At 41.3% G+C, this 126,795-nt stretch overlaps 2 protein-coding genes across 3 annotated transcripts; both read right to left on the reverse strand.

Annotated features, from left to right (window-relative positions):
* Positions 1 to 15,654: 15,654 nt before the first annotated feature.
* RAB28 (RAB28, member RAS oncogene family) lies at positions 15,655 to 81,788 on the reverse strand. Of its 2 annotated transcripts, XM_055718148.1 has the most exons (8): positions 81,333 to 81,788; positions 73,921 to 74,017; positions 68,658 to 68,746; positions 59,847 to 59,976; positions 26,528 to 26,631; positions 23,629 to 23,706; positions 17,251 to 17,351; positions 16,224 to 16,358 (listed from the first exon to the last, which is right to left on the reverse strand). In XM_055718148.1, exons 1-7 carry the CDS (start codon positions 81,408 to 81,410, stop codon positions 17,256 to 17,258), a joined length of 672 nt encoding a protein of 223 aa, XP_055574123.1. In that variant the 5' UTR covers positions 81,411 to 81,788; the 3' UTR covers positions 16,224 to 16,358; positions 17,251 to 17,255. The 2 variants fall into 2 exon arrangements, with proteins under 2 accessions (XP_055574132.1, XP_055574123.1); XM_055718157.1 differs by lacking the exon at positions 17,251 to 17,351 and having other exon boundaries at positions 15,655 to 16,358; positions 81,333 to 81,784.
* Positions 81,789 to 106,601: 24,813 nt separating this feature from the next.
* On the reverse strand, positions 106,602 to 109,217 carry NKX3-2 (NK3 homeobox 2). The gene is made up of 2 exons (XM_055716140.1): positions 108,582 to 109,217; positions 106,602 to 108,171 (listed from the first exon to the last, which is right to left on the reverse strand). Exons 1-2 carry the CDS (start codon positions 108,979 to 108,981, stop codon positions 107,696 to 107,698), a joined length of 876 nt encoding a protein of 291 aa, XP_055572115.1. The 5' UTR covers positions 108,982 to 109,217; the 3' UTR covers positions 106,602 to 107,695.
* Positions 109,218 to 126,795: the final 17,578 nt, after the last annotated feature.

Below are 126,795 nucleotides of genomic sequence, written 5' to 3' on the forward strand. Positions count from 1 at the left end.
AACTAGTTCCAAGCTCAACGGGTACTGCCTATTGGCAATTTTGCTCGCCTGTCAGATAACCATAGCGGTTCATTTTTCCAGATCTTTTATTTAATAGTGCTAGACAAATACATCAAAACTTATTTGCAAATACTATTCCCTTGTTGATTATTTCTTCCTCTGATTCACTGCACTGGTATTTGCACCCTGCTTGTTTACTTCAGCCTTGATTCCTGCTAGTCCTTATGTTCAGAACTTACTGCTCACAGGGAGCCAGCCAGTGGGACTATGCATGGATCAGAAGCTGTCTCCTGCAAGCCATGGATGCATGCAGGCAACCTTTGCATTCACAGGAGGAAAAAAAAAAAAAGAAAGCTCTTATTTCACAGCATAGAAATCACCGTCACAAATCCTTAAGCAACTTGGAAAAAGAGAACAAGATAACACATTTTTCATTCTTAAGCTTTCTATAAGGAAACAGAAAGAATTATATGCAAAACCAACACATGATCCTATGGCATGAATAACTTGCAGCAACCAGTATAAGAAAAAAAACCACAGACTAAAATGAATTTACCCAGATTACTGAGTGAACTTTAAGAACAAGAACACAGTCCCAGCTCAACCTGTTTGTGGTAACTTGGAATAATCTTGAGGGATGTATTTTAAGGAGCTGAAAAGGTCCCTATTTACGATTTTATTAGTTCACTCTAACAGAAAAACCAACTAAACTATAAGACAATTTACTTTAAAGTCTACTAAGCATCACATGGCAGTCTTGGCTCCACCATAGGGTATTTATTTATACCTGCATATTGTATTACATTATATTCAAAAAAATCTTATGTAAGAACCTTAAGGCTCTGAAGTCAAACACTGAAAAATTAGCAAAAAGCCAGAGTTAAAGTTCTCTGTTCCACCACAGCACTGCCTGCTCATGGAGATACATTTTGGCACTGTCTCCATTACACGACCACTTACTCTTTTCCCCAAAGAGACTCTTCCCCAGATATTGCACATTTTCTCTCTGCCTCACCCAGAAAGCTGCGACACGTTCTGTTATTTACTGTGTGAAAGCCTTGCTGTGAGGGCAGGATTAATTTCCTGATTGGTGAGTGTGGTGTTGCACATCCCCATAGTAACTGAGTCCTTCAACCGCGCACGTATTTTTGCAACACCCGGTCTCCATCCTACATCACTCTGCTTGGTCCCAATCCCTTTGGCAGGCTGTTGCCTTCCACAGTTTCACGCCCCAGTTACCCAATTTCTCATGTAATCTTGGTCTCAGCCACACCTAGAGAATGAGGTTTCCATCCAAGTTATAACTCCAGCAAAAAAAAAAAAAAAAAAAAAATTAAAGGTGGGGTTTAATCTGGACTTCCTTGAACCCCTTCTGATGAAGCTCCTCTTGGTCTCCTGTGGACCCACTCAAGAGGAGAAATGCCAGCTTGAGCAGCCAAAATTTAGCAAAGCTTTTACTAACTGAATACAGGGAAATAGAAGGGATAATGTAACATGGTAACTCTTTACAGAAGAAGTTGTAGCAGCTCTGCTGACAGTTCTTACAGAAGACACCAGCTTCTAGGAAAAAAGGAATATGAACAGAGAAAAAAAAAAATAAAAATCACATGGGGTTAAAAACACCCCCTGGATAGAGAGAAGCACTCACAAAAGCCACTTTCAAAGTTAGGGATGCTTCATTTTGCACCACGTTAAGGGCCAGTTCCCGACAAAACATGCCACAGAAAGAAAGGTAATTTTATGCAAAGCAGGCAAACTTAACAGTTGTAGTGAAAAGTGGGTTTTTATGAGTATTTTCTAATCCAAAAAGCAAAATATATTACATATTCTGAATTAACTGGCTGTATTTTCAGATTATGTATATGTAATAACAGTAATATGAAATTACACCTCAAAACTGGGGTTTGGGGTTGGGGTTTTTTTAAGTTCAAATGTAATGTCAAAACTTCTTGTCTCTACAGTAACTGGAAAAAATATTCTTGGAAATTTTCTCCAATTATCACGTGTTTTGGTGGTCAAATCAACACACTCCTGCATGTCAAGGAACAACCTGCGTTCATGAGCTGCTCACTCGCACAAAACCAAATGCCTTTTGTAAAGACTGTGTTTCTCTGCATCCCCGTCTGCAGGTTCTCCTCAACAGGACACAACTCAGATAACCCAGACAGATCAGCTGCGTGTGCACACCTTGGGTCAGACACGTCTCTCCTGCAGTATCTCTGAGCACAAATTACATCAGCTCCTAAAAGGAAACCATAGAGCAGTGTGAGGAATACTGTGCTAATTTAAATCTTTACAGTCCTAAAACCTAGCAGCCTGCGCTCTTCTGACCTCTGAGCAAATGCCTCTCAGAGTCTCCAGCAGTTACTTTAAACCTTGGAGTTGAAGTAAATCCTGGCACTGCCTCTGCATCTCAGAGGTCACTGAGTATAGATGCTCGGCCCTGTAGATGCTCAAGGACCAAGACTGGAGGCCTTCAATCCAAATGGTTGAGGCTGGGGGCCTGTCTGCACTCCTTCAGCCACTGCTGTCCCTGGCAAGCCCCCCTTCCTGGGGTAACGGTGCAGCTCAGCACCTCGCAAGCACCCAACACGATCAGCAGCACAGCACTTTAACTCACATAGCCCAAACAATGCCATGACAGCACAGAGGTACTGGCCTACCATTGTGCAGTCCCAGTTCTGGTAGCAAACCTCTGTCAGAGGTGTGAGGCAAAATTAACTTTTTCTTTTATCAAATAATTCACACAAGAATCATCCCTGCAATGTCAGCTTCTAAAGATCTCGCAGCAACCAGGAGCACTCAGTCTTCACGGGAAGCCTCCCTACCCTCCTAACATCAGAGAACAAGGCAGATAAACTTTCCCTGCTTACAATGTTAAGACCAAGCATAATATCTCAAGTTAAAAAAAAAAAAAAAAAGAGATGGGCTTGGGTTTATTTCAGCTTTATGAAATCCCAGTGAGTTTTTAGAACATTTATTCAGCTGAACTGGATAAAAAGTAAGATCTAAAATATTTTCAAGTATCATCAGATGTAAGACTCTCTCATAAATTACAAATTGAAAGGTCAATGACTCTGAGTTTAAATGGTAACCAATTAGTAATCAAGGGCAGGACTCCAACTATTATGAAATCCATCTCCCGACTCTATAAGTAGGAGATTAAGTACTGTGTAGCTGCACGGATAAGCCCTTAGTCCTTTATGCATCTAGTGTTTATTAAAAGATAGCACATGTTTTGAAGGCCACGCCAGCTTAGTGTAGAAAAAACCTTAATCAAGACGCATCCGCTTCTTTGCCATAATTACTTGCACCACTTGTGGTTTTAACAGTTTCTAAAATGGGCTCTCATCAGGTGAGGGGCATGAGCCCTCCTTATTATACTCTCAGCTATCTCCTCAGGTTGTGAAGTATTGATCCAAAGGAAAAGAAACCTTGTGATCTCACCACACAACAGGGATGGATTTCTCAAGGTGTTAACGGCATGCCCAGGTCTCCTGGCACTGATTTGAGGGCTCCATCCATGGAAGCTGGTGCTCTTTTTAAACACCTGGTCAACAGCATTTAACCAGAATTTCTGACTGGTTATCTGCCCAGACATCACTGTTTAGCGCTGAAATTTTTCAGTCAATACCACAGAAATTCCTGTACAGTTACCGCATTCTCGGATCCCAGCAATGATGGCCCAGGCAATGTCATCAAACATGCCAGTCGTGTCCCAGCTCTTGCCTCCTACTCCAAAAGTGTTGTAACACCATCATGCAGCTTCTTCACACTGAACATGTATTGTGGCTATTACCATTTACACTACACATTCTGAATAGTAGGAATTTGAGGACGGGCACCCCCTTTGGTCTCTCTGGGAATCCAGGAGCCCTCATTTGGCCTCCACCTTGAGAAGTGGAACCAGAAAGGCTACTCAGCCTTTACCAGTCATATGGGTAATTTTAATGAGCAAAATCAGTGTCACAAAGCGTCACAGATCTTGCAGAAGAGTGGGGTGTTGTTTTGTCAAAATCCAACTTACAGAGCTTCTCACTTCCACCTCTGAAGACGCATGTGTACCTCACCTCACCCTTACCTCTCCACACCCACCTCTGGCTCCTGACTCCTGCTTACAATGGTTGCTCTTCGGGGCAAGACCACCGTCTGCTTCTGCATTTGAACAGCATCAGGCTTCAGGAATTCCAGATCACAGTTGGGTTTTTAGCATTTTTTGATAAAGAAAAATACCTATCCTTCCATGTTTCCCCTAGCAAACAAACAAAATCCCACCAAAGCACAAAAGAAAGAGGATTGCTTAGATTTGAATGATTTGACCAAATGTATACCATTTCCATGGCATAAGCATTTACATACATAACATACTTACACAGCAAATAGAAATTAAGAGGCCCAGGGATTGTATCTTCCACATAAGAGGGCAACCAGCTTTGATGCATGTAGGCACAATTACATTAGTGTCAGTTAAACCCATATGCTAAACACATATGCTTTTCTCACACAAAGAAGTTTTTAATTCACGAGCAAAACTACATAAGAAAGCTTCGAATCAGTATGGAGCCATCTTTGCCATTAAGTTACACTGCCTTCCTCAAGTCACTTACCATCAGACAGAAGAGAAAAGCCAGGTATGTTAAAAACAGCTCCATTTATTATAACAACTGCCCCTTTTGTGAAAAAAGTGCCAGAAAACCCAAGGAGGAACATAACATATTTCTTTGCAACAGACTTCAGAGCAGCTGAAAGGACATCCCTATGCCTTTCTTCTCTCTTTACTCTGCTGTTTGAAGAAACCACTATAGAGGTACAGAAAAGGGGCAGGTCATATTATATTTAAGGTAATAATCTTTCTTCACTGAATTAAAAAAAAAAAAAAAAGAGAAAGAAGTTAGGGAGATAATTTTCAAAACTTGGGGTAACCTTAGCCCTGTAATCAGATGTTCAGGTATTCAGTGTCTCAATTTAGGCATCTCTGAAATATCCCCTATATGGCACACAGTCAGGTCTGTCTTTTGGTGCCAGATGTTCTTTGATGAGGCAGCTGGCTTGGCAAAAAAAGGAGGAAAATCTTGAAAATCATTATTATCTGCTGTGTTTCTGCCATTAATAGCAACATCCAAAGAAAACAATGTGGACTGAGTATCTGGGAGCCCAGGAAAGGGCATGTTTGCAGACTGACTTTCTCCAGGTGGAACTGATGTCAAGAGGAGGTCCAACAATGGTGACCAGGATGAGAAAAAGGTCACTTTTCTTTACTTCTGCATGGCCTGAGGAATGCAAGCCATAAAGAGCTGTACATTTTCCCAGGTCTGTGAATGCATGAGAAGCTGTCTCCACCTAAACACTGACCAGTGGTGCTGCTGTGCCCCAGCTCACTGTTGCCTCAGCTGTGCTTAGAGAATGTGTGCCAGGCCACATTGATCATGGCTTCTAATAAAAACTGATTATTTTATGCTCCTCTTCCACATTTTTTTTAAGCTGGATCATCTTTCCAGTCCAGATTATTACATGGCCATATAAATGTGATGCCTTAGTGACAGTGGAGTGGAGGGAGGATTTGAAACGCTGTAGGCTGATACTACTGGGAACATCCAAGTCCAAATGCTTTGGTGAAATGCTGAGAGCTACTTTGCATATCTACTCTCCAGGCATCTTCCATTTCCCTGCTTTCCACTGCAGCTCTTATTACACCATGTACTTAAAAGCAGAAGGTGAGCTCTGAGCAGGCATGTCACTTCTGCACCAGAGCACTGTGAGCATTAATGTTCCCATGCTCTGCACAACTCCTAGGACCTCCTTAATTTACTGTGTTGATGTAGTTAATATAGCCTAGAGACAGCTATATTTAACACATACTATTTCATAATTGTAGGTTTCCAAGTTCTAGCCACATGATCTAATACATGCTTCTAGCAGTACTGAAGCATTTAGCTTAAAATAGTAAATAGAGACAAGTGAGGAAAGAACCAAACATCTATCTACAACTTTGCTAGCACCAACTACAAAGACATATATATGTGCACAAGTGTATGCAGGCTTATATATGTATTTATATACACATAGACATATGTGTGTGTAAGCAATATAACATCCTACTGAAGTGCACAGCAACAGAAGAATCAGGCTCAGAATGGTTGCTATTGGGGATGACTGCAGTTGCCAAGTATACAACAAGTATACAACACAAACCACTGGTCTAATGAGTTGAACATTTAAAGAAAGAAGAAAAAAAAAAAAGAAAAGAAAAAAGTGGTTTTGGAAGTGGTTTTGGTAGCTTTTTGGGGGTTACTAGAATAATTAAGGACCATTAAAAAGACTAATCTTTTTTCATTAATTCAAAAGAATCCCAAGATTGATTTACATGACTCACCAGTCAGACAAAGCATCCATCCATCCCTAGGCTACGCCAGAATATCCCAGTGATCACTTGCATTAGCCTTCAGCTGTCATTTGCGTGTCTTCTAAGCAGAAATGGACATTTTTTAATGTTTATGGCTTGTATGATGTAAGCAGTCAGCTATCCTTGCTGGGATAACTTTTACAAACTTGAACCTGTTTGTTACCCAAAATACACAGGTCTCTCTCATGTATTTGGCTATAAGATGGACACCACCAGACTCCACAGTTGCACAACGGAAGCATTAACAAGAATCCTAGATAATATTGCTCGATGCCTCCCATGTCTGAACAAGGTATCAGTCAAAACTACAACCTCACCACAGTACACAAGCACAGGACATCCCCACGAGTGCCCACAGCAGTCCTGTCGGTTGGAGCGTTATGGTCACCCTGCACAGTCCCAAGACACAGGCACTTTAAGGGGTTTGTACAAAGGCACACAGGAAGCATTTGCACCTCCTCCAGCTGAAAGCCAGACAAGCCATTCTGCCCATTTCTGTTGAAAACACTCATACGGAATATCCGTTCCAAATAACCTTACAGAAATCACGTTATCATGTGAATTTCTTAGTCAGTGTCAATTAGACTAGTAAAGTCCTATAAGCAGGGAAAACAAAACACAACAACACAACCACAGAAAAGCCCATGAATATTTAGCTATTTGTTAATTTTCATTGCCCAGCACTTCCACCATGCTGGAGTAAGGCATGGGGGGGAAGAATAAAGAAACAATCACAATGATCAGAATTACCACCAGCTACTTATATCATCCTTTTTTAATGCATATTGCAGCATCATACTGAATGTCACTCAGAGCTGGCTAATGAGGTCAGTGCCCGCACAAGGATCTGGATTCAAACTTTCTCAAAGCTGAGTCACATTCAGTGGTCATGATCAGAATATCTTCTATATTGGAGAATAATTCACCTCTTTTTTGTAGGAAATCTTTAATGTCTGAAAAACCTGCCATGGTAACAGATCTGTGGATCTGTAAAATTCCAAAGAGAAATAAAGGTAAGCTGCAAAATGCAGTTTCCACACATAAATTGATCTCCAACAAGCCCCTTCACTCTCATCCTTTCTTCCCCGTTAAGTTCCCTGATGATGATTCAAGTACATGTACAGCACACAGCTTTGATTAACTTCATATCCAGAAACAAATAACGATGCTTCCAAGAACTTGGCTTCCATGTAGCCCTCTGTAAGCTGCCAGGAAAGTTATTTTTCATATGCCAAATGACAAGATTTTTATCAGTAGAAGATTATTGTTAATCATTTGGGGATCTTCAAGGACCCTACAGTTGCCATAATCTACCATATTCTGTTGGCAGCATAAACATTTTGCCAGAATGGGCAAATCCATGGTTGCAAATTTCTGTGCCATGACTTAGCAGACTTGTGCCTCTTATACTGGTTTCCGGTTAGTTGTCAGAAAATGCTGAAAGTTGTTGTGTTTACCTGTTTGGACAAATATCTCCAAGCACACTTGGAGTGTGGTACCAGTAATTCCTCCTCAGATTAACAACAGACATTGGAATCAACATTTTTACTCTTTTTGGAGAGGTTTGGCCTCAGCCCTGCTACTCCAGCCTAGGAAACTGCAAAATGCTAAGAATCTGATTCAGAAAACCTGAACTTTTGCTCACAAAAGCCACAAAATGTGCTGAATAATGGAGTTTCATGTGCACAGGCTGTAGTAATAATTTATGAGCACCCACTTTGAAGTATCTCAATACAAAAGGAGTTATAGGACATTATCGTATAACAAAATGCAGAGCCAACAGACCAATTCTTGTGCCGATCCCACTGAGCATTTCTCTACGCCACTCCACAGATCAGTGTAGGACTTACATGATACAGAAGACCCTGCATGGACCCTGATAACAGCCTTCTTTCATGTGCATGATTTATACTGCTATGGAGATGAGTATATATGCACAAATCCACCTTTATTTTGAAATTGTAGCATTTTCCTTGAGTCTGTTTTGTCTCTGGAGGGCACAGATTTCCCACTCCCCGGTATCAATCATGCTGAGGTTTTCCCCTTGTATGTATTTTAATGAAACTCTATTAACAGGGCAAAATTATATGAACTCAAATCCATCTTTTTGCAGTACATACACAGATAGCAATAGCAGATAGCATTAGACGTAATGCAGCAGCACAGGTGTCATGTAAGTAGCTAAATAACAGCGGCAAAGAACTGGATTTGCTCTGCACGTGGAATGGGAACATTCACCTGCTGTTTCCAGACTTGCACAGCCTGGGTAGCATCCAACCTGAATCAGCACGGTTAGTGATCTGCACTGCAACAAGTTTCTCAACCAAAGAGGAAAAAAGACTAGACCCACACCTAGGAGAGTGCAGAAACATCCAACCTCGTCACAACTAAACAACTACAGTAAACTTCCACTCACCTAAAGAAAAATTATATTTTTTAAAAGTAAGTTTGTGTCTTATCCAAAAGACAATGGAATAAATTCAACTGCTAGTGATATGTACAAATCAAACTAATTATATCTCAATTAACTTACATTTCTGTGATTGCAAAATCTGGCTGAAGCTTCTCTAAGCATGCTCAGCTGTGCTTCAGCACCACCACCAGCTGTCACCCCAGTCTCTGCTTCTGGGGACCTGGCTGGCCACCAAGTGCCCTTGACAGAGGAGATTGGAAAGCTGTCCAGCCAACTCAGATGTTGACCACAAGGAGACAGAGTTAAACCCTGACCTTCAAAGGCTGGCCATTTAGTCAGAAAGATTAGCAGAACCACAATGAAAAAAGGGAGCAATCTCTTTAAGACTCTTGATTATATTCAACCTTAATTGGCACAAACACCAATTGTGCTTTTAATTTGAGAATGTGTAACCTGTTGAGTACAGACTTATTTGCATGCCTGATTTTCTGGGTAATAAAAGCAGGAAAGAAGTTAAACTGAAAGACTTCCATTTCCTTTCTTACATCAGTGTGTGATTCCTGGGGGATATGATTAGTTTTCTTGTAGTTTACCCTAGGTTGAGAGCTCACTCGCTGTTATAAATGGGTTGTCTGTATAATTGTTACCAATTACATGCAAATTGCTGCTAAATGGCACAGGCAGCCCATTTGTGCCAAATGTTGGTTTACACTTTGCTCTCTTTCCAAGACAGTGGGGAGATAAAAAAAGCAATTGGATTGATGAGTGGGATGTCAAAATTTCTCTCCAGTTTCCATTATGCAGTTAAACATTGCCTCACCAATCTTTGACAAATACTGGAATATATCCAGAAATCACAATTCATTTTTTCCAAGATGGTGATCAAATACATCCCCAAATCTGAGCAAGAAGTACCAGCTCCTGTTTATCCTCCATGTCAGATCTGCAATCCAGACACAAAATGGGAGCTTGATATTTTCTCCTGCACTATCAGTCAGTATTCAGTTTGCAGTGAGACTTGCCAAGCATCTCTATTCTTTCAGATTCCATTCTCTGTTTCTGATATATTATGGATCTGAGGAGCATTTGTTCCAAAAACAGCAACTTGCCCAATGTCAAGTTAATGCTCTGATCACAACCAAACCACATTTCAACTTTTTTTTGTTGTTGCTGCAGCTTCTATATCATTCATGCTAGGCAAGAGTATCAGAAAAACAACTCAATATATGAGAAGCACCTCCTTTCATTTTTTTTTCTTTTTAACTTGGGAGTGGCTTTAGTTTATACCCTTCATAATGGGTAGAAAATTTAAGAAACACCACTGAAATTCCTGGAAGAACTTTAGCCTCAAAGGCATTTATTTCAATGGAGCCAGAATTTCTGTGTCAGCAAAGTATGCCAGAATGTATTTAGCTTCAAGTGTGTACTTAAACCATGTAGACTTCAAGGGAACTTAAATACATGCTTAATTTTGAGATACGCTTAAGTGCTTTTAGTGAATAGTATTGAACCACAGCATTCACCTCTTTGTAGAGGAGAGAATGCTTTCCAAAGCACGGTGTGTGTCTTTCAATCCTCCTTTGATGTTGCTTAGTCTACTTTGTTTTTAAAAGCTCACCAGAAATCAAAAAGGATTAGTAGGTCATGATCCTGCAAGCTACCTGGTATGGATCAGCCCAGGAAAGGGCAGAAATGGAGTTTAGCTAGCAAAGAAAAAATGTTTGCCTGGAGCAGTCTACAGGACTAGTTTTCTGAGGCACAGATTAGTTTAAAGCAGTTCGGTGGTTTATTTTGTATTTATAATCGTTATCATTCTAAAGACTATTTTAAATAAGTAAAGTAGAAAGCAGAATATAGGATATTTTGCAGACCATAAGACATGAAGATTACTATTAACGTGTATTAAACACCTTCATCCATGCCAGTGATACCTCATACAACAAACAGTTTTTTCCACTCATCCTTAAAAGAAAAACTTTCTTGAACCAAAGCACAATTACCACATCTTGTTTTTTAAATGGGGACTTGAATTAATATTTTTATAAAAGCATTGATTGCCAATATGACATTAGAGAGCAGAGGCAGAAAAAGTCTTGAAAGTGAAATTAAAAAAAGATCTGGATTCCTATTTCCTCCAGAATTATGTGCTCTAAATGTGGTATCTGAGCAAACACAAGCTCTTGACCTCAAATCTATATTCTTCTCCGAGGTTCGTCCACTAGGATAAGGAATGCTGTGTAACAGTTAAATACAAAACAAACCTGAAATTGGTACCTTCTGAGGTTTGGTCCTGACCAGCCTTTGAAACAAGATTGCTTTCAGTCAATTGGTTATTTCAGCACTTGACATCACCCCCACATAAAACAAGGCAAATGGCCAATTAGCTAACTGGAAGTTTTCCAGTTCAAAATAGTGCCAAAATGAACGAAGATGAAGTGGAGTTAAAAAAAAAAAAAGTTTAAATTGGCTGAACAGTCAGCTCTCTATGGGAAGCTGAAAATAGAAATCAGTTCATGGAACTCAGGAGCTTCACTATCTTCTATTTGGGGAAGATCAAACTTCGGCATTTGCAAGTTAAACAGGGATCCCCAAGGCTTCTAGAGAGTACTTTATAAAAAGAGGTTTTATATAGGACCTGTGTATTTTGCAAATAAAACTGTAACACATTAAATTCTAATCTCATTCTATTCATAGCATCTGAAATCAAGAGTATAAATTTGCTTCCTATGGATAATTACCTGGACTGAGAGTTTTAATCTCACATGTATGCCATTACCCCTATGCAAACATGGATAAATTTTGGCTTTTTCTTTTCAACAGCATTCAGCTATTTTGACATTTTAAGTGGTTATGAGTTGCTTTTAAATAAAGACAGCCTAAAGAAATCAGATAACATGTTGAGCAGTAGTACTTGAACTGAGAAAGAAAAGAATACAACATTGTAGAATAACCTCTTTGCTTAGGAAATAATGCTCAAATTCCAGAAGGAAAAGTAGTTAACAACGTCAGCTTTGTAAATACAATTTCTATAAAAGTCAATGCTGCTTTAAATACATCTATCAGGCCCCTCATACAAACTCTTAAGCTGCATCAGAAATGAATGCAAGTATTCTAAAGAGGAAAAAAATCTTCTGCAGAAAATTTCCCATTATTAGAAAATTGTTAATTATGTTAAGGAGCAGCAATTTAGTCTTCTGTCAATGACAAAAGATACATGGGATAGTACGGTTCTAGTCAGCTGTACCAAGATTTAATTTGAAAGCACTGAAGACAACAAGTTATGGGGGATTTTGTTTTGCTTGCAGTCAGTTACAGCGGCCAGGCCAGCTCGGAGCAGTGCTCCCGGCATGGCACAGGGACATCCTGACAGGGCTTCGGCGCCACTTCATCTTCCCTGCGACACCTACATCTTTGGTCTCAGATCAACACATGGAATACAGACATCTTCTAAGCAGTACTCTCTACTACAGCTTGTAAGAAAAGGTCATGATTGTCATGAAACAAAGATAACAAACCTTCTTTTGTGAAAAAGCAGCCATATTCCTAATATAAAATAAATGTAAAAAGGAAAAATGTTATTTCAACTTATTTGAATTGCCATCATAATCAAAACCCAAAAGAACAGCCAGCTTTAAATATTGCTACAATATTTTTCATTAGAAAATTATTATAAATTTCTGGCTACCACATTCATTATCAGGTGCATTTGCCAGTGTTTACTCTGACAAGCAAATTAGTTCTGCATTTAAAAGAAGCCACTTGATGGAAAAGACCTTTAGTTCCAATGAAACCCAAACAGTGCTTTATGGATCAGGTTTTTTTTGGTAAATAGACACCTCGTGTTGCAGGTAGATGGCACAGACAATTTTCAAATCCCTCAAAAGAGCACACCGCATTAATTTTTCTAGTGATTTTGTATGTGTCCTTTAATTTTTTTTAAAGTTATTCTGGTTAAAAAAGAAGCCTCATGTTTTCATAACTTTTATGAACTGTCAAAATAATGATGTATTCAGAGAGGAGATCATGAACTCATTGCAGGTTCTGGCACTCACAGCAGCCATTAATAAGGGAAAATAAAATGCCTTTACACTTCTGTTTGTGAAAGACTCAACTTGACCCCACCAAGTTTCAGAATCACAAAAGACAAGCTGCATGAATCTAGTAACGCATCAAACACATGTTTTAAAAGCACTGGTGATCTAATGTACAGCCAGACACGACATACCTATCGGCATCCACCACATCACAGCAGACTGACCCTAGCAAGGAGCTGAACTTAGAAACAATTTTTAGGTGTGGAGCTGTTGCTGAAATGATTAGTTACAACAGCTCTAAGCAGGCACATCACTTCACCAGCGTGGATCTGTGTAAGATCAGGGCCTGAACACATTTCTTCCCTTCATCTGGCCTCAGCTTCAGGAAAAAACATGCTTCCCCCTCTCCCCATGTCAATGGACATTAAGCATATGTTGCCTCACTTTTGGAAAGTGTTGCCTTATTTAACTTCATTACTGTTTGCTGAACTGCTTTCAACCAGTTCTCATCTTGCAAAAAACTTTTAAGTGCATTAATATGGCACATGCTTAAACTCCACCATATGTGAATCGTGTGGATCAGGAGAGGGACATGACTTAGGGAGGGAGCACAGGCACTGGGCGGTGGCTTGCCTGCCTCCCCTAAAACACCTCTCTCACTGGACTTGTTTCTATCCCTCTAGTCTCCTGAGAGCCCTTGCCTTCCCTGCAAACAGTGCCTATTCCCTCGCTCCGTGTCACGCAGTCCTCCAGAACTCCCTCTGACCTTTCTGCTCTAGCCTGGTGGAACTCGGGCCATGGCGATGGCAAAGGCGCCCCTACACCTTCAGCCACAGCTGCTGCCTCACTTCCAAGGCAGCCACCACAGCCAAGGATTTAGGCTGCAGCTGGAATCCAAAGGCTCAAGGTGGGGTCCCCAGGGCCAAGCAGAAAGAGCAAAGCTCATTTGTAAGGATTAAAAGGTGGACAGGTAATGGATCTAAATGGGGCAAGAAGGGTAGGGAAAGGCAGGGAGAGTGGAAGTCAGTATACAATACAGAAAATCTGAGAAGGTTAAGAGGGGCAGCAAAAGGAGGGGCTGGGGGCACAGAAGACAAGAGATTCCCAGTTAGCATAAATAATATACATGTATGTTAGGGAGAAAGAATGAAAGCAGCTTGGAAATGTAAACAAAAATCTCTTCAGGGGAGGTAGGGCTTTAACATAGAAAATGGTGAAAAGATCAATGGGAACAAAGCACAAAGGGCTGTACAAGTCAAAGACAGCTAGAAAAACAGGCACTGACAATAAAAGATTGTGATGAGACAGACATAAAATCCATCTGTAAAATAGCTTGGACTGGGACATGTATCACAGCCTTCATACTGCAAGATTACCCCAAATGTTAAAATAATATTTTTTTCATTATTCAGAGCAACAATGGGCTTTGCATATCAAACTATGAAAAAAGATTTTCTTCTGAAAAGTAAGATTACATAATTTTTTTAGAGAAAAACACTGTTTTGTTTCTAAGATCATGCAACATATTACTTGGGAAGCAGGTTTATGAAGTCGACTCACACGCACTAGAGAAAGATGGCTCTGGCCACCAAGTTGAGCCAGGGCCTGCTCCGCTCCTCCAAGAGGGGGCAGTTCTCATGGATATTTGAATATGTAAGCTGAGTTTGGGACACACATACACCAAGAAACCTGAGGTTTCAAGAGAACTTACCACATGCTTTGGAGGGCATGAACTTGTAAACTTACCAGCTACTTCAGAAAAACTGTTCGAACAGAAGTTCTCATCTGCTGCTAGTGGAAGATAGTTCACCTTTCAGTTGCATTTAACCATAAAGTAAAGATATGCAGTAGGGCACAAACTCCATGGGACAGGAGCAAGAACACAGACTGTAACCCTAGAATGAAAAATTCACACCTACCTTAGTGTAGAAAAATTTCTCAATATCTCAGCTTGTTTCTTAAAATTTCCCACATTTGAATGACAAAATATTACAACACTGTCATTATCATGTAGTTATAACATTATGTGTCAAGTTGCATGTGGAATAGTTTAAAAACAAACTTAGCTTTTCAATGAACTTGGAATATACCAAAATAATAACAAATAGCACATTTTACCATCTGCAATCTTTTTTTTATTTAACGTGCTTAAAATAGTTTAACTATGTTATTAAACTACTAATAGGTTAATAGTTCCAACTATTAAGTGCTTACTTGAACAGCTTAATAGGAACACTCACTTGAAGGACCTTATCATTTTCACTTAATATACAAGCTTCCTTCACTCAGCCTCATTCATTTTCTAAATCTCCAAATGTTTTGCTGGAATTTTTAGGAAAATAGATTCTAGAGTTAGAATAGGAAAATATTTCTAGTTCGGAATCAAGTTTGCTTAAATTTTCTCTCTTTAGCTTTCTATTCAGATGTGCCAGCAAAGAACTGCATGTCTGAAAGAGACTGCTAGAAAAGGAACAGAGGAGAAATGTGATGGTCACAGAGCAGGCAGCTTTTTATTTGTCATTTACTCTGAACTAGAAAGAAAAGAGTACCAGGCCAAAAGTCATTCAGTTAGTTATTAAAAATGACTGATGCTAACTGATCTATCAACAGTTTCTAATGCATGCTGAATATATCACTCAACATTTACACCCCAAACTGTTGACTGAGCTTCATCCATATTCATGAAGATATATGAGCGTAACAACTACTGCAAGAAGTAAAGCTGATGTAGTAATAAAAATACACAAACACACGAGCATACTTCAGAGCATCCATGGAGACAACTTGAGACTTCAGAAAAGTAATTATTTTTATATTACAGCTTTATTTCAAGCACTGTTTCTTACTGGATACAATTTACACATTTTCCACTATGTATATATATTAACAGAATACTTAAAAAAATCATCCCTAGATAAAATATATTACGTGCTTAAAATTATTCCAGCAATGGCTCTTCCAAGTTACATTTTGCGGAGTGCTAGTTCAGATCACAGGAGGAAAAAAAATAAAAAGAAAGAGAAAAAAAATTTAAAACTGCTTTGGTAAAATACCCTTCCATGCTGATGTCTTTAAAAGTATTTTTAATGCAGGACTTCTTCATCCATTTTTATTCCAGTATCTGTCAAATAGATAGGAGGAAGCATATATAATACAGTTATACTGCTTTATTTAAATATAATTTTAAAGAATACAGGTCTTAATTTTTCAAAGTGTGTGGTCTCACGTTTGAATTTCAGCCGGTCAAAAAACTGCCTGCTGCTTCTCAACGTACGGTGGTGCAATATGTTTTTGAAACCTCTAGTTGCATTGTTGCAATGGTCACTGTTAAAACAAAGTTTCTTTCTGGTAATTCCAGAGCCTGCTTAAGGTAGGAGGACCACCAAAAGTACCAAACCAGAGAAGAATAGCACAGTCACTGAACTGCACACATTGAGCTTCTAGGAGGATTAACGGTTCTTGTCACAGGCTCTTGACTGTAGTTGACAATATCTGCCTTCACCACCCTCTGTCATAAAAGAAAACACAGTAACAATCAGATAATATCCTCATGCTGACAAAGCATTCAACAGATATTTTACTATAAAATATGAGGGGGGAAAAACTGGGCAAAACAGCCACTGCTTTGGGGTTTTTTTTCATTACTTCACAGAAACCCTTATCAGATGCTAATTCTCATTCTAAATACCAGTTAATCCACACTAAGCAGAAGGAAATGCCTTGGTAGGTTTTCACAACACTACAAATGGAACATGACTTTTTTGCAAAAGCAACAAATACAGTTTTACTTCCATGAAAGTTGTTCTGTATGGAAACAATAAAGCAGTATTTGTTTGCAAAGACTATGGTATGCATTCTTTAAGAATAACTGCCTAAATTGTAACTGGAAATTGTATGTAAGTTTGTCTTTCCATCTTTACTCCAAACACTTCACAGGAAAATATGGACAGAATTCAAAGTAAATTCCAAACATAACTATATTTCAAACAAGTTTTGATAGTCAAACTGACTAATGTTTCTTTTCTAATACAGAACCAACAGATACTACCCATTCTATTTACAAAGCATTTGATAAGACTGTTGGTCTCTCCTATATAAGAAGGAAATGAGATTCCAATTTAGTGTCCATTTGAGGCAGCTATCTAACATTTTGAATATACAGCACTGAAGGACCTTCCTAATACAGTAACATGAAGTATTTCAAATTTGCTATGAACTCTCATGGTTTCTCTCAGAAACACCATGTAATTGTACACAGAGTTCCAAATTAATATGTTAAGTATTACAAGTGCTTACAAATACAAAATATATTTTTCCAATCAAACGTATTGCAACAGGTAAAAGTAATGCAGCTTAGAAAAAACAAGAACAAAACAAAACCCCAAGTTTTCCATCAATACCTGAACTACTGCATTGAGCAGACTTTGCTCTGGCAGTTGGAAGTGTTGTGCTGTTGATTATCTTCTTCAGGATATTTCACTAGTTCTGCCCTGACAACATGCTGTTAATCATGTATCAACGTAATGGATAGCGAGCAAGGAGAAGAATGTTAAAAGAGAAGGAAAAAAAATGGAGATATTCATCAGTAGTTGCAAAGAATGAATGAATGATATAAGACTACGCAAAGCAAAACAAAAGCACATTTGTTTTCAGGCCATATGATACAAGAGCAGTGTGTCTAGCTGAAAGCGTCACTACCAGCATCAGGGCTGCTTCTCAAGCTTCTTCAAGGACATGCCCTTTCAAAGCACTGAAGGGAAACGTTCAAACGTGCAACCAATGAAAGTGTATTAAAGCAAGAGAAGGAAGGGAATAAAAAGGAAGGCAACTCAGTGGAAGAAAAGATGACAATGGCCTAATCTTTTCAGTCTAGGGTATCTAAATATTACATCAGTTAGCTTCCTAGCAACAATTGTTACAAGTGCATTAGATGTACACATGGATCTTTTCCATCACATTAACTATCACGTTATAACCAAATATAGAATAAAAAACAGTAACAAACTAACAACCTCACATCTGAGTGCTGCAAGCTTTGGTTTTTCTTTACTTCACATAAAAATAAAAGGCTCTCATTTTTCCCCTTAAAGACAAACAAAACTGTTGAAAGTTTTGTCGCTATTAGTAGTATTCATGCAAAGGGGAGAAAAATTCTCAGAACAATTTCAGCAAAGAAGTCACAGAACAGGTAGGTCTGCTATGATAGATATCCTAAACCAGTTTAGTGGTTTTTTTTTTAAATACTTCAACTTTTACACAACATATTTTCCAGCATAAACTGAATGGAGAAATGCAGAAATACTGTTTTTTTAAAGGAAACAATATATAAACCGGATTATATGAATATATAAACCACGTATGTTAAAGATACCTCTGCAAATAAAACCCATCCGTCAAGCAAGAGTGAACTGACTGGTAAGGGATCTGGATTTATTAGCTGCTGATGTATTCTTCTTGAGTTTAATTGATCACATTCATATTATCTTATCTAGGGGACACACTCATGATTTACTGGACTCCTGGCCTGATGTTTTCAAGGCAAAGGTTGCTAAATCCCATGTAAGGCAGTAGTAGGAGTTTTAGCATTAAACAGTGTTATCCGACCTCACAAGACCTAGTTTCTTCATACCAATCTTTTGACTGGAGCTGGGGTGGGGGTGGGTGCGGGAGGGAAGTCTTGCAATCAATAGGCAATTAATTGTTCCTTGAAACATTGGTCTAAATCCCATCCTGTAAACACAGGCAGGTTAGTGACCCATGCTTAGGCATGCTGTAGCAAGAAACTGACTATCATAAATGACTTGGATTTTCTAAAGGAATTTCATCTAAATAAGAGTAAAAAAATACTGCTGCAATATTTCTTTTATTAACGTCATGGTAACTAAAAATTTTGTCGTCTTTGTATCAGTTTCTATGTCAAGCATATAATTGCCATGGTTCAAAGCACTGTCAATAACGAGAAATAACCTTTCTTGGTGCAGGTTCTCTGAATTCCAGATCTGACTTCTCTGCCAAATATTTTATTGTAAAAAGCTGGCACACACACCCTAGTTTGCTTAACTGGCATTTAGTTAAACAGAAAACTACACATCACTTACAAAAATGCGAGCTCTTGACAATGCCAAGGAACAAAGCTATACCCCATGCAGTTTTTATAGTACGGTTGAAAGTACAAAATATAGAAAAAAACCATTTCATTATAGTGAAGGAGCTATTTCCTTAAATTTCATCAGATCCTTGTGATTTAAAAGGGAGAGTATTTTGAGGACTGAAAGTCAGAATCTGCAAATTTTTTACTTTGGAACTGCTCCATTTCAAAAACATGCTCTACTTTCCAGTCACGCATAAAAAGTAACCTAGTTCTTTGTTTCACCACAGTTTTGTCCAAATAAAGGTTTGATTAACAGTCATCTCAGCATGTTAACAGACAAGGTTTAGTAGCTCTAGCTGAGATAGTTTAAAAACTTACCACCCCCAAATGTCTGTCCTATTCCTCTGCTGGAGATCACTGCTGCCAAAGGAGAGCTGGTGGAATGTAACGTGTACTTGCACCTCATCCGCTTCAGCACAAAGTCTGGCAGCTTCACTTAAAAACAACTTTCAGCAGCAGTTTAAGCTAAGCTGCACAACTTCACCCTGATGTGGCCAAGGCACATGTTCACCTTCCATTTTCTGATTCTGCTGTGGGAGTGATAAATTCCAGCAAAAGGGCAGTAACAAATAGCTTGGGTTGCATTAATATCTTAAACTGCTGCAGCTGTTTTCTAAAACAATGCATGGTAAATAATTCAGTTTCTAAGGCTTGTTCTTGCAGTTAATTAACAGAAGTTGCACTGTTACTTTGAAGGGAACCAAGAACCCCATCCACTTTTCACAGAGCTTCTGCAGTTCTGCCAGTCATCAAAGCTCAAAAGCCATGAGCCAAGCCCTACAAATCCATACAAGTTAAAATGATTTGTTTGTAATTCCTATTACTCATTTCTAGCCACCTGTAAGTCACTTCTAAGATCTTCCTAGTGACTGTGACAATTATAATTGATTTTAAACACAAGAAATATGATTTTCAGGCATAAAATCAAAAGTGCTAGAAACAATGTTTTAAAGAGTAGTCTCAATATTAGACAATCAGTAACAATGAAGAAATATGTAATAAAACTTAATTGACATGTAGGATTTCATTGTTGGCATTTTACACAAACTTAGTATTTCATTTTATATTTTGTTACCACCTAGACTGAATGAAGACATCTGATGTTCTCTGACAAGCATATTCAAGCAGCAACCTTGTAATTTTTCAAAATGAGGAAATCTCATGTTACACAAATATGAAAAATGCAAAGATATAATCCAGCGTATAAGTAGTGCACATCTGTAAAAACTAAAATGTATTTTACTCTGTTTAAAGATTAAATCCAAGTCAACACTTGCGTACTTACTGATTTAAGGATGAGTCACACTTACTATTGTATTGGTTTTATTTGTTTCTTTATAGCTTTTATCTAGTATCCATCTATCCACTTTTATAGTCCAATAGCTAGAGTATTAAATGCCTAAAAATTTTAAGGAACACACTCACATAACTGTTCCACAACTTAAGAAAGCCCTATGCCTATTCTACAGATGGAGGGAAAGTCTGTGGTCAATCAGAAACCTAGTAATGACAACATCATCTCACACCACGTCCTTCCAGCCAAGAGATCAGCTCCATGCTATTGGGAAACAGCATCTACACATTACTCCAATTAGGCTTTTCCACTCTAGACTAATTAATTTCTCTCAAGACATATCCCTCTATTCATCTCCCTGAGGACATGAAGATTAGTTTTCCTTCTCCAGTTTTATGCAAAGATTTCCCTTTTCTATCTTAAGTGACCAGGGTATTTGGTTCCATACAACAATGAATCTTAAGATACAACCAACAGACCCTCCAATACAGTTCCCATTGGTTTCTCACTAAGTTAAATGGGGGCAATTCTTACAGCCCACTCAAAATAGCACTCTCAAAGGAAGCAAATGTTTTACTGGTAACAACCGTTGCTTGTTCGGAGTAGATTGAAGCTATGCTCGATTAGCAGAACTTTGCAAAGTCAGGCAGCTGCTTTCCAGCATTCTCTCTCTAGCTGCATGCACAGTGTAGCACCACGTAGAGACTTCTGCTGTACCTGAATGGCGACAATGAAGTTTTTCTGTCCAGCTCCGTTTTCTGGCTTTGTTTCTTTCTTTCTTCTTTTGTTGTTCTTGGTTCTTTAGGGTTTGGGAATTCTTTTATCTTTTTTAGTTTTATCACTATAGCTTGGAAACGCATTAACAGCAATATGTGGGCCACAGTGAGTATTTAATTTATGCATATTAGCTATTCATAGGCTATTGCTACTGCAATTTTGCATAATACAAACTTTGTCTGATCCACGTATTGCATATTGCATTGATCCGCTCAACAAAATTAAAAACTGTAATTACAATGCTAAGGTAAGAGGAAGCCTACTTAAAGCTGATACCAATTTGACATAAGTAGCTATGTATTCTTGAGTCAGGGCTGTATTAAGATTCTTACTTTAAAAAAAAACGTAAAAATACACACTTTCTTTAGAAAGCTACCATTTTCTGTATAACCCCATTTATTATATTCTCTTTTTAAGGTATTTGAATACCTGTCTACAAGCTTACACCTGAGTTACCAGAACACAACACGACACAGCACAGAGAGGTCTAAGACTAATGTTCCAGTGCTAGCTAAACAACCGAAGAAAAATTAAAGAACTCTTATGTGCTGAATTATTTATATGCAAATAAACATGGAGCTCAGAACAATAGATGGATGGTGCCTTAGTAGTAAAGGATTATTGAAAAGACACACTCAATATTTCTCTACCTATAAATTACATCTTTTCAAAGCACCTTAGCTTTGCATGTTAGATATGCATTGTAAGTGTATTTTACCATTTTACTGTTTGCAATACAGTTTTCTAGTTAACCACTTCAACACAGATTGTAAACACTGCTGTGGCAAAACACTTTCAGAACTTACATATTTATTGTACATTTCAAAAAGCAGGAGACCAAGCTTACCTAAGAAATGTTTTGCTTTTTTTTTTTTTAAATAAACTTGTTGACTTATTTTGTGGTACTTGTTTAATGTTGGTAAAACTAGAAGTTCCAGTATATTATACCACTAGAACAGCTACTTTTTGGTTCAGTAAGTAAATTTAAAATAAGTGTATTGTAATCTCAAACGTCATTATAGTAAGGGTTGCCTCAGTAGGACAATCTTCTGGTTTTGAGGTTTCTGAAACTGGGTTCGCATAAAATCTTTCTGGTTTAAACCTATGCACACAGTCTTACTGGCAGGAAAATTATTTTTAGAAGCAGGAACTAGAAGAAGGTGGTGGTAAGAAAAAGGGGGTTATATTAGAAACGCTCTTGCTTGCTTGCTTTCTTGAACAATTACACATTTTTGCTCTCCTAACTTTCCGTGGTAAAAACTCAGTGACTTCCAACTCTGACAGACATAGTAAAGCAAGGACTCACATTTTAATTAACATAGTTACAGCTCAAATTTTTAAAAACGGCAAAACCATCTTTTCCCAATTAATTTGTAAGGTCCTAAAACAATGCTTTCATTAGGGCCATTTTGCATACAGCAATTACTGAACAGCATCAACTGCAGCAAAGCTCTGCTACAGTCCACAGCAGGACATACATGGAGCAGGGTTTTGCCATGTGTTCACAGTGAAATCACTATATTCACATCCCTAACTGACTGCTAACCCATCTAAGAGAATGGGAGACAATCTTCTTGACGACCTTCCCACCTAGTGCAGTGGAACGTTCTCCCCTCTCTCAGTCCTTTCTAACTGCAGAGGAAATGGCAGAAAATCCCCTAGATAACACTCATAATGCAAAGAACAAAACACAAAATGCAAGAGCAGAAATCATGCTGCTCCTTTAGGGGGCAATTATTTGGGACTGGTAGGGTGAGAAAAATAATCATAGATGCCAGGGAGCCATAATAGCTCCCCAAACGCGTGACTCCACAGGTCTGCCTGCCACTAAGAATGGGTATACTGAACCAGAATAGGATTAATTTCTCATTTGCATATCAGGATAAAATGGGAAATAGTGACCTTACAAAGTCAATATCCCTTCCCAGAGTCAGACAGTCACAGCTGAGGTCCTGTATTATACAGGTACACAATGAAGACTAAAATCTGAGATTATCGAACGTAAGATTTGATATAGTTAATTCCTGACTCTCTGACAACTAATATTTTTACTGTATAATTACAATGAAGATAGATTTGGAAAATTTCTACTCACAGAAGCTTACATGCTCTATCACTTACATGTTTAGTGTTCTAAAATGAAATTTGGTTTTAAATACGTAAAGAATTAAAAAAGAACAATTGTCATAAAAACTGTATCTGACATCAATATACAGTATTTAATGTATACATAAGAGTATCTTCCATGCTACCTGTACATTACATGCATACATACAGATGTTTTAACCTCTAAACCAATTCTAAGCACTATTTTTAAAGAAACAGCTCTCAAACTAAAGGGTTTTATTCTAATTTTTTGAACATATATTTTCTTCTTTCATCAAGTTTATCATGATGGATAAATATAGAATTATATTATTTAAAAGCTGTTGTGAAAGTAAATAATTGTCTTCAGACCAACAAATGCAGCTGCTTTAAAAAAAACCTCATTGCAAATAACTGTCCTTTAATACTAAATAAAATACTAAGAAAAAATACGTATTTGTGGAAAATCACCTGTGATTGTTCCAATTCTGCTTTGTTTAATTTGATGCCAAGTATATCAGCAGCAATTCTCTGAAAACACAGGAAGACCTATGGAAAAAAATTAAATTGCATTTAAATGATTAAAAACAGACATCCTTGAGGTTCTTTCAAATGTATCATACCATTTTTGAACTGTAAACAATGGGATATACAAAATTATGACCTGTGCAAAACAGATCTGAAAATAACCTCATCTGGTACATTCAATTTTGTTTAAAAATTGGAGAAAATAACTCAACAATAGTACAAGGAATGAACAGTATGCTGGATTGTTAAGCAAAACTTCTACTGTGCCTCCAGAGACCGAAGTTTAAACAAGCTTTTACACAACCCACCTCTCAAATACTACTCTCAGTGCTATAAAATATGAATAAGGGTATTCACTAACGTTTAGCACAAAAATATATCACCAGCATATTGTGCAACAGAGGTGTAGGTTTCTGGAATTGAGAACAACAGAACTGAGCATCAAGTTCACCAAAATCTCTACTACACACATTTAAAAAACATTAGCATTACAAAAGCCAAGCAATAATACATTTGTTCTGAAAAGTCTTATAAAACATTCTGGTTGTTGCAGTGAATAGAAGCATCTAGGAAACAAGATTTGTATGGCATGCAGCAGCCTGGCAGAGTTAGAGTTTGGACACGGTTTGACAGATAACATTGGGTGGCAATACTATCTTAAATAACACCTTTACTTCATCTCAATCCAGTCCACCAATCTTACTGTTTAGGCAGCTGGATTTTAAATGAGATTAAAGAACACAAGAGATGTTAAAGAGAGGAGCTTAAGCTTGCACTGCGGCTGAACACTACTGTCAAGCTACACGTTGTTTGACTGAGCTCAAAATCTGAACTACTAACATTGCTCTTCATCATGCAGCTGCCACTCCCAAAAGGGAAGTCCTGTGTAAGGGCTTTTAGTAATTTTCAATGAAAAATCAAAAAATTACCATTTACACAATGTCTCCTTATACCTGACACTGAAACCAGTAACGGATTAGTGGCACAACCAACCAACATGGCACAACCATGGTCAATTCCAAAATAATTTCTATTTCTCTGAACTACCTGGTCTATTCTACTGGCATCCCCACAGCAAGAAAGGAAATCCTGAACAGGCTTCCCTTCTCCAGACACCTACTTTAACCAGCATCAGGCTCTCAGGTGTACTGAGCTAGATCGTCTGCCACAAGGATGCTTTGTGCATAAAACATTAGGCACAAATTCAGTGCTTTAGCTATGAAATTTGATGGACAGTATGACAGCTATACTAAATCTTTCCTGACTTTTTTTCTCCCCTGAGGAGACTTTCGGGCTTTTCTATGTACATTAAATTATCTTTTGCAAACAATTTTGTTGGAAAGATCTGAGGTAAACAAAACAAATAATTTGTCTTAACTGAGTATTTAAGACTCTTCTAGACTATATCCACAGCAGCAATGGATGGCCTCTTCTTCTGTCCTGTCTAGGGTAAACACCCTGTCTTTCCTGCATAACTACCAAAATACATGAAGATTTTGAAAGGCCACTATGCGGTAACAGTGAAAGAGTTCATTCAAATTTATATTGAAACTAAAAATGAATGACTGTAAACTCATACCTTCTTTTGTTAGTAGATATTTAAACAGAGATTTCTGGCTAATGCTTTCTAGGTATGTTCACATTCACTTTTGTTTTTAAACAGTTTAAAAAAGTACAATCAGCATATATAGTGGGATGTGTAATTCATGAATCAATTAAAAAGATAGATTCATTCATAATTTTTAATGTTAAAGATTTGAACCTTATAAAAAGAACTGGTTTTTCTTCCTATTACCAAATCCCACAAAAAGGTTGTCTCCTTGAGAAAGGAAGATATTTTATCAGATGCACATTTCATTGAGTGAAGTATTATAAAGTTACAAAAAAGCTCAACTTTTCACACTGAAAACTAAAAATTATGCCGAAGATTTTATACAAACTATAAGGAGAATCAGCACTCACTGTGTTTGTAATAGCAGTATTGTTAAGACTTCACAGAAAAAACATTACATTATAAAATTAGGCAGTCCATTGTATAAGTTTCATCAAAGGTCTTATAATAAGGATTCCATTTCTATTACAGGATTATGGATTATACCCTCATACAATTAAACATGGTCTTACTGTTCAATAACATTAAAAATAAATTATGTTGTCAATAAGTAACATTAAGGAGATAGATACAGGACTGTTTTATGGGAATGTGACATTATGCACATGACAGATATCTAGCAAAACAATATGATGTCATTTAATTTGACTGATACAGTCAACTGAAAAAGAACCTTTTCTTCCATACATTTCCAACTAAAACAAACCACTCAGCTCAGAGTCAAAAGACTCTTCATAAACATACTCTGCAAAGGATTATAAATACCATAATGTTCATATTTCAATGGACCTGCAGAGGGAGTGTCTCTCATGGCTCAGGACCCATAATAAAAACTTTGATTGCAATAGGGTCCTGTGATGTTATCAACTGTTGAAAGTTCCTATATTGATAGTCTATAAGACGGGAATCCATCTGAAATGAAGAAATACATTTAACTACAGACAGATAGCAAACAGAGATCCAGCTGGTCTCAGTCATCTTGTTGATGTATAAACTAGATCATTTCCATATTAAAATCTATACTTCAAACTTCAAATCAGATGAGAAGCCGCTGTAACTAATAAAGAATATATACACTCATACAAAGATTATTTTTCATGGAACTAGGCAGGGCAAAAAGGACCTGCAGCAGCCCAAGTTCTCAATGGTTTGATATGTGGAGTATAATAAAATAGCATCTTTAAAACAAAAACAAAAAAAATCTACAAGGGTTTTATTTTTCTTACTCACAGAATCTCCTGTCTTGGCCGACACAAAATGGCTACTGAAATTGTTTTCCTGACAAAATCGCTGGTGCTTGTCAACTTTCACTGTGCGCATATGCTCCAGGTCAACTAAAAATAATTTGAAGAAAGGAAAAATTACTACAGTGGAGCCCATTCAGTTACCTGTCTTTGAAATTTTTCATTGGAAACATATGAGATGTAATCTGTTCCTTCACAGGTGTATGCAAATCCAAGTTTCTTTCTTTTTATAATCATTTGCTAAAATAAAAATAAGTAAAAACATTAGATTAATTTTATTTGCAAACTAAATTGAAACCACAATTTAAATTGTACAGTCAAATGCAACAAATTCTTATCTGAAATAAAGGACAAATATAATTCTGGATACACAAACAATTTGTAACAATTTTACTGCTAACTACATGCAAAAATCTGAGACATAACTAAATTTTGCACATTCTTTTTTGCAAGCATGATGCATATTGGAGATTCCAGTGTAATCTAAAGACTTTTACAAAACAGAGTTCACCAAGCACATCTGAATCTACATATTTTTTCCTCAGTAAAAAATGTAAACAAGTTATAAAGAACTTTATTGTAGTACATGGTAGAGCAAAAACATTCCCTATAATAAAAATTAACCGAGTAAAAACACTGATGCTTAGTTACTTGCACATGAAGCTTTCAATTCCACAAAGGTATGGTTCAGAAAATTAAAAACAGTAAAATTTCACGTGTCACACGCATTTTCATTTTTATCATTTTACAACCATTGCAAATAGAGCGAAGCTTTCAAATGGTATTTTATGTTTAAAAACACCAGTTGCTTCCAAAACAACATGGAACTCAAATCTTGCACAGATTTTATTGTGTACATTCCAGTTTCTCCAAATCTGATCCTAAGGTAACTGGAAACTATATTGAACAGTTTCTCTCTTTTATTGCATTACAGTTCCTATAAGGGTGTTGACTCAATGCTGACAAATTATAAGGCAAATATATTCAGAAGGATTTAAGGACAACCAGGCTCTTTCAGTCAATACAGGAAAAAAAAACTTAAACTGATTTCCTGAGGAAGGGACCCAACTGACTTGTAAAAACTTGTAAATTTGCAAATCTAGTAAGTCTGCATAATAGTGTCATTTGATTATCAGCTGAAAAAATGCTCTCCTACTACATAAAAGGCTTTATTTTACAATGATACTGGAGGTCTTTAATTTGTAAGCTCTGGAGATTTTCTCTTGGAGATTTTTAGTCTAACAGGGGATTCCTACACCCCATTTATACTGCTTACCTTGGTTAATGTGGAGTTTTTGCCAATTATTACTGTTCCTTGCACATCAGTAAAGCCTTGTTTATAAGAACAGGCCTAAAATCATCCAGTTACCACAGGCATTAATTTGTGAAGGACTAAAATACTAAGCTATTAACACTAATGTTTGCAGTACAGTTTTTCGTAATACTAAACGCAGAATATATAGTTTCACAAAAAATAGGAAGAACAAATACATCTACTAAGATAAACCCCAAAGTCAATAACAATTTTGTTAAAAACTCAAGCAGTCTATGTAATAGCTACTTAACTTTTTTCTCTGAAAAATAACTACCAGAAAAGAGCCTCTTAAAACACTTTTAAGAATAAAACACAGCATACTGCCTAAACCATATCATTATTAACATTATTTTTACTCTTCACATACTAGCTTTAAGTGCAGCTTGGAAAGCACAACAGTGAGATTACTCTTTTGGGAAAAATAAATATATTTTCTTTATTTTTATTTGATGAGCTTCTTAAAAGAACCTTAACCCCACCTCCAAGTTTCACTCACTGTATTTCTTCAACTATACCCAACTCTAAAAACCTACACACGATTACAACAGAAATAAATAAATAGATAGATAGCATTTACACTGATTGCTCTAAAATACCATGGTGTGCTTATGTAAGTCCATAAACACAAGCTCACAAGTTACAGTCTCTCAAACTCTCTTTCCCAGGAAGGAAAGAAAAGGAAGTAGAAAAACACAACAGCATTCTAAAAGGTTGATGAATTTCCAGGAAGACAATGTCACTGCCATACCGGAAACCATATCCTCAAACGCCTCCTATGTTCTATTCAAAGAAACATCAATAATAATAGATGGTTAGTGGAGCATGTACTTTACTACAGTAGAGAAATTAAAAGTCTAACGGACTGGAAGTGAAAATTAAATTAAATTATGTTTCTGAATTTTGCATAATTCTCAGTCCCTCTCCCCACTTACAAGTATTTCACCTTGTGCCTTCTGAATGATGGGCAGCCTGCTATGAACTGTATGGCTACTGTTATGCTAGATAACTGCCAGATAGCTGTGCATGTGCACACTCTCAGTCCTCTGTAAATGCAAGGCAATTCATGTTACATTAGCTCTCAATGAAAGAGAGCACAGTTTTAGTACAAGAAAAGGGTTTCAAGCATTAATAAATATTTAACCATACAAAGCTGCAGTTTGCAGTCAATGACTATGCTAGTTCAAATTACTTTGCATTGCTACAGGCTAAGGGCACGATCATAGTTACTGAAGATCAGCTAAAACAGGGTGAATGGTATGCTGTGGTCCTTTTTTTTGAACATCTGACATTGGTCAGCTCGACAGGCAGAATTCTTAGCACACCAGGAGATAAGTCTTGTCCAGCTTTTATTTAGACATAGCAGCAAAAAGACTTTAAGGAGGAATTTGGGGGAGAAAAATGATTTTCTAAAAAGATGTTTAGAAGAAATGCAGGGACTTCATAGACAGAAAACTAACAGCTGGCCAATGCAGGCTCATATGATGAGCCAATTAACAGCAGGAATAGATATCTTGGGATGAAGGATGGTACTAGAAGGCACTTAAGCCCATGAAAAGTGTAAAGGCAAAGAGAAGTAAGTTCTGGATAAAAAGAAAGAGAATCAGATACATAAATACATTTTGATTTTTACAAACCAAGAAAACAATCTTGCAGAATATTCTAAAATGACTAGATAACATTGCATTGGCCAAGGAAAAGGAAATACTGAAATTAAGATGCAAAATAAGAACATCTGAACTGTGGTAATGGTTATGATAGGCCATATCTAACAAAGGTCTCAAAGAAAGAATCTGTAAGATTTGGATACACATCAAACACAAACATTTAGAGAACGGCCCAAAATGAAGCTTACATGCCAGATGGTACAGTCATCCTCCTCATCTGAACAGAATGAGAAAGACTACAATAGCAGGGGAAAACTTAATAGCTCCATTTTTACCAAGTAGAATATAAACTGATGCCTAGAAATTCACAATGGGATGTCTAAAGGTGACACAAGGATTTTTGTTGGAAAAGTGAAAAGAGACTTAACCATTTGCAAACGGTGACTCTCTAAAGAACACAAATGTTACAAATTAGTACTTTGGGTTAAGTGCTGGAACACAAACTGCTATCTACATTAATAAATTATGTTTTCTGATCATGAAAAGCTAAAGCAACCCTAAAATGTGTAAATCTTACAGAATGCGGTGAGATTATTTCTTTGATCTAGCACTTCTAATATTCTAAAGCTCTTAAAAATGGGACCAACATGTAGGAATGGCAGTTAAAGGTGTAAGTTACCAAAGCCATAGTTAAAGTGTAAAAGGAGTACCTTGCTAATTCCTTGACTATAGAGGAACCACTCCGTTTATTTGCATTAAATAGAATACTGAAATGAACCACATGAAAACTGAAATTGGAAGAAGCAGACAGACATCACGAACAATGGTGAGGGGAGATAGGTCATAGTATTGTTCGCCTGATTGGCAACCCATAGTTGACAGATATATGGAGAGAATGGAGAATTTTTTTGGAGGATGTTTCCCCTCCTGCAACTCTGTTTCCAACCAACTAGTCAAGAGCCCAGCTTTTTGCTTCCCTGGAATACAATTAAACATTCACCTTTAAGCTTGTCTAGTGTGAAGAGTAATTTTAATTAAAACTAGCAAGACAAATTGCTGCTCCATAAGTAACAGATCTACACACGTTTGTATGTACAGGTATCCCATAAAGATACTGGCACAACAAAAATAGATTAGGAACCTCAGGAATTCAGACACGACTGCCACCAACCCAAACAGATCCAAGTGAAAATCTCCCCTCAAAGATGAAACCAGCATAGATCAGTGTCTGCTGTAGCAAAAGTAGGTAAGACTTACTAAAATACTTGCTTCTCATGAACTCTAGAGAATTCCGTTTTGATTTGTAGGTGAGACTAAACAGAGTTCTAGTGAGGTGAAAAAAGAAAACAGAATCCTATGAGAGAAGTATGGAACTCCCACAGAAATCCCAAAGATATTCCCTTTAAGGCATTCCTGAAGATGTGAGAAGAAAAATAGGTAAAAATATTGCAGAATTTAGGTAAGGAAAACGAAGTAAACACCATCATGAAGTAAACACCTCTGTGGAGAGCAAGTGACATTTGGAAGAAGGACAAAACAGTCATTTTAAGTTAGGACCAGAGAGATTTGATTAGGTCACACCTTCAGGTGATTTATACAAAAAACATTTTCATTATCTTTTGAACTGCTGCTATACATTACTTATTTGCAGTGAAAAGCTAATAGTGGTAACTCAAAATGGAAAAGGAAACCCTATTTTCAATGACTGTCTGAAAGGCTAGATATCAAATAGAAAAATTCTGAGCAAACACTTGAGACAGTATAAATAGTTATTCAAAGAAAAATCTCTACATAACTTTTCTTGAGAAATTAAGAGTAAGTCACTGAAATTTTAGTTTACTGGGTAGGAGCAAGGGAAAAACACGAGGAAGTGCTGGATAAAACACAAATGGGTGCTTCAAGAGCAATTCAGTCTTGATTGAATGATTCTGCTACTTTTTACCTGAGACTCTGAAACCACTAATGGTAAATAAAATAATGCCAAATATGTTTCTCTTACGCTATTCAGATATACGTACCATTCCATAAGATAAAAAAAGCCTGCAACAAGCCACATAGCACCACTGTGCAGGGACAATCATTTCCATTCCATTACACCATATATACGGGGAAAACCAACAAACAGCTTAAATACCACTTTAGCTCACCTGCTTCATTGAAATGAACTAGAACAAATATGATTAGCTCATCAGAGTTTGCTTCAAGGAATAAAGTGTGGTATCAAATCCCACAGCTGTATTGTCTTCAAATTAAGGCAATAATAAAATATGTGTAACAATTTACCAGAGTAATACAACTGGCACAAACACAAAGGCAGTAAGAATTTTAAAATATGTATCAACAGTTAGAAGAGATCAATGTTCCAGTTTTATATTCTTTCAAAATGCCAAAAATGTAATAATAGAATATTTTGATTTAAATATTGTCACACAAGCAAATAACTGCACATACTCTAAAAAGACAACAGAACACCATTTTTGCAAAATGTAAAGGCTGCTCCTCATGCTATTTATCTCCCTTTCCCACAGGGCTGCCAGTCTCTTCTTTCATAACATCAGTGGAGAAGAACTCCATGTAAAACTACAGGGTTTTTTTAAGTCGGAAAACATCCATTTTACATGAATCTTCCTTTCGGGTAATTCTGGAAGAAACACAAATATAAAAGTTGTACAGGTACTTCCAAGCAGCTGAAAAAATAGTGACAGTACTTGTTCAGAATGGTCTAAACAGCTGAGTGGCATGCATAATGCATGTTAAGCAAGTCCGACTGTTTAATAGTTTGTGGGTATTTCTCCTGGATCATGAGATTACACTTGAAAACTATGCAGACATTTTAGATGATTATACCAGTGATAACTAACCTAACCACTTTCTAAACCATATGTATGAAAAGCAACATGAAAGAGACAGTTCAGAGAATTTCAGTAAAGGGACACCTATCCACCCAGATCTGACCGTCTTTCACTTTCAAACCTTGCAACTGCAGTAACCACGAGGGAGTCCGTTACAAATGGGCAGTTCTCCTGTCCAAGCTGAACTTTTTTTTCATTCATAATTACAGTAATTGCCATTAAAACTGGTATTAACACATAAATGACTTTACAACTATCTAGTTTTGCAGTTATCGTGCATTTTATAACTTTTTCATCTTTTAATATCATTAAAGGTAGTTTTGAAGTTATGAGTAAACATCTGTATTAATCTATGGTACCACACAAAAATATATTCTTTTATAGTATGCTGTGAAAAATGAAATATAAATCTTTCTGCAAAGTATTTGCAGCTGTTCACACAAGGTATAAAATTACATAATGTTTAAATAATGAGCTATCACAATTAGCCCACACAGACATGACAAGTAAAATGCTTTAATAATTTATTAATTTGATTTACATGTGCTTAAAATTATGTACACATTTTCTCTTCTGAAAATACTCCAGGGTCATAGAAAAGGGGGCTGTATATGACTACCTTTTTTTCATCCTATTTTTTGCTATAATTTCACAATGATTTCTTAAGGACAAACCCAGCCTGAACAGCTGAAAACCTAACAAACTGAAGACGACAATACTGTTACACAGAATTACCCTCGTGCAGTACACACTGCTCAACAACTGCAGTCAGTTTAATTTCAGAGCGTGAAGGTTCTGCTTCTCCCATGCACAAGCAAAAGTGGAATAAAAGAAGGACTTCTTTAAGAGGTGCCAAATATCTACTATTCTAAGGGACAAACCAGAAATTTGGATGAAGACTGGAGGCAGCATTCTGGGCTTTACTGGCTTCACTGCCTGGTTTATCAGACCTCTGCCCCACAGCACCTCAGCAGAGCACAGCTTAGCCGGTCCCACCGCTCTGGCCAGAAGGGACCCCTTTCAGGCCTCCTCTGCCATAAGCAATATAACCCAGTTTTAATTCTAATTCTACCATCACTCCAAAGAAAATAAGATTAAAAAAGCAACAAAAAAACCTCCCCAGATTTTTATTGCTCAGCTTACCAGTAACCTACTGCTTTCCCACTAAAAGATGGAGCTATTTCACTATGCCTTAGCTTTTAAAGAATATTTGAATGGGTTACTTAGAACTTCAAGCAAGTGCACTTTCACAATTAGACACAAAGGTTCTTTCTGTGTAAATAAAAAAATAATCTGACATTACAAATAAGTGATATTAATTATTATTATCTGATATAACATAAGCATAACCAGAGTTATGCAGAAATCATAATTAATTTGACAACAAACTTTACTGAGTCTGCAGTACTATCACACTTTATGTATTACCTAGCTTTTTAAAAATCAGTTTTGACTTGGTACTGTTAAATTACTACAGTAAACACTTCTCAAATACTCAAACCTCAATGTCAGAGTGCAAACTGCAGCTTTTTGTAGTTAAATTTTTATTAATACTTTCAATCTTTTTCCTCGCACTAAAATTGTATAACCACCAAGAAAAGGAAATTCTTTCATGGAAGTCCTGAAAACCATGCCACTACTCTGATTTAAGGAAGCTCAAACAGAAATATAAATATAGTTCCAGTACAGATTTTCTCAGTAATTTTTTCAGGTTATCAAGAAAACATCTAGAGTGTTGATCTGGTTATACTCATGTCAGACAAACTACATGTCACATTAACTACCTCCAGGAAGTTATTCCAAACACAAAATAAACTGTTTATGCCTCTTCTCAGATAGATAGCATGACAGATTGTTATTAGTTGAAGACAGATGAAATACATTAATTTGATTGCAAGCATGTGTTTACTTTCTCACTGTCATGCACACTACTCCTGATGCTTCCCTATGAGGACACAGTAACAAATCAGATGTTGTATTAGAAGACTTGTTAAGGCAGAATAATAATAGCTGGTGCTGCATTTTAATACTTTAAAAACTATACTTAACATTTCCAGTTACAACAGGAAATTACTGGTTTCAGAAAGCAAAAAAAATGATAGCTTAAAGACTTGTAATTTACACAAAACACTAACGCTTCCCTAAAAAAAACCCCAGATTTATCAGCAAATATTCTTCTCAATTATTAAAGAAAAATATAACTTTCTAAATGCCTAATCTATGATCTGAGCACCTTCTAAACCAAAACACAAATTCCTACAGATACAAAACAAGAAAGTGTATGCCTAATATGGGAAAGGAAAGGTGACCAATTCCTAGGTCTCCAATTAAAAACAGAAAGGCATCTTTTGCCTGTGAAGTGAGGTTTGCCTGGGTTTATGCATACCTCTCTTATGGGCCTCCACTTATTTTTACAAAGCCTATGTGGAATTCTCTTTCCTCTTACAGAATGACAAAGGAAGACAAAATCTGCGATGAGCTTCTTAGAATAAGGGTAATTCACACAAAATTACATTGATGAAAAGTGTTTTAGCACAGAAAATAAAAAAGAATGTTTCAGCAGGACAGGTTCTCTTTGATTTTTATTTATAGAAGTAGCTGTAGTCTTTATATTAAAGTTTTCTAGATAAAAACAGCCCATCTTAAATGAGACTTTCTAAAACTATTAAACAATAAAGAATAACAGCATTTCTTTCTAAAGCTATAAAACACAGTGGTTCTTGAGTATCTTTAGAAGACAAAAGGTTAGTGAGGTTAACATTTCCCAGATCTAAAACAGGTTTTAACAAAAAACAAGAGCACCCAGAAGCAAATGCCTCCATCTCAGCACATGTTCAACTAAATATAGAGGACATACCATGAAAAGATTCTCACCTAATAACAAGCATGTATGTTTGGTAGATGACAGGTCATTTTTAAGAAGATATGTTAACCTTTACAAATACAAACAGCAGGCATCTTTTCATATGAGAGTAAAATTCTTATGAAGAAAAAAAGAACACACCCAAGTTTCTTTTCAAAACTAGGATGACAGATGACTGGCTTACACAGCTTGAAGAGATACATAAAGAGAAAATAAGAATATTTTTTCCCTCAGCTAGACATTTCCCATTTAAATTTTTTAATAAATTCTTGGCAGAAGTTCTTGTAAGCATTTATCATCATTTGACAAACAGACTTCAGATTACACTAACAGAATCTGATCCCTTCTGTTAGGTACCTATACTCCTTATCCCTACCCCTAATGCAGGCATTTTTTGAAACAAATAGTCAAAAAAGATCATATTATTAAACAAATACACACAACTGAGTCACCTTGTAATATTATTTTAGGATTAAAACATAATTTGAACAACTCTGCCCTTTTTTGCCTTTTTAAAAGGGTATATAAGGACACAGAAAGTAAGAGAGGAGGGTGAAAGGCATGTCTTGACTGTTATCTCCCCACCCTGCAACTCAAGTGACTGAGTACACTGAAGACTTATCTAGACAGCGGACAGTGGCATCGCAAAGAGATGACCAAGTCAACTTGAAATGCATTAATCTGGGCACTAGGAGTTTAGAGGTGGCAGCACAGACTTCTGTGCAGATGATTTTACTACATTTTACCTGTTTACTGTCTGCAGTGTACAGACCTAAATAAACACACCCTTAGGGTAAGTTAAATGAAGTGGGGATGTGAACAAAAGAACAAACTCTTTTGTGCATACTGGACAATGAACTTATGGAGAATGAACAGCCCAGCTTCCACAAATTAATGCCTCTGAAAAGCATCATCTCACAGGACTTTAATGATCTTTAATTTGACACCTTTGGTTATTTTTTTTACTTTCCATAGAGAAACATATCCTAAGATTACAAGCTCCTCCTCAAAAGAAGACAGTTTGTTCACTGTTGCTTTTTATCCAGTCAGTCAGACTCACATGGGCCTGCAATTACCTCCCTGCAAAAAGCATCCCGCAATTACCAACAGATCATTTGCTGATTAATTCTCTTCCCAGTAAATTAGGCAAATACTATTCTTATTTTTACACATGGAAAAATGAAACATGGTATGAAAAGATAAATTTAAAGCCTTGCCTAAGATCACATGAAGTTTCACTGAACCATTAACTCATTGCTTTGTGCACTAAATCATCTTTCCTTTCATCTTCTTCAACACTTCTATTCGGCCTTCCTAATCTTTGTGCCAATGAGAAATTTGATAGCAATTAGTTTTACTTCTTTATTAAATTAAAGCTGTTAATCTGGACTCAAACATCTTTATAAATAGCTGCTTCCTGGAGACAAGGAGAAATGAGAAAATAGCAGGGATGGGCCCCCCAGATGGATTTTTCTCACTGTATTTATTCAATTATAAAAATCACTGGGCAGTCACAGTGACCAGCACAGCACAGGAACACAGCTGAACATGAACTGAGAAAACAAAACAAACTAACCTGTACTCACACAAAGCATGACCCAGGATGCCCAACAACAGCTGGAATTCCAGTCCTCACAGGCACACAGTTTAACACACTGGCATTAGATAATGAAATATCTAATGAAATTATAAATGATACAGTAATAGCATTACAGTGACCATTTCAGAGAAATTACAATTTTGTTAATTAAGTACCATAAGTCAAATACAATAGAGCATAAACATATGTAATAATTATTTTGTATATCTGAAACTCCAGCTGCAGCATTTCTTCTCACATTCTTAAAAGTTTTTACAAGTAATAAACATACTATTTCATGTTTTGGATCCAGCATACTTCAAACACACTAATTAAACACACAAATTGGAAAAAAACAAGTTTCAAGTGATATGTCATTTTCTCATTGCCAATGTTTTAGTCACTAAAATAAAAAAGTTACACCATTTACAATCTACACCTCTCACCAATATAACGTTACCCTTTACAAAGCAACACATGAAAAACACATAATTACTTGATTCACAGTCTTGTAATAATATTTTTAACACCACAGTAACTGCAATACATATTTTTAAATGTTAATATGAACTCCTCTGGACAAATTATTTTGACCAAATAATAGTTGACTTCAAAAAATACATTTCTCCATTACGCATTACCTACCATTTTTGCAGGTAGTTCCCAAACTTCACTATATCAAAATTTAATGACTGCCCAAGCACTCTGAAACAAAGCTTGCTGACAGAAAAACAACAGACTCTTCTTTGATTCAACATGGAACAATTTTTATCAGGATAACTGAAACTTTCAAAAAGCTGCTTAAATTGATTTATCTGAACTGCTAGTGACAAATTGCTGGATTTCAATAGCTTTTTTTCAAACAATAGTTCCCCTTCTTGTAATATTAAATCTACTTTTTAGGACAGAAGTTTAAAAAGTATTTTTAAAAAATATCTTAATTTCTCACTAATTCAACAATAGATATCCTTTGTTTTGGTTTAATTTAATAATTTCATAAACTTAACAGTGTCAAAAACATATGACAGCACTGTGATTACTGATATTCGAAGTTGAATTAATTTTTTTAAAACATTCTTTAACACCTTAGTGAAAACATAAAGCTGTAATGTACTAAACATTCAGAAGATGGTGCTAGTCCAATATATCTGCAAGCCATGGATAGATCAGCTTTTTTTCATCTCTCAAATATTTTCTCTAATTTTGATGTATCTAGTACATCATCACTGAATTTATCAATCCCAGGACAAGGTACAGTCATCTTCATTTAAATACGAAGAACACTATTAAATGATCTCTCATTCTAAAATTCACAAAGATTTAGTGAATTGACAGCCATAAAATATAAAGCTTACTATAATTTCATAAATTCAATGTCTTGGGGTCTTAATGAAAATTCATACAACATTTCTTAGATCCTATCTTTAATCACTCACATCTGTCCCCTTTTGCAGTCAACAGCAAGAGTTTCCAGTCACAGTTTCAAGACCTACCGATGACAGCACCAAAGCTCGGAAAATCTCACCAACCTGTCCCACTCCTGGTTGCTCGTTCCCACCCTCATGCCACGGCGCACTATTCTCTCCTCACCTACTTCGGAGGCCACACAACTCATACATTAAAAACAGCCTCTTTTTTTTTTTTTGCAATGTTCTACTTAACCCAGATCAAGTCACAGATCTGATTTCCCATGGGGTTGCAGTGCTTACTTCAAGCTGTAAACTGGCTTCACCACAAAACCAGCCATCATGGAACTGAAGCTTCTGTGAGCTCGCAAGGGCTGAATTCCTGGTCAGCATTCAAAAGGGCAGGCAATTTAACCAAGTCAGTCTCACTACTGCATACGAAAAACTATATTTTTCATGTTATTAAAGGCAGGTATCTCCTTATTAAGAAATTACATGCAGTCTGTAGTTATAGACAGAATACAAAACAAACCTCAACTACCTTCCCGCTCCAAAACCCCATAAAATGTTAGACACATTTGCAGCACTGCCTATAATTCAAACATTCTACAGCACCTTGCAAACCAGGTACAGTTGTACAAGTAATTTCTTCCAAAAATAGTAAATCTGGACATAGGATAACATCAAGCAAAAAGCTTTATCCTTACATAGCAGTTCCTAAAACAGTGTTCTCAAAATAATGCATAGGAATATATCCCAGAGCAATATATTTCATGAAGCCATGGAAATGAACTATTAATACAAAATTTCTTCCTATAAAAAGCATTCACTTAATAAATAACAATTCCACACAGGACCCACTCTAGCATTCTTGATGGCCACTGTTGCATCCATCTATATAGACCGTTTCCACAGGTATACTTCTGCTGACTTGACGTCAAACAGCCATGTTAAAAAACTGGCTATCATCTCAAGTGTGATGCTTTTATCCAGTACTCTGAATTACTTGCTGCTAACAGAGCCAACCCAGATCACCTCCAGGGCCCTTCTATGCCTGATTCCATTGTTGCTTCCAGCAGATGTAATAAAGAGTTGGAGATACTTAGTGCTTCTCCCACATACCCCTCTGGGAGCTCTCCCACAACAAAAATTATAAATGAACATGAAATCATTCACTGGGATATAAAAACAAACCTTAAATGTTCAAAGATCAGGCCAAGTCAGTATTATTGTTATTACAATAAACCTCCAGCATTAAGCAATTTCAAACATCAGTTCTTCTTCCAAACTTCTTCAATGTAGAGGCTAGATTGGCACATATCTGAGTGAAATTACTCAGTTACTAGGCAATTTATTACTGCTTAACTGTTCCATGTGTATCAAATCTGTTTGACAGCAGCCCAATTTTTCTTCCATTTGGAAGCTTTTGTAACTAGCTACTACTGAGCCAAACTGTTTTCAACTGGCAGTTAAAAAATTAATTGTACAACTCAACTTTATATTAAATTACTTTTTATAAGAAAAAATTAAGACTGCTTAGTAAAGAAAGGTAACATACTCCAATTAACTATAAAAGGAGAAATGAAAACCAAACATATTCAGATCACTGATAGTAAATTTATCAGCTATTTCCTAAATTGAGCCACAACATTTCAAAGGCTACAAAGAACTGAATTCAAACCATATTTCAACAATATGATTTCAAACCAGACAGCAGAAATGGGACTGTAAAATTTGCCAACTCAGATATCTCATTATTACTAACTAGTCACCCATGCAAAAAAACCCACCTGATTTTAAATCAATATATCAATCATTGGTTCACCATTGTACTGAAGAACTGTTCTTGTCTCCAAGCAGAATGAGCATATAGCTTCATTCTTCCTGACATAAATTTCTACTATGATGTGAACGCTTTGGTCCAAGCCATCAATTTAACAGAAGACTATAATTGAGTCAGATACTGAGGAAAAGCTACAAAAGCTCTTCTGCAATATTTGTATCTACTATTTTTCCAAACAAATTAAAAACTTCAAATAGCGCATATACTAAGACAGAATATACTAATATTGCAACCTTACAGTACTAACCAGTCTCAGCTGAGCAAGAGGAACAAACTCAAGGGGCTGAACAGAAATCATTAACAACTTTGTCCAAGACTTAAAGCTACATATTGCATAAAGGACCCAAAGGAATAAGAAAAGTACTTTGTACGTAATTTGATTGTTAGCAATCTAACAAAGCAGAGTCCATACTCTTCTCAGAGCGAACATGGCCATCTGGCTGTGCAGAGCAATCCAGCTCCCTCTAATACCTTCTTCTTGTCTCCCTCATACACACACACACAAGGAAAAAGCAAACAAACAAAAACAAAACAATAACAAAAAACCACCAAACCCACAAAACCTCACACCAAAATAACTTTTTTGAAGAAAGTAGATAGTTCAGTGAAAGGGGCTGGCCTGAAATTAAGAGTTAGAAAAGTGGTAGCTTCTTCAGCAGCTCTTAAGCTACCATAATTGCAAATCAAATAGATGGTCCTGGCTTTCCTTTTGCTGCTAGTTAAGCACTTCCAAACCTTCTCGTGTGATAGTACCACTGCAGAATAAAAGGAATCCAGGAGTTCATTCAAACAAGAACTCTTGCCATTGTTCTGTTCAGCTTAGGCTGGATCAGTGAACTGAAACACCTCTCTGGGCAATGCTACCACAACTACAGTTGACAAAAGATGAACTGGTTTAAGTTAATTGCAAAACCACCTCCTGAAACTGGACTGAGAGTTGTTGGGAATGCAACACTGAGAACAGCTGAATTCAGACACATGTATGCACTCTTAAGAATTTTTGTCAGGATTCACTTTAATCTGAAAATATTAAGCAAGCAAGTTACGGTTCAGTTGGGATTTTTTTTTGTAAACATTAACTTTTTTTTTCCTAACACTTCCTATAACCAAAGATGATTTTAACAGTTCCTGCTTTGTTCAATTTTTATTGACATTAAAGAAATCAGCTACATCTGACTTACAGCAGAGTTTAGATGTTAAAAGTGTATCTTGCCAAATAATTTGGTCAGTCATGACCTCAAGCAGTTAAACAAACCCAGTGTATTTTTTGTAGTCAGGAGTCCTCAAGAATAAGCAGCACTTCCTTTGTTAGGTTTGAATACTAAAGGGAGAATATGCGTCAAGAAGTTAACAAGTCCCTGGCAAATAATCCCAAGATATTATCTATTAAAATTTCAGCATGGCCCTGATGATGACCTAGTTTCTCTGTGACTTAGTACACTCCTAATACACATTAGGAGGGCATGGAGTTTCCACAGGTGTAATTTCCATGGACGAAGTTTTCAGAATTAGGATAGTAGAGACTTCACTTAATGGTGACACATTTGTTTAGGCCATCATTGAGCACTCTGAAAAATGTTGTCACCACCATACTTCCATTTAAAACATATTTATAAAAATATATTGAACAACGTTAGATTTTTAGAACATTTCAGCAGAACAAACTTGTTTAAATTAAGCCTAGGCAAGTGGGGTTTTCAGAAGGGTCTGTGTGACTAACACAGTTGAATTTGTTAAGAGCAGATACTGTAAAGACCTTGAGGGCCTTCAATTAATCACTAGGGATTACTCAGATACTCAGTATCTCCCTCTATCCCACAGATGCCTTAATTGCTTTATCCAATGACTGTTGTATTGAAAAATAAATGAGACTAGAGCAACCACCAGAATACAAGTCACGTTCTCTCACCTGCACTGTTCCCATCAACAAGCTACAAAGTAATATATATATATATATATAAATACAGCTACACAACCTAAGGCACTGGGGGCAAAATGGCAAGGGCAGGTGTTTTGCTTGCTGTTATGGGGGGCGGGGCTGGGGGGTGTTTGAGGTGGAATGGAGGATCAGGAGCTGTAACAGCTCAAGGTCAGGAATTTGGTATTTTAAATCTGATATTTCAAGGTCTGGTATAATCCATGCCAGTAACCTGCCTCAAGGAGCAGTCAACAGCAGGTATTGAGGCAGGAAAATAAGAAACAGTAAAACTAAATGATCACTCCTCAATACACACTTCACTTTTCATGCAGTCTGCGTTGCTCAGCCTAACACTACATCTCCAGGTTGCCATGAATACAGCTGAAATGTTTCATAGCCACTGACAGACCAGCCCTTCACAAATCTCTGCAGTTCCTTTCTGAACCCATGTGCACTTTTGGCTTCTACAACAGTCAATTAAAAGGACTTCCACAAATTAATCACAATGTGAAAAAGTAGTTTAGTTTAATCTGTTTATTTTAAACCTGCTGTTTAATAAAAAGGCATGACATTTCCTCAGGTTTGTACTGAAAAGATGCTATATGTGTATTCTGTAGTCTCTTTCCATGGTTTTATGCAACTATTTGCCTTGTTCTTACTGCTAAGGAATGCAATCTATCTCATCCCACCTCCCTATAAAGTTTTTTCATTCCCATGGTCATTATTGCCCTGCGCTGTGTTGACTGGAACCACCTAAACTTCTCCCAACTATTGAGGACAATTCTGTGATTTATACCCAAAATTCTAATAAGCATAGACAGAGTCCTATAAGAACTTTACAGTTACATCAGGGATACTCACTGTAACAGAAGAAAATTTGGCATCTGGCATTTTGTTTGTCCTACTTCTTTCTTCTTTTCCTTTCAGAAATGATAGTGGGAAAATTTTAGGGAATTCTAACTAAACAATGCAAAAATGAGACATCCAAGAAACTGGAAGTTACACATATAAGCAGAAAAAAACAACAAAACAGCTTTACAAGAATTTACATTGCTACCCAACTCATTTTCACTAGTTGCCCATGCAAAGAGAACATGTGCATGTTGCAAAGACAGATGTGTCAAATGAAAGCTATACCAAACCTCCAAACCTGAAATTAGGCTGCACAATGCAGGCAACACTGCTGGGGACAAAAGCGATACTGAAGGTATAACACCAGCGTGGAAACCCCAACACAGCAGTTAGAAATGTAACAAAGCAACAAATACCAAGACAGACTATTTTAGTGATGGCACCAGTTAATGCAGGCTATAATCTGCTAATTTTAAAAGACGAGAGACACCTCAACAACCTCAATTTGAAAAAAAAAAAAATGCCACTTTGAAGAAACTTCAAAAGCATTTATGATTTTTATCATTCTGCTGCCCCATGAAAAAGTAAAATGATTTAAGTAGACAGCACGGCTCAGATGACATCACACCTCAGTGAATCAGCACAAGTTACCATGCAGAACTTGTTCTGTCACACTCACACGTACAAGGTTATACCTTATATGCCACATGTAGCCCAGGCCTGTACTACAGCCATTGATTCTGCCAGGCTTCCAAACTGTATGAAGACAATTCCACATCCAGATGCATGCTCTGAATGAATATCAGTGCATACTGACACAGTACGCTTGAGCTATGTGAACTTCTTGTCACCCTACCACAGGGTAACCTGGTGGGACACGTCACGCCTGTTCACACACACTGACACCATAGATCTGGGAAGGCACTGCAGCAATGACATCTCGCTCATGGAATGGCCCAAAAAAAATTGACTAAATGAATTCCAGATATACATATATACGGTTATTAAGTCACAGACCAATTTATACTCTAGCCCCCACCCCACATCCATAAAGACAAAGTGTTCTTGAAGAAACTCCCCACCAAAAAAAAAAAAAAATAAAAAAGCTCCTTACAGTACAGAAACTGGATTGAAGAAAAAACAGTCTAAATCCTTCCTCTTTCTTTTAAATATTCAACATCTGATAAATTCCCTGCATGTTTCTGTCCAAGTGATTAGTCAGGTTTGGTAACTCAGAACCAAAAAAGAAATATTATGATTACCTCAAAATGCTTAAGTCATGAGCAGGACTATAATGCCTGCAAAATATGGCACAAGGGAAGTATTATCCTTCTACACTTAGTCTTGGAACTTGGGAATTTCAGTGAACAAGATCCCTCATTAGAATCAGATGGGGACAGATGTACCTACATGGTGGGTGGGCACGTGTGGACATCAGCCCCTCCAACCTCACTAATGAGCAATTTCCCCAGATTCAAAGAAAAATTTCATAAAAAGTTAAAGAGAAATGGCAAGTTGCCTCCTATTACCACTGGCCTAACTGCTTGGGCTGCTGCTTCTATAAAACACAGGTTTTTTTCAAAGAAAATTATTGTTAAAACCATTTGGCTGAAAGTGAAGAGCTATTGAAAAGTACAGTCAAACTGGCAGCTTGCTCTTAAAATTCCCCCCACCACTTTTATAAGTATCGTTTTGCTTGTGGCTTTTAACAGCTGTTCACACACGCCTAAGCTAGATGTGAACTTTTATTTTCCCAAAACTAAATGGGAAGCTTTAAACAGCATCTGATTTAATTTTTTTTTAATTAAAAGTGGAGGTTAAAAGGACCATGGAAATGGATGATGCAGCTGTGCTGATGCTAGGGAAAAGAATTCCAGAACAAGAAGTGAGGTAGAGTAAACACACAAAATAAGTTTCAAAAACTAAATGCGCACCACACTTAAGTAATTTTATTAGCTAATGGAAAGTTAACTTCATGTTTCTTCAGAAATATAATAGAATTTTTCTACCTACTATGTTTTTCCCTCAGAGCAATCCTAAAATTAATTCCAGAATGAAGTGGCTTCACAGGTTCCAATATTTTTCCCGAATACATCTAGAAACTCAGAAAACTCGGACACAAAACTCAGAACTAGCTCAATGATATTGCCATAAATTTACTGGTTTGGGTTCTCCAAAGAATTTAACTTCCTCTGCATTTAGATATCATCTTGGAATAATTAAACCTTTAGAATCAGATTTGCAATGGTACTAAGACACTGAAAGATGCAAGTAGGCATTCCTAGTGGGACTTTTTAAAGTACCAAGTAACTACTGGGCAACTTGGCAATGGTTTAACCATGTTTGAAAAGCCCACCAGACAGCAGTCTACATTTTTAAGCACCAGCATACTCACAAAAGTTCTGCCCTCTTGGCCTAATTACTTAATACATAGCACTAGATACCAAGTTCAAACAAACAAAAAACCCACGGAAAAAACAGGAGAATATAAATGCCACTATTTATTTCTACTTGTATACCTTACACACAAAAGCACACAATGCCAATATAATAATTCTAGATATTGCCACATATTTAAATGGTCTCTTCGACTAAAACTCTTAAGAAACACATAAAAGTATTTTTAAGGCAGAAAATTCACAGGATTATGAAGGAAATGCCACAATAATCCATGTAGATTATATACGCTGTAGACTAACAGCTCCAAAAGAAATCTTTTCCAGTGCCCTAGTACAGCTACTATTCAAACCAAAAGACCTTAGTAGTTCATCCATCAAATTTATTCAGTCAAAGAAAATGCTAGCATTTTTATAAGATGCCTAATATAGTAAAAAAGTATGCAAAGTAACGCACTCTTCTCAAAACATAACTTTTTTTAAAAAAGAACAAAAACTTGGTGTCCATATCGGGTTATGTGGGCTGATGAAGCACCACTCCCAGAGATCTATGAATGAAAAAGAAAACCAACAACATTAAAAGCACTCCCTTTCCACCCAGCACACGGGACTAGGCGTACAGAGAATGGAGAGGATAAAAAAGTGCAAGACACACGTAATACAGCCTGGACAGCAGAGCCTAATAGCAGGAGGCAAGTGGAAAATTTAGTGATGCAGACATTGTTTGCCTCTCTTGTCCACCCACACATAAGAGACTCAAGGATGAGAAACAAAGCACTCATAACAAATATGAAAATCTGAGCTAATCAAAACCAGGAATCCAGAATATTCTAGTCAGTTCCAATAAAAAACACTACAACCTGGATCCCTGCCTAGGGTTCCTCTGGGACATAACTTGATATTGTCTTTGATGATATGAAGCCTTGATTTCTGTTGGGTTAGTTCCTTGCTGAATCCAAAGCACAGTTTGACAAATGAAACCCAGGTCACAAGTAAAACATTTTATGCAGGTGCATATAAGTTACATTTGTGCACTTTTACACATCAAACATAACAAATGAAAGTTCACCACTGGTAAACACACCAATAAAGCAAATATAGCATTAATGTTTCTGAACCTTCTACAAATAAAACCATGCTTTAAGAACTGAGATTAATATACTACATGCCACTGACAGATAAAATGATTTTTTATATTGCACTAATTGGTGCACCAATTAACAAAACGTTTCATATTAGACGTAACAGAAAGAAAATTCAACTTCTATAATTATGGAGTGGTTATAAGTCACTTTTTGTTTAGTTCCCTAACAGTACTGCCCTCAGCACTACAAATATACATAAATCAATTATAAAAGTTAACGCTAAATGAAAAGACAAGAGGAACTATCAATGACCAATATACATTTGGCAGAAACACAGTTCCTTAATATTCCACAAGATAGCTGAAAAAAAAGTTGGCTAAGCAACCTCAGAAATGGATACACGCTACAAATAAGACCACAGAGATGCACCCGCACCATAAAACGCTCAAAAATGGATGGCATGGAAACAGAAAATGCCTTGTTCCTGTAAGATATTTCTTTATCCAAAGGATACCAGAAATCCTCTTTCTCTTCCCTGCTGTGTATGACCCGAAACATATGAGAAGCCTTCTCTCATAAGGAGCACAGAGATCTTCCTGTCTTGAGGATTCTTAGCTGGACGTGTTCTCCTCGGGTTAAACAACTATAAAAGCATGTGGTTCTGCAAGCTAATAAATAAAGGCATAAAACAGTGAAACTAATCAATTTCAAATGGAAAGAAAGCATAACCATTTTCATCAATAAAGCAATATACTCTGCTCAGGACAAGGAAAGTGGGTTTATTACATGTTTGCTCAGTGTTCCCTTTGCACCTTGGTTTCCTAATCTCTGACTGTTGAGAGACTGACTTTGTCTTGTAATGGCAGCAAGGGCTTGGGATATAAGTAGAGTCTGCGCTGCCTGAGAGAAAAACTGACGGCCTTTCCTCTCACAATGATCTATTCTAGTTCAGTCTGATTGAAGCAAGAGTTAGAGAGCAAAATATTACCACCTGTGCCATGCAGATCAAGCCTGATTATAAAACAAGGCCTGTAGCTAAAATCTTGGTCACACTGACACCAAAGGCAAAACAGTGCCACTGGCAGTGGAACTAGACACTTGGTTTTAAATTTGTGATTTTTCAGTTCCCTCCCAAAGCAGATCAAGAATATTCTAAAGATTATCCTCATATTCTTGTCAATACAGCAAAACCGTAGGGTGCTACTCAGTGTAAACATCACAACTAAAATAATGATTCTATGATCATTCATTTTAAAATTATGATATTTCTTTGTCCAAAGGATACCGGAGCACCTCTCTCTTTTCCCTGCTGTCAGTATGACCCTAAATGCATGAGAAGCCATCTCCCAAAAGGAGAACAGAGATTCTCCTGTCCTGAGGATTCTTAACTTTTGACTGTTAACAAGCAAAACAGCAGATTTGTAAGTATGCTTGAATTTCAGAGAAAACACGTACAAGACATTTTTCTCTCCATTTTGCTCTCTAGTGACCTGCTTCCATTATTAGTTCATTGCCATTCTCTAAGCTAAATATGTGAAGGAAACTTCAGTGTTCTTTCTCTGCTTTTGAAGCCAATGAGACTACCTGGAACAAGTCAGGATAAGTATATACCGTGGGACTGTGACGTTGCTATAGTACTCGCTCTTTCATGAATAGTAATTACTCTAGCAAGTGTGTAAAGCAGACAGGTCCAGTTGCGTAAGGCTCAATGCAAGTTTTATGAACTGCAGAAAAGCATGATTAGTATGGGGGGAAAAACATGTTTCACACTTTTATTGTAAAGAACATGAGAATCTCACAGAAACTGCCAGAACAGATGTTCATAAATTGGGCCCTTAATCTGCAGCACTTTCCAGGTTTTAAGCTATATCCACTGGTCTGTAGAGCATATTCCTCTCTTTTTAATATAATTCTGTTTAGTTTTTTTAATAAATAAGTTTATGACTTTAGTAGTGTTGCCAGCTGTTCAATTTTGATTTACTGTCAGAGTCTGCTTTAATATATAGTGGCTTTTGTGGCTTACCCATATAGATTACATTTTAAGCTTCAAGATATCACTATAAAGCAGCTGGAAAAAGTACTGGCTGTGCTCAGAAACCAGCATTATTGCCCTAGTGATCAACCACTTAAACATGCAACTACACCAGTAACTATTCTCTAAAAACCTTTCAGATACACCATTCCCAGAATGAAACTGCAAAACTTACAGTGTAAGAGGAGGTCATCGTAACATATGTACTTTTAAAAGCCAGCCTAAGAAAACTGTTAATTATTAATTGGGCAATGCAATAGCTGGCAATAGAGATCTCTGCAACAACTGTTCTTTATTCTTTCATTACCTCATTTCCTGTATTTCTATGTGTAGCTTGAGAAAATTCAGAAATAAAACCCCTTCACATTAAAAATAAAAACATGTAAACTCAAACATTACCAAGTCTACATATATTTTCAGTAATTCTTCCTGATAGACATCACTAGTGCTGTAGAAAATTACATTTACTGTAGCGTGACAAGAACTGAGTAAAGAATATAACAAGTAACTTTTAGGAAAACTCAGAACCTTTCTACAGCCTGAACTTGTATTCCATATTTCACAACTTTATGAAGTGCTTTCTAGAAAATTTCTTTACAGCATTGTTTACTGAATATTGTTGTGAAAGAATTCTCAATATTCTTCATCCAGAACCATTTTTAACCTCACAGAATTGCAACATAACCAGACTAGGCTTTTTTGCCTCTACTATCTGCAAGTACAAGGTAATTTATTAAAATAAGCTACCACAACAGTATTCTTAGAATTGAACAGTGGATCAAAACCAAAAACTCTGGAAACTCTCTACTGTTGGCTAGTCCAGAATCATCAGTCAGAACTACCAGGGTTTTTTTAATTACACTGAAAACTGCTTTTTCTGCTCAAAAAGGTTCCTTTTTCCACATAGAACTAAATCCCTAAAAAAATTCCAACCAAGAGAACAGAACAATTTGATTCAGAAAGATCAGTATGGTGCCTAATGACAAGGGGGGTTATTTGTCTTATACTGTTATTTTCTCACAAGTTTGGATTTGCAAGTTGGACAGTATCCATAACGCATTACTCTCAAAGTTCTGTCATACCTAAGAGGATATGATACATCAGGGAAGACATAAAGGGAAAAGTAAAACAAAACCAGCCTTTATATCCATAGCATCAGGAGCAGACCATAGGATAATGGGAAGAGAAGCATCAGCACTACATTTCCCATGAGACACAGCAGTGGCACCTATACAAACTAAAATACTTCAAGCTTTTCTGTAATGGTTTTGAAGGGGGACTGAGAAGTAGACTCCAAAACACCACCATTTTCTATGTGGGCAGCAGAACATAAAAGTATTTTTGAAACAGTTCAACTTAACAGCCTGACCAACTCCTACACACTGCTTTCTTCCTTCTGCATGCCTACAGAAAATTACTTTTCAAACTTCTCCTGTAAATGTATAAAGTAAGTTCTTAGTATCTGAGAGTATCTCTTTCCACAGTATAAAAGGTACATCTGTAAAAAACTTACTCATTCCAGCCTCCATTTTAAAGTATCTACCACAAAAAATGCTTAAGGTTGCAAAATCTACCATTTTAAACTTGAAGATGCCCTCAATAAATATAATGATTATATCCCAGTATTTTTCAAAAGCAAGTCTGAAGACATTTTACTGTTCTCTGTGTTCCATTCAACCATTTAGTCTGCAGCTTTTTTTTTTTTTTAATTTGTGTTTATTTAGCACCTCAATCAAAAGGACAATGATCCTGATGGCAGTTTCCAAATGGCATTATGTCAGAAAACTTGGGAATGAGTTCTCTAGTCAAAGTCAGAAAAAGGTAATGTTCCTCTTTCCATACACATATTTCAAAACTTTAATGAATTCTACCATGATATACTAATATTATATGAGTACGATATATTCATATTATCACACATATTTAAATAAACATATTGGACAACACTCACCACAAAAGAAAGACCACATGGTACATATATATATAAAAAAAGTAATCCAAAAGAATATTCTAATTCAGGGGCTAGTCATGAAAACAACAGAGTAAACTTGGAGCAGCTCATCTGAAATCACTAAATGTGCTCTAGATTTACACCTGTGTAAACAGCCAAAATTTTTATCTTATGGTCAGTGATTCCCCACACTAAACAAAAGAATGTGGTATGGCAAATGTGATATAACTCATTTTACAGTTGTAAAAAATTTTGTTAAAAATACTAATGTGGATGAGATGGGATGGTTACTCCTTCTGGTCAGAGCGTCAAAGGACAAATGGATGGAATGAAATGAAACCTGAAAAGGTTCAGCAGAAGTTACATACTTATAATTCCCTTCTCATATCCAGAAAACTATATGGTGCATTGTTAAACAAGGGAAAGAAAACTCTGAAAGCACTACTTCTGAAAAAAAAAAATATTTAAAAACCTAAAATATATCATGAAAATTTCATAGGGAACTCAGTGGTTTTTAAATAGAAACTATGTACAATGCACATAAAGCCCTCCTCTTGTAAGACCTTATTTTAAATAATGCAAGTAGATTTCTAATTTACCATTCATCACCACTGTCGTCCACCTCCTTAAGCAACATGTTTCAGCAAATCTTAATTGATTTTTAACATTCATTTTTTGGTACTAGATAATCTTAGATCTGTCTCTTGAAAACAACAAACGTATTTTAAGGCTATCCTCCATATCATTAGGGCTGAAAGCACAGAGTGTAAATAACAGCAATAACAACGCTGTCTGCATTTAAACTACCTGATTTATCTCAGTGAACTATTAAGATCAAACAAAGTTTGATACTGGTCTAGCAGTTACTCCCATAGTAACATCTTCACAGTCTCGTATTACACAGACAAATAATTAAATACCTTTTTTCAAATATCTTTTTTTCCCCCCCTCAAAAAACCCTGAGCTATAAAATAAACCAAAGTAGACAGCAGAAAGAAATGGCAGCTCTTTCAGAACCTCAAGATGTACCACCTCAAATATTGGAACAATGAAGAATTCATAACGAGAGGTGCTAATGTCATTAAGACATTAATATGCTTAAAGATCTATCAAAAGTGCCACACATTTAGCAGAGTATACATGCTCTTATATTGAAATGGGAATCATAAACTCAGAATGTCTCATTACATCAAGTATATGAAGCTACAATTGTGGACTAAACTTGAAAAAGCACCATTAATTTCTGCTTCTCTTGCAAATCCTCAATAAACATTATAATGTCCTACAATTACACAATTTTAAAATATACATATAATGCATTCCCCATATTTTTTCCTCTTCATTCTTAAGTCTGCATGCACACAGTTCATAGTATACCACTAAGAGAGGCTGATTTGAACACTCTACTCATTTATCCATCTTCTATTGTATTTTACTCCTACAGGATCTGACAACAACATAGCAAGATAATCCTACAGTATTATCCTAACTTGAATCTCTGTAAGAACTTCAAATTTTCTAAAATATTTTCAGGACAATGTTTCAAATTGCACTTTTCATACTACAAACTCCTATTAATCATATTAATGGAGGTCATCTATTATGATTATTCCCCATATTAACACGGGCTATCATCCATCCTCTAAATTGAGCTGAAATAATTACCGGCTACTTCCAATAAAAATCTTTAACGTTTCTGGTTCATTGAAATAAATAGAAAAAGCTTAAGTTTTCCCTGCTGATTAGGAAGAAACTTCTACGCTTTCTGCCTGTAAACATACTCAATTACTACATGCATTTCAGTTGAAGTTGCAGTGTACACATAAATACTGCATAACTGTTACTATGTGTCTGACTCAAACTGTGAAGCATTACAAAAAGATTAATCTACTGACTTACCTAGTTTTTAAATAGAAAATAATGCTACAATAGCACTTCTCTTTTTCCCCACTTTGTCCAAAATCCTAATACTAATGCCCTATTCACACTTGAAATTTGGTTATCCTCTCTCATCAACTTCAATAATAATATATGAGAATATATTTCCACAGTAGCTAATGGAGACATTCCTACAAATCAATGTGCTGCAGTGATACAGAAATAAAAGCTTATTTCACTGTAATGATGCTTCCAGACTTCCCTCAAGTCAGGTGGTTACTTGCAGTTAATGATCTGTGACATACCACACAAGTAGTCCTAAAAAGACTTATTATCCACTGCATGTGCAACAATATTTGCTTTATGGATGGCTAAATGAATGAAGACATTCAATGTAACTGTAAAAGTAAAATCAAAAGAAAACTTACAAGTAACATGTTTTCTTTGAGTAAAAGAGCTGTGAACATTTTCCATTAATACTTAACCTTTTGCTGGAGCAGTGCAACCACATATAATGCTTGAATCCATAAAGCCCAAGAGCTGCTCAGGGTTAACACTGATTAACTGCCCCCAATCAAATGTTTTAACTTTTAAAAATTTCAGAGCACTTCACTAATGAAATCAGATTGCATTTATGTCATATGGCAAAGGTGGGAGCAGGACAACTTGCAAAGAAATTTTGTCCTGTCTTAAAAATGTGTTGGGTTTTTGTTTTTGTTTTTTCAATCCAATAAAATAGACACAAAATTGATTGGTTTTTAAAACTATATATATTATGCTGCACTGACTTCTATTAATATACTAATAGAAAAGAACAGAAAATTAATTTAAAATAAGCTACAATCCAACAGTACCATATCTCCCATGACTCAGACTGTGCAGACATTCACACATTCTCTGTTTATAATTTTTTTCATTTACTAGACTCAGCTTTTGTCCACCATATGTCCACCGTAGATTAACTATTCCCTTAGGCACAATTAAGGGCTTTCCATTTGTTGTAAGAAGACCCAAGTATGAAGGACGCAGCCAGAAAAAACATTTCTACCTAAACCAAAAACAGAAGCACATTCAGCCTGGACTATGGTTTATGCAGCATCTTTTTTATTAGACGTATGTCTACATTGCTAAATAAACTACAGACAAAATCCATGGAAACATTAAGAGATCTCTCAGCATTTCATTTGGGGATTATTATTAAAATAGGATACATATGCTGTTCTAACCTTTGTATTTAAATGGTTTACTTCTACTTCAATTTTTCAATGACATCTTTAAAGATTTTTGTGAATATAAGCATAACCGGTAGTGAATGAGAATATATTATTTACTGGCACCTCTGTCATATTGGCATTTGAGTTCAACTACACTAACAGTATTCTGTCAGGTCCTTGAACTTGGTCTTAACAGGCAAAACTTATGTGTGCAAATAAAAAACTGAAGTCCAGCCTCAAGATTTTAAGTGCAGGAAGAAGAAACCAGGTTACTCATCGTCACTAAAATAAAAAAGCCTAACATAAAAACTACTTATCAGTTGGACTAGTTCATAACTATCCTCAATTTCTGTTTAAAGCACCATATGATCTGCATAAGAAAACATTAATTTCAGCAAACAGTTTGTACAGTATCTAATCTGCCCTGGTTCAAATGAATGCAAATTCATTGATTTTCACAGAATTACACCTCTTTATATCAGGTCTCGTCTAGCTGCACAAATCTCAAACTCAGACAAGTGGTGTAACAGTAATATATCTTCTGTGTGCAAGACGTATATATTATTCAGCTTCACCCCTGTACTCAATCCCATACTGCAGCAGAACACAAATCAAAAAGCAAGCTCACTAATAGTTAATCCTATCTGTGCTGAGTATCAGAAACTGGTCTTAAGACAGGCAGGGCAGCAATTTTGATAACGATTATTAATTATCTTTTCAGCAGGACAGAAAAAATTTCCTCTTCTTTTTATTTTATTTTTATTTAGTACTCTGGCACTGGATACTTGGCTTTTGAGAGCCACCATCAAAACCTATCCTGTATACATGCTCCACTAATGGCTGCAGCACTGGAAGGAAATCAGAAGTCTAAAAGTCTGCTTTTAACCAGGTGATTTAGCAAGCGCTGTGTCCACTGTGACTTGCCATCCAAGAGATCATTTTATGAAGGATTCTGAAAGAAAGGTCCAAGTAAAACATGGGCTGATTTGCAACCAGATGCAACAGATACATTTATCACAGCAAGACTAAATGAAGGTTGGGGCCTGAATGGAGTACATATGCCCGTATCCTTGTGATCTATCCTGCCAGGTGTTTTCCCTTCTCAGCCAATGGAATATGTTTAAGTAAATATTACACAACAGCAATAAATCTTCCTTCTTTTGTTCCGTATAATCTTCTGTGAGCTCAGCTACTTTATAAAGAACAATACTTGAGGCTCAGACTCCATTTACATATCTCTGTGTGGCATATATCATAGCTTAATAGACCTACCCACGTGGCAATTTAACAGACATAAATAGGTCACTTTGGCAGTGATCATAGCCAGCACCATCAATATTAAGCCAAGCATGATTTAGGATCAAAACCTTGCCAGACAGATGTTTTCTCAGACAAGCAAGGTAATTTTCTCACTCAAAAATGTATGTTTCTACGTTGCTTCCATCCCTAAAATAATACAGAGCACATTCAGACACTAGGTTTGAAATATATTATTATGGTAAATAAAAGATCATTTTCACCTGTGATTTTCCCTTTCATTAATTTACATTTGTTAAAAATAATTATTAAAAAAAGTTACCCGACCATTGAAACACACAAATCCATAAGACTGCTATTTTCTATTAATCTTACAAGTTTGTTGAAACAAACATTCTATACATATTTTAAAACAGGGTAGCATTCTACATTTATTCAAATTAGTTGGTAAATTGACCGTAGCACAGGACAAGGTTTTCTTTTTAAAGGAGTCTCTACATGTAGTTTACCCTCCCATCCCAGGAGCTTGTGTGAGGCTCAGGTGACTGGATCTGCTGTCAGGCATGCAGGAACCTTAGATTAATCAATAAGACTCAAAAGAACAGGGGTCTTTGCATTTGCTGCTCAACACTTGTCTTAATTACAGGTGAAGGACCTAACAAGTGCAAGCCCACAGGGAACAAGAAGAGAAAACAGCTGGGGAAGGTTGGGAGGGACAAGAGAATGAACATGTAGTTCTGAATTTTAATAAGCCAGAATCTCAAAACCAGTATTAATGAAGATATTTTCTGAGTACAACTGGGGAGACTAAGTATATAAGGCAGTAACAGAGTCCAAAAGCAGACTGGGTATGTCCTGTTACCAGCCAGATTCACATTAGTACACAGTATGCCAAACATTCATTCGCATCTGGGCTGGAAAATGTTTCTTTCTGTGTTCAGATAAGATAGGTAAAAACATTTTATGTTGTATGTAAAGGCAAGTTAAAGGGTACACTAAAATGTAACCTTTAAACTTCACAATGTAACAGCACACCACTTCCTGTTCAGAGATAGCACTCCAAGATCAATTAATCACAGCTAAGACGAACAAACAGTCAACATTCTTAATTAGCGTTGATGCATTCTCCTCTGTGCCCTCATCTGTCATGAATACTGTTTAACAATCTGAGTTATTAGTCTTTATTGAAGAGTGGATCTGGTTAATATCTCTAAGAACAATCATTCATCCATCCACTATACACTGGTACCTGATAATTCCTACCCCCTATATAAGCTACAGATAACCACCGCCCTAAGACCATCTTGGTAGCTATAAATCAAAGTAAGTGTAGCTCCCATGCAATCTGGGTTAATTTTTGTTTGCAATATATCCACTGAAAATGTTGGTACGACACTTGAGGAGCATACTTACGGATTAGTGCAGAGGAAAATATATAAAGTAGTCAAGGTAGAAAGGAAAAAAACACATCAGTCATACAAAACACAGTAAAACCTCTCTAATTCACACTAACAACTAGTGTGATCCATTGCAATTACTGAACTTTGTCAACACCAAATTTAAGCAAAGATACTAAGTGCACAAAACACAATTCATTCACTTGGTAACTATAGTTTCATTTATACTATACAATATAAGTCAAAGTATTTGACAGCAACATATCTATACAAGTTTTAAGTTACTGCAATGAAATTCAAAAGTCTTTGTCAATCTTCATAAGGTTTACTCTCCTATTTTTGGTGCAAATGAAGCGGTGTTAACAACAGAGAAATAAGCACATTTCAAATATACTTTGTCTAAAATAAGATTAAAATACCACAAAGTTACAAAGAAACTAAATTTAAGATTCAACACCAACTGTAAATTTTAGGATTATTAAGACCTTATGACTTACAATTAATATGAAAAAGAAAAATTCTACATTCAATTTTACAATTCCTTTTACTGTTTACCAAATGCACAGACAAAAATATATGGGAAAAGACAGAGAATTAACTGATAGTCAAACTTGAGTGCATGAGGCAGATCTGGCAAGATCTTGGCTCAAATCAGTTTTCTACTCTCTCTGACCAAATGTGTAGGTCAGACTATGTACAAAAAAAAAAAATAAATGTATGGGAATAAAGAAAGAATGAAAAATAAAACTAAGCACCCAGGAGGAAGACAGTCACCTTAAATAAAGTACTGCTTTCACAAAGGAAGACTACATCTCTGAAGCTCTTGTTCTCCCAATTATTTTTAATAAATTAGTGGTCAATGACAGTCCTTCATTTTAGCTAGTCCTGAAGAAAAAAAAAAAAAAAAGAAAAAAAAGATGGGGGGGGGAAAAAAAAAAAAAAAAAAGGAGGGGTGGGAAGGTCCGGAATTTAGGAGATCTCAATTCATACTATTCTTATTATTTTCAAATAAATTTCTGATGGATGAAAGACTAGAGACTGATGGAAGCTTTCTATGTAGAAATTACCTTTCCAATGTTTCATGACTAAATCTTAAAACTCTTAAAATCAGAACAGGACACTTTAATAAATTGCCCCCACTGTAAAGTTCATTATCATGCTTTAAACAGACACAGTAGCTTACTGTGTTCATGCTTCTAATCTATTGCAATGTACAATAAAATAGAGTAGTCAAAACTAGCACTGATTCATTTAAAACAGCACCGAACAATTTCTTCAAGTTTGGTGGAATACTGAAGAAATTCCTGCAAACAACACATTTAATAGAATGACTACAAATTGATACAAAAAAACCACTAATAAATCATGCAGTTTTATAGATAATTTAACAGCTAGTAGCTGTGCTCTAAAGCATTACAGCAGAGATCCCAGGTGTATGTACCCCAAAACGGAAAAGTACACATTTTATTCAGTATTAGGAAGTGAAAATGGGCAAATGAATGCCTAAGCTCAAGCAAAGTCTACTTAAGAGAGCAGCACTGAATTCAGGCCAAGGTTGTAAAATGGATGGTTTCAGCTGGACTTCCAAATTCTTACCCAGTTGTCTAAATACTGGTCCAATGCTTCCCAGTTGCTATGAATGAAAATAACTGCATTCCCGGCAATTTTTTATCAGAAAAAGTGTTAGAATAACTTGCCATGATATAGATGTTTCTAGTCTTTAATAGAGCACACTCAGGTATTTTCCTAAAAGACATGTATAGCTCAAAAGCCAAGTACAATCCTGAGACAGAAACTACTGACTGTAGTATTTCTCCTGTACAATGCATGAGGTCAAGTAAGTTCATCAAATGGCTTTTCTTGGCTTTAAACCTATTATTGCTCTTGCGTTGCATACAAGTGTCTTGTCACTTACTGAGCAAAGAAGTTGAGCTATTCTGAACACAGTGATTCCAGCTGAAGAACTTGTTATTACTGGTAGCTTTATCCTTTCATAATATGCAAGAGTCAACACCATGCTTCTATATGAATACTTACCTTGTTTTCTATTTATGTAACAATAGAAGCCTGACTACAGTTACCTCTCGCAGGCCATTAAGGTATTGGGGTAGAAGCCCTCCTAGATATTCTTCTCCTATTATAGAATTCAGAAAAGCAATACACTTCTAAAGGCTCAATTTTTATCATGCTGAAATAAAAATAAAGTGAAAAAAGACCTCTGGAAACAGCGACCCCTGCATGCTCAACATGTGCAACAATAACAACAAACATCCTTAGGATCACATGAAAGCAACAGTTTGTAATTTTTCTTTACATGCAGCTTCTGAAGGAAAACAAGCTAGCAAACACACTGTTCCTTCAACTGCTATTTTCATAAAATTAAAGCCCTTTGTCAGTCTTTAATTGAAAACTCACCTACAAAACTAGAATCTGTTTGCAGATGCTCCCAAGAAAATACTTGATATTAAAGAACTGCAGGTATGTATATGAGAAAAAGATATATATTTAAGGTATATAACAGAAATAAAACTCTTTCAAATGGAAACTAGTGTCTGATTTTCTACTTCTATGGTGTCATTCCAGCAAAAGAATGTTATTTATTCCTATGTTAAAGTGCATCTTACCATAAATACTACCTAAGATTTGCAGAATTTCAGCTAGGAAGTCCAATTTTGGGGCAAAATATAAATCAGTGAAAAATATTTCTCATTTTAATTTCAACAGAATCCGTACTATTAACTCTGGTCTGCTAGAGTACAACACTGTTTAAGTTATACTTTCAGAAGTGCTATTTTACTCCAAGAGCTTCTCTGCTTTCTTCCCAGAAAATAAGTAATCTTTCATAATTAATATCATAAAATTCTGCAGCATCACAGTAGCAACATTACAGTTAATGGTTCTGAATCAAAGTGATGTCTCTACATTGTTTTCAAATGCTTTTAAACAACACTAACTGGCTGAATGAGGTCTTTTTTTCAGGTTTCTTCATGATTCAGACATTGTGATACAAACACAAATTACTTGGAAAGTCAAAAAAAATATTTGTTTTTTGTTGTTCAAGTAAATATATATACATTGTTAAAAGATTCTGTATCTGTTTCCACCACTTTCTGAAATGGCTTTATGTTGCTTTTATCATCTTCAATAGAAAAAGGGTAAAAGAGCTAGGATCAAGACCTCAGGTATACTAATAAAGATGTTTCTATAAGATTTCTTAGCTTGAAATGAGGGAAATTGGAAACCATCTAATTAGGAAACTAACTAGGTGATGGTTACTTAAAGTGGCATATTCTGGTGGCCGGAAGAAAACAGTTATATGATACTTACATGATCAAAAAGAGGACAGGTTAAAAAAAAAAAAATCCCAAAACAACAGGAATTAAGTAACCTCACATGCAGAACTACAGATAACAGGCAAAAAAAGCCCAATAAGCAACTCATAAGTACTATGCATAGTGCGTAGTTTAGTTAAATAATATATACCAGCAGTGAATTTAGCAGTGTCTGGACATACAGAACCATGAAATATACCTGTCATTAGATCCAGGAATGTTTCCCAGTTCTGTGTTCTAGATGCATGCTATGGCTATATCCTGAGGCCCTATCAAATTCAAACACGGGTGAGAGAAATCTCTTCAAGAAAAGAAAACAGGGAGGCAGGCTAGGCAAAGCATGATGCAGCAAGCCCCTCAACCTAACCACCCACAACAAGAATCCCAAGGTACACCCAAATATCATCTGTACACAACAACACACAAGACAATATTCAGTTTCATTTTACTAAAGGTATATGACCTGTGCCATTTCTTCAATAGTGCAACATTCAGAGTATTTCAATTAATTTTTAAATATGAATAACTTACTTTTATTTCCAACCAAGGCCACAAGTGGCTGTGTTTCTGATTCTTCATTCACTTTTTTTACCACATTATACCAGTCTTCTAAATTGTCAAAACTCTGGCCATTGGTAATATCATAAACCAAGAGAATACCCTAAATAAAAAGATATATTTAAAGTGTAACAGACTGTAAAAACATATTAACATGGTAAAATTTGTTTCAGTCTAAATCATTATCATCATAAAATATAGCACTGAGAAATAATGGCATTGTATCTTTTCGGGAAATATTAAAGGAATTATAAGTTTCTGTAATAAACAGATATTATTACAGTATTTCTCCTGCATTCCATATGTTCCAAATTCAGATACTAATTGAACTACAAGGGCAGAAAGAAATAGCAATTTAGTAAAGAGCACAGTTAGTTATATTAGAAATAATCCAAACTGCATATACTTTATGAAAAACCCAAAAAGCACTTCACATTAATAGTAAGATAAAAATCACACTAGAGAAGGACTTTTATTTTAGCCAATATTACTTGTACTTTCACTATTCCCTTTTTGAAAAAATAAAAATAAAAGCAGTTAAATCATACATTTCTGCACACTGCCCAGCTGTCATGTCTCTGCTCTCCTTGAGGGAGAAAGGCCAGATCCCTTCCTTCACTGTTGCAGAAGACAAGCAAGAAGTGCTGGCAAGCTTTACATTTTCAAAGGATAAACTAAAGATATGGTCAGAAGTCAAAAAGAAGGTAGTATTTCATAGGTTTTGGGGCCAGGGTATGAGTAACAAATACTCAAAACAGGCTTTACTGGGGATTCCTCAAAGCTAACATCCATTACTATAAAGCACAGCCCAAATATCCACCTTCTCCCTCCATAATTCTAAGATCAGCAATCACAAATCACTCTCCTCTCAATTATTGAGTCTTCTGCCCTGCCTTCCACTAGACTAAAGGCAGTATCTCGTAAATAAGGAATAATGTCAGAATTATCTTCCGTTGCACTTGTTCTCATGGAGTTCACATGGCGGGGAGGGGTGGAAATCCCTGCAGCTGCACTGCTCCTCACATGAAATTTTCACAAATATTCTAAAAAAACAATACAATGCATACAAAATCAGCTGGTTCAATGACCCACTGTGAAGAGAAAAGATTTTTCAAGTAAATTTTTTTTCAGGTATTTGTCTGGGCCCAGTTTTACTTGATAGTTTCATGTGGAGTGTCTTAGATCACAGAACATAGTGGAAGCTTATTAATTTCACAGATGACAACAAACTAGTAGAGACTGCAAGATTATTTGAGGAGAGTTTACATTATATGATGAGAAATAAAAATAATAGGATGCAATTCAATAAGTACCATGAAGTTCAAAGGAAGCAATAATCAACTGCACAATAGGAAACATCTGGCTTTGGAACAGGTTCCATATCATAGGATCAAGGAGTTAAAATAGATCACAGTTGAATATGTCAAGCTTATTTTGTAGCAAAAAGGAAAATTTCACACTGGCATGAAACATTCCAGGTGAAATAATGCATCCAGCTTTGGACACTGAAAGTCAAAAAAAGGGTAGACTAGAAGAGACCAGTAGTAACATCAGAGGTTTAGAAACCATGACTGACATCAGAAAATTGAAAAAAATGGACTGTTTCAACAAACACAAGACTGATAGCAGGCATGATGATGCTGTCAAAAGTTTCAGAAGAAGATAACAGAAATTCTCTTTTTAAATGCTCATATATAGTTTGCAGCTGACACTAAACTGGGAGAACCAGCCAACATGCATGAGGCTGCCATTCAGAGGTATGTACACATACTCAAGGAATGGGCAAACAGGAATCTTTCATCATTCAACAAGGACAAATGCAAAGCTCTGCAGCTTGGCAGGAATAAACAACACAGGCTGGGGAGCAACTGAAAATTACCTCAGGTCTTGGTAGAGAGCAAGCCAAATATGAGCTAGCAATGTTCCCTTGCAGCAAGGATAGACAACATGAGCCTGGGCTGTATTAGCAGAAGCACAGCCACTAGACCAAGGTATCTATTCCAGCACTTGTTAGAGCATATCCAAAGTAATACACCCAGCCTAGGCCCCTCAAGGCATCAGTAAAGTGGAGTAAGTTCGGCAGAAGGCCACCAAGATGAAGAGAGACTGAAGCACTTGTCCTGTGAGGAAAAGATGAGGATTCCTCAACCTGGAGATGAGATGGCCCTGGGAGGACCTAAAAGCAGCTTTCCCATACTCATGGGGAAGCTATGAAGAAGATGGAGCCAGGCTCTTCACAGTAGTGCATGGCAGGAGTATGAAACACAACAGACCTAAGTTGAAACTAGAGAAATTCAAACTAGATATAAAAGGAAAAGCTTCTTCACCATGAGGAGAATCATGCAGTGGAATAGGGACGCCAAAGACATTGCTTAGTCTCCATCCTTAACGCTTTACAGGAATGGACTGGATAAAGCCTTGAACAACCTAGTCTCACCTCATAGCTGACCCTACTTTGAGCACAAGGTTTCATTAGAGACCTCCTAAGATCCCCTCCATCCTGAACCTCTCTTACTATTCTGTGTTCAATACAGCATGTAGCAATAGGTTTAACTTACAACAAGAAGATTATAGCAAGGGTACATACTAGGGAAAAAAAAAAAAAAAAAAAAAAAACCACAAACACGTAGACAGTAAGAATCGCAAAGCTCTGATATACACCTTCAGGGACAGCAGAGTCACCAACATTGGAGGATTTCTGAAGGCTGATAAAAATGAAATAGATATTATACAGGTATAAGAGATCCTATTGAGATCCCTTCAAGTCCTACTTCCCCTTGACAGCAATAAAAATCTATCTCTTCTCCTTTGATGCCATCAACTCCTTGGCAAAATTAGTTTTTCTTCCTTATATTTATATGGCTGCTATTAATTTCTGAGGAACAGCTTTCACCAGTTCCTTCAAGAAAATTAAGAATTATGACACCTATCTTTTCTCTTGCTATCTTTCCTCCTTCACTTTACTAATCAAATCTAGTATTAAACATACACTTCACTCTTCCAACTGTTGCAAGATACTAAGGAATAAATTGTACATCTCAGTTAACTTCTCCTACCTATTTTCCTAACTACCCAAATGCCTGTGCATGTATATATTTGCCTTTCATAATATAAGCCTTGCTCTAGGCAGAACATACTGATGTTATTGAATGCTCAGTGGAAAAGATGAAACTCAAACTGAGGGACAGGTATTGTAAAGGTTAAAAAAACCCAAACAAACGTTAGGCTGAAAGCTGTAAACGAAAAAGTGCATGGCATGCTGCTTTCACCAGTAGTCAAGTTCTCTTACCAACTTGCAGAAAAGCAAAGCAGACTATCTAAACCATCTTCAGCACTGAAGGGTTTAATCAGCATTAAATGTAAGATAAAGTTAACAAAAGCTGAGCATTTAATGTTGGCCAACTCTATCTGTAACTAATTCTTCATCAAAATGCTACTCTGCTACACGTCCTGTAGCCAACTGCAGCCTACCTGCACCTTTGGAAGAAAAAAAGAGAGGGCATTTACAGTGGATTTATCATGAAAGAAATCACCGAACAAAGTTCACAACTAAAGCTTCACCTAACTTCCTTCTGGTCCCCCCACTTCTCCATGATCTAAAATACTGCCTCTAAAGCATATTCTTTCCTTAACCATCTTGGTTTTGAATCTTACTAATATTTGTTATACTTAAGAAACACAGACAGCAGGTATGACATCTTAGAGACGTGGGGGAAAAAAAAGGCAGCTTGGCATCCAGGTCATAAAGAATACTCCTTGCTTAGATTTTTGCCACAACAGCACTCTATAAGCAACTTAGTATGATACAGAAAATTAATGGATCCATAAGTAAAATTTATTTTACCTTTTTTTAACACAAATTCCATCATTGCTTTCACAAAAATACAACATATTTTTCACACTTACAGTATATGGAGTACAGAACGGGTAGAGGGGATTAAAGCTGTTGTTTCCCTATTATGTATGAGGAATTAAGACAGAAAATGAACACTGGCCTTTTTACACAAAAGTAGCACATTTCCCTGCCCTGAAAAAGGTTTGCAACACATGGCAGACAACATGCCAAGAACAGCACGTTAATTCTCTAGTCTCCAGCGACGTGGCAAATAGTCCCTGCTTACATAATTGCACTCCTCTAGTAAGAGGAGTTTTGCCTACATTAGTGTATATGCGAGTGCTTTTTGTTTTGGAATTATACAGCATTTTCAAAAATAGGTCACTGGAAACTGAGAATATTGCAGAAATTATTTGCTGGTCTCTGGAGAAGGTAGAGTCTGCAGTACTCTTTCTCTATTAACAAGCCAATTTATCAAGTAGCATATGCCACCTCTTAAGGATACTTTAAACTAGATATGCGGGTAGGGGCAGCAGTTACAGGTAAGAGATGGGACTTGTTCTGGAATATTTACCACACAAACAGCAGCAGCGCTACTATACAGCAGAACTGCTATTACAGAAGTGTTGCACCTAGGCAATATATTCACACTAGGCAATCAACATTTAACAGGTGTCAAGTTTATGTCAAGATTTGTCACAATAAAAGAAAGCTACAGAAACCATGTTTTCTTCTTCAGGCTTATCCTCAGTTGCCCTCATTCTATGACTGACTTTAGTATGAAGGAACTAGATTAACTTTCAAATTTTTATTAATATTCATTAAATATCAGACCAAAACTCTAAAATACATTTTCTAGTCACAAAATAGTCTATTTAGCAAAGAGTAACTTCATTACAATATCTTGCCCATCTGCAGAAATGCTATTTTTACAAGTGAAAACAGTTTACAGTCTACATATACTTAACCACTGTTGTCTTTGCTGATATTGAGGATATGGTCACGCAACTACACGCAATTGAGTTGCCATAATGGAATAAGCTACTGACTATCGGTTCAGCTGTGGTAACGGACTATGAAACTACTCTTAGCCTCTCTCAATTCTGAGATATCAGTTTTAATCAACACTGACAGAAAGCTGTTTATTAGCATTTTTTGTTTATAAAGATCAAAGAGCTCCTTTACCCCACAACTTGCAGAGTTGTTCTGACCCACCAGCGAAATTCAGCTACCAAGACGGGATGTGGCAACTACATTGTTCTGGATGAGCAACACCAGACAGAAAAAAACGGGGGGGGGGGGGGGGGGGGGGCAGAAGAACAACTGCTTCAAGACAGCAAGTGAACTGCAATTTCTCCAACTGCAACCATGCAAGCAAATTAAGTAGGTTCTCATTCTCAAATCTAGCACTCTTATTTAAAACATGCCACAAGAAATCAGGGATCTCAGTCAAAAAATGGCACCTTAACAGTAACTTAAGCCAAAAGATCAACCCTACATAATTGATTCAGCTCCCATTCAAAAAGAAGGAAACCTCCAGTGCCAAGGTTTGCAGCAAAGTATAGATGGATGCTCCACTATTAGATCAAATTTCAGCAGAGATCAAGTGAACTGTAGACTGTAGATAACCCTTTCAGTTACTGTAGATTCTCAAAACTTCCATCTCTAGTTGATCATAGTATTTTATAAGTAGGTCTATCATACATTTGGATTTCTGAGTACAAAACCAAGAATTCAGCCACTTGTGATTTCTGAACCTTACAATGATCAACCAGATGAGTCTATACAAGACTATGGACATCAGCAGATACGGGATAAAAGCATGATGCATACTGTAGACATGCTACAAGTTATTCTACCCACGTACTTTAACTCTGAATGATTGAGATTTGGAAAATACATACAGATGAACACCATTTCTGCAACAGGTCCAAATCATCCACTCTATGTATGTACAGCTTATGTACTTTACAAACAAGATGTTTAAAATCCCAGTTGCACCACACATGCTGACCAAGTGCAACACACCATAGGTATGCATACTTCTTTTATAGCAACTTTCGCTACAGTTACTTTAGTATTTTAAAGGCTTTCTTGTACCGGAGAACCCAAAACTGAACACAGTGCTCCAAATATAGCCTCAAATATATCAGGCAGGATGATAATAATTTTATTTGATTTGCCTACTGCATTCTTACTAATGCAGCCCAGTATTCAGTTAGCTTTTACTGTTGCAGGGGTGCATTGCTGACTCATCAACTGTTGGGTGGTTTTTTTTCCAGTAGAACCTCTGCTTTCTTTTCTTCAAAGCCATTTCATAGAATGACTGAGGTTGGAAAGGACCTTTAGAGCTCATTTGGTCTAATGCCCCTGTTCAAGCAGTGTCACGTAAAGCCAGCTGCCCAGGACAATGTCCAGATGGCTTTTGAATATCTCTGAGGACAGAGGTTCTACAACCTCTCTGGGCCACTTATGCCAGTGCTTGGTAATGCTCACAGTGAAAAAGTGTTTCCTGATGTTCAGACAAAACCTCCTGTTGTATCAGTTTGTGCCCACTGCTTCTTGTCCTGTCACTGCGCATCACTGAAAAGAGATTGACTCCATCTTCTTTGCACCCTTCCCCAGATAAGCCTTCTCTTCTCCAGGTTGAGAATCCAGATTTCTCAGCCTTTCCTCATAGCAGAGATGTTCCAGTCCATTACTCAGCTTTATGGCCCTTCGCTGGACACTTGACAGTTGACTTCCAGCCTACATAAGGTTACTCTGTTCCAGGTACAGGGGACTTGGCATTTGTCTTCAGTGTACTTCACAAGTTTTCTGTTGGTCCACTCCTTCAGCTGGTCATAGTCTCTCTCAATAACAGTTCTACTCTCCAGCACAATGACCATTTCTCCCCAGTCTGGTGCCATTTGCAAACTTACAAATAATGTTTTGTTCCATTTTTCAAAGAATTAACAAAAAGACACAACTCCAGTACCAGCCCCTAAGGAATCTAACTATAACCAGGCACCAATCAGACATTCAGCCATGGGCCATCTTTAAGTCCAGCTGTCCATTCAGGTTTTCAGTCACGTTAAGACCCACCCATTCAGTCTGTTATCTTTACATTTTCTCTGTAATAATACTGTGGAAGATAATGTCAAAGGCCTTGCTTTAGTCAAAGTAAATAACATCCACTGCTCTCCTCTCCACAGAGACAATCATCTGACAACAAGAAGGCAATCAAGTTGGTTGGGCACAATTTACCCTTGCTAATTCCATGCTAGCTCTTCCCAATTACTTTCTTGCTGCTTTGCTGCCCATTCACAGGAATTTTTATACATACTTTAAAAAAAACTTTCTTCTAAAAAGCTACAGATGTTCAACATGAAATAAGCTCCTGCCTAGAAATAAACTGAAAGCAGTGCCTTTCTGAACTATTGATGCTGTTTCATGAATAGAGGAAAATGAAGATAGTTTTATGTGTCTTTAACAGGTGCTGTTAAAAAGCTAGCAGAAGAGTGTGTTACAAACCAGCTTTGATGGTAAGAAGCCTATTACAGACACTGGCAACACATGCCAACAATGGGAGACAGAATAGCCATTAGTTCATTAAAAAAAATTAGGGTTACAATGAGGGCTGGGGGAGGATTAAAGGAGAAGAGATTAGATGTAGGGGGTTTTCTTGATAATTCGTTTGGAATGATCAAAAATCAAACTTTTGTAACTTTAAACTTGCTGATACCAACTTTTTCACTACTTTGGGGCATTGCTATTAACTTTTTGACCTGCTATTGCTGATAAGAAACTTCTAAGTTTATCACCAAATTCAATACAGAAAAAGTTAATAGCCTTTTATTTCTTTCATTGAGTTTACTTTGGGCATATGGCAACAATTTGTGATTAATCAAATTCCCTCTGTCACAGAAGCCACTTTCTCCTGTTGCTTGGTAGATCTTTAACAGGACAGCACAACATTTTTTATTAAAAAATAAGAAAAGGCTATAAAACAGATGCAACAGCTAAAACATTCAGACGTATTTTGAAAGTGAAAAAATGTTAAATAGACAAGTTTGGGTTTATCCCTTTAACTAATAAATCCTAATCTCCTTAATTAGCCATTCCTGTGCTGTACTTACTAGTACAAAGTTTCTGTCCAACAAAAGTTTTAGGATTCCTCATTCCTATTGCTTGAAATATTGGGAGGAAAAAATAAGTGTGTTTGTTTTCTTTTCAGACAAATACAACAATACATAATAAAACATGTTATGGCTATTGTTCTTGTTACAAACTCCAAATTAAAGAACTGAGTACATTCTAGGATCACTCACGTTAAGAAATTTGGCATATAGTACATCCTCCTAAATCATATCATAACCCAAGATACTGTTATAATCTTTAGCTCTTACTTAATCCTTCACTTTAAGTTGCTTAGTTAGCCTCAAGATAAAATTAATTCTCATTGGTAGAAGTTCTGCAAAAATATTTAGCTACCTGGTTGCCTCCTTTTGTTTGCCCTCTTATAACCCCAGTTGCATGTATGAGTTTAACGGTGTAGGATTGCTCTTAATTTCCTCCTTCTACTTTTTCCCCCCAGGGGGCATCTGTTCTAAAGCAGCCACTCTATCTACCATGTGGATATCCAAATAGACTTTACTCTTTACTGTGAGTGCTTTTCTTAACTCAGGACACAAAGCACCGAAAACATACATATTTTCTTGAGAGTTACACAGATCTACAAATGCACTCTTGCATTGCTTTTTAAGTCAACTCTAAAAAACTAACCACACACCAAAATTAGACTTGCATGTGAATATAAATTACGTTTAGCCTAAGCAGAGATTCAACATTTTTGAGATTTAAAAAAAAAAAAAACCAACCTGTAAGATACATATAATTTTAAGAAAAATGTTTCAGTGAATTTTATATAACTACTATAGATACAATTATTAGTAGCAGTTATACTGTACCTGAGCTCCATAAATATATTTATCCAGCATTTTGCCTCCTATCGTTTGTCCCCCTACATCCCACACTTGAAGAGTAACATTCAGATTTCCTGGGAAAAAGAAATGATACAGATATAGTGTAACCTGGAAAGTTTAGATCCTAATAAAATTAAAGATATATTATCACAGCAGGTAATACAGCTCTAGCTTATCAATAACAATAGCTTTTTACCAGTATTCAATAAATAGTAACTAAATTTCAACACAAAGATGAACGTATTATTTGGAAAAAAGTCACTTGTGTCCAGTTAAGTCATTAAGATGCAGTAAAACTATAGCTAGATATCAACATGCTGAATATTAAAAGAATTGGAATCATATAAAGTATAACATTCTGACCAGAAATTATATAAGATATTGCACCAGAGAAATATGTAAAACTTGGACAAAGCTCTATAGCACAGTACTTTAAATTGAAAGGCAACACAATAAATGTCAATTTGACCACATTATTTCATACCGTATCATACACACCCCTACAAATTTTCTTTACAAATCTCGAAGCAGAGAAAAACTTCACACTAATTGCATTTTGGTAGTGATGCTCTTAGTACTATAAAGAATTATATAGTTCACAGATTAAAAAATGGAAATACTGACACACATACAAGTTGAGATGCAAAGCATGATTACTTCCTCCAGGCACCACCCCAAAGCAGACAACTAAATTGGACACAATCTGCATAACTTCATCTTCAAAGAATCTACATCAAGAAAACATCTTCCTTTCTACTCTAAACAGTCAAGCTATGTTGAAACTGTTAACAGGTTTTAAAAAACAAAGTAACAAGAAATCAGTCTAAATACATACTCTGCCAGCTAACAACTCAAACTCACAGCCTAAACATACACACAACAAAGTTTGTCACCACATGCATACAAACATATTAATAGGATTTGGCTCATTTTGCATGGAGAGAACTGTTTTCAAAATTGTATGACTACCTGGAAGCACCAAACTCTAATACACTAAGGGCTGATGACGAATTTTCTAATCTACATACAACTCACATGACTTACATGTTAATAACAATTCTACGTACTCACAAATAATTATAACTGCCTGTTAATTTTATTCCTGGATTTAGGGAAAAAAATGCAACATATTCCATATCACAATATTTGAGTGAAAAAGAACACATTATTTTGAGTTGCTAAGAAAGATACACTCTTAATTCAACTATTTTATGTTATTAACAACCTTATTTTACAGAATGTGATCTATTCTGCCATCAATTTATAACTAACACACATTGGTTATGCAAGGAAGTGTGCTCTGTGGAAATATATCCCAGCACTAGGTGAATATAAACAGCAAGTTAGAACTATATAGCTGAATACACTACTTGTGATATTAAATATACCACATTATATTTTTATGATGAATCTTGCTTTAATCTAGTTAAAAGTGCAGATTTCCTAAACTGCTACTTTGGTCTCAAATATATAGAGATGAATGCAAGACAACCTATTCACAGTACCTTTAAGCTACACTGAGTTTTATCTGATACTTAAGATAAAGAATTTCTACATGGAGCTTAGTAGATACATCATAAACACTCCAGTTTGATAAAGGCAACCTTTCATAGAATAAAAATCTTACTTGCTTTGACAGTGTATGTATTATATATTAATTACTTCTAAAGCTTAGCACATAAGTGACTGCAAATAATGCAGGAAAGCCTTCCATAAAGCATCTGGCATGGATAAACTGGTGAATCCGCAGTCTGAAATGACTATGCATCCTTAGTGGGTAAACAAACTAAACATGCACAAAAGCTCACTGTGCTGCAGTATTCTACCCTTAATTTGGTTGTATGTATTCTACTGGAAATTTATTATGTCATTCATGCCAGCTACTTGGAAAAAAAGCTTTATAAATATTCTCGCTTTATAAATACTATCACTTTCAAACTCAACAATTTTTAGATGCCTAATTTTGTGTTCAAATGGTTTAGGAAGTTTCTAACTTCCATCTGCTCTTAAGAGCAGCAATCATGCACAGCATACTGGGCTTAGTATCTGGATAACTCCATGAAATTATCTGAGAAACTTTCATGCAGGAAGTTAAATTAAATTGTGTAACAGTGACTGTTCAACTTAAAAATCTACCATTACGAATGATTTACTTCACTAACAACAGAAACAAGAAATTGGGAAAAAAGGGTTGCAATGTTCATTTAAGGTGACATGGTTGTTAATTAAGACTTCGCTAACTACTGAAATCCATGCTGATCCTCTCCAGTGCAAAATGTTTCATTTTCCCTTTTGTCCAGTTGGGTCCTGTAATATCTGCTTTGTGCTCAAATTGATTTTGGGAGAGAAAGAAGGATGTTAGGATTATTCTGACAGGAGGAAAAACTCTGGACAATTTCCCTAGCAAATATATAATTAACAACTGTGATATTACCACATAAAGTTTTCTGCAAAAAAATTGGAATCTATTTTTCCACAGTTTTAAGAGGAACACAGAAACTGGAGAATGACAACATAATAATAAGACAGTTCTTAGAAATAAGGTTAACATACACAATTCTGAAGAATGGCATAAAAATAATAAGTAATATATTGATAAGGAACAAGAAAACACTAGCGCTCTGTAGAATACTAGCACCTTCCTCTGTAGAAAATGCACACAAGTGTGAAGTTAAAATAACTGAGGCAACACAGTGGAAGTACCTAGACAGTTTCTAGTATGAACTGAAGCCACTGGGCTGACTCAGTAGTGATCCTGCAGAAGTATACTTGGTGCACTGGTTAACCTTACTTCAAGTGCTGCACAGTCAAGATGGAACTAAAAACACAAGTCTGCTCACTTTTTGCACTGACAAAAGAATTTTAACAGAAGAATCCCGTTTATTGAACTGAACCCACAGCCTTCCTAAAAGTATTCAACTGTGGCTCTTAAGAATCTCTATCAGCAGACCCTCTGACTAACAGATACACTATTTAAACAGTAAAATCTACACCGTGTTTGCATCCAGACTATACAAGATACTGCATCAACAAATATACTGAAACTGATTTGCATTTGAAAAACATATTTTGAACAAGCTGCATGAAGAGAATTTGTTAACAGTGGAACACTAAAAGTTACATTGTTCAAAATTAGTCAAAGGATTTATGATTTGTATTAAACCATATGGTATTACCATGTAAAATATTTACTTCACTGCAAAACTGCACCAGTTACTAAAACAACTGGAGAAAAACACTAGTATTATTTTTAAAAAGAAAAAACCCAGAAAAAACAGTATTTTATTTTACAAGCTAAAATGCATTTCTAATGCAGCCTAATGTAAACTTCTGTACAATTTGAGAAATCAGTAATTTTAACTTCTGGAATCTTTGCTGATATTTAAAGAAGGAGAAAAAAATTGAACTACTGAACCATAGTTATTTGTCAGTTCCCCTACTAAAGAAAAGAAATTGAGACTTTTTTTTCCTACTGATACACACATAATTTCTGTGCAGCGGTATGAATTAACTTTTCAAGTAAACACAGCAGCTCTGCAAACCCAGAACTAATCAAGAAATTAGAAAAATCCGCTTCCTTAAGTAATGCTTCCCACTCCAGTATTTAGAAATTTTACTCCCTCCCTCTTCCTTCCCTCTCACTCCCCACCACCAGTTCAGCTTACCTATAAAACAGAGAAATCCATTTACCTAAACACATAGGCAAAAATATGATAGCCTACCAAAAATGCTTCTTCCTGAATATGAATATATTCCATGAAAGTTATTACTTTTTTAATGATAAATGAGGAAAATAGATGTGCAGACAGTGTTGCTGGTTTGGTGCTGTTTTCATCTACTTTCTGATTTTATTACAAAATAAACTAGAAAAAAAGTAAAACTTGAATGAATCAATAGTTGATATTTTTCCAAATTTTCTACACAACAAGGATATTTAGAATCCCAGTAATGTACTACTAGCTTCTGTATGCTTAACAGCTGGAAAAAAACTTGCAAAATACAAGTTCTCAGCATGCACACTGCATGATTTGTGTACACATTCCACTTGCAAGTACTGCTGCTAAGTATTATGTACACTGGTATTTTTAGAGGCATAACCAGGACAATAACAAATTTCTCTGTTGATTTTAAGGATAAATAAGCACTGAAATTTGGTACTTTATCACTCACCAGATACTAAAAAAGTACAGCAATGGCCAAACCAAAATAGTGAATGCAGGAATAGTCTGAAAATATTATTCTGTTTCACTTAAGAAAATATATAAACATAATCAAGAAATTATTGGCAATATAATTTTAACAAAATAAGTTTAAGAACTGTATATATTTTCTTAGAACTTCAGGTTATAGCTAAAATGTTTCATTTCTGGATTTGCTTCCCATTCCGCTCTCCGCAAGGAAAAAAAGACAGAATTACCCAATTTGCATCAACTTCATCAAATCTCACAACCTTTAATAATTACCTATACTTTTTCTAACTTCTTCTCATTTGTGAAGCCAGAAGAAAATGCATTTAATGAAAAACTTTCATACTTAGAGCAGCCACAAATCAGTGAAAAGACTTATTTCAAACCCCCAATTGTTCAGAGACAAATTTCTACCAGCAACTATTCTGTTTTAATTATTTCTTTGCATTTTCCATGCAGTGTGCTACAACTGGCATCTAAATAGTTTCTTTGCCGTCGTGAAGTGAAACATCTTGAATGCTCAAACTGTATTTTTATGAGTGCCGAGGGACCCTAAATTTTAGTGGTCTATTAAATGCCAGCAATTTCATGCTGCCTTGCATAAAACAGCATTCACATATTAGAGCACTGCAATTCCATAGCTGCATTATGCTTCTCTCACACAACTCAAATATAAGTTGTATATTTCATTTAAAAATATATATATATGTTTCTTTCAAAACACATATACTTTTTCAATGAGTATTTTTAAAGTTCCAGTTCATTGTTGTATGTTACACTAGCCACATGGACAGCAAGTACACTCAAATAAAGCTAATAAAAATCATTAATATAGATAACATTCCTTTTATTTGAATCCAGTGTTCTACTTTAAGATCTATGTTGTAAATGCATAACCTTTTGTCACCTGGCAAGAACATACTAACAACTTTTTCTCTGAATAAGCTATTTTGCCATAAAAAGCACTGCACTAAGCTTATTTAGTACACGTTACTTTGAAGAATCTGTTTGTGCAAGTCTTACTCTGCCCAACCTTTCAGTGTTCGTTTTTATTCTCTTACCTGGCAATACTATCCTTTTCAAGAAGAAGTCCAGTCCTATGGTTTGTTTGTACTGTTTTCCAAACGTTTCTTGAGCAAAACGTGTAGCTAAGGACGTCTAAAACAGAACAATATCAAATTAAATTGTCATTTTAAACAGCAAAAATCTTGATGTCAAACCAGAAGCATGAAATACAGTCAAGCACTTTTTACATCAATGCATGGTAACAGCGTTCATGGATTTGGATTGACAAGCATTCCAGCCAGCTTCAACACAGTAAGAGGAGGTGGCAAAGGCTACTGATTTATGCACAAAGCAGCAAGGTGCATATTTTCTTTGTATTTCAAAGGTACTGTGACAGTCATATTACAAAATACTACACAAAACTGAATGAGGTATCATTAGTATGCTCAAACAGACACAAATCTAAAGTGACAGTATCCATACATGAAGAGCTTGTTATTTTTAAAAAACATTCATTTGCAAAAAGGCTCCTTCTCTGGTACAGAACACCTTGATCCCAGATGAACTTTCTGGGAGGGAACAGAGATCTGCATCATGCAGAGTCCCACAGGGGCTCCAAAGTATGTCAGAAATACATCAGAATTTCAGGATCACATGAAATCTAAGATATGAAAAGTACTTTCTTGGACACAGGAAAAACTAAATTCATGTTAAGAACACACATTTGCAGAATCATTCCTTTAAGGGGAACTTTGGAAACTTATTTCTTCAATTTATATTTGTGGATTTATGAAAGTAGAACAATACACTGTTGACATAATAATCAGCTTTTACTACATACTACTAAAAGGATACACAACTAACCTACACAATGTATTGGAGCAAGGCATTTAGTTCTTTCACCAGCAATTTAACTTCTCTAAGTAGGCGGGTAAAAAAAAGGAAAGAAAAAAAGACGTCCCACAATCTAAAGTTTAAAGCCAAAAAAAAAAGGGATGGGGGGGCAGGGAAGGGGGAAGAGAGGTGCAATTCTAAAGCATACAAAGGTTTGTATTGTGGAGAAAATTAAATACTATATTAAAAATGAATGACACAGATACAATACATCCTATATCAAATCAGTGGCATACACTTAAAAATCTCATGTTGACATGATGTGAAATTATAAAAACAAAGTAATTGCAGAAAAAAAAATCTAAATATGCATTTATGTAAACAGGGGAAAGAAATCCTAACATCCCAAAAAAAACCACACTGTCAGAGAAAACTCAAAATGGGCAAGAAGGAATTTTTTTTGTCAGCTTTCCATTCACCAAGATCCAAAGAGATAAGTCACATAAATTTTTATTAAAAATTATTGTTGGAGCACATTTAGTTCAAAATGCAATAGCAAAATAATGCCAATAGTTCTGAAAAATTAGAATAGGCAAGTTCTATTAATAGAACAGTTATAACACAGATCTAAATTATACTGATAATGTCAAATGTACACAGGAAGAAATTGTAACTTTTTTTTTGCATGAAAACACGATCACCAGAGCTCCAGCATTAAAGCTCTAGTACGAATAGGCAAACATTTATTCAACTATTAAATTATCTGTTAAGTAAATAACATAAGATTTACTGTTTTCTTGTTTCTATCTCCCATTTATATTCCTACCATTGTCATATATATATATGTATTTAAAAAAATATATTTTGATATGAGAAGATATGTTTAGGAAGTAATGCAAAAAATCAATTAAAGATTATGGCAACATTTTCATTTACTTCACTGAACTCAAACCCCAAGAGGATTAAAAAAAAATAAATAAATAGAGAAAAAAAAGCAAGTAAACTAGAAATAGCATGAGTATGCTTATATATTTAGATCACTGTGGAGAGGGTGAAGACCACAGAGGATGAATCGTGAGAAGATTCTTCTGCCTACAGCTATGTGACAGTAATACTAACAACATGCACAAAATAAAATTCAATACAGATTTAGACTGTAGCCCTGAAAAAGTCAGTAGAACTGATTCTTTTAATCAGTAGTTAGCATGTCAAGATTACAAAGACATTATTTTTAATCCATCATGATCTTAAAAATGTAGATAAGAATAAAAGCATTGCAGGAGTATACCAGTCTTCTTGAAATTATCCTTTTCAGAAAAGTAACCAGTACCCAGAGTACAGATTAAAATGTCATCTGACTATATCATGGAATTCTACGTTCTCCAACACACTAATTTAGATCCCCATTAAATAAGCAACCACTCCCTTCTTGTTTTAAGGGCTCAGTAAATGTTAGCTTTATCACTCTGTGACACTCAATATTCCCTGAGGGCTTCTAGGGGTGTTAGTAAAAACAAACAACATACATTCAATTAACAGCCAACCAATAAGAGCAGCAAGTAATCAACAGCATGGCAAAGTTCTATTAAACAGTTTTCCTCTGCTCTTGAATGCAAAGGAATTTATAGCAGAAAATCATTGACTAACTCCTTTTTAATTTTTTTTTTTTTCTAATAAACCTTAGAGCTCAAGGAAGGTGTTGAATTACCAGAGTAGAGTCCTCTATTTATTCACAGAACAAGTATTTGTCCACAAAATACTAAGCTAAGAGCAACAGTTCAAACTTCTCCACAACAGTAAGCAAAGAAGTTATGTCAATGCATATTCAAGTACCCCTACAATACAAATACTCCCTTTAATCCTAAAATTGTTCTCTGCCACGCTTGCCATAAAAGACTCTGCATGACAGTTTTGCCTGTAAGGATATGTTGAGTACAATCTACATAAAAAATAACTAAAGTTAAATAATGTTTCAGTAGAACTGTAGCTGTAAAGAGTAATCAGTGATCACTGACCATTTATAAAAAAATTATCATCTATCCATAAAATTTCAGCCATTAATGTAGAGATCAGAGGACAGCATGATATCAAGAAGACCTTGCTCCTTCAAATCTCTACTAAGACAAACAGGACGCCACCTTTCATAGCAAACTTTCCATGAGACCAAGTTTGGCAGGTTCACACATTTGTCTTGAATACTTCAAAGCAAACACTCACATGCTGTTCTAAATAGCAATACACTACTGAAGGTTGGCATTACAAACCCTCTCCTTTCAGACAAAAAAAATAATCTTTTGGTTCTAACATACAGCAATCAAGACAGCTGTAAAAAATAGTACATAACATTTATACTATTCTATGTGCAAAATACAATGGGATATTTGGGAAGGTTCTTTTGGAAACAGATGCAATTAAACCTCACAGGTGAGGCAAGACAATTTCTTGCTTCTATTTTACAACATCAACAGTACAAACTGCTGACACGCTGTTCCTAAACACCTACATACAGAGTAAATTGGAAAAAAAAATAGCAAACAGTATTTATGAAATAAATTGAAAATCAAACAGAACAAGCAATAACAGCCAGTTCTAACTGACACTGACTACTCACCAGGTCAACAGGGAAGCTTGTAGAGGAAACCCCATCAATGACAATTCTTAAGAGTAAAATCCTACAGAAGAAAGCTTTCAGAAAGCAACACCAAAGTACAGCATCTTAGTTGAAAGAAAACTAAAACCAAAATTCAATGGGATACAAGCACATAGTTCCAAAGCTATGAATTTCTATTCATATACCAACTTTACCAGCCATTTGAGAACCCACTCTCCAAAAAGCAAACATCTATCCATCCCTTCCCTCACTCCCTTCCAGAATGTCACTGCTGTTCTCCAAGAACAGCAACATTCATCCCTCAGTCATGTCCTATCCCTACTGGCAAGAATTTTAAGACAAGCAAAATGAAAAGAAATGCTAGACTAAGTAACAATGCTTTAACTAGCATAAAAACGCATTAACTGTCCAACACAAGAGAACTTCTCACTGAGAACAGTCTGGCTTTATGGGGGGACAAAATATCTTGCAAACAAAGGAAGTAGCTCTGTCATCTGAAGCTGATGTCTTTCCACCCCACTCCCAAGTACTGAATAAAGAGAAAATTACCAAGATTTTTTTACGTTAGACATGGATCTATGAAGCTACGCCAATCCGCACAGGACACTTGCAATTTTCCATTTGTAAGACTGAACAGTAACAATGTTTTTGTCAACACTGATTAAGTTTTTGAGACCATGTGCAACAACAAGATCCAAAATTGGCTCAATGCTTAAAAATCTGACATCCTAAAAAATCCTAAAGCAAGCAGGACACCACTCTGTATTCCAGCCTATGCTTCTGCTCCTGCAAATTCTCATACCAGGTCAAGCATTTGCTCTTTCATTTTCACCATCCATTGTTAAAAGAAGGAAAAGGTAGGATGTTTCTGCTACCATAGTTTAGTCTCAGCTGCAGCTGATGGCAGAAAGGCAGAACCTTGGCTGCTTTGCTCCTCCTGCATACCTATTTTTCAGTACCTCCCTTCCCATGAATAGCTCCAAGATTTGTTTCCAGAGGCCCAAAACTTTTTCAACAGTAGCAAATCAGAGTAGTTCTAGCTCAAATGAATACTGAAGTATATAACAATGCTAAGCCAACCTGTTCATAGCAAGAGTAGAAATACCTGGACCATAATGTCATTTTTTTTCAATCCATACTAGTACTGCTGGTTTATTTTAAAGGAAAAGCATTTTGGCTCAGAAAGAGTGGGTTGATTTAAAATCTAGATGCATAAGGCTGCTGTGTTGCATACATTCCTTCCTGTAATCAAAATCAAAGAGCCAACTGCTATTAATAACTGCTGTTTATTTTCATCTCATATTTTTCCTACTTCTGATTTCAGATTTTTTTCCTAGTTTGTCTAGTTCATTAAAATCATTCTCTATTATCTTCCTACTAACCAACCTTGCCTTCATCAGCTTTTCAACAATTTACTGTTCCCTTACCATCTCTTTTACCCTAATACTTATTCAGATTCTACTCTGTCTCACTCCTTTCATTGCTTCTTCCCTTTTTACTCTTCTCTTCTTACAGCTTGCTCCAGCAGTGCTTATTCCTACCCTTAAAATTTGAAGAATCCAATTATCCATTCAGCCACCACAAAACAAATGAACAGCAGCATGATACCGCTCCCTTGCCTCATGGATAGAGCAATCCCTAGTTACTGGAAATGTAAACATTACTCTTAGCTTGAACTGACACTGATTTGTTTTTAAACTGCTACCAACCCTTGCATAGAACCCGAATCACGTTTTGTCTAAACAATGAGCAAGGAAAAAGAAAACAAGTTTACACCTTCAGCCAGCTGACTCACAAGGACATTTCCCACCCCCCCACCCCCCCCCCACCCCACCCCCGGAGAACTGAAGACAAGGCAGCCCCAGATGGCCAAATGGGAGAAAAATGGGAGAACATAAAACTTTTTTTTCTTTTCTTGGCAGGAAGGCAAACAATAGAAAGAAGTCAAATATCAACATCTCCCACTAAACACAAGACATATTTCTAAGATATATTCCATTGTTTCCCACACGCCTCCTGTTCAAAGATCCCAGTGACAGAAGAGAAAAACCAATGTCTTGCACAGTAAATGCGAGGCTAAGTATGCAGCCATGTAAAGATCAGCTGTGAACCAGATATGAGGCAGACTATTTATATTGTTGAAGACATACAGACATACACACTTCAACAGGTAAGCAGAGCAGGTAGCCAACAAAGGAGAGGAACCTCAACAATTTCATCTTCTGAGGTGCTTCAAATAGTACTAGGTACATTTTACCCTTCCATTCTATGACCCAATCACTTCTTGTATTTTTACAAGATCTTACAATAAATCTATTACTGCAAGTGTTTGCTGCTAGGCTATCAGGATGGCTGGAAGAAGCCTCTATTACAGCATCATCTAGGGGGGACAGAAGGAAAAGCAGCCCACCATAGCACAGCTGCTCCTCATGCAAGATAAACTGCACTTGAAGCACAGTATTCTTAGAGCCCGTAGGAGATCCAGTGAGTGGCAGCTCCCAAGAGAGAGGTAGGAACCAGAAGGAATATACATCAAAACTCAAGAATGCTTGAAAATCCATGTTTGGCGAGAGGTCTTGTCACAAGGTGCTAAACAGCAGTAGAGAAAGGATTCCTCAGTTTGAACTGAAAACTCCTGGGGAATGCTACCAATGAAACAGCACTTCAGCTGTCAATCCTGTGATCACATAGCTGCTTGGAATTGCCATCTACTGACTCAGATGAATACAGTACCACCTCAGACTGGGTTTAGAATCACTGGAGATAAAAACATGTTTTATTTCCTCATAGAGCTCTGCAGAAGTAAGTGAGCAAAACCACGCATGAACTTTCCCTAAGAGCTTATTTCTATTAATGGCAGGCAGTACATTTAAACCACCTCTACTAATACCTCTACTTTTCATATAAACTGTGATGCTGGCAGACTTTCTGTCTCCCCACGTTTTCAAAAGTTAATGATGGAAGAAAAACTGTATTCCTTCACACACACAATAGTATTGCTCTTTTCAGGTGTATCTCACAAAAGGATTCAGGCTACATACGGCACTAGGTATGTTCATGCGTGTAAAGTACAGTGGCTATTTAAATGGGTAAGAAAGCAGCCTCCCTTTTGCCTTCTTTGGTCTCTGTCAAAATTTCTCTTTTAAGAAGACAAGTATAACTTGTTTATGAAAAAGCTTTTATGAATAGTACTTAATTATGTCTATTATAGATAGGAAAAAACCGTAAAGTCACAAACAAAAAAGCAAACTGACCCTGAAGTACCTTTCCAAACTTTGAAACAGTAACTCAAACCGATGCAAACTGTTCTGTCTACCTCGGGGGGGGGGGTACGAGCTCTGAAACCCAAATGAGGAGAGCGTGGAGACCCAGCTAAACAAGCTCCCCGGCTCCTCGCTTCGGTGGGAACCGCGAATTCCCGTGCTTGGCCCGGCCTCGGCCCCCGCCGGCACCGGCAGCACCCGCGGGCCGCTCCGGCCGCTCCAGGCACCCGCTCTGCGCGGATCAGCCGGAAACTCCGTACCAGGCAGCCCCACCGTCAGTCACGTTATTAGCCGCTCCTTTTATTAAGGCTCAAGAAAATTGGATTAAAGTCGTACACGTCTAAAGGCTGATGAAGCCTCTTCGGGTTCCGCGGGGGTGCGGACGCCCTGCCAGGGGGTTCGCTGCCGAGCACGGAGCAGGTGCGGGCGGCCCGGCAGCGCAGCTCCCCGGCGAGACGCCCGCCTCAGCCCGCCGGCCGGGCAGCGGCGGGGCCCGTCCCGGCGCTCCGCTACGCCCCCGCCCCACACGCTACGGAGAGGGAGAAGCGCAGGGCCGGGAGTGAAGGGGGAGCGGTCAGCCGGCGTCACGCCGCCGGGTATCGCGACAACGGCTGCGCGACAGACTGCAAGCCGCGGCGGGCTGCTCCCTCCTGAGCAGGAGAGCTGGCGGGAAACGCTGAGGGGGGCGGCCAGGGAACGGGATCGGGGCACCGCGGCGACGGAGAAGAGCGGGGTGCCGCCGGCGGGGGCCGGCACTGACCTTGCCAGTGGTGCCATCCCCCAGCACCACTAGCTTGAGCTGGCGGTCCGGACTCTCCTCCTCCTCCGAGTCCGACATGATCCCTACGCCCCCGGAGGGGAAGGAGAAGAGGCGGAGGGCAGCCGGGAGGGACGGGGTGCAGGAGCCAGGAGGGGAAGGGGGAAAGGAGCGAACGCCGTGCTCACGGAGCGGGCAGCGGCGCAGAGGCCGGAGCCGCCATCTTCCCCGAGCGCGCCCGCCGTCGCTATGGCCCCTACGGGACGAAACCAACGAGAGCGCGGAGAGGAGGGGGAGAGGGTAGCTCGCAGGAGGGAGTTACAGCAACGAGTCCAACCGCCGCTGCCGGCGCAAGCCGGGAGTACCCGCCGCGCCCTCACTTCCGCTGTCCCCCCAGCGGCGGGGTGAATGGTTCAGCCCGACTCGCCGCCACGCGCAGCAGCGGCATAGCCCCGGAGTGACGCCCCGCGCGGTAACTAAGGAACGTGGGGTCAGAGGTGGGGGGGCGGGGCTGGTGGCGGCGCGGGGCGGGGCGGCCTGCGCGGGGCTCTCGCCCTGCTGCCGGCGCTGGCCGCAGGCCTCCTGGGCAGGGCAGCTGCGGCAGGCGACCGGGAGGCTTACGGGGGAGAGGAGAGGCCGGGCAATTTCCTGAGGAGGTTTCCCCTGCGAGCAGAAAACCCGCGCGCAGCCGTGCTGCCTGGCGGAGGCGGGCCGCGTCTGCCAAGGAGTTGCGTGCGTTCTCGCTACGTCCGTGGCGAGTCCCTTTCTTGGCTGGGCTTCTGCGCTGCAACAAGATGTATTAATATTTTTAAAGAAATTGCTAATACAGCAAGCAGATTGCACAGCAAGCGCTGAGCCGAGCCCAGCCTACCTTCCCCATGGCCCTGACAGCCCTTTGCCTGACTTTCCCCTAAACCCACCAGACAGGGATGCGACAGCCTTCTTATGTGATCTGCGACAAACTTTTCTACCCATGCCGGCAAGCAGTAAGAAAATTTGTTGACATAGCCCTAACTGAATTTTAAATCATTATTTTATTGTGCACAATGACCATGGAGGACAGCGTGTAAGTTCATCTTTTGCAGCAGTCTTTCACATACTTGAAAGCTGTTAGGGTGTCATCGGTCTGTCCTCTTCTGTAAACTAAACAACTCATCATTCAGTCTTTCCCCGCGGTTGTCTTTTCTGGACTTCTGATTATTCTCCTTGCTTGCCTTTTGGCCTCCCTCCACTTTCTTGAAGTGGTGTGCCAAAAACTGGATACAGTACCTTGGTTGAGGCCTTGCTGAGCAGGGTGTAAGTATTAGTTCATGTGTCTTATATACAAGACCTCTGTTTTTATATCCCAGTATGATGTTTGGTTTTGTCACGGTATGACATTGCTGACTCATACTGTTTCTGATTTACTAAAAAACTTCTGAATCCCCTCCTGTTATCAGAACTTCAGGCACTCTGAGGTTTTATTCCTGTTCAACTGTAGTGCTTTCTGCTTGTCCCTGTTGAATTTCATCCTATATTTCAGGATACTTGCACAATCTGTCAATATAATTTTATTTATAATACTGTCCTCCAAAATGCATGCCGTCCCTTCTAGCTTGGCTGTATCTGCCACCTTAAGAATCACATTCTCTATTCCAAAGTCTCTGATAATGGTAACCAATAGTACCACAACTCAGCAAGCCCCTATTTGACATATCCTTCCCATATGACAACTGATAGCAATTCTTGGGGCGTAGTAGTTTACACAATTTGAACAAAAGAGAGACAGCTAGAACTGTTTAAAGTGTAGATGTATTTTAATGGATTCAATATCAAGCTAAGAATTTCTAAAACAACTTTATGTAATGCCTGAATAGAAATCACTGCTGTTTCAGTCTTTCAGTTTTTCTTTTTGAAAAGTATGTCAGAAATTTCCAATATTAAAAATGCACCATTTCGCTCAATCCTCAGCAGGATCAAGAAGACTCTTTATTACTCATGTGTTCAAGTGTTTGCAGAACTGAAGCCAAATGTTTTCCCAATGACATTCTGAAAAAAGGCAAAAAAAGGCAAAAAAAACCCTTAATTTCTGATGGAAAACCAGACACACATCTTTTTCACTTTCTTCATACTTCAAAACAAATTAAGCATGTTACTCATCAACTATTTTCCACTTCAAATCATCTTTTAGCCTAGTTATACTGCAAGCTCTCTCAGCTACGATCTTCAGCAAGATCAGCTTCAGGACTCAGCTGAACAGCATTTCTTGGAAGGAAGAGCCACAGGGACAAACATGGAATTTTCCTTTATGATTTCTGACATACTGAACAGTTGTACAGTTGGCATTAGACATTTAAAAGCTCCATATCTCAAATACACGTGATCGATAAACCACTGTTGATACAACTGTTCACATTCTGCCTATCCTGCCTCAGTCACATTAAGAAAAAACACAAATTTTTAATTCAAAGACTCCTGGCACTTTTAGGGAGAAACAGGGTTCTATTCAGCCTTCAAGATGAGAATTAGCAGGGTCTGGGCTGCATGTGCAAAAGCAGAATGATCAGAAAGGAAGGTTCTCTAGGTCTCCATGTATTCTCATTCAAAATATGATAAAGGAATATGTGTTATAATACACATGCCCAAACTAAGAAGAAAAATTTCTTCTTAGAATATATTCATTTTTCCTCGACAAATCACCAGAGCTTGTTAAAAGTTATCATCATGTAAATGAGTGAACAATATAGAAACAATGTTTCATCTTGAATATGTCATTCATGGGTTTAAAGATGTCTTGAGGCTGTGTATCTGATCTATTTAAATAAGCACTTAGATATTAAGGCATAATTTTGGAAATACAAAGAATACTTGATATGTATAAACATGCATGTTTGCTGTTGAGTGCCAAGATGACTGGAAACTACCCTAGGAGACAGCATAGTAATGTAATCAGGCAACTCGGTCCCGGTATTCAAGATTAAAGCTGCTTGGTGGAGTTAATGCCTTAATTAACAATAACATTACAATGGAGTGTCATTTACCATTGTTTCACTTTATTCTAGCATAGCAGAGAAATCAGACTACAAATCTTTATACATCTTATTTGTTGATGTTCAGCAAACACATTAACGGTGTGGTGTGGTTATTTTATGTGGAGTGGTACAGATTGCTGGTACCAGCACAGCCCCCCTAGGGAGGTTTTCCCACTGAAATGTTTTTGTCATTGCAATCTTAAATAGTTTGCTATTTGCTAAATAAGAACATTTTATAGATTAAAGGAAACTAGTCTTGAACTGCTTGATCCTTTACAGGTAAAGGAAATAAGTGAAGTATGTTGAAAAGCAGTGAAATTTAAAAAAATGCACTGCAGTCTTTTTTTTTTTTTTTTGCATTGATGGCAGTATGCAAATAATTTGAAGCTCTTTTGCATTTTTAGAATACTAAGAAAAAAGTCCTTGAGCACTGCCTTTGAACAGAGCTTTCACTGAAAAATGCCTGGGTCACCCAATGAAACAAAATAAATGCATATTGTTTAGTGGTCATTGAATCAATATTTTGATATTTGCTCTTTTGTTTTTCATTGTATTTTCTATATTCTTTATATTATTTCTTTATGAAGAAATTTCACTGATAATCCACTGATAATTGAAAATATAATTGAAAAAGTGGTAAGTGAGATGCCAACAATTTAAAAATTCTCATATTTCATTTAGGCTTCAAATAAGGAAGTAATTGTATTCCCATTCTCTGTCACGTGTTGGCCTATTACTTGGCCTGAGCATTTTCTACTGAATTAAATTGACTTCTTAATATGTGAAACCAAATGGTATAGACAGTTTCCTATCTCTATACTTCAGAAAAAGGGAGGGAAGAGCTATATGACTTGGTATAAATTCCCTGAACCAACGCTTCTTGATCAGTGGACCCCTGGGCATTTGAAAACACCTCGCAGGAGTCCATGGAAGGTTGCTGAGAAAAGCAAACCCAGAAGGCTTATATTTAGCCTACATGCATTTTCACTTTCAGTTGAGGATTTTTAAGTCTGTAAGACTGATGGTTGCTGCTGCTGTATGCCACTGCTGAATCTTCCACCTTTATCAGATGGGCAGCGAGTTTAATAAATGTTTTCGTTTGATTTAGTTCTTCAGATTATCACTAAAATTGTTCCAGTTCAGTTTAGCTGAAAAAGCCCAAGTATCTGAAGGCTTGACAGCTCTCCCTAAGTGGAATCACTATAACTGCTGAATTGAGTTTGGGGGTGACTGAGGTAATAAAGTGTGACAGGAGGGGCCAGAGAGGTTTAGGAGAGGAGACAGGCAGTGCTGGAGGAGTTGGGTTTTATGTAGGTGGGGAAGTGGGGCTGGAAGTGTTGAGTGGGTGTTGAAGGAATCTAGTGCTGGGAAAGATCTATGGGAATTTCTGAGGGCCAGAGACAAGTGCTGGGGTCTTACTATTCACCCTCTGCAGTCCACCCTTCCAGTGCAACATCTTCCTCCATCGTGGGAGACAGAGTCACGTACCCAGCTTACTCCTCATCTGGATCAAAGAAACTTTCCTTCCTGGCACCTGTTTGTTTCTGTGCCTCTCTTGGATGCCACCAGCTCCCTCTTTCACATCTTTCCCTACACCCCCTGGTCACATTTTTTGATGCAAGCCATTGCTTTTCATTTCTGCTCCTGTTTTGAGCTGGCAATCAGAAATACTCCTTTTTTCCAGCATTTTGTTCCAGTTTAATTAGAAAACAATTGTTGGTAATCAGTTTCAGTTTGAAGGAGAAATAGCACACTTTCAGATTTGGTTTCTTTGCTCCCTTGCTCTTAAGCTACCCTGACTAAATAATTGTGGCATACACAGTCTACTATATTTGCAAGTGCACATTGTACAAATGCAAACTAGACTTTTGTGGAGGTGTGAATTTTTTAAACTATAGTATAAGGTTGCATTTCTTACGTGCAAGTATCTACAAAAGAACCAAAAATTACTATTTACATAGGGAATAGCGATATGCTTCTCCCAAGCTCTGAGAAAAGGTGCTGATCAAGCTGAATGAGGTGGAATTCTGGGTTGACAGAAAAAGGAACGGCATGTGTGAGAGCCTGCAACCTTTTTGCCATCCTCGTCAGGAATGCAGGGGTCGTCAGCTAGCAAGTCATCTGTGCCTTCAGCACTTAATGGAAACAACACATTGTGCAGTGGTCAACGGGAGCTGTGTCTTCTGTTACCAATACAAGCCAATCTTTTAACTTCTGTTCTGCTGTTTCTTCCTGTGCTTATACAAACACAATTTCTTTTGTGTTTCATTCATATCAGGTTTTCTATTTCAGGTCTCTATAGCTGGGATCCACAGACCCTCCCTTTCTTCAAGGTGAAAATTGCCATTACATATGTTTGAAGAAGGGAAGTGTCCTTCTTGAAAAGAAAAGCAAAGTTGTTGCCAAAAAAAGTGCAATGTGCATTTTAAAAAATATATAGGAGATTTACTTGTGTTATTGTGTTGATTTTGCCACTCAACTCTGGAGCAGAGTAGAAAGCAGCTATTACTTTTAATTGCATTAGAAATTTGCAAATAAAAAATTAACTGTTTCTTCTTCATCAGTGTCATCTCTAATGTCTTTACCAGATAGTCTTTTCTTTTGCACTGCTTGATTACTGTGCCCTGAGTGAGACTCAATGATTAATGTGGCTGACTAGACTGACGACTGAGTAGAAATGGTAAATAATCACTTGTTTTTATACATGTAAAAAACAGTTCCTGCTCAAGTTGGAAATCCTTGCTTTTGGAAGGGCATTCCTCCATCTTGCTTCCTGCTAGCCTAAGGTCATTTAAGGAATAACTGCTTTAAGTGCTTGTTGATTACAGTGATATAAACGTCTCTGGCCCAGACACTGCAGTGAACAAGACTTTCCACACAGGAATATGGTTAAACTGAAGGCCACAAGTTTTATGAACTACATTGCCTAATAAAACAGGGAAGAACCACTAGCCAGCTGTTCCCCACAAACTATCCAGTAAAACAGGACCAGTGAGGTTCACCAAGCATGAGGCTATGAAGGCCAAGCTAAGTGTCTGGGAGAAGGCTAACCGCATCCTCCCTCCTGCAAGAGTGACCAAGGCATGTGGTCCCAAAAAAAGTACCTCCTTCTATACTGTCTGTGCTGGGGAGAGAAGAGTAAAGTAAGTAGTAGCTTTTTTCTTTGTGTAAGGTGCTAAATTTTCCCTGCATTGTGGAAAGGGAAGTAGCTAGCTGACACTTGGCTAATATTAAAGACATGAACAGTAATTCTGGCCACAGCTAACATGAAAAACCCACATTGGAAACTTGCTCCCCAGTTGTGTGAATGCACAAACATGTTTTCTGGTCTTTCCACTAGCTGAATTTACTAGTAAAGCCACACCACATTTTCAGTGTGGTAAACACTTTTTATCACTGTTGAAGGAAAGCACACTCACCAGCTCAAAGTAGAAAATCCAGCAATAGCCAGTCTAAATAAGTTAGAGAAAGTAAAGAGGCGAAAAAGATCTTCAGAACAAGAATTAATTTATAAAAGAGACAACTGGAATTTACACAAAGTACAACTAACTTCTGCCGAGAGGGTTGTGTAAATTTGAAGTTTCCCACCTGAACACAGAGGATCACTGTGAACTGTTCTGTCTCCAAACCACAATGCTCATTAGAATAACGGAGAAAGCTGTCTTTCTCACAGTGTTGACCTGTTACCCATCCAATAAAAAGTCCTTAATTTTTTCTTCCTTTTATAACAATGTGGAAAATAATTCTAGGATTATTTTCTAACATGTAGAACTGCAGGTTTGAAAGGACCCACCTGAATCACTGGTGTCCTGTTGTTGAATTCCTGAAGGAAACCATCAAGTTCCATCACAAAAGCAGGGAAGTCATTTGCCCCCACCACTCTTACTTGTTCTAGAGCCTAGTGGTTTGACTCCATGTGGTGGATTGACCCACCTGGCAGATACACTTCCACCTGGTCACTTGCTTACTCTTCCTCAGCAGGATGGGGGACAGAATCAGAAGGACAAAAGCAAGAAATGAAGATTGAAATAATGACAGTTTAATAAGTGAAACAAAGCTAAACACACAAGCAAAGCAAAAAAGGGAATTTATTCACTGTGTCCCATCAGCAGGTAGATGTGTAGATGATTCCTGAAAGCGCAGAGCCTCAGCATGCGTAACAGTTACTTGGGAAGACAAATGCCATAACCTCAAATGTCCCTCCTTCTCCTTTCCCTCATATTTTATTACTAAGCACTACAATTGCATTTGCTTTTTTTACAAATAAATCACATTTCCAATAGATCTAGTAGCCATCTTATTCTCCTCTTAAATTGTTAGCTATAATATCTTCTCCTGACGATATAGTTGGTAGTGTCCAAGTGTGTGACCTTGCACTTTATATGGCTGAATCTTACCCCACATCAAGTGTTTCAGAGCACAGAGTTATCCAGTTCTTTTGGCCCAATACCTTGAGCCTCCTATATAGCTTCCCAACGTCCTCTTACTGGTTAATCAGCCTGATGCTGCTCTTAGTGGGCAGCTCATTAAGAAATGCATCACACAAGATTGTACCTGAAGCTTATCATTGAGGTAGCCCATCCCCTGCAACCTGATACTTCTTTCAGTAGTATATATCATGATTTTCTTTTTAGCTAGTTCTCCCCATCTTCACTTTACCTGCTGATTTGTACCTTTCTGACTTAGTAGCTACTCTCTATCGAAGTCCACACAGATGATACCTGCCTGGGGTGGGCTGACTCTGGCTGGATGCCAGGTACCCCACCAGAGCTGCTGGTATCACTGCCCTCCTCAGCTGGGCAGGGGAGAGAAAATATAACGAATAGCTCATGGGTCAAGATAAGGACAGGGAGACATCACTCACCAGTTACAGTAATGGGCAAACCAGACTTGACTTAGGGAAATTAATTTATTACCAATCAAATCAGAATAGGATAATGAGAACTAAAACCAAATCTTAAGAACACCTTCACACCCTCACACACCCCACCCCACCCCTCCTTCCTTCCCGGGCTCAGCCTCACTCCCGATGTCTCTCCCTGCTCCCCCCGAGCGGCACAGGGGACCGGGAATGGGGCTGGGGTCAGTCCCTCACAGCTGCCCCTGCCGCCCCTTCCCCCCAGGGGGAGGGTCCCCACACGCTGCCCCTGCCCCAGCCCGCCCCCCCCCCCGGGGGCGCAGCCTCCTTGGGCACCCCCTGCCCCGGCCTGGGGCCCTCCCTGGGCGGCCGGTGGGTCCCTGCTCCCCGCGGGCTCCATGGGCTGAGGGCACAGCCGGCCTCGCCGCGGCCTTCACCGCGGGCTGGGGGGGAACCTCTGCTCCGGCGCCTGGAGCCCCTCCGGCCCTGCCTGCACCCACCGGGTGTCTGCGGGGCTGCTGCTCGCACACCTGCTCACTCCTCTCTTCCACTGCATTTTTTTTGTGCAAAATTTCCGCCCCCCCCCCTCCATTCTTAAATTTGCTATCCCAGAGGCACTGCCACTGTCACTGATGGGCTCGGCCTTGCCCAGCGGCGGGTCCATCCTGGAGCCAGCTGGCATTGGCTCTGTCAGACACAGGTAAGGCTTCTAGCAACTTCTCACAGAAGCCACCCTGTAGCCCCCCCACTACCAAAACCTTGCCACGCAAACCGAATATACTACCATGTCACCCTTGTCTAAAAAATCTTTCAGCAAAGAAAATTCACATTAATTTGACAGATGAAGTAAACCTGTGTTGCAATGTATCCTATTTTACACTTGCCTGGAGGTCCTTATTAATACTCTTTTTTGCGTTGAACTTTATGCCAAGAGAAATCCATTGGAAGTACATTAGTAAATGCCTTATATAATCTATCAAACTGTGGAGATATGATCTATTTGTGATCAGTTCACAAGAAGACAAACAAACTCAATTTTCTGAATAAATTATTAATTGCAAACGATTTTTAGGACTCCCATGATAGTGAATATATCCCTTTCAGCATTTGTATGATCAGCCTCTCCAACAATAATCATTTGCTATTGATCTCCATCCAAGGAACAGCACATACACAAGCTGAATGAATCCTGACATGAGAAACCCACTGAAATCCCATTTCTGCCACATCTAGCTGACCTGTTCAAAGTTATATACGACATCAGCCTCAAAGGCAAGATTAGATCTCAGGGTTTCCTACCTCCACTTCTACAAAAATACATTTATCTCCAACACTAAACCGCAGATGTTATAGTCATGACTGTTATACCTAAACATGCAGTTCTGTGTTCACTGCAGTACATACCAACCATGCTTTCAGTGTGCTCAAGCCTAATTAGTTCCCCAGACTCCTAGGCTTTATTTTACTAGTCTCTGTATAGCATAGAAAAATATTCTGGGTTGTGATCACTTGGCAAAACTTGAATCCCTGTTCCAGGAGCTTTTTTTCCAGAAAGAGTTTTCTCTAGACTTCGAATTATTTTGGTTATGCGTCTGCATAGCTCTTCAAGAAGTTCCCATACTGCATGGGAAAAAACATTACCAGCCCAATTACACAAGGACTCAGGTGTGAAGAGAGCCTACTCCTCTGCTCCTTCACTGCTTGACCTCCTTGTCTATAAGTATCTTGGCAGCTGGAAAGTACTGATGATCCACTACAGTTGTCTATCATATTGAATAGAATTGTCTCATGGTTTCTTGGTTCTTCCCCATGACTGTGGCAAGTTTCTGTTTCTTTCCTTATCCCTAGATTGCAATTTGCAATTTTTAAGGAACAAATATGATCTATTGGCTATACCTGTGTACATCACTTAGTAAACTGAGATCATCATGCCTGACTACTGATTTTAGCTGCTGTGAATATACGAGCCATACAGTTAGGTGCACCCCTCGGTCTGAAATTAGTCAGCTGGATGCACACTTTCCTGTGATACTTTCATGGGAAAGGTGGGTTTGCACTGACTGCAGATACCTGGGCATGATTTTCTTGAGTAGGCAACTATTACAGTCCAAAATGAATTTGAAATGTCTGTAAAGTGTCATTTAGTAGCCTCCTACTCAGCTATGTGCTGCTGTTAGACTTCATATAAGATACAGGGCAAGAAGGGATGGAGCCTTGCGTTACCGTCACAAACCATCCAGCCATTCATCAGCTGTGCCATTCCACTGCAACATGTCAGCAAGTGATGGCAAAGATGACTGAAGCACTAACTACCCCAGTGTACTCTGCCAGAAAATGATCCCCATTTGAATAATTAAATATAACATGTCTCAATCAGCTTTGAAATGTCTATTGTGCCCGACAGGCATTCATGTCACTACCCAGCGTGGCAGAGGGCTCTGACTCACATTCAGAGAGCAGACATCTGCAGCAGTTCATGATGTTATTTATCATCCCCACCCCCTCTGTTATTTGCTACCACACCTCTGCCCGTGGTTACCACCACAATGACAGATCTGGCAGCAACGGATGTGCACCCACACCTCACCCACACCACAGCCTCATGCCTTCACATGAACTCATCTTCATCAGTGACATAAGCCATAACAAGGGCAGTGAGGCCGGGCACAAACCCCCACTGCCGCTTCGGCTACTGTGACATCCAGTGAAGTGGAGAGCTGATGTCCTGGCAGGGCAGCTGGGCGTCACAGTCTGATTCAGCAGCTGGCCCGTCATAGCTCTAATAAACATACTGTCTTGGATATTATTGATATTATTTAACACAGTAAAGCTCACAGTTCAGTGGTAATGTGTCTCAGCTGGAATGACAAGGGCTAAAATTTCATATACTTTTCCTGTCCATCTCTGTAATTGCATATGACAAACTAATATCAGAACTAACTGCCAATAATCCATAAGTGAGTATGACCATCAGAATTACGTATCTGGGATAACTGATTTTCAAAACCCTACTTTGGACTGATTTTTGTCTGATGTGGTATCAAAAGTTATGACTCACCCAAAATGCTTTTCTCAACACTAGCCTATGTGCTCCCAAACTAATTTCCTCCCAGGAAATTTTACATCTTTGAGGGCAGTTCATTTACTGCTGCCAAAACTATAGGCGTTCTTGATGGAGCTGGAGTAGCTTTATGGCATGATTATCTCAGATCTATGTTTAGCCAAACTGTAGAGATGTATTAGCAAACCAGTAAATATAGAAAATAGAAAGGAAGAGATGGTTTGGAGAAGCATACCAGGAAAACTTAAAAGCAACAACTGTGACAGAATTTGCATATCTAAATCTGTACTCAAGTACACCAAGATGAAACCTTGCAGTTAAGGTTTTGAGAAAATGCAACTGTTACTAATAAGAGATTAAGTATTATTTGCAGTGTCTTGAGGATTCCGCGACATGTCCTTTTAGCATCTAATAGTGGATCAGATCCTGTTGGGTTTACTTCACTCAGGCAAAATTCTTGCTGGTTAATAATAGACTAAAATTCGTGTTCAGCTTGGCAATATATTAAATTAATTAAGAGTTTTCATGGCTTATTGCATGAACCTGATGAAATGATATGAAAAATACACATGTAGAGTTCTATGAGAACCCAGATTCAGACTTACAATTAGAGATGCTGGATCTTTGATCTTTCTCACCGTGCAACACAATTTGAAATTTTGGAGTGATTTTCTATGCTTACTTGTAATTAGAGTATGCATTTTTAGAAGAAAATATGATATTCAAGTTGATAGTGTTCCTTTCAAATGGACAAATGTACACTCACACCCACAGCCACACACGCTGATGTATGTATCTGTGACTGCTGGAGTACATCAAGTGAAGTGGCTGGATTTTAGATCCCCACTGGCAAACACAGACTTGCTGGATGCTGTGCAATTCTGTCACTTTGCTTTGGTGCTTCAGTGGCAGCTGTAATTTTCTGGAAAAAAAACTGGTCTCATAAATGTCTGAGTTGTTTGGCCAAGTTGCTGTGATCCTTTGCCTACACAAAACTGCCTTCTCCTCAAGCTCTGTTATCCATTAAAATGTTGCCAGAGATCTCCACTGATCCCACTTTGTCATGCAGGAATTTTTCCAAAATAATCCCTGCTAGATTTCAGCTTTAACTGATAGGTGTTAGTATGTTTTCATTTGTCCTGAATCATTCGATGTCTGTCTCAAGTGTAAAACAAAGATCCTTGAGCCAGACTCTTGCCATGCACATGCAAAGAAATTTTTTGGAGATCAAAGGGGAAAATCTGGCTAGTCTGAAGGGTGATATCACTGTTAACCCTGTTTTATTTTCTGCCTAGTGAGAATGAAGAGAAGAAAGCTTTATACAGTATACAATGTAAACACAACAGAGGGCATGAGCCTGTCAGCCTATCCTTGACATGAGACATGCATACCTGGATCCTGACAAGGATATTTTGTGAGCAAAGGCAATAATGAAGTTTTGAAAAACACACATTTAAGAATGTGCATACTTTAGAGCTGTGCTCGTACAAGTTGTGATTTAAAGGGCTGGAGGCTTCAATGTGAGCCACTAAAATTCAAAATGACAGAAACTTACAAAATTTTATTGCTCTACATTTAATAAAATTTACATTTACAAGCTGTCAGTTTGAAATGCTGAATAACTCATAGTTTAGAACACTGAACAGCAGTTGGATTGCGCTTGAAGTTCATTGCTTCCTACTTATGATCTTTCTTCTTAGATACTCAGAATAACCCTTCAATCCATGCACTCATGTTATCTCTCTTAATTCAGCTTTGGCCCCAAAAATATATTGAATTTGCAGGACAGTCAAGGAAAACATGTATCTTGTTGCCATAAAAAAAAAAAAAAAAAAAAAACAGGCATAATTAAAAGCTCCCTTTCTGCTTGTTTAATGTGCTAATATGAGAACATTAAGGCCAATGTACCATCTACTGCTTGGTTGCTCCAGCTGTCTGGATTTTTTTTGTTAATTTACGGACTCAATTATGTAGACTTTTAAATCCACAGCATTGGTGGGTGGTAAAGTAGATGGTTAATGAAGAAACGTAGAGTAGGAAACTCCTTTAATGCCTGTTTTATATGTATCTTGGGTAACATTTTTAGGAGAACAAGGATCAAAGATTGTAACTTTAAGAAAACTCTTGAGACAGGAATAAATGTACATGGTTTTAAGGCACCCCTAAAAATTATGAGATGGCTAATATCCCCACGATTCTGTGGTCTGTTCTAAAACAAAAATATTAAGCCAAATGTTTGGCTCTGTATAATAAAAACAGATTATCTAATGGTTTCCAGTGGGAAATATGAGAAAGACCATTCATAAAGACTCTGTAATAGTTATGAATTATAAAGACTTCCTCATTTTCAGTATAAACTGAAACCCCAGCAAAAACTGTTAGATATTTATTCACATGCCCATTCGCATGCCCTCAAAGGGACTGCATGCGGACATTTTTAATTAACATTATTCGCAACACCTTATTCAAGTTGTTCGTTGTTAGTTTGACATGTTTTGAAGTCCTGACTAGAAAGATTTCATCACTTACTCTAATTACACTATTCTTATATGACTTTAATACTTTTAAAAGGATACAGTGATTAGCAATCTATACTTACTTTAATTGAGAAAGAAAATTATGTTGAAGTAACTTGATCATAACACACCTGAAAAAAAAGATCGGGATGGGACACATTAAATAAACTTTGGGTCATTGTCTTTAACATCCCACTAGGCCTCCTCTGTAAGGAAAAAAATTAGATGATTTAAAAGTAAAAACAGTTTGACAGCCCTTCTGCAATTTCAGAGATACCTCTATTGTCCCCATTTTAGCCTTCCCTTACCAGCTCCCCCAAATATTTTTGTGTTTATTAGTGGATATAAAATGGATATATTGCCCTCAGCTCACCTCTATCTGTCCTTACTGTCCAGATGTCTGTGCCAGTCAGTTCAAATTATTAAACTAGGGTAAAACTTCCTTGTCTTGCCTCATCTGAATTATTTTCCTTAGATTTTCGCTTTCATGCAGTTTTACCTATTGAAGCCATTCATCCAAACTGCATGGTGAGCCTGCAGAGATTTGTCTGAGGTTACAGTGGTGGTAGCAAAGGCAGAAAATATGCAAGAAACTGTTGACATGACCTTCATGTTTGTGTCTACAAAGGATAAATAAACTTTGCTAGTTTCTTCCTAGAGAATGGTAAACATAACTAGAAGAAAAGCCTCACTGGAGAGACCTGAGCGATCACCAAAGCCAGAGTTATTCCATGATAGACACAGAAAAACCTACTCATCCTTGAAGAAGATCCAGCGGGCTCAATTATGCTTAACATTTGTTCTTTATCTAGAAGCCAAAACACTCAAATTTAGCGTCTTAAAACAGGCACTTGGCACCTCCCTTTGAGAGCGTATGTTCAACTGTCTGCAGACTCAGCTACACCATTTTCTTTGCAAATTACACCTTTTCGTTGAAATAGAATTTGTGAACAACAGCTGAAACTGTGGGACACAAGGTGGCGGTGTCAGGCACCAGGCCAGCGCCGGGCAGCGGGGAGATGCCGCCTGGCCCAGCCGGGTCTCCTGGGAGTGGGGGCAGAAGCAAGCAGCACTGAGGTCCTCCTGCTTTCCTTGATATCCCTATGGAACTCTTGCTAGGAAGCTGAGACAATACCTAGAAAATTCTGTTCCAACAATACCTAGAAAATACCCTGCAGAAGGAATAAAGAAACAGTATTCTCTGCAGAACAGGTCTTGCTCCCACAAAGATCTCTGACATCTCCAGGTTTAAGATGGTGTGTTAAGATGTAAAATAATGCATATCATACAAACTTATCAAGGAAAATGGACCTTCTGTCGCTGGAACATTTTTTTTTTCTTTCCCTGGGTTTGTCCTAGCAGAGCATGGAAACACAGTTTAATTTTTTTTTTTAATTCAAAATAAATATATCACCAGTCTCTGTAGCTGGGTAGAGTGACACATATAGTAAGAGCCTAATCTTTGTCAAAGACATACAGGAAAATTTATTAGTTTTTAAATGCCACGTTTTTGCCTTGTTGCTTGTTTTAGGAAACTCGCTATAATCAATGAGGGCGAGCATGGGAAGGTCAGAGTGGAGAAGGTGCAAACATGATCTAAAACATGGCAAAAGCCCCAGACCAAACCTGGCATTAATTGAGCTATCTGGAGCCCAGACACCTGGCAAAGCCTCAGTGAGGAAACAACCTTTAAAGACCCTTTAATCACACCAGTATGTCCAGACCCAATGAAGGTCATTAACAATCATTATTCTGCTGAGTCTGGAGGATTATTACTGGGACGTCCCTGATGATTTTCCTAACGCTACCGAGCCTGAGCCCCAGTCCTGCTCCCACTGAGGGACCTGAGTTGATTCCTTTGCATGATGCAGTGGTGGACCCACCAGGTCCCAGGTGCGACCAAGCAGAACTTCCACTGAGCGTCGTTACTTGAGCAAGGATACTCAAGTCGAGCACTTCTCCCGTTGACCTAAAGCCGGACAGGTCCATTGGGGATGAGGGGAGGAAGGATGAGAGCTTGGGAATCCAGGTGGTGCAGACACAGGTCGGAGGGCTCGGTGGTACTCGGGGCCCTGCAGAAATAAGGGCCGGTGGGGCAAAGCACCCGGGGAGGGGGGGGTGGCAAAGACATGGGGCTGGAGTGCTGCATGCCAGGGCGGGGAGCGAGGATACGGAGGAGGGACCCGGCTCCCAGACTCCCTGTCCGCCCCATCTCCTTCCCCTGCTGTGTGTTGGGGGCCACCTGAGGACCGGGGCGTTGCAGGCCAGCCGTCCTTTCCCAGGCGAGGAGCCCTCGCTTCTCTATGGCAGTCGGTGCTTGCTGACACGCACTGCCCCAGTTTTTAACATGTAGTGGGTTGGTGGGTTTTTCCATCGTCTTTACTCGAAATCGAGGGCTGAGAAAGTATTTTGTTTAGTTCTGGGGGAAACTGCAATGCCGTGGAAGATAACTAGAAATAAACCTAAATCAAAATGCCTCGCCGGGAATCAAGAAACCTCAGGCAGGCAGTTCCTTTAGTCCCTATTTTAAAGCATGTTAATGGACAAATCATTCCACCTTCTCCCTTAAGAAGGCTACGAGGACTACGTCTCCTCACTCCCAGCTGTCCAAAGCGGGGCTGGGTCCGTTTGCTCTTTGCGGGGCCGCCTGGCTGCAGTCAGGGCGGGGGTGCGGGCTCGCAGCCATCCGCCGCCGAGCGGTGCGGCGCTCAGGCCGAATTCAGCACTTTCCCGCCGATGACAGTTCCCTCTGGCCGCCCCGAGCTGGGGTCCGGCGGCGGCAGTGGGCCCGGCCGTGCCCCCCGCCCGCATCCCCGCAGCATCCTTCCGGCCGCTTTCCCCCCTGGAGGACACGGCGGCCCGCTCGCCTTGCCCCGCTGGCAGCTTTTTCGCGGGTGCCCAGCGAAGAAACAGCAGGGGAAAAAATGATTAAGTAAGGGTATTAAACCTCTCAGGTTCGGGTGGGTTTTAAGGTGTTGCGATGAAGGGAAGCGTGTCCAAGGGGTGTGTGCGGGGAGAGTTGAGTTCACGAGTGGGTTTTGTAGAGGCGCACAGGGGATGAGGACACTAAGCCGCGGGCAGTGCCCCGACATGCTCGGACGTGTGGCGCTCACGCCAGTGATCACCAGCCCTCGGACAAATCTGCCTGTCCCACTGGAAACACGCGTGTCTTTGCGTGATTCTGTCTGTGCTTCTCTGTCGCTCTAACTGCAGCTCGAGCTGCTTTGGTGAGCGTTGCACTGCGGGGAAGAGCAGCACAACGTCAGGATCTGACCTTGTTTGCTCCCTCTGCCCTTCCTTGCAGCTGCGACTGGGATATCCACAGTCAGTTATTCCAGCCGAAGGAAATGTTTTCATGTGGCTCTTTAAACGTTAGTAGAGCAGAAATATTTAGGGCTTAAAAAGCGAGCGATGCCTGCCGATCTATAGAGACGCGGAGTTTCTGGCCTTGCAGCGGTCGGCAGGGACGTTCTGCCGTGGACGTTGTGTCGTGGCAGTTGCGGCGGCGCTTCCGTCGTGCGGGGGTTAAAACCAAATTCTCGGACTTCATTCGTTCTTTCATTAAATTAAAAAAGAAAAAGAAAAAGAAAAAGAAAAAGAAAAAGAAAAAGAAAAAGAAACACTCAGGATAAATCGTCACCCCACTGCTTTTGGCAAAACGTGTGGCGGCGCGGAGGGGCCGGGGTGGCGGGGTGCGTCTGCCCGCGCAGCGGTGGGTGCCCCGACGGCAGGGCCCGGGCCGGGAGAGCGGGGCTGGAGCGGCGGCCGCAGCGGGGGCGCGGAGCGGCCGGTCCCGCTTCCAGAGGATGCATCGGATCCCACAGAGAGACCTTACATCGGGTGCATCGGTTTTCCGGGGGAAACCGTGGAGGCAGGTACCCCGGGAAAGCCGATGGATGTGATGGAAGGGCACTAAGCGCCCTTTTTACAGCTGAACATCCCCGCCATCCTTTTCTGTCTCTCGCAGATCATGCAGTTCGAGGCCACATCGAGGAGGATCAGGGCTTCTCGCCTGCTCCAGAGCACAAATAAACGCACGGGTTTCCCTGCCCGCGCTGGCGGCCGGTGCAGCGGGAAGGGAACAGCCCGCAGAGACGTCTCTGACTCCCGGATCGAGCCGCTTTCCCAGCCGGGGCTTTCTCCGAGGCGTACGAGCGCCCCAAGGCCGAGCCCAGCCCGGTTGCCCCTGGCGGGCAGCGAAGGGGGCGAGCGGCGCCGCCGGCCCGCTCCGCCCGCGGCTCGCTTCTCTCCCCGCCGGCTCGCCCCACGCACGCCCACGCCCACGGAGCTGCCGTCCGAGGGCTTGCGGTGGCAAACGGCCGAGCTTCAGCGGCCTGAGGAAGGGCCGGGGTTGTCGAGGGTGGTGGTGGCATCCCAGGTGCCCCTCTCAGAGGAGAGAGGCTTGCTGCAAATGTCATCAGGGCCTTGCCGCCGAGCCCCGCGCGTTTCAGCCACATATGGTGGGTGGATTTAGGTGTCAAAAGCCGGCGAATTAGAAATGGTAATTGTCCGTCATTATGGGTGAAACGCGATCTATCACAACAACTGGAACATGTCTGGGCGCTAGCAAAAATAATTTGAATGATTAGCGATCATTATGGATGTCAAGCCGTGTCCATTAAGTTGTATGAAGAAATTATCCTTGACGTGCGAAATCAAACTACAAATACACAGGCCTGGCATTGAGGAGACCCTCCCTGCCGGGCCGCGGGAGGCCGGGAGCAGCCCGGCGGGGCGCTGGCCGGGACCGGGAGCGGCGCCGGGGCGACCGAGCTGCTGGGGCCGGGACGCCGGGAGCTCCCGCCCTGCTGCCCGCGGTGGCCAAGGGCGAGAGCTCTGTCCCGGGCCTGCGTGGCCCTGCTCAAGGGGGCGGGGGGGGGGGGGGGACGGGGGGACGGGGGGACGGGTCAGAGGCGCTTCGTCTGTCAAAGAACGTTTTGCAGGAAAGCAAGGAGAGGGGAAGGGAGCCGGGAGGGATGAGGCGGCGATGGGGGGGCTGTCCCGAGCAGCCAGCAGGCACCTCCTGGGGGAAAAAGGGCAGGAGAAAAATGATGGGGAGGAATTCTGGAAGATGCCCTCTGCAAGGGACAGGTCTGAATCTGCCGCAGTTGCTGCAGTCCGGGGACCCGCTTCCCCGCACAGCCCGCGGGATGCAGCGCGCCCCAGCCCCGCCGCGCTCCCCAGCCCGCAACCGGCGCCGCCAGCCCCCGTTCAGCCCCGCCGCGCCTGCCCGGCAAAAGGCTTTGCCGCCGCCCTGAAAACGGGACTCTTCCCGACGCGAGATCATTTTACAAGTAATTTCCACGTTGCAAAGATCGCATTTATTTTTTCTAAGATAAAATGTCGGTTTTTTCCTTTTAAGGTTCGCCCCTTACGGCAAGGGCTTATGACAGATTTTTAAAATTTTTTTCTGTGCCTTCGTTTCTGATCCTTCAGCGAAATAGTTTGCCCGCAAAAACGAAGAGGGCACTTCAGAACCTTTTGGAGGTATTTTTGGTAAAACTATGCCATTGTGATCCCTCGGGCCATAGCCTGACACGAACACCTAAGCACAGCTTCCCAGGGTTCGCGAATCCACGGTGCTGACCCTGGGTTTTAAAGCAACACTCAAAAGATTTTCCCTAAGAGCGCGGAGTTTCTTCCAGGCATTTTACTTTTTTTTTTTATGCGGTAAATTACTAAAATTTCAGAGAAATTAAAAGAACCTTCAGAGTCACTTGACAAAATGACAGTCTGCACCCCTGCACAGTGGTGTTTGCAACCAACGAATGGGCGCATATTTTCTGTCCTTGTTGCTGTCGCTGGGAAATCATAATATGTCTGTAGAAGTTCTCCGTTTGCGATTATTTTTTTATTCTTAAGTGAATAAAGGGAACAGCGTATCGTCTATTATTATTATTATTATTATTATTATTATTATTATTATTATCCAAGTAAAAATTGTCTGTTTGCTGTGTTGATTTTGAAGCACTGTGCCACTGCGCAGAACAGACGCCACCACCTCGGTAAATCCGCTCACGACAGCCCCCACGGAGGAAAACGGCCCCGCGGCCCCTCGGCGGCGTCTTTCGGGCCGCGCACGCCGCCCCCCGCCCTGCCGCTGCCCGTTACCGTACGCGAGTGCCAAGGGGCAAATCCCGGACACGGCCCGTCCCTCGCTGTCGCTGTCCCGAGCAGAAAAGCCCGGCACAAACCTCTCCATCGAGACCCAGCTCTGCCGGCAGCCAGCAGCGCTGCCTCCCCTCCCAGCCTACTCAGCTTTATTCGTACCGTTCGCAAATCTGTATTATTCCCGCACAAGCCAAAAATAATATTAGTCTTCTCCACGCGCATTTCATCCCTAATTATCACTCGAGTCCTTTGCGACACAAAGTGTTTCCCCGGCCGGTGTAAGCGCAACGCTGCGCGGATCCACGGGCAAAGTGTTTTAGCCTTCCCCGAGAGAAACGCAGGGGAGTCCCGCTGGCGGGCGGCTGAACGGGGAGCCGGTCACCGGTGCCGAGCGGGGTCCCCGAACTGCCAGAGCCAAGAGGCGGCGTCGCGCTCTGAAGCAGAGGGCAGGGGAGACAGTGTCTTTCAGAACCATCACGGCTTGCAGAATTTGCTTTCCCCACAGAGCTATTTAGGAAACAGAGGAGCAACGCGCCCCTCCCCCGCTCCCCGAGCAACCCGCTCCTGCCTCGTGGGCGCTCGCCCCAGCGCTGGCCCCGGCCAGGGTCCCCCCACCCCGCCGCCCCTTTGGCCCGGCCCGCCGGCGCCCCTGCTCGCACGCTGATGCCGTACAGCCCCGGGAAGCTGGAACTCAGACCCTTCTTTGCCTTTCCACCCGTTTTATGGTTTTCTGGCCGCTCTTACTCGGAACGGCCTGGAAGCACTGTTTTGGTTGTCAATCGGCCGTGCATGAAAAGGCTGCGTGTGGCCTTTTTAGCTCCCGTGCCTTTTGGGGGGTTTTTTTCCCCCTCCTTTTTTTTAAGAAAGAAAACAAAAAGTTTGAAATACCTACGAGCACTATTGCCAAATGTATATTTTTATTAATAGCTGTGTCCCTACTCTGGTGTGAAGGACATCAGTCTCCAGTCCTGGTGGCAACCCGCGCCCCTTTGGAGGCAGCAGGCAGCCCCCGCAGGTCGTCTTCGGCCCGTGGCCAGCAGCGGGACAGCCCACCCGCCGCCCCTTGCCTGCTGCGCCCGGAGCCGAGCCGCTGCCGCGGGAGAGGAGAGGCTTCCCTGGCTCGGGTGCATTCCTGTTCCCGCGGAGGATCCGCTGCTGGCTGCCAGCAGTGTCTTTCGGGGCCCCAAGCGCCGACCTCTTTGCTACTGAGTCAGATTTTAGGCAAAAAGCCACGGGCGCACCTGAGAGCCCCCAAACGGCACAACCTGCGGCTCTGCAGCCACCACTCCGCGCTACCGTTTTTTTCAAGGAGCGCCCCGACAATTGCACTCATAGCTAGTAGCATCTCTTGGGACAAGCCTTGCGGCTAACACCTCTCCCGGCGTCGGTACAGAGCTGGGGAAAGAGCCTGGGAAGAGGCGGGAATGGTTCTTCAGCTGCCCCACGGGCTCCGGGCGGCCGAGTCAAAACCCTCACCCTCTGGCCAGCGCTTTCCTGTGGGGCCCGTGGGACCCGGCGCGGTGCCTGCGGTAGCGGAGGGGAGGGCAGCCCTCGCCCCTGGCCTGTCCCGGGCTGGTGCCGGCCTTCGCCGGGCACCGCGACAACGCCACCCCCCTCCGCCCCCGGGCGGGCCCGGGCGTGAACGCGCCCTCTCGCTCCGCTCCATCCCTCTGGAGAGAGCGAGGGTTTGCGTGCAGATTGCCGAAATTCTCTCCCTCTCTCAAAACAACAACAAAAAAAACCCCACACCAAAAACCAAAACCAAAACGAACACACACAAAAAAAAAAAAAAGAGAAAAAGGAAAAGAAGATAAAAGAAAAAAAATAATACAAGTATGAACCATGTTTTTAAAAAAGCACAAGTCCCACCTGCGGGGGAGGGCCCGCCCGCTCCCGCGGTCCCTCGGCAAGGCACCGGCCAGCCGCCGTGCGGAGCTGTCTCGGTGCGGGGGGAAACGCAGCTCCCCGGGGGCAGAGCGGTGCGCGGGGCCGGGGTCTCCGGGCAGAGCATCCTCGCGCACCCGCGCCTCTGGGCGTCCCCGGAGGAGGGAGCGCTATCGTGGCCCGGAGTGGTGCGTGGTCCCAGCGCTGGCCGCCGGTGCGACTTGTCTGGGAAAGGTTCCATTTGCCCCCCGGTTCACCTTGCTCCCCCGTTAATCACGTTGCTCCCCGCAACAGCGAGCAAGGAAGGACGCGAAAGAAACGTCCGCTTTCGGGAGGCTTTCGGACAGGCTGGGAGGGGTCGCATCCCTGGTGAGGCGGCCGGGGCAAAAAGATCCACCCTTTATTTTTCCCATCGTCTCAGGTAAAACCAGGCTGCTGTCTGGAGCCGCCACTGCCGTCGCCGTAGGGCTACCCTGGCCACCGGGGTCAGCCCCGCTCCGGCTGGGCTCTCGGCGCTGCCCACCGCCTAACGCCCGGAGCATCCCTGCCTCGGGCCCCGGCGCCTCCAGCCGCAGCCGCCTGCTGCGGGGCTTCGGTGCTGCAGACCCGGGGCGGGGGAGCCGCCGGGAGGGAAACCGGGCTTCCCCGTGCCACCGGCCCGGGGCTGCCCTCGGGGCGCGTCGCCTTCCCACTGACAGGAGAAGCGGAGCGGAAAAGTGCCTGCCAAAGCCCCAGGCCTGCCGCGGAGAGGCCCTTAACCCCCGGGCCACCTTTGCCCCCTGCTCCCGGGAGCCCCTGGGAGGCCGGGCAGGTGCTGCACTGCCGGGGGGGCTCCCTCTGCCACGGCATCTTCTGCTGCTTCTCCTCCCCCGAGAAGCATCGCTGATTTATACCTGACAAGCTGGGGGGGGGGGGGGGGGGGGGGGGGGAGATTCTACGTGGTTTCCTGTTTTATTACCCTGCGAAGGAGCGGGAGGTATCTAAATATAGGCAGCCTCCCGGCTGCAGTGAATCTCCGCGCCTGTGCAAGTGTTTAATACACAAACACAAACGCCTATGGAGACATATGCGAAGTTATACACAAGTTACATTACATTTCAACAATCGAATTTTTGTAGCTTCGGTAGTTTCTCTCTCCTTCTTTCTATCGCGACTTTCTTCTCTTCTTTAAGACCGGATCTTGTCCCTGTCCAGACGGAAAACGATTCCCACCGGCTCCTGTACGGAGCCGGGGTTTGGGAGAGAGGCCGAAGCTGGGACATACAGTTAGGGAGATTATTTTCGTGTTCAAGCCGTAAAAGTGCCGATGAGCTGAATGTGTTTTCGGGTGGCGGTGGAGAATGCGTGGTAGAGCCCTGATTTTGCTGATAACTGAAACGCTGAAAATCCAGACTCATTTCATTGGCCTTGGTACAGTTACGCGCGGGTTACTAGGGTTTTTGTCATTGAGAAAAAAACAAAGACTCAGAGCGTTTGCTTTATCTTTCAAATCGTAAAACTATCAATAAAAGCAGGAGTAGAAACGCCTCCTAATTCCGGGAAAAATCCATTAAATTATCGAATACATTTTCCCGATGTAAAACAGTCACGTTTCTCAAATACCAGATTTTGTTAAGGTCAAACGAAGACGCTATCCATGCGTAAATATTCGATATTAAACACAATCCTGAAATTCCAAGTAACTTCACTCGGATCATCTTTTTCAGCAATTTCTGTCTCGAGTAAAACGCATCTTAGTTTTACCGGATGCAAAGAAAAATAGTTTGACGCTTTATGCTGCGTGTGTTATCCAGTGCGTTCCCCCGGGGAGCGCCGGGGAAGCTCTAATGACCGACGCTTTCTTTTCATATCAGGCGGTTCCCTACAGCGCTACGTCCGTCAGCAAGCACGAAGCGAAATAATAACACACGGTGACCCACGGGAAAAAGGCGGCTTCGGAATAGTCCTGTGTCGAACAGGGGTCCTGATAGGAACAACAACCAGCCTCGCCGAAAGCCACCCCCACCGATTTGCCTCCCCATCCCCTCCCCGCTGGGGCAAACCCTCCGCTGGTGGGAATCGTCCCATTGAAGCTGGGATGGGGGTCAGCAGCTCCGTGTCTTGTATGGAGCTGCAAGCCTCACACGGGGACACGGGGCTGCAGGCAGAGAAACAGCCCCAGGGACAAGAAAAGGAACAAACCGAGCTGTCTGCAGGGCAGCAGGGGCTTCACCTTCCCAAGTGCACAGAGGCCCTGCTCCTGCCATCCCAAACTTTCATTTTCCCAGGAGGGAAAGCGGTAGGAAAGGCGGAAGGAAATAGTAAAAAAAAAAAAAAAAAAAGCATTTCAGGATCGGGCCTAACAAATGTCAGTCCTACCGCATCCGCCAAGGTCTTCACTACAGAGCACAGGACCGCTGCGGCTGGAGCTCTCCGCTGGCCGGCAGGATTGCTGTCCCGTCCGGCGGAACAAGACCAGACCCAGAGCGCTCCCTCCGATGTCGCGGGACCGGCGGCTTCGGGAGCAGGGGGCTCGCTCCGAGCCCGCGGTGGGGCCGGGCAGCCCCCGGGGAGCCGCCCCCCTCCCCACCGCCGCGGGCAGCCGGGCGTGCCAGCCTGGGGCACCCCACCTGCAGGGCGAGGGCAGCCCGAGCAGAACGCCGCTCGCCCGAGCCGCAGAGAGACACGTAACAGCTGAGGGGCGAGGGGGCTGCCGGGGAAACAGCCCGGCTGCCTCTCGGGGCGGCTTGCAAGGACGGCGGCCGGGAGGGCGGTGGGGCAGCAGGGGCGCTCGGGAGCCGGAGGGAAGCCCGTGCGACTCAGCGGGGAAGGAAAGAAGCCGGCGGCGCGGGAGAACCGGCAGCGCCCAGGCAACGCGGCCGCCTGTGAGAGAGGCCCGGGCAGGTCTCTGCCAGCGTGGAGAAACCACCGCAGCCGCCCCCCGGGTCTGGTCCCTCGGAGCGCCACTGCCCGGCCGCGGCGCCCCGACCGGAGCTGCTCGCCCCAGCGCAGGGCGCCCGCCCCGTCTGGCAGCGGCCGGAGGACGGCAGCCGGCGGCGGGGATGCGCTGCCAGCACCGTGCCGAGCGACTGGGCTCGCCGCGGAGGCTTGGAGCGGATTCAGTCCAAGGCGGGAGGCTGCCCCAAGCGGCTGTCGCGGTCGTGTCGGGATACAAACGGCCTCGGCCGTTTCGCCGAGGACTGAGAAGCCCCGTCCTGCAGCCCTAGCCGGAGCCTCCGCCCGCCCGCGGGCCCCGGCCTCCCCGCCAGGTTCCGGCAGAGGGAAAACAACTCGCCGTCCCACGCGCTTTCCCCGGGAGCTGCCAAGGTTGTAAACCGCCGGGGCCGGTGGAAGCGGGCAGCTGCGGGGCCGCACAGCCAGGCCGCCCTCGCCCGGGAAAACCGGCTTGCGGCTCCACCGAACGCACTGCATCCTCACCGTAACGCGGGCGGCCGTAAATTAATCCGGCGCTCCCGGCGCTCCGGCAGAAGGCAGGGAACGCTCCAGCCTGGACACAGAAGTGCTTCAGGCGCCCGGCCCGTGCACCTCCTGTTCCCACGAAGGGACCGGGCACCGGCGCTGAGCGGTGTGCACGGGCAGGGCGGCCATGGGGACCGCAGGGTGAGATCTTCGCCAGGCACCACGGTCCCCACCACCGAGGCTGCCAGCTGCCACTAGAGCCACTGCCAGCCCCTGTGCGAGCGCAAAAAGGAGGGATGTGGTCTGAACTGCAGCCTGAAGTCTGCTGCGGGGAAAAAAGCCGCTGGGGAAATCCGTGTCCACTCTCAGAAACGACACAAGCAGCAGAGCCAAGTGTTAAACTAAAGTTTATAAATTAAAAAAAAAAAAAAGTACAGCGGGTAGCTTACAAACATTCACAATTCATTTGAAGTAAATAATCTAGTTGAGTGCACAGTGCCATCAGAAGAGAAAAGGAGGGGGGAAAAAAAATAGCAATTAGTTACCTAGAAAGAAAGAGGCTGTAATTACATTGCTGAGCAGATCAGAAATCCCCGCCCTTGAAGGAGAGATCTGCAGAAGAACTGTAAAAGGCACTGATGGTATTAAAATTTCCCGTTACATCGATTTCTTAAAAAGCCCGACCAGAAATATTCACATTGAATATAAAAATAACAACAACTTTAATACAACTGGAAAGTGCGAAAAATCTGTAACTCCTCCCTCCCCGAACACGGAAAGATCTCAGGAAGAAAGGAAAAGAAGAAGTCTGGAGTTCTGATATAAGTCTCACCCTTTTGTGAAATATTTATCCTTTGCCAGGGATCATGGAGTACAGGAATAACATGGGCAACAAGAGCAGAGGGGATCTGAAAGAGGCTTCCTTACATTCAGCACCATACAAGGCACACTCAGTTTGCAGCGAGTTGAAAGACCAAGGACTCAACCAGACGTCAAAAATAATCTTCCTTACAATCCACCGAAGGAGTCCTTGATCTCTGCTTCTGAGCTGCATTTGGTTTTGCGGGTTGCTTTTTTTTCCCTCCTTTCCTTTTTTTCTCTTTCTCTCTCCCACACAAGATCGAGTCTCTACCAATCCGAAGCGAAAAAAACCAACCAAACAAAAAGTCTACACCAGATACACTGACAACATGGATACCATGAACTAGTCATGTCGAATCATGAGAGTCCTCGGCTGGCAGGGTGGGGATGGGTGAGGGCCGGGGCAGGGATAGCCGAGAAGTCCTACGTTGGAACAGGAGAGGGTGAGGAACCATCCAAATAATATTAATAATAAAAATAACAATAAAATAATAATAAATACTGTCCAAGGCACTGAGAGCTGCAGCTAGGGCTCTGGATTTGAGAAGCTGGCTGGCTGGCGGGCTGGCTGGGGGAGGGGGGTGGCAGAGGGAAGATGGGTTTCCTGGCTGCCAGTGTCTGGGGGGGGGGGGGGGAGCTCGGGGAGGGGTATGTACGTGTGCCCCTCACTGGGTGCCGGCGGCTGCGGCGCAGGTGGACAAAGCCCACCCAGGCAGGCAGTAGTAAGGGTAGTAGTAGGAGGGCTGGAGGGAGAGCAGCGAGGGCGGCCGCAGCACCTCACCGGGGTGGTACTGTCTCTGGTCATCCCGCACCAGCACCTTGACGGCCACCTTCTTGGCGGCGGGGGCGGCAGCCAGGAGGTCAGCAGCCATCTGACGCCGCTTGGTCTTGTAGCGCCGGTTCTGGAACCAGATCTTCACCTGCGTCTCGGTGAGCTTCAGCGAGGCGGCCAGGTCGGCCCGCTCGGGCCCCGACAGGTACCGCTGGTGGTTGAAGCGCCGCTCCAGCTCGAAGACCTGCGCGTGGGAGAAGGCTGCGCGGGAGCGCTTCTTCCGCGGCTTCGGCGCCGCCGCCTCCTCCTCCCCCGGCAGCAGATTCCCGCACTTGCCCGCTCCGTCCTCCTCCTCCGGGGGGCTGCGATCTGCGGGCAGGGCGAGAGCAGGGCGGTCAGGGCAGGCAGGCACCGGCACACCCGCATCCCCGCAGGGCCCGCGCAGCCGGCCAGGCGCGCTCCTTGCGGCTGGCTTGCAGCGACGGAGCGGGCGGAGACCCGGCCGCGCCGCCGCCCTCCCCACCGCCCGGTCGGCCGCCGCCCGCCGCCGGGGTTTCTCGCCCTCCCCCGAACACCGGGCGGCCTGCCGGGCTGCGGGCTCAGCCTGGCCAAGGGCGCCCCCGCCCCGGGGGCTTATTCTCCCGGCGCGGCCTGGGGGCTCGCTGCGCAGCTCCCCGGGCCGGCGGAAAGCCCCGACCGCCTCCCGTTCGCAGCCCCCCCGGGACCCGGTCGCCCGCCCCGCGCGGGTACGGAGGGGCCGTCGCCGGGGCCGCCCCTACCTGAGACGGCGGCCGACATCTCGCTGTCACTGAGGCCGGCGGCGTCCCGCTCCGCCGCCTCCGGGGGCTGCGCCTCCTCCGCCGCCGGCCGCCCCCCGCCCGTGGCCTCGGCGGGGCGGGCGCTGCCACCGGCGCCGTTCTCCTCGGCGCGCCGCTCGCCCTCGGGGTCCTCGCTGAGCGCCGAGTCCGAGTCCCAGCCCGCCGGCGTCCGTGGGGCGGGGGCGCGGGCGGCGGCGGGCGCGAGGAGCGGCGGGCCCTCGGCGGCGCTGCACAGCCGCCAGCCGCCGGCCGGCCCCGGGGGCGGCGGCCGCCCCGCCGCGTGGCGGGCGCGCTCCTCCTTCTTGTTGAGGATGGCCTGGATGGAGAAAGGCGTCAGGGCGTTGCCGCCGCGGACGGCCATGGCCCGGCGGCGGGCGGCCCCACGGGCGAGCTGCGGACCGCGCCGCGCCTTCAGCTGGGCGACCGCATCGCCGGCCGCGGCCGCGCCGGCGCCGGTGCCGGTGCCGGGCCCTTCTCTGCCGCCGGGAGGGCGGGCGCCAGCGGGGGCAGCCTCTCTGCGCCGCTGCCGGCCCACCCGCCCATAGGGCCGGGGCCGCCGGGGCCGCCGCGCCGCGCTCCGCCGGGCGCCGCCGCCGGTCCCTGGCGGCGCGGGCGCTGCCTCCGCCCCGCTCTGTCCCGCCCCGCGCCCGCCCTCTCCTTTTTCTCCCGGCGGCGCTGTCATCCCTCACCGCCGCCTGACAGCGCCGGCCCCGCGCCTTCCCATTGGACAGCGCCCGCGCGGCCTGCCTGGCGATTGGCTCCCCGCCGCGGGGCGATGCGGCTCCGCGGGGCGCGCGGCGGGGCGCGCGGCGCCTTAACCCCTTGCGGCCCGCGGGGCTGCCCGCCGTCCCCCCGGGCGCCGAGCTCCGGCCGCTGCCGCCCGCGGCGGAGCCGACCCGCGGAAGGAAGGTCCCGCTCCTCGGCGGGGAGCGGCGGCTGCCACCCGCGGAGGGCGAGGTAGCGTTTTCAGGGTGTCTCCCCCTCTCGCCGTGCCTCGGCCGAGTCGGGCAACGGGAGCTGCAAGCCGCCGGCGGCGGGGAAGGGTCCGGTCGCGGCGGGAAAAGCCGCGGGGGAACGGGAGTGGCACCGCGGGCTGGCAAGCGGCCGTTGCGCGCTGCTGGGGGAGAGCCGGGGGGAGCTGCCTCCCCCGGGGTCCCTGCGGGGACAGAGCCGGGCGCCGGCCGCTCGGCGTGAGGGCGCAAACGCCAAACCCGACGGGCTGTCGAAAACGGGCGTTTCGCTGTTCCGTTTGTTTAAAGACGTGGTCGGTTTTATATTGGGGATGGTCTTCGGTCCGCGGGGCTTCTGAAGACCGTTTTAGGAGGGCGATTTCTCCCGGATTAAGGACAGCTTTCCTCGAAACGATGCTTTTCCTGAAGGAAAATGGCCCTAAACCAGAAACGTTTGGAAACTTACACGCACGTGAACTGTATAGGTGCGACTCGTTGCCGGAACAACAACGTGCCTCCAAGCATCGTGCTTTTCTTTATTTCAGACATTATTGGCATTCTCAGACCCGACAGAAAAATCCCGGCGACGGTACCAAGCAGGTTGTCACAGGAGGAACGAAATGCCAGCGCCTCACGACCGTGGTGTTTTTGGCGCTGGGGAGACGCGGCAACGTAACGAGCGAGGGCACATCGAAATGATGCCCTCGGACCCGGCTTCGCCTCCCGAGCCGCATTCCCAGAGCGTTATCCTGCTGCTTCACAGGCGTGCGTCCACCTCCAGCATTTCCCTACCTGATCCCGCAGAGATGAGCGCCCGTTGGCAGTAGACCACGAAGCCACGATAATTGATTATCAACGACTCTGGCAGGGAATAAACGTTTTCAATCATCGTTCTTACCCCGAAAATAGAGTAATAAAATAAATAAACCCGCTTTCATACGCAGCACGAACCCGGAGAGCACTGCCTGAGCGAGAACAGACTTTATCCTTCTGAATAAATTCAGTCCGTTTTAATATCCTTGCTTAGACTCACTTATCCCTTCTTCCCACCCAGGTCTTTTCCCGGGAAAGCCATCACTTCTGCCACCCAAGGCTTCGGTGCCACGGTACACTCTGAAAATATCCAAAGGGGATTTATTTTATTTTATTTTATTTTATTTTATTTTATTTTATTTTATTTTATTTTATTTTATTTTATTTTATTTTATTTTATTTTATTTTATTTTATTTTATGTTTTTTTTAAGAGCTGGAGGGAAATAAGAGGCATCTGGGGAAGCTGCGAGAAATCCACTTACAAGGGGATGTGTAGGAGATGTAGGAAGGGTGTTCTCTGCGGGGTTGTAAGGGGTGCTAACAGGCGAGAGGTGAAGTGTGGGGTGTCAGTGGGGGGAGAGGAAGGGCTGGGCGCTCCTCAGGAGAAAGGCTGGAGATGCGGGTCGCAGGAGCGCGGTTTGGGCTGACGGCCGGAGAGGGACTCTGGGCAGGGGGGACCGGGAGTCCCGGGCAGGGCGGCCTGGCGCAGCTTTCCGCCCTGCGCTTCTTTGGCATCTGCGCTCAGGTGCGGCCGAGCGGGGGGCAGCGCAGGCGGCCCTGCGGGGCTGGGGACGCGGCGAGGAGGAGGAGGCGCCCCCACCCCCCCCGGCGGCAGCCTCCCGGCAGGCTCTGGCACAGGCACTTTCCAGCCCGCGAAGTCCCTGATTTACAAGGTTTCTCGTCCAAGCTCTTGGAAATACCTGCGGTTAGTTTACAATGGCTGTAATTCTTCGCTAATTTACCCAGCTCCCTCCCTGCCACCTCCTTTTTTTCTTTCTTCTCTCTCATGCCCCCCGCCCCCCCGGGCGATCTTTGCGCCCTCTCCCCGACCAGAAAACTATTGTTTGGGAGAGGAAATGCCTGGGGAGGAGGCCGGGAGGAGAGCGAGCAGCAGCGGGGGTGAGGCGCAGGGGAGCGGCGGAGGGAGGCCGGGCAGGGCCGGCGGTCCCGGGGCTGCGGCGGCGGGGGCCTGCTGGGTGGTCCCGCCGGGGGAGACGGACCGCGGGAGGGAGGGAAGGAGGGAGGGATGGGGGAGAGCGGCGGCCCGGCATAGCTCCGCACCGACCGCCCGGCTGGAGGGCTCGCAGCCGGCTCCCGGCCGCCTTCAGCCGGGGCAGCACCACGGGGCAAGGGCTCCCCGGCGGCGGCGTGCGGCGGGCGCGGGGCCCCCTCCGAGCCTGTGGGGGGAAACGGGACGCAAGCCCTCCTCGCACGAACAGGCTCGGGGGGGACACACGGGTGGAGGGAGCGGGGGTGGGGGCGTGTGCGGAGGGGCGCAGCCTAGCAGGCAGGGCAGTGCCTGAAACAGGGATGCCGGCGGGGGCACGATTTCCACCTTGCCCCCACCCCTGATAACGGCCCCGCAACACCCCCCACCCCCCCACCCCCATTCCCCGCGGTCTGGAAGCAGCCAACCCCTCCGCACTGTCTCGGATCCGCCGTTTTACAGACGTGCATTGCCGTGCAGCGGGGCAAACCCAGACCCCGCCGTGCCCCGCCGCTGCCTCCCCCTGCGCCCACCGCAGACCCCCCGCTCTTTACCCAGCAGCCCGCGGAGCCGCCCGGCCCGCCGCCCCTCGCCCTCCCGTCCCCGAGCGGCGGCGGCGGCGGGACGCCCGAGCGCAGCCGGCCCGGCGCTACCGGCAGGGGGGCTGCCCCACCTAGAGGCGTCCCCGCCGCACTGCCCGGCAACGCTGCCCAGCCCTGGGCGCCCGGCGAGGCCGTGGTGACACGGGGGAGCCGGGGTGGGTCGGGGCAGGGCCAGCCCGTGCGGGGACACCGGTGCAAAGGCACAGCGCCAGCGCCCTGTCCCGGCGTCGCGTCGCAAACCGTGGTATGGGCTGGGAAAGAGGGAGCGGAGCTGCCTGGCTGCAGCCTGAGGTGGCTTCTTGCGGTCACCTCGGACGCTTTTCTTTCCAGGTGCGAGGAAATCCGCTCGCAGCTGCACTGCGGAGCGTGCATGGGGCGATGAAGCAGGAAAGGATGTGTCCCGCTCATGGGCGTCTTACGAAAGCTCTTTCCTTATTTTTATGCAAAGTTTCCTACTACCCCAGTAAATGGCTCTATATTCCTCATCTTCTAACGTATTTATCTGTAGGATGGAAATAGAACCTGGACAAGATTAACTTGATTTACTATAAAAAAAACCCCCAGCATATCCAAATGGCCAGACACATCTCATAGTCACTAATTAAAGCTTTTGAATTTTTCTGTGAAACAAATATTGTGATATTTACTCCCTGTATTTAGCTTTTTATTTGTTTCAAGCAGCTTTAGAAGGAGGGGGTAGTCTATTTATTTGCACTCTCTGACAGAAAAATTGAAGTAGAAACAGATAGAATCACTTACGCCAAAGTCATATATGTGTGAGTCATCCATGCGGTATCTGGTCTATCTAGTTGTTCTGAACTTTTCCTTATTATTTATTAGAACATTTTAATTAATATTCCCCATATTACAGTAGATGCATTTGCTGTGTGCAAGTCTCTAGGCTTTTCAGAACACTCATAGCACAGATTAATCATTTGAGGTTTATTTGGTACAACATCATACAAAGTCCAGGCTTCCTTTACCATTGCTCCTCCATCTATTTTGAAATAGTTGAGTTTATCATGTATGATGGTAATTAATAACCTGATAATTAAATCAATGGCTACATTGCAGTAACATTTAAATATTTTTGTTGCTTCTCATGCTTAGGTAAATCAAGTCAGCCTGCCAGCCTCTCATGACACTGGAACTGTTTAGATTTATAAAGTGATTTCACATCTTTGTCCAAGAGTCATATCTTTATTGATAACAATTCAGCATTCATTTATATTGATTTTTCTGTCTCCTTATTATTCACGTCAGGAGTAGACACCCATCAAAGGTAATATCTGGGAGTGTTTGGGACTTTTCCATTATAAATTTACATGGTTCACCAATTACTCAAAAATTTCAGGATTTGAGATGAAAGACTCACTTGTTTCACATCCTCCTCATGCTGAATAGGAAGCCTAAACTGTGGAGATAGGATGTGGCATTTCTGTGCATGTCTAGGGTAGTCTCACATGTGCACTGTTGGCTGTTGGGGTGCCTGCTTGGAAAAGCTGAGCTGGCTCAGGAGCTCCAGTACTGGACTTAAGTGCCTCAAAACCAATGTGTTGCAGGAATGAGAATCATGGTACATCTGCCCTGTTTTGGATCCAGGCCTATGGGACTGACTTCATATGTCTGAAAAGAAATCAGAGGTGTGAGTTCACCAGGTAATTGCACAGGGTGGTTGGTCTGGTCCCAGGAAGCGACCATCCCTCTGCTGAGCACAGACAGGACCCAGGCAGTTTAGACCGAGCATCTCACTCCATGGTAGCTCCCTCATCTGACAGGACCCCAGCTTCCCTGAGAGCTTTATGACACCTCTCGTGGAAGACAAGGCCCCCAGCTCTACATGTTGTGTGACAGGGGAGTCCATGCCTGCAGCAGCCTCACACGGCCATGGTGTTGGCCTTGCTGTGATCCATGCCCAGTAACACGTGGTGGAGCAGCCAAGCCAAGATGTTTGAGCACAGAGATTGGATTCAGCATTGGGTTTATGAAGTTCGGGCAATTAGCGTGTTCACTGTGTGAGTTGTTTCCACTGGCAATGATTTTGTATGTACAGTGACTGTACATTTCATCTGAACACAGCTTTTACATTAAGTCACTAATTCTTTTGGCTCGCTTAGTGAGAATACAAATACTTACATAAACTTCACAAATAAATTAGTGACTGTTTTGTTCAGCTCACTTGCAAAGTTCATTGGCTGCCTGAAAATTAGTGAATGTGACACAAGTTGTCTGCAGGCAATACAGATATTGTCCATATTTTCTGTATGTATCTTAGAGAATAGGGACTTTGAGCATGTCAGTTATGGATGACTGCAAATACGCACCCTGTCTTGTCCTTGTGACACTCAGTTCTTTCCTCTCAGAATTCTTGTCTTCACTAGTGTTGTCTTTGCTTAAATTTAGAGATTCTGAGTTATGGGTTGTCTCCTTCAGACCATTTTTATGCTGTTGAAGGGAGCACAGCCTGTGTGGGTTTTCAGGATATTCTTGTCATAGAAGTAGCTATTTCTATAATTTATTAGCCAGACACATGTTGGGATTTACCTAATAGAAGAAAAAAAATGTTAAGACAGGTGACAGATGAGAAAGAATAAAAATGTGTAAAATGACAGAAGTGGTTTGCACCTTACATGTTACATGAATGAGAGTAAATGAGATAGTTGGAGAAGGAGAGTAAATGAGATAGTTGGAGAAGCCTCCAGTGCTAAAGGACTCCCATGACTTAGTGGAAAACTCTTGCGATGTAAGAGGGACCAGACATGCAGGTAGACAAAATGTCAGTTATGAATCCCTTGGAAAACCAAGAAGGTCCTTTTATTCTTCCAGGAGGTTTTTCACAACAGAAGGATGCAGAAATCTGCCTGCAAATGAAAAAGGGAAGGCAGAGGAGTGCTGGCTGGAAGGACATTTTAGTAATAATTTCAAGATGGCAAGTTGTGATTTCCTGCACTATGGATGAGGTTATTTTTGGCAGGAGGAATGCAAGCTTTCTGCAATCCCTTCTTTGGAAAGAGGGTAGTGAGTGGTGTGGCCTTCTGGTGCTTTATAGTATTGTCTGTATTTTATGAGAGCCAGTTAAAACCCCCACGCTTTTCTCTATGTACTCTCAGCATTTCAACCCCACATAGGACCATGGCAGACTGCTGCCTGTAGGAAGCATTAAAACCCGGTCTTCAGCCAAATAGTTGCTATCATCCATTCTTCCATATGTCTGGAGGACTTTTGATGTGGCTGTATTTCTTCCACCCAGTGTACACTTTGTGCAGCACTTCTGTGTCCCAGGAACTCCTTTTGAGAAGGGTTGTGCACGGCAATGCGCTATTTTGCATGAGATATGATCCCTCATCAGGACATACAACTCTTAAGAAAAGAAAGTGTTATCCTTCATAGCTCCAAAAAGATGTCTGCAGTATAGTCTTCTGCAAAAGATGCAACAAAGCCCTTGTAGTCCAACCTCCTTGTACTGTTGTAGTGATTGTGTGGTTGACTGAACAACCCCAGCATGAATGGTACACACGCACATCGATGGTTGTGCCTGTTATTCATATCTCTGACTTTACCCATAGTTATCATGGAGGGGAAAAACATCATCCAAGGGCAAAAGACCTTCACATACAATAATATTTCATTCACAGGGTTTAATTTAGCTATTTTAGTGGCTCCTCAAGAACTAACTGTAAGAAACCTCTGCAGCCATAAGGTGTGTTGGCTGTGAAGCCCTGAGAACTGCTGGCGGGCTCTGGAGGAGCAGCAGTGTGCTGGAGAAGAGTTAACATCCCTGTGGTCTACGGGGGCTGTGGAAGAGCTTCTGCTACCTCAGATGCCTTGCTTCTTGATCTGCATGTGTCCAGGTGCACTACTACAGCTCCTAGAGCTGCTTTCTAATACATGGCGACTTCAGAAGCAGGCCTGGGCAGCTCCTGCAGCTGCTCTGGTATAAGGTAACAGCTGCTTTTATGGAGAGCATATTAAATGTCAGAACACCTGGATAATGAGACAGTGAGATCCTTTCAGTGAGGAGGAGACAAGAATACTGGCTGTGGAGCTGAAAAGTAGCCTGTCATCTACAAATCAATGTCACGACAGGAATCTGTGCACTGCGTCATTTCAATAGCCCTGGCTTCTTGGATGTGGTATGCGGTAGTGGTATTTCTCATGAACACCACAGTGCCGGACTCTTGCATGTAATAATCTCCTTTTCAAAAAGTGTTGATTCTAAGCCTCATGGTAAAACCAGCTTATGAAAATACTGGGATGTTACTGGCTGTAGGTAGCTTTGATACACACCCCTTATCACATGCCCTAGCATCTGGGCCCCAGCTGACATAGAGAAATCCCCTGTGCCTTTTCTCCAAGATGCAGAGTGTTTGATGATTTCTTTCAAGAACAGGCTTTATTTTCCCACCTGCTGGCTCAGCTGGTGTTGGATGTTGACTCTGTCCCAGTTCTTGTTTGCTGGGTTCTGGGAGCCTGGAAGTTGATTCCAGTCACATCACAGTTAACTGAAAAAAATGAGGACTAAGGACGGTGAATGAAAAGGGGATTATAATTGCGCTACTCAATATTTTCACAACTTGTCTTGTCAACTTCAACTTTCAGTGGCTAGTAAGACTAAATGTAAAGGCCCCTTAGCCTGTGTCTAACCTGTTTGGATGTCAGCACGTCCATGTACTTCTGCCATCCACAACAGTTCTTGGTCATGGCAAGAAGATTGAAAGGAGGCGAAAATGAAGCTGAAGGAAGGACTTCTGGAGAAATCAAAGGAGGGCAAGGGCAGAGAGAGAGGTCAGGTCTGATCCAGGAGTATGCAACGAGCTGATGAGGGAAAGGAAGGAAAGGAAAAGGAAGAGGGAAGAGGGAGAGCAGATGAAGGGAGAACCAGGAGCTGAGGAGGGACCCTGTGAGGGAACTGGAGCACACGGGATGGGAACAAACAGACATTGAGCAACAACAGATGGGTCAGATAAGAGGTGAGGACGGAGGGAATTAGACTGGAAAAGTGCTAGGAACAAGGAGCTGGAAAATGAGAGAAATGGGAAGGTCAGGGCAAGGAAAATGACTGGAACAGATAGCTTCTATTAAACCTCCGTACCTAACTTGTTACACTTGAGAAAAACATGTTACCTGCATTGCTCCTCAAGAAGTTCGGTGTGCCTATAAACATAGACCCAGGTTATATGGAATTTAATATACATATACTGTACCTGCACCCGTAACACCAGATGGGTTTAGACCTCTACATGGTATATTCATGGATGTAAAGCTGAAAAAAAGGTATTCCTGCTGAAACGGGTGGCACCCTGCCTGCGCGGATCGGCGCGGCGCAGCAGCTCAGGAGGAGCTGGTGGACGGCCAGGTCCAGGCAGCGGTGGTCCCGCAACCACCACATGCCAGCCCCTCCCCAGTCCCCCGCCGAGCCCCCCCTCCCCGCCGCCGAGCCCTTGCGGGTCTGGCCCGAGCTCCCCCGGCTCCGGCAGGGGTGGCCGTGCGGGTCCCCCTGCGCCCTCCCCGCCGCGCTCCCGGCAGGCGCCCGTTGCCATCTAGTGGCTATTTCAGGACTCTCCGTCAGCGGAAAACAATTGTTTTTCAAACCAAACTGCAACCCGACAATTGCTTTTCTAGAGGAGTTTTGCACGATTTGCCCCCAAAAGCTTCCTGAGGGCCTTGCACAGAACCAAAGGGTCTGGTGCACGTCACGGAGAATGGGCTTCCTTTTCTGCAGCATGCACAGTTTGGCCTTGCATTGCAATCAGGTGAATTACCTGCCTTCTAGGTGCAGATTTTGCGGGAGGAGAAGGCTAGGAAAGCCTCAAAACCAGCCAAGTGAGAGCCCAGCCCTGCTGGGAGAAGGCTGGCTCTCTTACTGGCAAAACGGCAACGCTTCCAAGGTGTTCAGCAGCACCACGATCTTCACCCCTTGCTTGTAAGGATTCTGGCCCCTAACAGCTTCGTGGAATATGCCGAAAGTTTTTCTTATTATATTTTAGTATATTCACCCTTGCCAGATCCCAACCAGACCAAGACACAATATTCTAAGTGTTGGGCAAGCACAGAGCAAGTATCAGTCCAATGGACATGTTGCACTTTGGCTCCACACCCTCTCTCTTGCCTGGTCAATGAAAATTGAAGAGCTGGTGCAGATGGACTGTTGCAAGTCTGATGCCCTTGAGCAAAAACAAAAGTAATTGGACTTCTTTCCCCTTTTTAAAAGCTGCCAGTCACTTTCCCATTCTTTCTTTTTTTTACAGAAGAAAAGAGGTGATAAAAGCTGAGAAAATTTGAGAAAGGTGTGAAAAGAGGGAAAAGGAGCGAAGGAATGAGATCTGGGAAGGATGCCCTGTGTACAGTGGTGTCTTTGAACAGTCCCATTATCTCAAGAAATCAAATGGACAAATCCCAAGAGAAGAATTAGGTGAACTTAGGAAATAAATAAATACAAAAATTTTAAACAGAGACCACTATGAAGGAATGGAAGACCTTTATTTCTCCATCTCATAGCATGCCTCAGTACAACGCATCCCCACATCCAGTAACGTGATAGTGTTTCCTTGTCTTTGTGTTCACTTGTGATGGATTATTCCATTTTGGATTAATGCCATTGTGGTATATAATTATAGTAGCAAATATTATCCAATAGTACTTTAAGGGCTTAGCACTTACACCCTGAGCCTATTGCTGTTTTCATGAAGTAAAACTTACCCAATTCTGAAAATACAATAAAATTGTATGAACATCTATTACAAAATTATAATGGTAATTGGACAGTGTTTTGTTCATGCAAGAAAAATGAAGCTAGTTAGCTATATGTCTCTAACAGTGAAGCTTTGTGAATGCGTTATATGGCACAGCTGCCTTTCTCCTTTCTTGGCTGCACTTGAGGAGGCTCCTTGGTCTGTTAGCTCCAGGCTAAGGCAAACTAATGTATACCTGCAAAACTTGACTTCAGGGCAAAAATCTGAAGCCTTTGTATGAAAAAAAATCATAGATGTCTTAACATTGGACACCCCTCCCCCCTATTTTTTTAATGCAGAACACTTTCCTTGTTGTATATGTTGATTTCAAAACAGAAAAACCCCTTTGCCTTTTACTTCTTTCTAAACTGAGGCTTTCAGGCTGTTCAGTCTTTTTTTTCTTCAGTGGGGAAAGAAAGTATATGAGACACTGAAAGCTGAGATCAAAAACGGTTTTGATTTTTGAAAACAGAAAAGCAAAAAAACTAGATTAAGCAAAATGCGAGTCTGCAAGGGGCTAGCACCTTGCTGGGAAGAGATACAGTCATACAGGAAATAAAAGGCATAAATTGCAATAGAGAATTTCAGGTTAGCAAATTGTTTTAAATCTAGTCAGCAACAAGAGTTAGGTGACACGGGGATTGCCAGCACTGGAGGTCTATAGGATCTGGTTAGAAATCACGTATTTGGAATAACCTGGAGCAACCTGCCCACCAGCTCGGCCAGTCTTTACCTCCTCCCATGAGAGCACCTCCCTGCAGCTGGCTTCCAGGGCTGCTGGTGCTGGAGTTGCACAAAGAAACGAACCAACTAATTACAGCCTCCAGCTGCCTCTGTGGCAGTCCCATCACACCTACTGCTGCAGGGAGCAGGGAAGGGTGCAACCTCCCAGCACCTCCCCTGGGCTCAGCAGCCCTTCCATGAGTACGTATCCCTGGTGGCTTCTCTCTTCCACTGTCACGTCTGGTCTCTTGTCACTCAGCCCTCTGCTCAGCCAGAAAAGGAGGTGGCATCTCACCGGGAGCACACCCAGGAGTGCGAGAGTCCCGTTTCATTAAAGCTTCCCCAAAAGGATATTTCCTGTGCTTGAAGGCCGAATGGAGTTCTAAGTTCAAGATTAGTTGAAAGAAGTTTTATCATCTGTTTAATTTCTTTTTTTTAAGTGGCCTTATATTGCCTATTTACTTAGCCTGAAAAATCCTGGCTGAATAGAGTTAAATAAGCACTATATTACTGATCAGTTCTTAACTCTTGTTTATATAAAAAGAGTAGAGTGAACTTACTGTCTGAACAAAAAGCCACATTCCAGATCTCTGCTTGCTTTGGGTACCAAAGCAGGGACAACTATTTAATATTAACATTTTTTCATTTATACACTGAAACTGGTGCTGGAGTATCATGAATGTGATCACTGAGCATTTTTCTCTCATATATTTCTCTTTATTCATTCATCTTAATATATGTTGACTTATATAAATCATTGCATTGTATGGGTGAACATGTAACAGAGGGGTAAGTTGTCCAGCTGGCAGTAAGACTGATAGCTTTGACGTTCCTCTGTTATTCTCAATTACATCCCCAGTACATGCACAGATGCCTTTGCTGTCCGCCTGTGTGATCAGCAAAGGAACCATGTTTAACAATATGGCTCAGCTTTGGTCCATTCATGTGGTTTCCTAGTGAGGGAGGGCCCAGACTATTCTGAAATACATTGTAGAGGTTTTTATACTTTAGCTCTATTCCCACTGGCTGATTAAGCCAGGTAAGAGCTGCACCTTGTGTGTGGCTTAGCTGGAGCCAGGTCTAAACATCTTTCCATGAGGAAAAGCCCAGACAGAGCTCACCATGACTGCAGAGTGTATGTAATCTCCAAACTGAACTCGTGACTGACAGAAAGGTTTATATTTCCCCAGTGGAAATTGTACTTATTTTCCATGTCTTTGGTGGCATTAGAAATCAGGGCACTCAGACAGCTTTTCCACATGACAGAGTACCTTAGCTTGCTGGTAAGGTATGCTGATGGTGAGGGCAGAGTTGCACACCCACAGGACACCTGTGTCTTAACAGTCACTGTTAACTCTCAGCAGTTATGCTAGTGCCTGTGAATACTCAATAAATAAAAACCAAGCTAAGCTAACAGCAAGCACGAGGGTGACATTACAGCCATCAGTCCCAGTAAAGTACTTTTAATAATTTTTCAGTACTAGCTTTTCACCTGTATTTTCTAGTCTGCTATACCCATCCTATCTTGCATAGTAGAAGTTTTTTACGTTGTACTAATACAGTTCTAGATCTTAGTGCTAGCAGGGATCAGTAAAGTAACCCAGTCTGTCCTGCATGGACCAGGTCATTGGTTGCCTCTTTTGTCCTTTTGACATCACACCCACAACTGAGGTTGCAAGTTTCACAAGCAGTGGTTGTGAGATGTTGAATAAAGTAGTACATCAAAAAGCCAGTGACATCTCCCCCTGCTGCTCCCACTTTGCCTTTCAAGTGCCAGTATATCTTGCTGCCAACCCCAAACAAACAGAGAAAATAAGCAATAAACGGTCATTGTTGGTGATGCTTTCTTTTTTTTTCTATGAAGTTTTTTTTTTTTTCCAAATAATCTTCGCATAAGCTGTTTCCAGTGTGGGAAAACATTGCCCTGACCTAGACTGTATCTCTAGAAATCAGCAAAAGAAGAATTTCCACAATGCTGAGGCCACAGAGAAACAAGAGGCCTGTGATTATAAGAGGATTTACATTAATAATAGTTAATATTGTAATATCTTCCTTGGAGGCAGATACCCATTGGGTGTCATACCACCTCAGCAGGAATCCTGCGGTGTCTGGGGAAGCAGGCAGGCAAACCAGGTGCCCCATGAGATGTCTGAGCTGGACAAACGACCCTTCAAAGTCTCTTTTAACACCTAACTTGGGGTGGAAGGAGATGCCTCGTCCTGTTCAGCAACCACAGGCATGATGCGTACCTTGGAATTAAAAACATTTCTTCTTGACAAACATTAAATGAGATGGTGGCACACGTATGCCCGTAATAACCATTTCCTCAATATGCTATGGAGTGGAACAGTCATCTGGAATGTGAACAGTGAGACTCAGTCCCCAGCTCTTTTGCTTCAGCAAGTAGGACATGTCATGGAATGTGAAATATCTCAACAGCAGAGAAAGTAGTATCCACCTTTGGATACCCTACAGCCTTGCCTTCCTGAGACATGTAGGTTCCAGTCCCACCATGCTCTAACCACAGCATAAAAAAGCGCCTTCTTTCTTTATGTCTTTGGAAGAAAGGCCAACAAAGGTCCATCCTTGGTGAAAGCTAAGCAGAGAGTAGATGTCATCTTCCAGGACTACATGCTTGTCCTTGAGGAGCTCATCCTAGATGTTTCTTACAGGCCACTGCTGTCAGCTTCCAGGACAGCTTGCTCAACTTTGTGGATTGCATCTGAAGATCTAAGTCTCCTAATACAAGGACATTTGATGCTTCATTTGGATTCCTAACTTCTTCAGTGAGCCAGCTGGCTTAAATTCAGATGTTTAAACATTAGATCCAGTTTCACGTTTGAGCACAGCCCCAATCTTTACATCAATTTTATAAATGGCACATACAGTTCCTAAGAAACCCTGAAAAATCGTGTCCTGTGTTAGAATTTAAAGCAAGCCACCAGGGGAGAACCCATCGCACCCCTGCAAGTCATTTCACTGTGAAGTGGCACGGTGCATTACAGTTAGTCTAAATTTGTCTGGTTTCAGCTTTCAAAAACCGGATGATCTCTTCCTGGTACACGGCACACAGCAAGGATCCCTGACTAGCTGGACAATCCGAGCTTCTTGCAAGCAGCCTTCTTGTTTTGTCACTAGGAAGAGAAAACCCCCACAGATTAGCTCCCTGTTGATTTATACACAAATTAGTTGGTACAGAGGTACCATACATGCATGTGAGAGCTAATGGTGCACCTGGATGACCAGCTTCAGTGTATCCAAATCCATAGTGCAATGGAAGGGTGTCCTGGTTTCCCTTGGGATAGAGTTAATTTTCTTCTTTGTAGCTGGTGCAGCGCTGTGTTTTGGATTTGGTGTGAGAACCATGCTGATGGCACACTGATGGTTTTAGCTGTTGCTGGGTGATGTTTATACCAAGTCAAGGACTTTTCAGCTTCTCAGGCCCTGCCAGCGAGAGGGGGCACGGGGAGCTGGGAGGGGACACAGCCAGGACAGGTGACCCAAACTGGCCAAAGCAATATTCCATACCATATGATGCCATGCTGTGTATATATAGGCTGGGAAAAGAAGGAGGAATGGGGGGACGCTTGGCGTGATGGTGTTTGTCTTCCCAAGTCACGGTTACCCGTGCTGGAGCCCTGCTCTCCTGGGGGTGACTGAACCTGCCTGCCGGTGGGAAGGGGGGAATGAATCCCTTGTTTTGCTTTGCTCGTGTGCGTGGCTTTTGCTTTACCTGTTAAACTGTTTGTATCTCAGCCTACGAGTTTTCTCACTTTTACCCTTCCAATCCTCTCCCCATCCCACTGTGGGGGCAGCGAGTGAGTGGCTCTGTGGGGCTCGGTTGCCAGCTGGGGCTACACCACAACAAAGGGTGGTTCCACATCCCCTCTCTGCCACATGGCCGTCTTCTTTGTGTGGGCAGCAGTATTTGCACAGCCCCATCAACAGCTTGTTTAGTGACCAGACTACTTTGAACACTAATCTGCAGTTTTGTTTTGCAGAGGAATTTCCAAGCTTCCTGGTCCGGCAGTCCGTGGCTGTACAACTTGGCACCAGCATGGAGGAAGGCACCGGCCAAGGGGCAGGAGAGGGAAGGTGAAAGGTGCCTTGCAGTTGCAGCCTGGCCACGAACCCCCACCCGAGGCTAATTAATTGCATAGTCAGTGCCAAAAATCTATTCCTGCCTTACTAAGTTACGGCCATTTCAAACCATATTTTTCTTCCCCAGTTGTTTGGCAAGAGTGTTATGTTCCTAGCTTTAAATACGGCTATCTAGGGACTCTCGGAGAGACATTTATTTTTATCGTGTTTTTCTTTTGGACTTTATTCACAAAGCCAGCAAGGATAACAGCTAAAAAGCTGAGATTTGAAAGAAGAAGGGAGTTTAAATCAGAAATAGCCTTTCAAGGAATTTTGGTGAAACATCAGAATCTGGAAACAAAGACTAGAATGTAGATAGAATTTCCTTGGTGTTTAAACTTTCATGTTTTAGTAGAAAAAAACCACCCTGCTTGAAACAGGCCCAGGATTTTTGAGAAGCTGATGGAAGTAATGGAGTGTGACGTACATAGCTGGGACAAGGAATCTACTGGAAGAAGCAAGCACGGTATCTTTAAGAAGTTGCCAAAACCTGCAGAAGGCTGACATGGGCAATTTCCTCTGGACTGAAGCTATAAGCAAATGATATAGATGTAAGGCTGTTGAAGTCGTGAAGGTAAGAGTCGTCTGAGCTGGTATATGCAATCACTGAGCAGGCAATGTTGAGAATGCCTAAGTTATCTAGAGCTTGGAGTAAGCGTTTGCTACACAAATGCATAGTTACCTTTGTTATGATGTTCACATTAAATCTGAAAACCAAAAACATTTCACATGGAATGGCTTCAATGGGAAGAGAACAAAAATCTGCCAGTGAAATTCACTCTTTACAGTACAAACAGGTACAGCTTCAAGGAAATAAAACCGCTCTGGAAGGACATGTAGGAGTCACTCAGCACATCCCAGCTTCAGAGCAGCAATTATCTTCAGACCACTGACTGTCAGCACCAGAAAGATCGCACTACCTCTCCCAAAAGCAAGGAGCGACAAAAGTCTGTGGTGGCAAATTATCTTTTCCCACTGCAGAGCTTGATACAGGTGTCAGACTGACCACTTTAACTATTGACACCTCAGCCTGTATGGGAGCTGCATCACAGTGGGTGTCTGTTGATAGTCACTATGACCAGGAGCACTTGCTGCTCTTGGTTCCCAAGTTTTATGGGACAATTTTTTACTGAGTTTCTGGACAGATGAAGGGAGCTCAGGACAGTACGCAGCCTCTGAAGGATCAGAGCCAGAGGTTGTTCTGTACGTGATGCTCTCACAACACAGGCTGAGAGACAAGAAACAGTGGATGTGTGTATTTGGGATGGATGTCACAGACTGACAAAAAAAAACCCCAAAACCCAACTGAGAAGTGGATGTGTTACTAGAGAAGCTGTTGGAATAGGAAATTGAGGCAGAGATCTGCCAGCATCAGCAAAAACTTTGCCCCAGTTGCTGACTGCACCTACTGACTTTGGACCAGGTTCTAGAGGGATGTTTCACCAGTTTACAAGCTTTCCAGAACCCATAAAAAATGAAAACTGCAAATGAACTTTTACTGATGACCCTTTAGGTGGTTTAAAAAAAGCACTGCTACAACCCTCCCCCCCCCCCCCCCCAATTAAAATTAATTTGTGATTTAAAAGATAACCCCACAGTACTTTAGGTTGAAGACAGGAAACAAGTGTAAATAACCTTTAAGTAGAATGCACTAGAAAATAGGAAAAGATACTGACAGCTAGCCCCCAGTCAGCTGGTAACACTGGTAGCCAAGGTACAGCAAGCAGGACACAAGTTCTTGTTCTGTAACACTCAGCAGGGGGGAACCTGAACTCCATCCTCCACCACAGCATCTCTGGTTCACTCAGTATTTTAATATTCAGAAAAATGAAGCAGTTCCAAGAGAAGGAACTGGAATAAAACCAGCCAAGTGGTTTAGAAAGTTATTTGGGTAGCAGGGTAGCCATGTTCTTGCACTAAAGGTGGCAACAAACTGCTTTGAACAAATCTCTCCATGGAACACTTCCAAGACATTGTTTCATCACATTGCAGAAGTTGTTTTTGTTTTTTTTTTTTTTTTTTTTTTTTCCCTCTGAACTCTCTAAGCTCACACAGGGTAGGAAAGTGCAGTTGCTTTATATGGATGTCAAGGTTCAAGTTGAACTACAAACCTGATTTCTGAACAAGATGGATGGGGCCCTTGCTGCACCCAAGGGAACAATGGGATTCCTCTGCACTCCCTCTTCCCCCAGGAAGGGCTCTGGGAGACAGAGCACACAAAACACGTGGAAGCTGTGAATATTCAATGCCCAAGTCATGCCCAAATACAGCAGACCACTACTGTACCTGTAAAATACAATAGTAATTTTGGTGACAGGCACTTGAAACTACTAAGCAAAGAAAAAACCCCACCATTCCAAACATGCATCGACGGTGATGTGGCCTGGCAGGATTGAAGGAACAAGGAGCTGGTGTCCTCATACATCACGCAGCAAGTGAAGCATGCTTAAGTTAAAGGTTTGTGGAATTATCACTTTTTCCCCCCACTACTTGTAAGTAAAAGTGTCTCTTGGTGAAGGATAAAGCCTTTAATGCCTTCATATTATGGAATAATTTAATGAATGATCAAAGATACAGTCTACAGATAAGACGATTTTCCTAAATGCTATTCCTAAATGTTATCCGTCACACTAAGGGGAAGGACAGATGGCGGCCTTCCAGGAGGTTAGCTCTGCAAGACTGTCATTGATCTTCAGGGCTGTATTTCTGTACTGGTCACGAGACCACAGTCAAGAGGATCTGACAAGCAGGAGCTTTGGCAATCACTGTAATCCATCAGGATGTGTCTGTGAAACTGGCAAAGATAAACTGCACTGCAGCAGGAGAGGCACGGCCAGCGGCGGGAAGATGAAATGGTAATACCATACAGTGCGCTGGGGGGCTTCCTTAGCACCTCCTGAACAATCTCAAACTGCATTCAGGTGCACGGAAACGACACTGGAGACAGGGAAGGATTCCAAATATGATCAAGTCTAGAAAGCACCAACTGAAAAACAAACAGTTCAGCT

This window comes from Falco cherrug, chromosome 1 (assembly GCF_023634085.1).
Source record: "Falco cherrug isolate bFalChe1 chromosome 1, bFalChe1.pri, whole genome shotgun sequence".
Classification (NCBI taxonomy): domain Eukaryota; kingdom Metazoa; phylum Chordata; class Aves; order Falconiformes; family Falconidae; genus Falco; species Falco cherrug.

What these genes read in the sequence shown, in the direction of transcription:
- RAB28 (XM_055718148.1), bottom strand. Translation starts at nt 81,410, where the DNA reads ATGTCGGACTCGGAGGAGGAGGAGAGTCCGGACCGCCAGCTCAAGCTA. An exon ending in GGCCTTGGTTGGAAATAAAA is followed by an intron (nt 26,632 to 59,846) that starts GTAAGTTATTCA and finishes AATTATTTTTAG; the next exon opens with TTGACCTGGAGCATATGCGC. An exon ending in CGGCCAAGACAGGAGATTCT is followed by an intron (nt 23,707 to 26,527) that starts GTGAGTAAGAAA and finishes TTTTTTCCATAG; the next exon opens with GTCTTCCTGTGTTTTCAGAG.
- NKX3-2 (XM_055716140.1), bottom strand. Translation starts at nt 108,981, where the DNA reads ATGGCCGTCCGCGGCGGCAACGCCCTGACGCCTTTCTCCATCCAGGCC. An exon ending in GATGTCGGCCGCCGTCTCAG is followed by an intron (nt 108,172 to 108,581) that starts GTAGGGGCGGCC and finishes CCCTGCCCGCAG; the next exon opens with ATCGCAGCCCCCCGGAGGAG.